Source organism: Silurus meridionalis, chromosome 17 (genome assembly GCF_014805685.1).
Source record: "Silurus meridionalis isolate SWU-2019-XX chromosome 17, ASM1480568v1, whole genome shotgun sequence".
Taxonomy (NCBI): Eukaryota; Metazoa; Chordata; class Actinopteri; order Siluriformes; family Siluridae; genus Silurus; species Silurus meridionalis.
The window spans coordinates 1,101,613-1,228,568 of NC_060900.1; the positions used below are offsets into that span (position 1 = coordinate 1,101,613).

Sequence of the window (126,956 nt, forward strand, 5' to 3'; positions counted from 1 at the left end):
TCTCCATCACTGTGCTCATCTCCACCTCATCTCCATCACTGTGCTCATCTCCTCCTCATCTCCATCACTGTGCTCATCTCCTCCTCATCTCCACCACTGTGCTCATCTCCTCCTCATCTCCACCACTGTGACCACTAATGTGTTTGTTTTTATTTTGTTTAAAGAAAATGATAAAAATATTTCTCCCTTTTATTTACAGTGGTGATGAAAATCAGGAACCTGAATGAAGAAATGGCTGAAGCTCAGGCTCGGGTACGTCTGATATGAAATGGAGAACAGACCTGAATAAATGAAGTTTCAGTGTAAATGCTGATGAATGTTTTGTTTGAATCTGATCAGTGTGTTGATGTTTGTGCTGTGGATGGAAGCAGTGTTTTATCTCCCATCATTTACAACAGTACAGGAACACTGACCATCAACTGCTTCGGTAAGAATGAGGGTCAGGATTCATTACTGAACATAATAATGATAATCTGTGATGTACTTTAGCAATAAACCTCTCATAAGATCATTATATATTTATTATTGGACACGCAAGTGACATACACAACCCTTCTCTTCATTTACAGTGATAAAGAAATTCATGAACCCGAGTGAGGAAACATCTCAACTCCAGACTCAAGTACAATTTATACAGACTTTATTATGATTGATTTCTTATATATATATATTCTTTTTATTGTATTATTATATTTCTTATATATATATATATATATATATATATATATATATATATATATACATGTCTGTGCTCCTGTCTTTTACGAGTGCACAGGAACGATGACCATCAACTACTTCAGGTTTGTAGAGATTTAGATGTGATTTTACAAACATTAGTGTTACACATATTAGTGTGGAGGAAAAAAGAAGTCTGGAAATAAGAAATAATTCTTTGTTTTAAATGGAGAAGATGAAATACACTATATTGCCAAAAGTTTTGGGACACATGACTTTCCTGCTCTATGTGGTTCTTTTCCAAACTGTTACCACAAATCTGGAGGCACTCAGTTGTACAGGACGTCTTTAGGAAACCCAGGAGGGAATTAGAAGAGCAAATTGGGACTAAATGTGGAATGTGATGCTCAAAAATCACATACTGTACTTATGACCAGGTGACCCAATACTTTTGGAAATACAGTTCCATGTAACACGTGGAGCGTAAAATATTCATCTCTTTATTTACAGTGATACACAAACAACTACACAAACATCAGTGACCAACTGAAGCTCAGGTTCAGGCTCAGGTGAGATGATGAGATTTAGAAAGAATGGATTTGAATTCTAACTCGCTCACTAATAATAATCTGTTCATCTCAGGACTCTTCATCTGACTGCACCTCACAACCACGTACACTGTGATGGACTGGTCTCCTGTTCAGCCTGAACTCACACCTCATGATCAGTGTTCCTGGGATACGATCAGCCGTTATCTGCCTCAGCTTTATCATACACACTTGAAGTGAAACCTGTAATATACAGATGTAATGACTGTTGATATTCATCCAGATGTGCCTGGTTCCTCTCAACATTTCTTCCTCATGATTTCTCAGGGTGTTTTTCCTCAGTGTGTTTCTGCCATGATTATTGGTGTTGTGTTGCGTCTGTCAGATGCACGTGTGTGTGTGTGTGTGTGTGTGTGTGTGTGAGGCTGTAGTGTCAATGCAGATCTTATCGTTATGTTCTTACACTGGTCTAGACTTGTCTAGACAGTTACTAGAAAGTAAATGTAATTCATTACTGTACTTAAGTTGCTTTTTCAGGGATCTGTATTTTACTGAAGTGTTTATATTTGGGGAGATTTAAATTTTATCTTAATTTTCACTTCTACCTGTTTTAGTGTTACGCTGGTGACTGAACCTCACATCATATTATTATATTAATACAAAAGGAATTTCTTACAACGTCCGTAACGAGTCTGTTTTGTAGAAATTACAAATATTTGTGTAAAAATGTAATGAGTAAAAGTACAAAGTGTCGACTAATGTATTTCAATACGGTGTGTTTTTCGTGCGTCCGGAACATTTTCTTTTCTGCCACCGAGACCATGAGCCCTTAGATTTTATTTTGTTATTCATTTAAATTACTCGTGTAATTAAAACACTCAGTACCAAGAACAAGAACAAGAACAAGAACAAGCTGTCAAAGTCATTTAGATGAATTTTGATTGTGTTTTGGTTGTGTGTTGTGTGTTACCTATGTGATAATAAAGATTTAAACAAAATATAAATGAGTTCACTTCTTTCGTGCTGATATTTTTTTCTCACACTGAGAATGCCTTTATCCTGCAAACCACAAGCTGCAGCTGATTTACTAGATTAGGACTTTACTGCAGCTGATTCACTAGATTGTGCTGAAGATAAAAAAAACAATGTTTGTGGCTTCCAGTGGCAGAAAGAAAAAAAAAAAAAGAAAAAAAAATTGAAATCCGTTTCCAGGAAACTTCCTCAAAAACCCCTCCATACAGTTTACATTTTTGCTTCAATTGTCTGATGCGCAAAAAGAAATGTCCAAGTCAGGGAAAAACTGAAGTACTCATACCTTTTAGAAACAGAAACTGAAATAGTGCTGCAGAACCTTCACTCCTCACTTCTCAGTCAATATAAGTGGCTTTGTATCAGAGGTGGTACACAAATACACACATCCTCCACTTCAGTAGAAGTTCAGATACTCATGTTTTAAATGCTCTGGTAAGAGTGGAAGTTCTGACTGTACCTTTTTATTTTTTGCTAAAGTTAAAGTAAAGAAGTTTGTGCTTTAAAGTGTTTATTAGCTGTTTTAGTGTCACACTGGTAAGTGAACGTCATGTTACATTAATATCAGGCCTGTGAACTGATTTAAATATTTAATCGCAACTTAATTGCACATCATCTGTAATAATCTGTAATAATCTAATCAACATGGACAGATATGGATGGTTTATGCAAAGGAATATTTATTTTCAGTGAAACCAAACTCAACATAGTGCATGAAGACAAAAGATTTTTGTAAATGTTTTAAAGTAATTATAGTGTTTTAAATGACGCAAATCATCAGGACACCAAAAGAAACCTCTGCTAGGTTCATGTTAATGAGGTGATTCTGGAGCAACTGTAGCTCTTCTAACTTTCACAAGAAGAAGTACATATTTGTTCGGTTTATTAGACATTTTGAGCTTTTTATTAATACATTTATTAAGTCTGTGAGGCAAATATTCACTGAGATTCAGTTGTTTTATTTGTGTCCGTGAAGGGAGATGACAGAGACGGCAGAGAGCGCCCCCTGGTGGTTGTCTATATTTTACAAAAGCACAGCGAGTTTTTTTGAGCTTACAGAAATAAAAGTTGATCCTTTACAGATTCGATCGAAGTACTGTATTGCTTTTTTTTTTGTAGGGTAAAAAAAAGACAGAGTAATACGTTCGTGCCTGATTTGAGACTTGGTGCATAAGTAAATCAAATGTTTGCTGAATAATTTTTTTTTATAGTTTAATAATTGTTATATCTAGGTAAAGAACGTTCGGCGTGAATAAATGTGTTGCACATTTTATAAGGTTTTAATTCCTCCTCTTTTAGTGCTGTTAAAATCAATTTGCGTTAACAAACACGTTTTATTTTAGCAAATCAATTTTAACGGCGCTCATTTGATTAACGCGCGATTGATGCAGCGAGCATTTTTGTTTGACTAATTTTATTAAAAATGTAAATAAATAAGTAAATACATAAATAAATATGAAAGAGGCAAAATTTTAACCTTCAACGCAACACATTTATTAGCTGGACGTTTTGACAGCGTGTCTCTGCTTCCCTCTAGTGGCCACAATTCATCCTACATTTTAGATGACTTTCACAGAATCACAGGTCAAACTAAAATGAATCTCAGATCTTCAAAACTGCCTTCAGAACAATTTCTAACTTCGCCCATTCCCATGTTAGAGGGTGGAGACTGAGACAAATGTACATTTTAAGTTTCCTCTCCACAAATACTTTTCAGCTCAGATAATGAGGTGCTTGAAAACTTCAGCTAGGACATGATACCAAGAAGAAGGTAACCCTGAAGTTAAAGGGACCTAGTTTTCAAGGAAGCAATACTAATACTATTCATTATAAGTGAATCTTGAAAAACTCTCTAGGTAAAGTTAAATCCTTTTATGGGTTTTCTTACCACTGCAATGCTGATGACACTCATCTCATCTTCTCCTTTCATTTACATTACATTTATGGCATTTAGCAGACGCCTATCTCCAGAGAGACTTATATGGACCAGCACTTGCTTACCTCAAAGCTCTGATAACTCCTCGCACTGCACCATGCTGCCTTAGATCTTCTAGCACTGCTCCGCTGGTCCTACCATCTCTCAGGGTGTGCATACAGTAGATCAAGACTCTTCTCTGTTCTTGCACCGAGATGTTTGTTGGGAGTGACGACGATGGACAGGATTAGAAATGAGTTTATTAGAAGGACAGTGCATGTAGAACATTTTGGAGACAAGGTGAGGGAGGTGAGATTGAGATGGTTTGGACATGTGCAGAGGAGGGACATGGGGTATATCAGTAGGAGAATGCTGAGGATGGAGACACCAGGAAGGAGGAAAAGAGGAAGAGCAAGGAGGAGGTTTGTGTGAAAGAAGCAGATATAGCGGACAGGGTGGTATGGAGACGGATGATCCGCTGTGGCGACCCCTAATGGGAGCAGCCAAAAGAAGAAGAAGAAGAAGATTTCAGGACACTTCATCTGACAGCACCTCAGAAACAGGTACTCAGGGAGTTTTTTCTCAGTAATTCCGGCTTGTTCATTAGGCAAAAATCTTCATGGTTTACTTTTAATACACACTTGTTTCAGACACAGAATTCTCCTTTTAATCAGGGGGAAGATCTTCAGTGTAAATGTTCAGCTGTACATCTTTATAGATTAGACTCAGGTGCAGTTTTTTTACATCAGGACTACAATATTTCTGCAAAAAACTCCACACCGCCCTCTGGTGGTAAAACCCAACCGTCACTTCCGGTCTCGATAGCGATTGGTTCCCGCAGTTTTGAAGGAGCAAAATTTGAAGTGCACAGATTTTAGAGAAGTGTGTAGCGGTCCGGATTTATTTATTTTCTTTTATCTTAAATCACATAATTTTTATTTTATACCCTTACAGGAGGAAAAAAAACCGGTAAGTGTTCATGTAATTAAAAATAAAACTTATTCCAAAAGTTTCATCATAACTACAATAGAAATGAAACTAAAATTAATTTATAATTATAGTAAATTATTATAGTAAATTATTATAGTAAATTAATAACATTAGTAAATTACATTAACTAGTAAACTATTATATATATATGTTTATTTATTATTTAAAACTTTTTATTGTTGAATAAGTTTATTATATATTTACTCACTGGAATATGAGTTCACAGCAGGAGATTAGATTTTCTTTTTGAGAAAGTTTCATTTTACAGCAGAAAGAAATGTGTAAAAAAATATGAATCAGATGCACAGTATAAATATACAGTACAGTAAATAAATACAGAAGAAGAAAAACAACTATAATATTAATTACACTATTAATCAGACTGAATTGTACCTGGTTATATTGTACAGATGATTTGTTTGTTGTTGAACAGTTACACACAGTTTAATAAACACTCATTACAGTGTGTGTTTGGTGACTGGTTCACTGGTAGCAGATCTGATTGTACAGTCTGATATAAAGTCTGATAGCAGCAGGGAAAAAAGATCTTCTGCTTCACTCAGGATGTAACAGTGTGTCACTGAAAGATCTGCTCAGAAATGAAACTGTTTCACACAGGAGGTGAGGAGGTGAGGAGGTTCTCCTTATATCATGATAGTTCAGCTCCCATCCTCCTGTACTTCCTCATCACCATGTCCATCCATCCATCCATCCATCCATCCATCCACCCATCCATCCACCCATCCATCAATTCACCTACCTACCTACCATCTACCTACCAACATACCTACCTACCTACCATCTATCTATCTATCTATCTATCTATCTATCTATCTATCTATCTATCTATCTATCTATCTATCTATCTATCTATCTATCTATCTATCTATCTATCTATCTATCTATCTATCTATCTATCTATCCATCCATCCATCCATCCATCCATCCATCCATCCATCCATCCATCCATCCATCCATCCATCCATCTATCCACCTACCTACAGTCGTGGCAAGTTTTGTGAATGACACAAATCTTCTTCTTCTTCTTCTTCTTCTTCTTCTTCGTCTTCTACACCAAGACACAGATATTATTATTATTATTATATGCAAATTGTGAATATTTGCAGTGTTGAATCTTCTTTTTCAAGACCTCTGAACTTCACCCTGGCATGCTGTCAATCAACTTCTGGGCCACACCCTGACTGATGGCAGCTTATTCTTACATAATGAACGCTTGGATTTTGTCAGAATTTGTGGGTTTTTGTTTGTCCACCCATCTCTTGAAGATCTCCAGCAGGTTCTCAATGGGATGAAGGTCTGGGGAGTTTCCCTGCCATGGATCCAAAATTTTTATATTTTGTTCCATGAGTCACTTCGTTATCACTTTTGCCTTGTGGAAAGGTGCTGCTGGACCTCTTCATGCTGGAGAAGACCTCGTTCATCATCAAACTGTTCTTACATGGTTGGGAGAACTTGCTCTAGGATGATGTTTATGTACCATTCTTTATTCATGACTGCGTTCTTAGGCAAAGTTTGCCCTGAAACTCTTTTTCACCAATTTACCGTCTCTCCTTGAAGTTCTTGATGATCTGATAAATGGTTGATTGAGGCAGAAATATCCTCATCTGTGAATCCGTTTTTGTGTAAAGCAGTGATGACTGCACATGTTTTATTTTTTTTGTTTTATTTACCAGATATATTTATTTTTTACATTTTTATTTGACGTATTTTATCCACACTGAAAGGTTTTTTTCTAATGATCTATCTCTATGTATATAAATAAATAATAATAATATAATAATAATTGACATGCAGAAAACTCGATTAGTACGTTTGATGGCTTCAAAATAAAAGTTATCCTTTCCAAGATGGCGGCTCTGCTGACGCGTCTGAGGTCTGACACGCTCGTGAGACGGCACAAAAAAAAGAAGAAGGAAAAAAAACTAGTGTCGGTGTACCATTAGTCTAATCGAATTAAAATCGGATAAATGTGCAGAAAAAAAATACAGTGAATTAAATAATCGACAAAAAAGGAAAAAAGAAACGGAAAAAACGTCACTTCCGGTCGATTACGATTGGTTCCCGCTCTTTTTCAAATTTTGAAATTTGGTGAGACATCAGGGCGCGTGCAGCGATCCGGATTTATTCTATTTGATCATAAACTCTGTAAAATCTGCATTTTTATCATCATTTTTATCTTTACAAGAGGAATGAAACATGTAAGTGTTCATGTACTTATAAAACTTAAATAAAAATAAAACTCAATACATTTGATCATAAAAAACAATACAAGCAGAAGTGAAACTAAAAATTTGACTTACAAAAGAAACTGATATAAATATAAAATAAACACAATGTAAAATCATCCGATTTATTTTAGTTACGGGATTTTGTTTATGGTTATTTTTTATTGAAGCTTTCAATCTTTGTTGAACTGTAACTTGTTTTCATTGTCATTAACATCATTATAATAATTACATTTATATTACCATGTATATATTATAATATAAATGATATTATATGTATCAGATATTCAGACACAAAATTAATAATGCACATTTGAATTTTCTGCATATTTTATATTGTATTATTTTTATGCTGAGAAATTTGTGCACTTGAAAAGTTTTTTTTTTGATTATTGTCAGAAAATATATTGTATAAAGAACATTTCAGCTGTAATATTACTACTAATAACAACAACTACCACTACCACTAACAACTACTACTAACAACTACTACTACTAACAACTACTAATAATAATGGAGGTATGTTTTAGGTTTTACAGATTGGTAATTGTGCAAAAATATATAATAAAGTAAATATTAATATATTGTATATAAGTGATTTATTTATTTTTTGTCTGATTGTTACATCGGCAGGGAAATGAATCTTTGGACACACTGAACACATGCTGATGTGATGATCAACAACATTCAAGGTAAAAAAAACAACAAGTTTGTGTTTGTGTCTTTGTGTATATATATATATATATATATATATATATATATATATATATATATATATATATATATATATATATATATATATATATATATATATATATATATATATAATTGTTGAATAAGTTTACTGTGTATAAACTCGTATACATTTTTTAAATCCTTATTACACTCGTATATCAGTTATAATAAACTGCTGCACGTCATTTTATTAACCTCAATTCTCTTCTTGTATTATTAGAAAGTTGCAGCATCACTGAAGTGTTTCTTTAATTTTAATTGTTAATGTCATGGGTAAGATTTCAATCAAATCATCCTCAAAGAAGAGACGATTATATTCCACTGAGAGCGAAAACGAACAGCAAGAAGGTGAGATTTTCATCATGACCTGATTTATTACCATGTAATGTTCAACTTTTCCATCCATCCATCCATCCATCCATCCATCCATCCATCCATCCATCCATCCATCCATCCATCCATCCACCCACCCACCCACCCACCCATCCATCCATCCATCCACCCACCCACCCATCTATCCATCCATCCATCCATCCATCCATACACCCAATCAACCCATCCATCCATCCATCCATCCATCCATCCATCCATCCATCCATCCATCCATCCGTCCACCCACCCACTCATCCATCCATCCATCCATCCATCCATCCATCCATCCATCCATCCATCCATCCATCCATCCACCCATCCATCCACCTACCCATCCATCCATCCATCCATCCATCCATCCATCCATCCATCCATCCATCCATCCATCCATCCATTCATCCATCCATTCATCCAAATTTAGCCACAGGGTGGCAGCAAAAGGATAAGAGATGCAGCCCATTAAAATAACCCATACATGTTTGTGGCAGTGTGTGTGTGTGTGTGTGTGTGTGTGTGTGTGTGTGTGCGTATACACATAAATCTACACACAAAATTAGTATATTAATTAACACTTATATGTAAAATGATGATGTCAGAAAATTTTGTACTTGTAGAATAAATTTCTTATCTTTGTGTTGGTACAAAATTCTTTGAGAAAATTCTGTCACTGATCTTCAATTATTAAACAATCAGATTTTTTCAGATTTTTGGAGTAAACAATATCAATGCTGCATCACATCATTTTGTGGCAAAATGTAGATAGATAGATAGATAGATAGATAGATAGATAGATAGATAGATAGATAGATAGATAGATAGATAGATAAGTTTGTGTGTATAAATAAAAGACATGAATAGATGAGATGAATCACAGCATTTCTCGTTTTTCCAGTTAACGTGAAAGAAGAGAGTGAGAACAGCTTCCCTGAAGCAAAAGAAAATCAGTCCGGTAGGAGAACACACACACACACACACACACACACACACACACACACACACACACACTGCTCTTTAATTCTATGACAGTGTACAAAAGGGTGTATAAATATTTATTCAGCTAAACAATGCTGGAGGAATTTTGGCTTTAGGGAAACCTAAAGGGAAAATAATTAGTTTGTGTTATTTAAGTTCCAGTGACGTAGGAGAAAAGCGTATGAATGGTTTGATCACCAGAAAGAATGCTGAATAAATCATAGCCAGATGCCACGGTGAGAAACGAGAGTAGGATTTGTTCTGCTCTGAGTGTTGGAGAACCCTGTGGTTCTTCTCCCTCTCGTGGATGTGGAAGAGGGCAGATAGCACTTTCATTGTTTATTTAAGAAGTGTGTTTAAGAGTCTTTGGAGAGCAGGTGCGTGCCCCGAGCCCTTCCAGGTGATACGTGTTTTAATTCACCAATCAAACAGATAATAGACAGAAAATCCAAGAGTGTATATAGAAACCACTCTCTCACACACACCTCATAAACCTCATACACACTCATTCAAAGTCTGGGATTTCACCTCTGTAGAGATTTTTGAAAAGAAAAAAACATCCAAAGCTGAAAAAAGAAATCAAGAAATATCTCATTTGTGGGTCAGAATCACAATCAGATTTCTTTATTGACCCACAGGAAGATCGTCGAGTTTCAGTTTCTCACAGTAAAATCAAATAAATACTAAAGTACAGTAAAATACAAGAAATAAAAATATAAAGTGATTAAAGTTTAAATGCTGAACAATCAATGAATTTCCAATATTATTGAAATACACTGAAAAGCAGCAGTGCAACAAAAGGCAGAGAACGAAAACTATTATTTCACATGTAACACTTATTATTATTATTATTATTATTATAATTATTATAATTGCACATTGAGAGTTTTCTACGTGCAGATATGTAGTTCCTCTTGAAAACACCCTGGATTTATAAAACACGGTTACTGCAGTTAGATGGTGTGCATCCACCCTGGAATGAGTCACAAATCACCTCTCTAATTATAAATAATCTGCACAAGCACACGTGCGTCATAATGGACTTCAATTAACCGTGGAATGAAAGTGCTTCAGGTACGGAGAGAGAAGAACACGTTCTGCGAGGAAGCAGTTAATAAACAGCTCCAAGCCTGCACTGTGTATCGGGCGGGACGATCATGACACAGGGGCTGCGATACGATATTTTGCGATACATTGCGATACTTTAACCAAAAAGATTTATTGGGATATTTTTATTTTAGGAATCAGATATCAATTTAGGAAATCTGTCATTATAAACACACCATCATATCCAAACTTTAGCAAAAACCTGAAACCTGTGCTACAGCCCAAACACTTATCTCACCTCAGGGGCATCAAATATACTGCAATACATGAACACAATCATTATCATTGTGCCAAACAGTCATTATTTACATTTTTTTTACATTACATTTTATATTAATTGGGATTGTTGATGGTTGTATGCTATTAGTATTAGCATTAGCATTAGCAGTAGAAGCATGATCTGAGCGCTAACTGGAGGTTTGAAAAACAAACAGCACGTAAACAAAACATACTGCCTCTAGGCTGCTATGACCTCTGGCAGCAGTTATAAACCCTACGGTTTATTCAGCACTCACATGGTGTGCACTTATTCTGGTTGTTATCTATCTAGTGGTCAGGATAGAAACTCAAACCCAAACAACTGCCATGAATCTTATACAAATTATAAAAAAATATGTATATGCGTTTTTGAGAACCGGTAAAATATCGCCGAACAAAATATCGCGATACTCACAAGTTTAGATATTTTCTTACACCCCTACTCGAACTGATAAAAGAACAAAAAACAGCACCAGGAGTTAAATCTAAATTAATTTTAGTACACACACACACACACACACACACACACACACACACACACACACACACACACACACACACACACTAATAACTGTTTATTAAAATTGGTACAGAAGAATTCCTTCCAAACCCAGAACTTGCCGTTTAAAATTCCATTTCCGCTGTGAATTCTCTTGTTTGTATGAACGTTTCTGATCGGATTTTATTCCACAGATGGGTTGAGTGTTTCAACCCCGTCCACTCCCACCTCTCTCAGCATTAACACTTCAGCTTCCGATCAAAGTCATGTTGTTACTCCAGCGTTCAGCAGTAGTAACATAGGACGAGTGACCATCAACACCAGTATCGGTAAGAGTCACGGTTTTCCAGTCATTCCAGTACAAATTACCTTTAGATCTACAACCGGATTTTATATCAGGCTTCACTTTAAACCCCGAAATCTCACTATTTTAACATAATTACTGTTAGATTTCCACTTATTCAACATTATTTATAATATTCCTTTCAGATGCCTAAATATCGTCTCAGGAAGTTTTTTTCTTTCACCACTGACTCACTCTTTATCTATTTTATTATTTAAAGCAGCTTTGGCTGAATATCAATTGTTGAAAATAAACAAATAAATAACACTGAACTGAATCATATTCTCAGTGAACATCACGCCTCACCGCAGGGAGAAAAACAACAAAGCTCAGGTACAATGATGAACTTTACCAGATACTTTAATGAACATATACATAGTTTTATAGTTAATACACATTTGCTTACTTGCACTTTTTTTGACCCAAAAAACAGGATGTATCTGAACTCGACTCCACAACAACGTGAGTATTTGTGAAAAAATGTAAACGTGAAGAGAAAGACACTAATATACGCAAGAATGTGAATAATCCACTAATGAATTATTAATAAAGTGACATGGAGTTCATCTGCATTCCTGCATCTTCCTCATTCGAGACTCTGAAGAATTTTCACTCATTTGCAATAAAATGCACTACAACTCCTTTAGATTCATCTGTTTCATGACAACAATAACAATTATATTTATAACAATAATTTTACTGTTATATTTAAAATCTGACACGTGTTTCATTTTTTATCTAGTATTTTGAGAACGCCTAGAAAATCCAGGAAGTGGAAGAGAAGTCGACGTTCTGCTGCCAGAAGATGTCTCCCCTTCCAGACCCGTACCATGGTGGGTGAGATCTCCGGAGCTCTGGTGACTGCCGAGTATCACTGCAGCGGTTGTGGCTTGAAAATCCCTTCCTGGAATCCTCCCCGCTTCAGAGTCAGGTGCTCCGGGTGCAAGACGAGCTGGAGGTGCGATAAAGTCCCCTGCACTTGCAAAGCTAAAATAGTCCTGGAGCAGGAACGTGGTCAGATACAGAGGGTGACGCTGGACGACTTGCTCCTGCGCTCCATCGTCAGGTTTAAACTGAAAGGCTACTGCAAGACGAAGAGCATCGAGATGAAGATCCTGAAGGTTGGGACTGTCAGAGTAATGTATGATGCAGGAGTTGTGAGCAGCGTGACCAAGTTCACTGACTCTCTGTGATGTGCTGGACGTCTTTCCAAGAGAATCCGATCAGGAATTCGAATTCTTTCCGTTATCCCTGGACTCCAGCTGGATGTAAAATGTCTTACAGTTAAATTGATATCAGTGGCAACATCTATGCAAAGTCTAGAAGTCTACGCTGGGTGTAGCTGCATCTAGCTGTAGGTTTCGATGTTGCAAAAGGCTGAATTTAGTCTAGAAAAGGATCAGTTTATTTAATCCGGATGAATCCAGAATCTCTAGTATAAACCCAACCGGCCCCAGTATTCACCCGTAAAATGAATAAATCAAAGAAAAAAGGAAAGAAGGCCATGTCAGAGGTTTCCTCATGGAAAGTTTCTTATATTTCACACGTGCTCATGTTAGTAGCTGGAGTCTAAGGTTTACAGCTCTGTGGTTGCCAGATATTCTTCTGTGACATGATCACCACCACTGCTCTCGATCACTCCACTGTTTCTCTAAGAACCAAAGCAGGCATTGTAAGTGTTTTATAACTATTGTGATGTGATCAGTCTGTCAGACAATGATGCTGGAGTTAATACTGCTGTTTACAAGAATCACTTTAAGCTGTGACTCGTATAACATGTAACTCAGACATCCAGGCTTTTTTTCAGGCTCCACTCAGGAGGAACATCTCTCACACTCTGGTCTGTAGTTCACTCTGAGATCTAAAAACTAACATGAACAAGTTTCTTATTCAATCGTCACCTGGTGATTTGGATTCTTCAGGCAGGTATTTGAAGTTCTGTTTGAAGTTCTTGCAGTTAAACATCAAATCTCAATCCCTGACAGTGTCCACGTTCAGATTAGCTTTAGCATTCACTATTTTTCTGTGTGTCCGTTTCTTCATCTGCATGAAAGTTTTTTTATGTCCATTTTTATGTTTGTATGATTTTTGTTTGTTCTTTCAAAATTCTTCTGGCATTACTCGGTTCTATCATGGGACCTAATGTAGATATTCTCAAGGGATTTTCTGGAACATGTCCAGTGATTTTATAATTTTTGCATTTGTACTACATACAAATGAGATATTTAACAAGATATTTGACAAGATATTTACATTTACATTTATTTTTACATTTATATTTAACAAGATATTTGACAAGATATTTGAAATGAGATATTTTTTGTTCATGATCTTCATGTTTGGTTTTGTTTTCATTTGGTCCTGTTATCTCATATTTTGTGCATTACATCTTCTCATGGAAGTGGGAGCTCAAGATGTTGGACATCTGAATTGAAGCTGCCACTGTTTTTGCCACTGAGCCTCAATCCTCAGATGATGTGGGCATAAATGCAATGCTGGTGTACAGTTACATGTGAATGGTTCGGGAATCAAACTGATGAAACTGTGTACTGGTGTATTTAATAAAAACATAAAATACTTCAAATAACTGCACACACTAAATTATTTCCTTTTACCGTAGTTCATCTCCTCAACATTGAGTTTCTTGATTCTAAACTCATTACATAAATACTGAAACAGTTCATGTTTTTCTTTGTTTACTGGAACATTTGTGTAGTTGAAAGTGTTAGTGAGTAAACGGTAATTTAATCTTTTTGCTGAATGAGTTTTAGAGTTTTTGTGTTTTTTAATTATTTTGGCCCCCTGATCATTTCCTATATTACAGTTATTATAAGATCTGTTCTTCTAGGAAGGGTTCCACTGGATTTTCTGGTGTTGCTGTGTGGATTACTGTTTATTCATCATTAATGAGAGTTGGTGAGATCAGGAAGTGATGAGATGTTCGAGGAGGGTCCAGTTCAAGTTCATCACAAAGGTGTTCATTGGGGTTGAGAAGATCAGGGCTCTGGGCAGAAAAATTCAAGGTCCTTCACACTAACAAGCGTGTCTTAATAAAACATGAAAAAATTGCAGTAGCATTAGTGGAGAGAATCTGCGGCACCAGGACTGATAAAGGAGAACAATCCAGAAGAACATATTGTATATCAAAACAGTTGTTATGTGAATCTTGGCTTTTGTCTCTCTCTCTCTCTCTCTCTCTCTCTCTCTCTCTCTCTCTCTCTCTCTCTCTCCTCTCTCTCTCTCTCTCTCTCTCTCTCTCTCTCTCTCTCTCTCTCTCTCTCTCTCTCTCTCATGGTTGAGTTACAGATGCTCCTGAGGTTCCAGTGACCACTGTTCCTGTTCCTGTTCCTTCTCCTCTCCTCTCCTCTCCTCTCCTCTCCTCTCCTCTCCTCTCCTCTCCTCTCCTCCGCCCACATCGTTCTGACCTGCTTCTGGATGGTGATCTCTTCGACTCGAGGTGTCTCTGTGCAGCAGGGGATGTTTCACATCAATGGGCTGAGGAGTAACACAGGAGCTTTGAGGTTGGATTTAGTACTTGATGCGATCAGTCTGCACAATGACTCAGGACTACACGTTGCATTTGATCACCATCAATGCACCGCAACAACAATAACTGTAGGAAATGGATATTTGGTGTCACCTAGATAAAGGTGAGGTTCCCTCTTGAGACTGGTTCCTCTCCAAGGTTTCTTCCTCATGCCATCTCAGGGAGTTTTGTCTGCCACAGTCATCAGGGACAAATACACATAATTAACTTACATTTTTAAGTTCTGTAAAGCTGCTTTAGGAGAAGGTTGAGTGTAAAAAGAGCTATAGACTTGAACTTGAACTTAATTAGCCTGCCAGACCAAAGCAAACTAACAACTCCATTTTCCAGCAGACACCTTGGATTCCATGGCCCACATATTCAACACTCTGTAGTGCTCCCATTCACCTCGCTTTAGCTTGGAGAGAGAAGTACTCAATTCCCCAAACACACTCACACCCTGTATAAAGAAACTTATTCACACACTAATTGCTCAGTCCCTGGTCGGCATGCAGACATCGTCCTACAGTCTTTTGATACTTCACCTGTTTTTGGATTCTGTTCATGTTTCTCACCAGGTCCAGTTCATATCGTTTCTGTTTCTGTTTCAGGACCACAAGTTTCACTACCTGTGTTTGATTTGCTCATTGTGGAAATAATAATAAAACTCATGGTAGGAATTGAAAGGTAAGAAATGTGATGGCTGTTCTGGAGAAATGATCCAGGAGGGCGGTGCTTACAACAGATGTCTTGCACAACCTTTCTTTTTTTTTTTTTTTTTTGCGTGGGGAATTTGGGTGAGGCAACGATCATCAACGATCATTAGAGCACTCACATCATCAAATCTGGTCAGATCATTTCCAGACTCTGCCTCAGGATGTATCTTCCTGGAGTGATTTTTGCACTTTTATTGCATTTATTTTTAATAACCGAATCTCAGAAGACCTCAGATGACACGTAAGAACTATTTCTATTGTATTTGATGTTTTATTCATGCTGTTTGAGAGCTTGAAGGATGGTGAGATTTTTTAAAGACTGTGCTAAGCTGTCAATCATCAGTCTCTAGTCTAAAGTTTAGTGAGAAATTATTATTTAGCTCTGTTCAAAGTAAAAAAAAATCATTATTAACACTAGGTTTTATATAGAAACCACACAGTCTGATTCCTGAACCTGTGGTGTACGAACTGTCACATGGAGAAAACTGGGAATACAGAAACTGAATTTATGGCCCTTGCATAAAAAGTACTTGCAACATAAGAGTTCTGGACATTATAGGAACTTGGAGAATAGGGAAAACAGGGAATATTTAAAATATAGGGTCCCCAGAATATCATTAAAATATATTTGAATATAATAAAATTATTTCATATAGAAAATGAGGAATATAGAGACTGGGAATAAAGAGACTAAAGAATATGGGAATTGGGAATGGAGAATATAAATACTGGGATATAGGGACTGGGAATAAAGAGACTGGAAATATAAGGACTAAAAGTATAGGGACTGGGAATGTAGAGTCTGGGAATATACAAATACTCTTTATACGGTTTGTTTACATTAAATTATATTCATAGACATTATTTATATTGCTTTAGGACTACACCTTAACTTCACTGAGCTTACGTGTCCTTCACTGTAACATTCTTTGTGATAATTATCACGAAAGAATTTGAAGGGAGATCGGAGATGCTAATTCTTGCTATGAGATGTTTTAGTAACACAGGGCATTCATTAGTAGAAAACAAAACGTTGTCTTCATTTTTTGTTTCCATTCAGGTTTTACATGCTTGCCGTGACCTCCCAGGCTGTAGGGGGTGCCACAGAGACGTTCTGCATCATCCTCAAATCTCATGTACCTGTTTCCCTGGAGGTGACTCTGGAGTTTAACCAAAACAGCAGCAGTCTCTTGAGGGAAGACTTTAAAATAGGAGTATACCACCATTGCGTCCCATTTCAGGTTCGACTCCTTACAATGACATCATCATGACATCATCCTAAAAGTGCAGTGACTGTATCACTTTAAAGGCTTTTCTGAAGAAATGATTTACACTAATGGTTTTTGCTTTAACTTACACACTGGTCCTTTAAGCTTTTCAATCATCTCCAAGTCGATTGAAGTTTCTAATAAATGTTTTTTTCAGACAGTGTGATTTTGATGTGTTGTTCCGAACAGGTTCCTGTTGTACTCAAGGATTCAGAGGCATCTATGAACTTTGAGGTTAAAGGTTGGACCGCAGTGCAGAAGAAAACAACTAACATCCAGATTTCACCTCCAAAAAAGCTGATCATCATCAAGACGGACAAACCCATCTACAAACCGGGACAAATTGGTAACACATCATACGCTTCATCATTTACAGGGAAATGTAATGTTCTGGATCATCTGGGATATGAGTTACAGAGAAATCGCAAAAAGAACAAAACTAACAAACGAAAAGTTACAGTCATCTCCGACGCTGGAGACATTCGCTGCTTCCACATGAAAACTCCTTCATTTCTTTTTCGTTATGTGACACGTGAGATGTTTCTGATGTCTCTGTTCTAGAAACAACCACACTAATATAAACCTGCACTACTGTCAGGGCTGCAGTTATAGACAATTCATCAACACTCAACATCACTGAGCTAGGGTTGGGGTTAGGGGTTGGGGGTTGGGGATCAGGGTTATGGTTAAGGTTCGGGGTTGGGTTTAGGGTTGGGGTTAAGGTTATGTTTTAGGGTTGGGGTTTAGGGTTTAGGGTTGGGGTTTTGGTTATGTTTTAGGGTTGGGGGTCAGGGTTATGGTTAAGGTTTGGGGTTGGTGTTGGGGTTAGATGTTTAGGGTTGGGGTTAGGTGTTTAGGGTTTGGGGTTAGGTGTTTAGGGTTTGGGGTTAGGTTGTTTAGGGTTGGGGTTAGGGAGTTCCTCAAATTCGGCTCTTTCTTCAGTTCCACATCTCTTTATGCTCATATGTCTTTCTGCCTTTAGCTGAATCATTGAAATGAAACATTTCAGACTGAATCTTTTTCTTCCCTGCAGTAAAATTCCGCATCGTCTCACTGGATTCTAATTTTTTCATCTACAGTCAGACGGTACAAAAACTTTCCTTGTTTTTTATGCACAGGGTGTTTAATTTACAAATATTTTTAGAAAGAAAAATATTATAATTGAAAAATATAATATTGATTGATTGCTGGAGTTTGTGTAAATGCTATTAAAGGAAACCAACTTTTGAAAAAATGTCAAACTACACGTCAAAAACAAAAGTATTAATAAAATTACAAATTACAGATTACTAGTAGACAGTAATAATAATTGGAATGTTTACAAAAATCTGTATTTTTAAACGAGAAAATTTTGTGCAATATAATAACAATAAAAAAAGCATAATTATAATAATCTTAATTTTAATTGAACCTAATTGTTTCTGTTGATAAAACATTGAGAATATTTAATGCAATCCAGATCAAATTATCGAGGAATAAAATCTAAAAAACTAATTAAATGAAAAAAAATGAAAAATTAATAAGTAAAGCATGAAGATAATACTTAACCTCAAATTATAAAAAAATAAAAAAGTGTCAAACGGGAAGTTAAAAATATAATAATTAGTATATACATCATTCATTTGTATTGATTTGTAATTATATAATTTTTTTAATTGGAATTATTCAGAATTCATAGAAAGTACATGTTGTATATTTAACGTGATTAAAGGAAATAATGTTTTACTTCTTTTCTCTCCAGTTTCCAACAATAGAGCTGCAGGTATGAAGCCGTGAGCAACATTACATGGATTTACTAATTACACAGGATTAAAATTCTGTGCTCATAAGAAACCCGACATTAATGTTAACCGTCTTTTTACTCTCGTGTTTTGTCTTTTTTTCATTTTCAGGACCCGAACTCGAACCGCATTGGTCAGTGGTTGAACGTCCCCACGCAGAGCGGCCTGGTGGATCTGTCGTATCCCATAAACTCCGAGGCTACAAATGGGATGTATATGATCACAGTCTGGGATGAGAATAATGGCCAGATCATAGAAACCTTTGAAGTCAAGGATTACGGTGAGGACCAGTCTTTATTTATCTCATTTATACAGTAGTAACAAAACATTAACACCAGTCACTATTTTATATTCATATATACAACGTGCCACATCATTATGTCCGAAAAGCAAAAGCAAAACAAAACACATAAAAACACAAAACACACAAGTTCCATAATCTTCTTCTTTCAGCTGCTCCCATTAGGGGGCGCCACAGTGGATGATCCGTCTCCATACCCCCCTGTCCTCTACATCTGCCTCTTTCACACCAACTACCTGCATGTCTTCCCTCACCACATCCATAAACCTCCTCCTTGGTCTTCCTCTTTTCCTCCTTCCTGGTGGCTCCATCCTCAGCATTCTCCTACTGATATACCTCATGTCCCTCCTCTGAACATGTCCAAACCATCTCAATCTCACCTTCCTCACCTTGTCTCCAAAATGTCCTACATGCGCTGTCCCTCTAATAAACTCCCAACGAACATCTCAACATCTTCAGCTCTGCTACCTTCAGCTCCACCTTCTGTCTCCTGTCTACTCAATGCCACTGTCTTTAAACCATCCTTAATACTCTGTCTTACTCCTACTGACTTTCATTCCCCTTCTCTCCAGCATGTACCTCCACCTCTCCAGGATCTTCTCCACCTGCTCCCCACTCTCACCACAAATCATAATTTCACACAAGTTCTATAATGATCTATATAATAATGTGGTCCAGAGATCATGTGACGTGATGCGTGAGGGTGCAATTGCTATAAAATCTGGTGTCTTATCACATATCTGACACAGTCATTTGTCATAAACACGCTGTACTGGACAATGGTTTGTGGACACCTGACCATCACAGCCATCTGTGTTCCTTTTTTAAACCAATACCAGAAGCTTACAGTTATACAGAATACCGCAGTATTACTTTTCCTGTTGTATAACTTTCCTCTTGTAGCCCGAAGGATCAAAATTCTCCACAGTGATGCCCCAAGGTATGCGCAAGGTTTTGCAGGAGACTGAAGGCTCCTATAACAGTAAATGGAAAATCATTCTGAGATGTTGTGTGTTCATCAAGAACATGCAGGTGGGATTGTCAGGTGTCCATATAATGTATGTCTTTATACTTACAAGTACTTTACAGCACACTGATATTCCTTCTTCAGACAGATGTTAAGAGTTAGAGTCAGAGCACAGTGTCAGCCATGATACAGTGTCTCTAGAACATCGAGAGTTAAGGGCCTTGCTTAGGGGCCCCAAGAGTGGCAGCTTGGTGATACTGGGGCTTAAACCCATGACCTTCTGATAACCCAAAACCTTATTTAATCAGCTACCACCTCGATGTGCTGAATATGTGAACTTTTGTTGTATTTTTAGTAAACACATTACAAACAAAAGTAAATATACATTCAGCAGGTTTATGAGCAGGTGTGTGTAATTCCATCATTATCCCCCTGACAGGTAAGCAGCTCAAATCTCTCGGGCTAATTTTAGGTGTAACGTTTGCATTTGGAACCTGTTCTTCAATATGAAATACAATACAATCAGAGGCATAAAGCGAGCTGTCAATAAACTGTGAAATTAGGTGTGGCCTAAATCAAAGATATGGTACATTCTTCACATAGTTTGTGACTGATGATCAAAGATTTCTTGGACAAGACTTGTGAAGATGAAGAACATTGTCCATGAGGTAGGAGCATTTGTGAAAATGTCCTCAATCAAGAGAAGATTACTCCGGAGTGTTTCACCAAGATGATACACCACTATAAAGCTCAAGAACCAGGAAGGAACCGCCTATAATCTTAGGCACACCATGATATTTTACAGTGTGGGTGTGTATGACGACCTGTAGAACTGGTTCTCTTGTATTTATTAATTATAAATAGCAGCAGGATGACTTGTGAAGTGCACAGGGTGATGATATTTCCTTCTCACTGGGTGGAGATTCACGCTGCACCTGGAAGATGATCTGATTGTAAATTTTGAAAGTGACCCAGAACTTCGTCTTATGGCAATGTCTTATTTCAGAAGTCAGAAGATGATTAACTAATTAGAAGTTCATCAGTTTAAACTGCAGCAACACCAAACTGGTCTTCTGAGCAAGGCCCTTCACCCACTGCTATAGATGAGATAATTGTATGCATGCCAAATACTATACATGGAAATGCACTCACTTGCCCAGAAACCAGTTGAGCAGCATTTCATTGAGTTCACATGCTCTCTGCACGTTCCTCTGAATGTTCTGTTGTGATGGAAACGCTAATGTATTAGAACAGGCGCATTAATTTGAATATCTGTCAAAGCTTCTGTTATTGAGAATTAATCACAAATACAGTCACCTAATGAGAATCCAGTTGAGCTGCATTTCACGTTGCTGAAGGTAAGACTGGAAGTTCAGGAAGTAACATGTGCTGCAGTGAAGGCCTGGCAGAACATCAGCAGGCCAGAAACCCAGCATCTGGTGAGATCTTTGGTGTCCAACTTCAGGCAGTCTCATGACAGATTTGGTGTCTAATAGTGTGATCTTGTTTCAAATAAAAACTTTCTGCACTTTTACATAAACAGTTCACAGATCAGCAGTAACTGGTGCTTGGACACTTTGATCACCGGTTCTGGCTAAAACTTTTGACTTTATTGAATAATGGAACAAAAATGAGATCTTCTTGCCCTCTTGAAAAACAGCAACGTTTGTTCTCTCATACAGTTCTGCCCACGTTTAATGTGATGGTTCAGTTTCCTTCAGTCATCACCATCCTGGACACGGAGGCTACTCTGAGAGTGTGTGCCATGTGAGTGATCAGTACACACTTCTGTTTCAGTTATTATAAAATAACTACCACATGTTTACACACTTTAATTAATTCAAAATTGAATAATAATAATTGTATGTATTTATTTAAAGAATTGTTTCACAATGATTTTTTTAAACTTAAACACATTTCCACTGTCATGGTATAAAATCCTTTCTCCACTGTATTTATTTTTGCATCGTGGCAGATATACGTACGGGAAGCCGGTGAATGGGACAGTGAAGGCTGTCGTCTGCCAGAATGGGATCAATTACTGGTGGATCAGACCATATAGAACACAGGCACCAAACATCTGCAGAAATTATACCATGCAGGTCAGTTTGCTTTACACTGAACTCTGAAAAAGCAACACATTTTAAAACTAAATAAACACATATGTCTATTAAACTTGGCAGATGCGCGTTTCTGTGACTGACATTTATCTCATTCCTACACCTGAGCAGCTACGGGGTTAAGGGCCTTCAAACCCAGTGCAATGCCTTAACCACAAGCTACCATCTGCCTCTTAAACTTTACACCCAAATATAAAGCTTTCCATTCACTTTACTGTAACTTACACATGTACATGGAAAATATTCTCCCAAATTCTCTAGATTATTTGCCTGATCATTCTTCCCACAATTTTCCTGATCATTCTCCCAACAGTTCTCTTGATCATTCTCCCGACAATTTTCCTGATCATTCTTCCGACATTTTTCCTGATCATCCTCCCGACAATTTTCTTGATCATTCTCCCGACCATTCTACTGATCATTCTTCCGGAGCCTTTCTCCTGATGATTCCTGAAGGAATTCTAACCTATTTATTACATGATGCTAAACACAATACACTGTAATGATTCTGTCATGGCATTAATGAAGGATCTTCTTCCTGGTTTAGACTGACAGGACAGGATGTGCTCAGCAGGTTATAAATCTAAAGGAATTTGCGTTAAGTGATTCATCGTATGATAGTGTCCTCAGCGTTCAGAGCGATGTGGAGGAATACGGTACAGGTGAGAGATTTCTATTACACTTAGAGCCCAGGTTTTGCTGCAGGAACAAAAGAAATGTGTTGAGAATTAAGCTGCAATAAATGTATCTTTTAATATTTATATAAAGCAAATAAATAAATTAACAAACAAACAATTAAAACCAATATATTCTATATGATTTATGTTGTAGGTGTGATTATGAAGGCTTTTGGATCTGCCGGTATCACAACTCAAATCATCACACTTACATTCCAGGATTCACCTTCAGTGTTTAAACCCGGAGTAAAGTATGTAGGAAAGGTAATGATGATGAACACTAGTTATCTGATCATCAGTCAATAAACATCAAGTGACTTTCTAAACTTGCAGCCATCATCTGACAGCTCTGTCCTTCTTCATTAGATTAAAGCCACAGACGCAAACTCCAATCCTGTGGTACAGAAACCGCTGCTTCTGAAAGTATCTATCGCTGATACTCTAAATTCAAGACAGGAGCTGATCACAGACGATGGAGGGATTGCACAGTTTTCCCTCGACACTGAATCCTGGAGTCCAGAGCTTGTTTCTCTGTCGGTGGGTGGAGCCTTTATTTCCGTTTTTACACTTTTTAATAAATTCCCTACATCATTTATCAGTTTTCTTCCACCATGAAATGAAAAAATTGATTATATACAATTTTTGTTTGGGGTCTAGAAAAACAATAAAATGAAATACTTTCAAACTGTATAATTTATATTCCTAATAAGCAAAATAAAGGATAATATCTGGTGTGTTTTTTAATTAACATTAGAGTAAATATTGATAAATCAGAGTTACTGTTCCCACAGTTTTTCAATAACAGTGTGTCCTGAAGAGTTTTAAAGAATTGTGTGCAATTTTTTCCATTTATTTTGATGTAATGTTGGAGAATGTCTATGAAACGAGTTAATTCCTTTTCTCAGTTACGTTATAGCAGCTATAAACGCTCATTCTCTCGGCAGCCTCTGTTTTATACCTTATAAAGTGTAAACTTTCTGACTGTTACAAACAGCTGACACTGGAGACTCCTTCCATAAACAGATTAGAATTAGTGCACTGATAAGTAGTAACCCCAAGATTGATCCATGTTGCAGAAGATGAATCAACACCTTCAGACCAAATCAGAATCCAGAACTCAACAGCTCTGTGGTTTTGTTTCCTGGGTTTCTCTTCATTTTTAGGTAGATGTTATAGAGACAGAAGAAGGCACGGGAATAATTGTAAACTCCGACAATCTCCGCACGCCAGTATACCCTACAGGCTTCCTCTCTCTTCAGCCGTTTTACTCCAAGAGCGGCAGTTTCATTGAGTTTGTCGCGAGCTCGGAGCCGTTCAGCTGCGATAAGATTGCCCAGGTCGAGGCTCAGTACGTGATACGTGACAATTCATGCAGACCTTTCAGATCAGACCAGGGGGGCTTGTACATCTTCTACATGGTGAGTCTCGCTTTCATTCTAAAATTCTAACATTGGAAAGATGGGATTTCAAAAAATTTGGTGATTAATACAACTGCAATGTTTAGATTTTTTATTTATGATTAATTCGTTTTTGTAAAATGACTCGACTTCACACAGGACCTGCTGTACTACAATTTATTTGAATAAAATTTCATTTTAAGGCTTTTTTTCTCTCAAACCAAATAATCTCTGTTATTTTATACTGTAAAAATAAATAAATAAAAATTAAATAATAATGTTTATTTTTTAGTTCGATCTGTTTGTTATCAGAAATGTTGTTCATATAGAAATACAATTCAAATAAATAAAAAGGTGTGAAGCAAAACTTTATTATGAACTTTTTCAAATGTCCAATCAAATCCACCAGCCCAATTTTTTAGTTTGTCCAGTCATATTCATCAGTCCAATCATCTGTGTTCAATAGCAGTGTGTATTACAGTTACTTCAACCAGCCTTGTTCTCACTGTGCTCCTGTAGGTGATGTCCAAAGGACATTTGTTTCAGCATGGACATCTCTCGGTTCCCTTCACCTCAGGACAAGGTTTGTAAACAATCCATGAATTCCAAAAGCTGAATCTTAATTCATTATGAGCTCATTATGAGCCAGCAAGTTAGATGATGATGAAGCTGATGTCCTGCACACAAATCTGATCTGTTTTGTAGCGGAGATCAAGGGCAGAGTGTCTCTGCTCCTGCAGAATGTGGACAAGTTGTCCCCGGTTGCTCAGGTGGTCCTGTACACTCTCCTGTCTAGCGGTGAGCTGGTTGCAGACAGCATGAACTTCCCCATTCAGCCGTGTTTAAAAAACAAGGTCAGAAACAAATACATGGATTTTATTTTGTGAATTTGTTGCTACAAAAACAAGTAATTATATTTACCACATTATATCTCATATTTAACATTCAACTTTGCTGACTGTTTTTTTCTGGTCCAGTCAGAGATTTTATTTTTGTAGTGGTTTCCAATAAAGCAGGTGATAAAAAGATTTTTATGCATAGGTGGGAATCAACAAATAAAATCCACAAAGCTGTTGGTTTCTTGGTTTCTGAGAAAGTTCAGTTAATGAACAATATCAGAAAAAAATGATGATCTGAATCCATCCGAATCTGTTTAACTGAACTTCTAAGGGAAGATCATCATAAGATCATGTGAACCTACACACCTAAACCATCACCATGTACAACACCCTCTAGTGGCTGAAAAACAAAACAACAGCAACAATAATAGTCAATAATATTACATCTATTATATATAATTATCTTCATTGTTGTCATGATTTTTCAGGTGTCTCTGAACTTCACATCTCCCTCTGAGCTTCCTGGAGATCCGACCTCCCTGGTTCTGAAAGCTGCTCCAGGTTCCCTGTGTTCACTGAGAGCTATTGATAAAAGCCTGCTGCAGCTGCAACCAAATAATGACCTTAACATCGAATCTGTGAGTACAAAAAGTTTATTTTTAGTCACTCGTCTGGTTCTGGATGTGTAACACTGGAGCAGGTGGAAGATCAGTGGTTAAGACTCTCTGGGTTACTAATCAGAAGGTGAGGGGTTCAAGCCCTGGTATTGAAAAGCTGCCCATGTTGTGACCTTATATAAAAGAGGCGAAATAAAACCTTAAAAAAATTTATTACTCAGATATAAAATAAAAAAACTAAATTTTTTAATCGCCAAACATTTATTTTACTGATGCACCGAGTCTCAAAGCACCAAAATCCGCCATGATGCAACATCCGGCTATTAAAGCCGTCCGTGTGGAAACATAGCAAAAGTTTGGTTTGGTGTCCTGATGATTTACGTCATTTAAAACACCATCATTACTTTACAACGTTTACAAGAATATTTATTCTTCATGCTTTATGTTTAGTTTCACTAATAATAAACACACATTTGCATAAAATTTGCATTTAAATACATTTTCTTAACGTACCTATTATTAATCGTTGTCCTGTTTGGTTGCCAGAATGTTTTTTCACGCTGGACTTTTGAACTCCAATGTAATGAATAAAACGTATTAAAAAGTGACACATAATGAAGAATAACGTCATGCTACCTGTTATTTCAGTTGTTCAACATGCTGCCTTTTAGACTGTTATCCGGATACCCATTCAGTACCTATGAAGAGGATTCGTTCACATGCCAGGGTCAGACACCTCTCCTCGATCAGGGATTCTTCGGTATTTTTCCTTACACTGGAAAAGTCGACGCGTACAACATCTTTAAAGTAAGACTTTTTTAAACAGTGATTTGATGCAGCAGTTTAGCAGATATACAAAATACCATTGTATTCCAATGCAAAAGATTCCAGATTCTTGGTCTTTTGTGGATTTTCCACTGCATTCCATAAAGATGAATATTAAATAGTCACTGGTGTTCAATGAATCCAAAAACTGAACTGATGACAAATGTCCATATGTAATGTTACTCCATGTGTGTGGTTGTGATACTGTTCTGTGTTTCTCTTGAGGATGTTGGAATCAAGATCCTGACTAATGCTGATATCAGGAATCAGTCTGCGTGCTTTGGGAATTTTCCGATGCGCCAGCGTGAGTTTTTCCGTCACTTTTTCATTGAAACGTACAGAATTTTAGATTGTTTTATATTTAAAAAGTCTTTTTCCATTCACAGCTCAACAATTTGATCTAAAGAGTTTGATCGGCAAAATAGGAGTAGGAACTATAGAGCTTTCAATTAAAAGGGTGATCCGCAAATATTTCCCAGAGACGTGGATCTGGGATCTGGTTTCAGTCAGGTGTGTCCTCGATGTTCTTTAAGCTGATATTCCCTCTTCTTGCGGTTTGTGTTACTGAGTCATTATTAATTCCTGTATAGTGAGTCTGGAGAAGCAACCGTTAGTACAACGGTCCCAGACTCCATCACGACGTGGCAGGCTGACGCTTTCTGTACTTCACCTATCGGGTTTGGAGTGGCCCCGAAAACCGAGCTCACTGCCTTCCAGCCTTTCTTTGTGAGCCTCACCATGCCGAGCTCCGTCATCCGAGGAGAAATGTTCACACTGAAAGCCACCGTCTTAAACTACCTCCAAAGCTGTATAATGGTGAGCTGAGATGTTCCATCTTGTTATATTTGCTCAATCAATGTCACTTCATATGGATGTGTTCAATAGCTGCATTTCATTTCAACTCAAAGAACATGATATTTGAATGGATTTCAATTTAACACAATGATTCTTTACACACAGTAAAGTCACTACTTAGTGACTGATTTTTAAAAAGAACCCAATACCAAATCTTTTAACATTTTAGACCATGTTTAGCTCCTAAAACTGTCCTGCACTCTAAACACAACTCCAGATTACATCACAAATGCTGGTTAAACTCATCACCAGAGTTTAGACTGAGTTGAGCTTCCACAAGCTGATGCTCTCCTTTATTCTTAACATCCATTCACTGCTCTCCTTTATTCTCAAAACCAGAATTAGCATCTCCATTATTCCAAAAACCCAATCACCTTCTCCATTATTCTCAAATCTCAATCATCTCCATTATTCCTAACACGTGTAAGAAAGAAATTTACAATATTAAAAAAAACAAAACAAGATGCAGATGATCAAATAAAATCAGATGAAGAAAGTGCTAATTTAAGTGCTTAGTAAAATAAAAGTCTTCAATCTTTCTTCTTGAAGGTACATGTGCTCTTCTATATACAAGAGCAGATGTTATGGATCTACTTTTTACAGATGGCAAAAAAGAGGGGTGAGATATGAAAGTATCGTCTAGAGCTTATGGAAAGGAGATCCAGCAGGCAGGAGTTGGGATCACTGAACAGATCTTCATCCTCTATGTAACATGTATTGCTTTGCAAAATGTGTCTGAAGACAGTGAGCGATTCTGCTCACACATCTTCACCGGGAATAAAGAGTTGGTTTTGATGGAATGATGGACTGTGTGTGTGTGTGTGTGTGTGTGTTAAAGGTGGAGGTGAATTTGGCCGACTCAAACCAGTTCTCAGCAGAGATTTCCATGAACTCCAAAACCACATTCTGCCTGTGTGCTGACGAGGGCTGGACAAGCTCCTGGACCATCAAACCACTAGTTCTGGGTATGTTAATCTTCTAAACTAAAACATCATAGAGAATTCTGGAACACTTTCTAGATATTATGAAAAAAAAGGACTCAAGAAAGAAGCTGTTATTTGCATAACTGTGTAACTATAAGCTGTAAATTGTATATCTTCTGGTGCTGTTGATGTTCTGTAAGAACTTTTGGCTGTGTGTTGTAGGGGAGGTGACGTTCACGGTGACGGCCGAAGCTGTGGAATCATCGAGCCTGTGTGGGAACAGTGAAGTTTTTGTACCAGAGAAGGGACACATCGACACAATCATTAAGACACTGCTGGTGCAGGTGATTATAATTTGTACTAGTATTTCTACTGGAAATGAATAGTAATTGAGATGAATTCTGGTCTTGTGCAGCCAGTAAACACTTACAGGGTACATCATTTGTACAAGCTAATTGTTTGTAGTTTTCATTATTTTTCCGTTATTGAGTAAAGAAGCATGTAAATATGTTAAAGCAGAAGACGCAAGCGCAAATGTTTTTTAGTGAAAATCCGAGGTTGTGTCAAAAAGTTTCGCTCTGTTTACAAAAAAAGGTCTTTATTTATTTAAAAACATAAGTTCTAAGTAACATGTAAATGCAGTAAAATGTTAAACTTAAGTAGGAAAGAAAACACTGGACCTAAATAGTGTGAATAATCAGGAAATACAACTCAGGTGCACAAAATCAGAAAATGAAAATGATCAGAAAATTCACACAGTGTGCAATGGTGTGCTCTGGTGGCACAGAAGGGTGCTGTCCAAGGTCCTGACCCATCCTACAGCACTGTTAATGCTGTTGTTATTGTGATTATTGTATTTATTTATTTTGCTGCAATTTTCAGGCTGAAGGAACCAAAGAGACGAAAACCTATAATGAGCTTCTCTGTCCAACAGGTCAGACTCACACTTTATTTTTTTACCTCTAAATACAGAATTAATTAATTTTTTTAAGAATTGTTTACTGATAGCACTTTTATTATGAATTAAAATGTGATCTATTTGCGCTTTAATGTTTAAAATCTTGTTCAGGAATCCAGTTTGGTAGTTTGGAAGACATGGTTTGTGTGTATTCCATCTGTTGTTAGGAGTACAAGTTGAGGAGGATGTCTCATTATCTCTGCCTGATGCAATTGTGGAGGGTTCGGCAACGGCTTCAATCTCTGTGTTGGGTGAGGGAAGGAACTGTTTCTTTATGGCATTAAAACAAGCTTATAAATGAATCAAGCAAGCGTTCATTTTGTAACACACTCATCACAATCCAATTAAAACTACAGAAACATGATCATGCTTTCCACACCCTCGTGTCTGCAGGAGACCTGATGGGCCGATCTCTACAGAACCTTGCGAGTCTCCTGGCAATGCCGTATGGTTGTGGAGAGCAGAACATGCTGCGTTTCGCCCCCAACATCTTCATCCTGGAGTATCTGGAGAGCACCAACCAGCTCACACCTGCAATCAGAAGCACAGCTGAGACCTACCTCGTGAACGGTGAGAATCTTTAAGATCTCTGTGTGTCTGTAGAGTCCAAAATGAAAGAATAGGAAATGTATGTAGTAAATCCACAGCTGTGTAATACTGAGGAAATGGTGTGATGCTTTGTGACATTTTTTGTTTTTAATTTCTTTTGAAATCAGTATAAAATATTTAGTTTACACCAACTTTTGGTTTCTCATCTCCTGCACAGGATACCAGCAAGAACTCAGCTACAAACACACTGATGGATCTTACAGTGCTTTTGGAATGAACGATGAATCAGGAAACACATGGTGAGTTGTTTGTGTGTGTGTGTGTGTGTGTGTGTGTGTGTGTGTGTGTGTATATACCAAACTAATAATTGTTAATTGATGTAATTCCCTTAACTCATATTATCAATTAGCACTCACTCGGCTGATATCACTCCATCATGATCAGTGATATTAAACTCAATTTCTGTGAACTTCATTTCATTCAGGAACAAAATAAAGTTATTGTTTAAAAATTAAAACACAATTGTATTTATTTTCCAAATAAAGGTTGTGATTCTTGTTATCTGGAAGCGTTGTGTGTTTGTGTTTTCAGGCTCACGGCGTTCGTGATGAAGTCTTTCGGGAAAGCGAAGCAATACATCTTTGTAGATCAGATGTTTGTGGATCAGGCGAAGACTTGGCTCGGGAACCAGCAGCAGGATAACGGATGCTTCGCCTCAGTGGGACAACTCTTCCACAGTGATCTGAAGGTCAGGAGACGTTTCTGAATCTGATCCCATATAGAGATAGAGGAGGATATTTAACTCTGCCTGTATCTCTCTCTCTCTCTCTCTCTCTCTCTCTTTCTCTCTCTTTCTCAGGGAGGAGTAAATGATGAAGTGACTCTCTCGGCGTACATCACCGCTGCGATGCTGGAACTTGGTAACACAGTTACGGTGAGTAACAGTTTCAATGACTAAATTCTTCATGCACTTGAGGACACTGAAGTCAATAAGACAGAGTACATGTGTGTAGAGTTGGTGAAGGTGGATGAGTTCAAATCCCAGTACGACTGTACAAAGTAATGGAGAGTGTGTTAGAGAAGTGAATAAAAGGGTGAAGAAAAGGGTGGAGAAGAGTGACAGCAGGTGTGATGCATCGATTTAAAAAAGTGTGCATCGTATTGGAATTTGTATCGTGATTTATCGTTTTTATCATATTTCAGTAAAAAAAACTTTATTTCTACATAATTATTGATAGATGTGCTCTACTTTTATTATTTAGGGGGTGACTAATATTATAATACAGATTAACATGGCAGAGGTAGAGCTGCATCTTCCTGCAGACACAACAGGAAATGAACGTCTGGTTAGAGGACGCTGTAAAATGATTTGCTGTCTGCCTGAACCGAAGAAATAAATTGATCTGTACCATATTGAAATGCGGAGCATCGTATTTATTCTATTGCATCACATTGTATTGCAATCGTAATTGGGGCAAATCATATCGTATCGCATCAGTAGCTGCTTCATATGAATCTTTAATGAATGGAGATGAAGATCACTAATCAGAACTGTTCTCAGGCTTTGGTCTTTCTTGGTCCTGAGGGAACGTTGTCTGGTTTCACCGTGTTGTTGGAATGAGAATAAAAGCCTACGTAGTTATTTGACTTTATTTGACTTAAATCCTGAGGAACTTTTCAGTTAATATATGAATAAAAATATGGTTAATGTGTAATGCTCGTATGGTCATCATCAAAAACCAGACATATATGAGTGTTAGTTTCACAGATCATTTATCTCTGATGACTGATCCAAAATGAAGGTACTTTATAGGGTACAGAAAACAGCATTTCGCTCTCGTACCATCAAGAGCATCTTTAGGATTAAATAAGATCAAATATAACATTCTAAATGTAGTCATTTGCATTTCGCAGGATCCTGTGGTGAACCAAAGTCTGGCGTGCCTGAGAAACTCATACGCTCAGGTGAACTCAAACTACGCCAAGGCTCTCCTCTTCTACACCTTCACCCTCGCTGGAGATCAGGAGATGAGGAACACACTGATCTCAGATTTGGATTCAGTGGCCATAAACTCAGGTTAGATGCTTCAACTTCTATTTATTAAACAAAAAATCCAACTAATCTCTCCGATTAAACTGCTCACATTTCTCCAACAAATGGCTGAAGGCTTTAGTAAGTCAGCATGTGATTCAGATTTTTATAGGAAACAGGAAAACACAGATCCGTTAAATATTTTCAGCAAATAAAACTATTCACAAAAACGTGGCTCCATTTTTTTTTTTTGGTAGATTCTGACATTTTTGGAGAATCATCTTTTCAGTTTTGCTGGTGTTGGGTGGACGGCTGGTGTTTGGTGTTTGCTGGGTGCTGAATCTGAATGTGTTGGTCACAGAGGCCAGACAGTGTGTGTGCATTCAATGTTTAGTATCTCATTTGTTGATGCGTACAAGTGTTTATTAATGCTGATATTTAAGATCTTTGCTGTTGGTTTTTTGATAAAAATTTTGATGAGCTGCATTATTTCTCTAAAATCTCCCTCAGAAGGTGGAAGGCACTGGAGCAGAGAGAATGATGGGTCAGTGATGGACTCTTTGGAGGTGGAGATGACCTCGTATGTGCTTCTGGCTCTGATGTCTGGACCCCTGCTGTCTGGGTTTGATCTGGGTTACAGCTCCAGCATCGTCTACTGGCTTTCCCAGCAGCAGAACGCCTTCGGGGGCTTCGCGTCTACACAGGTATAAATCTTCAGCACGTTCCACATGACACAAGGGGAAAAATTATTGTTAGATATATAGTTACAGTATATTTGATATTAGAACTCCATGATCATCTATTAACATATTTATTTTATATTTTATATGATTTGTGTAAATCCAGAACCCTAAATGCAAAATGTAAACATGTCGGTATAGTAATAGTTCTGTGGGCTGTTGATGGACATGTTGGTTTTGATGGGCTGTTGATGGACATGTTGGTTTCCCAATACAAAAATGTGAACTGTAACCATCTAATTAACTTAATTTAAATAATTTAAAGTAACTGAAATGAGGACAAATGTATAAATACTCTAACATTTCTATCTGATAATCTATCCATCATCTAGGACACTGTGGTGGCTCTCCAGGCTCTGGCCAAGTACAGTCTGGCCACCTTCAGTCCAGCAGGAACTGTTACTGTTACTGTAACATCATCACCATCAGGACAGATGACCACGTTTATCATCAATCAGAGTAACAGGCTGCTGTATCAGGAGAGTCAGCTTCAGGAGCTTCCTGGAGATTATAACATCAGAGCAGAAGGTGAAGGCTGTGTGTACGTGCAGGTCTGTACATCACCGTTTCACACGTTCCTCATTCATCTCAGTACCTCAGGGTTTAAACATGACAAAGTGTTTTTTTTCCCGTTCCAGTTCACTGTGCACTACAACATCCCTCCTCCACCTGACAGCTCTTCATTCCTCATCTCAGCCTCAGCATCTGGAAACTGCCAGGATCCAAACTCTCCTCTGCAACTGAACATTACAGTCATGTGAGTTCTACTGCAACTTCCATAATCTACACAGTGACAGCAAACAAGAAGCCAAATCATCATTTATGAAAGCAATGCAGTAGATGTTATTTTCTAATGTTATTATACAATCAGAGGACAGAAAAATGCTGCCCTGTGAGGAGAATCTGAAATCTGATTGGTTAAAGGAACAGAGATATTTCTTAAGGAGACTGTGGTAAGAAGTCCAGCAGTACTGACTCTGAAGGCTCTGGGCAGATTAGATCGACATGGCAGCACATAGAGTCTGAAATCTGATTGGACAAAAGATCTCACATCCACATACACGTACTGGAAACAGTGCAGCCGAGAGAAACGCTACGACATGAAGAGAATAAACTGATGAAATAAATTCATACAATTTCATCAAACAAATATTAGAATTTAGGTAAATGTAGGTCAGTGCCTCTGATAGTGTTTAGACCAGCAGAGAAGGATTTACTGACCCTCACCACCTGCTACTGGATAAACGTGATCCAGGTAGAACAATGAAATGACACTGAGAAACAACGTCCTGATGTTCATTGAAAAAATTACAGTCCTTCAATCTGGTGTTAGCATGAGCATGGCTTAAGAATACTATAAACAGGAAGTGGCCATTTTTAATTAGATGTGCTCAGTATTCGGGTGATGGTTCCCTCTGGTGGGGTGGAGGAGGAATTGCAGTGGGAACCATTACAATACCAAAATGAACCAATCAGATTAAAGAATTGAAAAGGTGTGATTCATTAATATCTTTCTAAAGCTGAAATCATGAACTAACTTGTGATTAATCGCTTAAAACTTAATCGCACATTTGTATTTGTTCTACATGCACTTTAAATTAATGTTTTTCAAGTTTTCAATACTCTAATCAACATGTGCATGGACAAATATGAGTCCTTTATTTAAATGCTTCAGTAAAACAAATATTTAGTGATTCAAGATAATTTTTTGAGTAAAGTAAAGATGTTGTGAATAAACGTGTGTTGAGCTGCAGGTTTGATCACATCTAACATACCTGATTGTGGATAATGTCGAGCTCATATTCACATGTGAGAACGACATGGTTGATATCCGGTCAGAATGTGAGTCATTCATGATCTTTTCTATTCCAGCTATATGGGTGACCGGCCAAAGACCAACATGGTGTTAATCGAAGTCCAGCCACTTTCTGGGTACAGGGTGGACGTGAATCTTATGAACCAAATTTTACACGTAATGTAGATCTTTAATCTGGAGTAAAAAAGCGTGTTTATTTTTCTCAGTACGTTAAAATCTCGATCTTTTAATATTGAACACATGAATATTTCTGAGGTAAATGTTTGTTTTTCCAGAGGCATGAAGAATCTGTGAGACGTGTGGATCAAACTGATGGCAAAGTCATAATCTATGTGGATGGAGTAAGTGTACACACACACACACACACACACACACACACACACACAAATATACTGATTATTATTATTATTTTTTTTATGTTACACCAGCTTGTTTATTGCTATAAAACGAGTTTTATTCATTTGTACATAATAAACACAACAGAAGAATAAATTAAATTTCATATCTCCGTCTGTTCCAGCTGACGAAAGACAAGATGACGGAGTACACGCTGTACATGATGCAGGATGAAGTGGTGGTGGACCTGAAACCAGCCGTGGTGAAGGTTTATGATTACTACGAGACTGGTACGATCCGTCTGTTCATCCTGATCCTCTTTTATCTGTCCATCGCTGAAACACACCACCACCCTCACACCATACCTGTGATTAGTTTCAGTTCAGAATGATGACTGATAAGAGACTGATTTCAGGTTTTTTTTCTCCTCCTGCAGGTGATGTGGCTGTAACCGACTACTCCTTTCCATGTGTGCTGCCCTGAGAAGGAGATTTGTAATGCAGTAGCATTATTAACTTTAGGAACGTTAGGAAATTCACTGTATAGCTCACTTTAAACATTTAAACCAACATGTAAAGCCCTAAATGACCACAGTGCTGTAAAGAACGCACTTTTTTCTTAAACGTTTACTTAAATAAGTTAAATCACTTATGGTGTTAGGAAGCTTACTTTACTCTACAGTACATATCGTCTGCTGACAATTCCTTTTTGGGTTTATAAACAATATTAATAAACATGTATTTATGATTCCAGTCTTGAAAAGAAATGCTGATTAAAATTCTTGTGACTATTTTTTTCCCCTAGAATTAATCAGTACCACATAAATGTAATAATATCACCAAATCTAATGCTGCTAACTAACACCAGCATCTTAACTGCTAACGCAGCATTACCGAGTTGGTTTTACTATTGATTTTATTGATTTTCCTTTAGGTCCCATAAGATTCTCAACCACTTTCATTATTTTAACATCAAAACCTGTGTATTTCTCTTTATGTTGCTTTCATGCATTTGCTGCTTTTTTCCACAAGAGGGCAGTATTCTTATTTCTCTTTCTTCAAGCTGTTAAACATGTGAAATAACAACACATATTAAATACATAAATAAATAAACTCTATAATGATCATTCCTCTCACCTGGATCTTGCTATTAATCTCTTGAATATATATATATGTTTGTGAGACACGTGCATGTTCCTTTCGATGCAAAAACTCGGTAATGTAACTCTCTGATGATTTCCTTTGACCAAACAAACATAGAAATGTCCTGGGATTTATTTTCACTGTAAACTCCTCCCTGAGAATGAAGATGAGCTTTACACACTCTCAGCATCTGAACAGTTCATTTATCCAAACATTCAGCTGAAATACTTTGCTAAATTACACGTACAGAACTCAGACATGCGCTTCAGATCATCGTCTTGTTGTACGGTGAAGTCGTTCCAAAGACCAGCCATCCAGACGGAACTGCATGGTGTTAAAGTATTGAATGGGATCCATGTTGGTTCTGGATTCCTTTCACTTTCCAGAACTTTCCCTGCTCCAAAACAACCCCAAACCATTAAACTGTGAGTGTGGGGGTGAGGGAGTCTGATCACATCTTCTCTCCTGGTCTACCTCTTACACAAGTTCTACTTCTTCTGTTAGAGACAGAATTGGTCCCATTTGGACTCAAAGTCTTGTGTGTTTTTATCTTTTAAATGCTAAGATTCCTCATCTTTTAAATTCAACTTATAATTTGAGATAATTAAAGAATTTTTCTTTAGTGTTTATAAAATGATCATCTTTTTCTAGATTTCCCATTATTTTATCGAGATCACTGGTTCATTTCTAGATCACTAGATTCATTACAAAGGACAAAATATTTTTCTAATACATATTAACGTATTTAGTATTCTTAATTAAATGTTTGGTGTGATCTATAATACCATTATAAGTCTGGTGTAAATTAAATGTACAAAATTGTATGTAAGACAGAAACAGTCATTCGGATCATTTATTCTGTAAAGACGTTTTAGAGAAGTGAAGAGCAGAACTTTGTGATTTCATGCATTTATCATTCATTACTAAATAATACGCACCACCTACAACACCATTATAAATATATTTATATACAATTAAAATCATCTCCTGTTTATTACACTTAAGCAAGAAAAAATGAGAATGATGACGATGATGATGAACAAATCTGGTTCAAACCAGAGCCACTGCTATCTGTACTTATGACTGTGTTTGGGTTTACTGAAGAAGATATTATTGAAAAGGAGTCAAGTTGTGCAAAGACCTTGATGTAATCATCGTCCTTATCACCCCCTGACCTCAGAGCAGCTCACAAGCGTTTCCTCAAGTACAAGTGAATTCATACAGAAATAAAGGTTTGTAACTGACTGATCCCCAGAGCTGCGTCACAACGCTTTGGGAATTATTTGGGAATTACGGCAATTATGCCATACTGACCAGACCCTGCATTGTGTGTTTGAGCACAACCAGAACGCAGGACAGAGGAGGCGGGAGTGGCTCTGATGTCGAGGTCAAAAACCTGACAAAGGTCAGTGGGGTGGACCAGCCTGCAGATGTCCTAGAGAGATACTCCAGCGCACCGGGCCATAGAGGCCGCCATACTCTGGGTAGAATGAACCTTGACTCAGCACAGGCTGTGAGGAGTCTTTGGGCTCGCTAGCTTTCAAAAATTCTCCCTCCTCGGAGGAAGAAATATGGAGCTCCGCGTTGCACACGCCAGGAGAAGAAACAGCTGAAGGGCATGCGCCCCCCGGGGAATGGGTGCTCGGCCAGGCAGGGGAGGCTGGAGGGGACTCATCCGTCTCTATGCCTTCTGCCAGGTCGGCCTGCGAGCCCCTGCGAGGGCTCTCCTCGAAGAGCGCTCTCCATAGCCATATGGCTACAGTGCGAACAATCGTCTCCCTCCAGAGCTGACTGAGCATGCTCCACTCCTAAGCAAACAACGCTTAAATCATGTGTGTCTCCCCGCGCAATGAAACGGCGGCACACATGAGAAAGTTTTGTTTGCTTTGAGTAATTGTTTACACAGATTCACACACAAAGTGCTCACCTGAACAAACAGAAGCTAGCGTCGCTCCATTGCTCACGCATTTCACCGGATTTCACACGTGATTCAGAGCGGGAGGAACGCGGAGATGTTCCCAAATTAATTACTTGCACTTTAATGCAAATAAAACACAAGCACACTGATGCAGAATTAAACGTGTGTCATTTACACGCTGCACAAACAAGTCAAATTAACACACTGATAAATATCCAATATTAAAAAAAATCCAATTGAACCCACAGTGCTACAAAATCATATTAAATAAACATTAAACTTTGATATATTTTACATTCTTCAAGCTTCTTATTTTTGTTAAAAATAAACTTTTTATATGACAATTAAATGCTTGAAAAGCTTATATTAGAAACACTCAATATACAATGTAATATTCCTCTTCCTCTCTCTCTCTGTGTTCACCTTGTTCTTAAGGACTGTTTGTTCTAACAGCAGATGAAGGGGAACAGGACGACCCTCAATTTAACAAGAACTTCATTTATATCTTTATTGCTTTTGTGTGTTTGTGTTCTGCACAGTGAAAAGTAAGATAAAGTGTAAAACAACATAAACCTCCATTATCTTGGATAAAGGAGAAAAAAAAATCAAAAAAGCAGCTGAATATTTCAGCACATACTCAAAACTGTATCAGGTGCGTCCAGCTAGTCATTATTTCCATGCTAACCGCTAACATACAGATACAAATCCAAAGCATGATTTTTACTCCTTTACTCAGCATTTAAACAAAAATCACAATAAACTTTTATACATTAATATACAAAAGATACAAATAGAGATAAACTCAGTCATCAGTTTACTAAAGATCTAAATTCACTTCAGTTGATGGAAATCTCAAGGATTTAAGGTTTTTAACCGAGACGTAAACACTGAAACTGTGTCTGGCTTCTGGAAGTTATAATAAGTGAATGCAGTGTTGATAAATCAAATCAAATTTTATTAAGATAATGAGATTATAAGATCATATTTTCTTGTTCTGGTAAAAATTTATATGTCATAAGTAATGACTTGTTATAAAGACACAATGCAAAGACGTCATATTTCTTATCTAAGCAAAATGTCTGAGAAGAAAGTAGATGATCTAATTACTAATATCTACATGAGGTAGTAGGGAAAGTAGAGTCAGCAATCAAACCAAGGCAGTGAGTCAAGGCAGTCATGAGAGTCTGCAGGATCTTCTCTGCTGGAGAATCCCTGACTCCCGTCTCAATATATTTCAGTCCATTAATATGTATTAAATTATTCCCAGTAGTCTTCTTTTCTTAGAATTTTTCTCAAGTTTATGTTTAGGTTGGAGTTTCTATCCAATCAGATTTCAATCGTCACATCACATGTTGGTGGAGTCATAAGGAACTGCACTAAACCCTTTAGGATCAGCTCCTACATGCTGCTTTAACCAATCAGATTGTGAACTGGAGTCACTGAGGCCATTCAGCAGGTGTCCAATAACAAATTTTCACGTCTTTTAATTAGTGGTCAGAAAGCTTTACTAGTCCAGAGCTCACAAACCGCATCTGTAGCAAACTGCACAAGCTCCAATATAGTCACGTGGATTTAATATCTGTTTTTATTGTATTCCACAATGACAGACAGAGAAGAAAAATCGGTTTCCGTAATGAACTGAAACACTATTCTATATAATCAAAAAGCCTGTTTCTAGCTGCACGTGGTCCTAGTACTTCCATCTTGTCAGAAATATGTAGCTGACAGTTAAGCACCACTGTCTAATGCTCTTACATTCTCTTCAACATGATTAATATTAATATAAACTATAAATGAGTAGAAACTGCAATCTGCTTTAAAACTACAATGAACAGTCGAACCATCAACAGTTATATATGAACAGTTATAACCTCACTTTATAACAGTTATAACCTCAACACTGACGGATCTGTAATGAATGGACATTCTGTATCACCCAGATGATGATTGGTTATCTTCTGAGTCTGGTTCCTCTCAAGGTTTCTTCCTCATACCACCTCAGAGATGCCACTGGCTCACCATTGGAGTAAATGCTGAAATGTATTTTTGTAATCTGTTTAATTCTGTAAAGCTGTTTTGTGAAAATGTCCACTGTTAAATGCTCAACAAATTAAGTTCAATTGAATCATTTAGTTTTTCCAGAAAAGGATTTCGAATTTTTCCAATTTGCCATTGAAAAGGTCATCGATGCTTCATATTGATGACGTTCTTCTGTGAGGTCCCAGTAAATTTACTCATTGAGGAGAATCCAAACCCTTTCAATATTCTTTATGATTTTTTCTAATATGATCTTCTATTAGAATGGAGAGAACCCTAACCCTAACCCTAACCCTAACCCTAACCCTAACCCTAACCCTAACCCAGTGATCTAACAGCACTGAAAACTTTTCTCAGAAGTCTCTCCTTCCATGTTGTTTGTACTGCTTTTTTTTAAAAATGTGTGTGTGTGTGTATGTGTGTGTGTGTGTGTGTGGTTTTGTGTGTGTGTGTGTGTGTGTGTGTGTGTGTGTGTGGTTTGTGTGTGTGTGTGTGTGTGTGTGTGTGTGTGTGTGTGTGTGAGAGAGAGAGAGTGAGGAAGATCATTATATCAGTGTAGCAGTGATAAATATATATATACAAAATTATTTATTCTCTCAAATCAAAGAAACTGATTACATTCTCACTGTATAGTGTGCAATAAAATCCATTTTATAAATGTTTTATGCTTCTATGTGACGCTGTTCGTTCTTTTTATCGAATGTTTTATTTCGCTGAAAGAATGCAAATGATTAGAGCGATAATTTCAGTCATGTGATGTGTAACGCACAGAGCAAGGCCAGAAGAAGTGATACAAGAGGGAGAAGCTCTCAAAACACATTTCACACCACAAAGAAATCTGGTAAGATATTTGGAGGTGGTGAAGGGTAATAAATACCACCAGCACTCTGAGATCATCTTACCTGGTCTGGTCGTGCTCGACTCTGGTCCAGGATGGGACCTTCTAAAGAAACTATCGGACTTTTGTTGCTTTTGTCAAGCGTCATAGTCCATTCGAGCTCCACAGACACGTAAGATCCTTTCATATTTCTCTGATTTTCTTTTTTTATGATGGAGAGAGTTTAGTGGACCTGACACTTGACTTCAATAGTCAAGTGTCTTTATTGTCAGTTCAACCACTGCTATAACACAGTATGGAATGAAACACCGTTCCTCCAGGACTATGGTGAAATATAAAACAAAACAGAGCTACATGAAGAAACAATCTGGGAGATAACAGACCAAAAAAAAAAATTTGCAAAATTGAATCAATAGTCAGTGAATCAAAAATCTTTCTATGAGTTCTGACATGTTTGAGATCAGTATCAGACCCTTGAAGAGCTGCATCAGGTGTAGCAGATAATATTTTGAGTAAAAGAAAATGATATTAGGAAATTTCCCTGTTTTGGGCGTGGCCCATAAGTCTGGAGCGTGCACAGAACTGTAATTGTACACAAAGGGCTGGTGTGGGTGCAGTTTTCATTCCAATCAGTCAAAGCCCACACCTTAAAAAGAAAAATCTGATTTTAACAGGTAAAATTTGGTGTGGATTTTTTCGGCTGGAATAAAAACCTGCACCCACACCCGCCCTTTGTGGAAAAGATTGGAATGAGCAGAAAAACAAATCCAAATCAAACAGATCTCTCAAACCTCCTGTTCTTAACTCTGTGTTGGTATCTATGACAAAAACTTTGAAAACCTCACAGTACTTTTGGCCTGAAGATGATTTCCAGATTTCATGTGGATTCATCATTACATTCCTTCATTACAGTTACTACGGCAAATTAAACTCTGTCACACTTGCATTGGTTGGCATCTGGATTCCATGTTGGTTTGCAAATAGACATCAAAAAAGTCTTTCTGAATATTTTTGGATATAAGACACATCTGACTAAATAAAATAATACTTAACGCATGACACCAATTTTCACACACTTGAATGGGTCATTTTCAATTGTCTAAAACCCCCCAATATTTTTCTGTGTTCAGCCAAAGGATTAGGAGGAAAATAACATTTAACTATTAAACATATTTTTCCAGCTGTTTTTGTGAAATATTATGAAAAATAAATTGGAATTGCTGACTCATTCTGTCTACTGCTATATATAGATAAGATAAAACTCAGTTCAATCTAATTAAAATGATTTTTTTTCAGAGATGTATTTGTTTTTGTATGAACACTCATAAACAGTGCCCCTATTGGCTAATTTGAAAATTTGCATTAGTTACTAATGCTGTAAATGTTAAATTGAGCTAAAGGTTCCAAAAAAACATTAGAAAGAGGACTACACACCTTATTTTGCAAGATATTTACTATTTTTATAATAGCGGCTTTCATGTTGTACCATTGAGGTTTGCTGGTCAGAGTTTTCCCCTCTAGATCACTAATGGTGACCATGTCCTCTTAATAATCAGATCATTAGCAAAGGGCCACTTTAAGATTCACCTAAATATTGCATTCAACCAAATTTTTGTTCAATAGGATTAAAAAGACTACAAAAACCCACACAGAGAGACAACGAGCTCAAAATGATTTGCAGTATAATTATTTTACATTTCAAAGTAAATCCATGCAAACCAGTCAAGTGTGAAAATTTTCCCCTCATAAGTATTGATTGTCATGTGGAGCACACAGTGTACACAAATTCAACATAAACAAACAACATAAGGGCATTTGTGCTATCATTTAAATGATAATTGTATGTAAAGAATCTATAGAAATTGAACTGGGTGAAAGTGAGTGTTGAACTGTGATACAATGTCTGCTGATGATTCCATACAGGAAAACATCTGAATCTAATCAAGAGAAAACTGAATCTGAAAAAGAAAAGACTTCATCTGATACTGAAAATGAAAAAGAGAAAGAAAAGACTTCATCTGATACTGAATCGGAAAAGAATAAAGAAAAGACTTTATCTGATACTGAACATGAAAAGGAGAAAGAAAAGACTTCATCTGATACTGAACATGAAAAGGAGAAAGAAAAGACTTCATCTGATACTGAATCTGAAAAGGAGAAAGAAGAGACTTCATCTGACACTGAATCTGAAAAGGAGAAAGAAAAGACTTCATCAGACACTGAATCTGAAAAGGAGAAAGAAAAGACTTCATCTGACACTGAATCTGAAAAGAGAAAGAAAAGACTTCATCTGACACTGAATCTGAAAAGAGAAGAAAAGACTTCATCAGACACTGAATCTGAAAAGAGAAAGAAAAGACTACATCTGATACTGAATCTGAAAAGGAAGAAAAGACTTCATCTGATAGTGAATCTGAAAAGAGAAAGAAAAGACTTCATCTGATACTGAATCTGAAAAGAGAAAGAAAAGACTTCATCTGATACTGAAAATGAAAAAGAGAAAGAAAAGACTCCATCTGCTACTGAATCTGAAAAAGAGGAAGAAAAGACTTCATCTGATACTGAATCTGAAAAAGAGAAAGAAAAGACTTCATCTGATACTGAATCTGAAAAAGAGAAAGAAAAGACTTCATCTGATACTGAATCTGAAAAGGAGAAAGAAAAGACTTCATCTGATACTGAATCTGAAAAAGAGAAAGAAAAGACTTCATCTGATACTGAATCTGAAAAAGAGAAAGAAAATTCTTCATCTGATACTGAAAATGAAAAAGAGAAAGAAAAGACTCCATCTGACACTGAATCTGAAAAAGAGAAAGAAAATTCTTCATCTGATACTGAAAATGAAAAAGAGAAAGAAAAGACTTCATCTGATACTGAATCTGAAAAAGAGGAAGAAAAGACTTCATCTGATACTGAATCTGAAAATGAAAAGGAAGAAAAGACTTCATCTGATACTGAATCTGAAAATGAAAAGGAAGAAAAGACTTCATCTGATACTGAATCTGAAAAAGAGAAAGAAAAGACTTCATCTGATACTGAATCTGAAAAGAGAAAGAAAAGACTTCATCTGATACTGAATCTGAAAAAGAGAAAGAAAAGACTTCATCTGATACTGAATCTGAAAAGGAGAAAGAAAAGACTTCATCTGATACTGAATCTGAAAAGGAGAAAGAAAAGACTTCATCTGATACTGAATCTGAAAAAGAGAAAGAAAAGACTTCATCAGACACTGAATCTGAAAAAGAGGAAGAAAAGACTTCATCTGATACTGAATCTGAAAAAGAGAAAGAAAAGACTTCATCTGATACTGAAAATGAAAAAGAGAAAGAAAAGACTACATCAGATACTGAAAATGAAAAAGAGAAAGAAAAGACTTCATCTGATACTGAAAATGAAAAGAGAAAGAAAAGACTACATCTGACACTGAAAATGAAAAAGAGAAAGAAAAGACTTCATCTGATACTGAAAATGAAAAAGAGAAAGAAAAGACTACATCAGACACTGAAAATGAAAAAGAGAAAGAAAAGATTTCATCTGATACTGAAAATGAAAAAGAGAAAGAAAAGACTTCAGCTGATACTGAATCTGAAAAAGAGGAAGAAAAGACTACATCTGATACTGAATCTGAAAAAGAGGAAGAAAAGACTTCATCTGATACTGAATCTGAAAAGAGGAAGAAAAGACTTCATCTGACACTGAATCTGAAAAGAGGAAGAAAAGACTTCATCTGATAGTGAAAATGAAAAGAGAAAGAAAAGACTTCATCTGATACTGAAAATGAAAAGAGAAAGAAAAGACTTCATCAGATACTGAATCTGAAAAGAGGAAGAAAAGACTACATCTGATACTGAATCTGAAAAAGAGGAAGAAAAGACTTCATCTGATACTGAATCTGAAAAAGAGGAAGAAAAGACTTCATCTGATACTGAATCTGAAAAGGAGAAAGAAAAGACTTCATCTGATACTGAAAATGAAAAGAGAAAGAAGACTTCATCTGATACTGAATCTGAAAAGAGGAAGAAAAGACTTCATCTGATAATGAATCTGAAAATGAAAAGGAAGAAAAGACTTCATCTGATACTGAATCTGAAAAGAGAAGAAAAGACTACATCTGACACTGAAAATGAAAAGAGAAAGAAAAGACTTCATCTGATACTGAAAATGAAAAGAGAAAGAAAAGACTACATCAGACACTGAAAATGAAAAGAGAAGAAAAGACTTCAACTGATACTGAATCTGAAAAGAGAAAGAAAAGACTTCATCAGACACTGAATCTGAAAAAGAGGAAGAAAAGACTTCATCTGATACTGAAAATGAAAAAGAGAAAGAAAAGACTACATCAGACACTGAAAATGAAAAGAGAAAGAAAAGACTCATCTGATACTGAAAATGAAAAGAGAAAGAAAAGACTTCATCAGACACTGAAAATGAAAAAGAAAGAAAAGACTTCATCTGATACTGAAAATGAAAAGAGAAAGAAAAGACTTCAGCTGATACTGAATCTGAAAAGAGAAAGAAAAGACTACATCTGATACTGAATCTGAAAAGAGAAAGAAAAGACTTCATCTGATACTGAATGAAAAGAGAAAGAAAAGACTCATCTGATACTGAATCTGAAAAGGAGAAAGAAAAGACTTCATCTGATACTGAAAATGAAAAAGAAAGAAAAGACTTCATCTGATACTGAATCTGAAAAGAGGAAGAAAAGACTTCATCTGATAATGAATCTGAAAATGAAAAGGAAGAAAAGACTTCATCTGATACTGAATCTGAAAAGAGAAAGAAAAGACTACATCAGACACTGAATCTGAAAAGAGAAAGAAAAGACTTCATCTGATACTGAATCTGAAAAAGAAAGAAAAGACTTCATCTGACACTGAATCTGAAAAGAGAAAGAAAAGACTTCATCTGACACTGAATCTGAAAAAGAGAAAGAAGAGACTTCATCAGACACTGAATCTGAAAAGGAGAAAGAAAAGACTTCATCTGATACTGAAAATGAAAAAGAGAAAGAAAAGACTCCATCTGCTACTGAATCTGAAAAGAGAAAGAAAAGACTTCATCTGATACTGAATCTGAAAAGAGAAAGAAAAGACTTCATCTGATACTGAATCTGAAAAGAGAAAGAAAAGACTTCATCTGATACTGAAGCTGAAAAGGAGAAAGAAAAGACTTCAGCTGATACTGAATCTGAAAAAGAGGAAGAAAAGACTTCATCTGATACTGAATCTGAAAAAGAGGAAGAAAAGACTTCATCTGATACTGAATCTGAAAAAGAGAAAGAAAAGACTTCATCTGATACTGAATCTGAAAAGAGGAAGAAAAGACTTCATCTGATACTGAATCTGAAAAGAGAAAGAAGAGACTTCATCAGATACTGAAAATGAAAAAGAAAGAAAAGACTTCATCTGATACTGAATCTGAAAAGAGAAAGAAAAGACTTCATCTGACACTGAATCTGAAAAGAGAAGAAAAGACTTCATCTGATACTGAATCTGAAAAGAGAAAGAAAAGACTTCATCTGATACTGAAAATGAAAAAGAAAAGAAAAGACTACATCAGATACTGAATGAAAAGAGAAAGAAAAGACTTCATCTGATACTGAAAATGAAAAGAGAAAGAAAAGACTTCATCTGACACTGAAAATGAAAAGAGAAAGAAAAGACTTCATCTGATACTGAAAATGAAAAGAGAAAGAAAAGACTACATCAGACACTGAAAATGAAAAGAGAAAGAAAAGACTTCATCTGATACTGAATGAAAAGAGAAAGAAAAGACTTCAGCTGATACTGAATCTGAAAAGAGGAAGAAAAGACTACATCTGATACTGAATCTGAAAAGAGGAAGAAAAGACTTCATCTGATACTGAATCTGAAAATGAAAAGGAAGAAAAGACTTCATCTGATACTGAATCTGAAAAAGAGAAAGAAAAGACTTCATCTGATACTGAATCTGAAAAAGAGGAAGAAAAGACTTCATCTGATACTGAATCTGAAAATGAAAAGGAAGAAAAGACTTCATCTGATACTGAATCTGAAAAGAGAAAGAAAAGACTTCATCTGATACTGAATCTGAAAAGAGAAAGAAAAGACTTCATCTGATACTGAATCTGAAAAGAGAAAGAAAAGACTTCATCAGACACTGAATCTGAAAAGAGAAAGAAAAGACTTCATCTGATACTGAAAATGAAAAGAGAAAGAAAAGACTACATCTGATACTGAATCTGAAAATGAAAAGAGAAAGAAAAGACTTCATCTGATACTGAAAATGAAAAGAGAAAGAAAAGACTACATCAGACACTGAAAATGAAAAGAGAAAGAAAAGACTTCATCTGATACTGAAAATGAAAAGAGAAAGAAAAGACTACATCAGACACTGAAAATGAAAAGAGAAAGAAAAGACTTCATCTGATACTGAAAATGAAAAGAGAAAGAAAAGACTTCAGCTGATACTGAATCTGAAAAGAGGAAGAAAAGACTACATCTGATACTGAATCTGAAAAAGAGGAAGAAAAGACTTCATCTGATACTGAATCTGAAAATGAAAAGGAAGAAAAGACTTCATCTGATACTGAATCTGAAAAGAGAAAGAAAAGACTTCATCTGATACTGAATCTGAAAAGAGAAAGAAAAGACTTCATCTGATACTGAATCTGAAAATGAAAAGGAAGAAAAGACTTCATCTGATACTGAATCTGAAAAAGAGAAAGAAAAGACTTCATCTGACACTGAATCTGAAAAAGAGAAAGAAAAGACTTCATCTGACACTGAATCTGAAAAGAGAAAGAAGAGACTTCATCAGACACTGAATCTGAAAAGGAGAAAGAAAAGACTTCATCTGATACTGAAAATGAAAAAGAGAAAGAAAAGACTCCATCTACTACTGAATCTGAAAAGAGGAAGAAAAGACTTCATCTGATACTGAATGAAAAGAGAAAGAAAAGACTTCATCTGATACTGAATCTGAAAAAGAGAAAGAAAAGACTTCATCTGATACTGAAGCTGAAAAGGAGAAAGAAAAGACTTCAGCTGATACTGAATCTGAAAAAGAGGAAGAAAAGACTTCATCTGATACTGAATCTGAAAAGAGAAGAAAAGACTTCATCTGATACTGAATGAAAAGAGAAAGAAAAGACTTCATCTGATACTGAATCTGAAAAGAGAAAGAAAAGACTTCATCTGATACTGAATCTGAAAAAGAGAAAGAAAAGACTTCATCAGACACTGAATCTGAAAAAGAGGAAGAAAAGACTTCATCTGATACTGAATCTGAAAAGAGAAGAAAAGACTTCATCTGATACTGAAAATGAAAAGAGAAAGAAAAGACTTCATCTGATACTGAATCTGAAAAGAGAAAGAAAAGACTTCATCTGACACTGAATCTGAAAAGAGGAAGAAAAGACTTCATCTGATACTGAATCTGAAAAGAGAAAGAAAAGACTTCATCTGATACTGAAAATGAAAAAGAGAAAGAAAAGACTACATCAGACACTGAAAATGAAAAAGAGAAAGAAAAGACTTCATCTGATACTGAAAATGAAAAAGAGAAAGAAAAGACTCATCTGACACTGAATCTGAAAAGAGAAAGAAAACTTCATCTGATACTGAATGAAAAGAGAAAGAAAAGACTTCATCTGATACTGAATCTGAAAAGGAGAAAGAAAAGACTTCATCTGATACTGAAAATGAAAAAGAGAAAGAAAAGACTTCATCTGATACTGAATCTGAAAAGAGGAAGAAAAGACTTCATCTGATACTGAATCTGAAAATGAAAAGGAAGAAAAGACTTCATCTGATACTGAATCTGAAAAAGAGAAAGAAAATTCTTCATCTGATACTGAAAATGAAAAGAGAAAGAAAAGACTCCATCTGACACTGAATCTGAAAAGAGAAAGAAAATTCTTCATCTGATACTGAAAATGAAAAGAGAAAGAAAAGACTTCATCTGATACTGAATCTGAAAATGAAAATGAAAAGAAAAGACTTCATCTGATACTGAATCTGAAAAGAGAAAGAAAAGACTTCATCAGACACTGAATCTGAAAAGAGAAGAAAAGACTTTATCTGATACTGAATCTGAAAAGAGAAAGAAAAGACTTCATCTGATACTGAAAATGAAAAGAGAAAGAAAAGACTACATCAGACACTGAAAATGAAAAGAGAAAGAAAAGACTTCATCTGATACTGAAAATGAAAAAGAAAGAAAAGACTTCATCTGATACTGAATCTGAAAAGAGAAAGAAAAGACTTCATCTGATACTGAAAATGAAAAGAGAAAGAAAAGACTCATCTGACACTGAATCTGAAAAGAGAAAGAAAAGACTTCATCTGATACTGAATGAAAAGAGAAAGAAAAGACTTCATCTGATACTGAATCTGAAAAGAGAAGAAAAGACTTCATCTGATACTGAATCTGAAAAGAGAAGAAAAGACTTCATCTGATACTGAATCTGAAAAGAGGAAGAAAAGACTTCATCTGATACTGAATCTGAAAAAGAGAAAGAAAAGACTTCATCTGATACTGAATCTGAAAAGGAGAAAGAAAAGACTTCATCTGATACTGAATGAAAAGAGAAAGAAAAGACTTCATCTGATACTGAATCTGAAAAGAGGAAGAAAAGACTTCATCTGATACTGAATCTGAAAATGAAAAGGAAGAAAAGACTTCATCTGATACTGAATCTGAAAAAGAGAAAGAAAAGACTTCATCTGATACTGAATCTGAAAAAGAGAAAGAAAAGACTTCATCTGATACTGAATCTGAAAAGGAGAAAGAAAAGACTTCATCTGATACTGAATCTGAAAATGAAAATGAAAAAGAAAAGACTTCAACTGATACTGAATCTGAAAAAGAGAAAGAAAAGACTTCATCAGACACTGAATCTGAAAAAGAGGAAGAAAAGACTTCATCTGATATTGAATCTGAAAAAGAGAAAGAAAAGACTTCATCTGATACTGAATCTGAAAAGGAGAAAGAAAAGACTTCATCTGATACTGAAAATGAAAAAGAGAAAGAAAAGACTACATCAGACACTGAAAATGAAAAGAGAAGAAAAGACTTCATCTGATACTGAATCTGAAAAGAAAAGAGAAAGAAAAGACTTCATCTGATACTGAAAATGAAAAAGAGAAAGAAAAGACTACATCAGACACTGAAAATGAAAAAGAGAAAGAAAAGACTTCATCTGATACTGAAAATGAAAAAGAGAAAGAAAAGACTACATCAGACACTGAAAATGAAAAAGAGAAAGAAGAGACTTCATCTGATACTGAATCTGAAAAAGAGAAAGAAAAGACTTCAGCTGATACTGAATCTGAAAAAGAGAAAGAAAATACTTCATCAGTCACTGAATCTGAAAAGGAGAAAGAAAAGACTTCATCTGATACTGAATCTGAAAAAGAGAAAGAAAAGAATTCATCTGATACTGAATCTGAAAAGGAGAAAGAAAAGACTTCATCAGACACTGAATCTGAAAAAGAGGAAGAAAAGACTTCATCTGATACTGAACCTGAAAAAGAGAAAGAAAAGACTTCATCTGATACTGAAAATGAAAAAGAGAAAGAAAAGACTACATCAGACACTGAAAATGAAAAAGAGAAAGAAAAGACTTTATCTTATACTGAATCTGAAAAGGAGAAAGAAAAGACTTCATCAGACACTGAATCTGAAAAGAGAAGAAAAGACTTCATCTGATACTGAATCTGAAAAGAAAAGGAAAAGAAAAGACTTCATCTGATACTGAATCTGAAAAAGAGAAAGAAAAGACTTCATCTGATACTGAATCTGAAAAGGAGAAAGAAAAGACTTCATCTGATACTGAAAATGAAAAAGAGAAAGAAAAGACTTCATCTGATACTGAATCTGAAAAAGAGGAAGAAAAGACTTCATCTGATACTGAATCTGAAAAGGAGAAAGAAAAGACTTCATCTGATACTGAATCTGAAAAGAGAAAGAAAAGACTTCATCTGATACTGAATCTGAAAAGGAGAAAGAAAAGACTTCATCTGATACTGAATCTGAAAAGGAGAAAGAAAAGACTTCATCTGATACTGAATCTGAAAATGAAATGAAAAGAAAAGACTTCAACTGATACTGAATCTGAAAAGAGAAAGAAAAGACTTCATCAGACACTGAATCTGAAAAGAGAAGAAAAGACTTCATCTGATACTGAATCTGAAAAGAGAAAGAAAAGACTTCATCTGATACTGAATCTGAAAAGGAAAAGAAAAGACTTCATCTGATACTGAAAATGAAAAAGAGAAAGAAAAGACTACATCAGACACTGAAAATGAAAAAGAGAAAGAAAAGACTTCATCTGATACTGAATCTGAAAAGAAAAGAGAAAGAAAAGACTTCATCTGATACTGAAAATGAAAAGAGAAAGAAAAGACTACATCTGACACTGAAAATGAAAAGAGAAAGAAAAGACTTCATCTGATACTGAATGAAAAGAGAAAGAAAAGACTACATCAGACACTGAATCTGAAAAGAGAAAGAAGAGACTTCATCTGATACTGAATCTGAAAAAGAGAGAAAGAAAAGACTTCATCTGATACTGAAAATGAAAAGAGAAAGAAAAGACTTCATCAGACACTGAAAATGAAAAGAGAAAGAAAAGACTTCATCTGATACTGAAAATGAAAAGAGAAAGAAAAGACTACATCAGACACTGAAAATGAAAAAGAGAAAGAAGAGACTTCATCTGATACTGAATCTGAAAAAGAGAAAGAAAAGACTTCAGCTGATACTGAATCTGAAAAAGAAAGAAAAGACTTCATCAGTCACTGAATCTGAAAAGAGAAAGAAAAGACTTCATCTGATACTGAATCTGAAAAAGAAAGAAAAGACTTCATCTGATACTGAATCTGAAAAGGAGAAAGAAAAGACTTCATCAGACACTGAATCTGAAAAAGAGGAAGAAAAGACTTCATCTGATACTGAATCTGAAAAGAGAAAGAAAAGACTTCATCTGATACTGAATCTGAAAAAGAGGAAGAAAAGACTTCATCTGATACTGAATCTGAAAAAGAGAAAGAAAAGACTTCATCTGATACTGAATCTGAAAAGGAGAAAGAAAAGACTTCATCTGATACTGAAAATGAAAATGAGAAAGAAAAGACTTCATCTGATACTGAATCTGAAAAGGAGAAAGAAAAGACTTCATCTGATACTGAATCTGAAAAAGAGAAAGAAAAGACTTCATCTGATACTGAATCTGAAAAGGAGAAAGAAAAGACTTCATCTGATACTGAATCTGAAAAGGAGAAAGAAAAGACTTCATCTGACACTGAATCTGAAAAAGAGAAAGAAAAGACTTCATCTGATACTGAAAATGAAAAAGAGAAAGAAAAGACTTCATCTGATACTGAATCTGAAAAGGAGAAAGAAAAGACTTCATCTGATACTGAAAATGAAAATGAGAAAGAAAAGACTTCATCTGATACTGAATCTGAAAAAGAGAAAGAAAAGACTTCATCTGATACTGAATCTGAAAAGGAGAAAGAAAAGACTTCATCTGATACTGAATCTGAAAATGAAAAGGAAGAAAAGACTTCATCTGATACTGAATCTGAAAAAGAGAAAGAAAAGACTTCATCTGATACTGAATCTGAAAAGGAGAAAGAAAAGACTTCATCTGATACTGAATCTGAAAATGAAATGAAAAGAAAAGACTTCAACTGATACTGAATCTGAAAAAGAGAAAGAAAAGACTTCATCAGACACTGAATCTGAAAAAGAGGAAGAAAAGACTTCATCTGATACTGAATCTGAAAAAGAGAAAGAAAAGACTTCATCTGATACTGAAAATGAAAAAGAGAAAGAAAAGACTACATCAGACACTGAAAATGAAAAAGAGAAAGAAAAGACTTCATCTGATACTGAATCTGAAAATGAAAAGGAAAAAGAAAAGACTTCATCTGATACTGAATCTGAAAAAGAAAAGGAAAAAGAAAAGACTTCATCTGATACTGAATCTGAAAAAGAGAAAGAAAAGACTTCATCTGATACTGAAAATGAAAAGAGAAAGAAAAGACTACATCAGACACTGAAAATGAAAAGGAAAAGAAAAGACTTCATCTGACACTGAATCTGAAAAGAAAAGGAAAAGAAAAGACTTCATCTGATACTGAATCTGAAAAGAGGAAGAAAAGACTTCATCTGATACTGAAAATGAAAATGAAAAAGAAAGAAAAGACTTCATCTGATACTGAATCTGAAAAGAGGAAGAAAAGACTTCATCATTCACTGAATCTGAAAAAGAGGAAGAAAAGACTTCATCTGATACTGAATCTGAAAATGAAAAGGAAAAAGAAAAGACTTCATCTGGTACTGAACCTGAAAAAGAGAAAGAAAAGACTTCATCTGATACTGAATCTGAAAAGGAGAAAGAAAAGACTTCATCTGATACTGAATCTGAAAAAGAGAAAGAAAAGACTTCATCTGACACTGAATCTGAAAAAGAGAAAGAAAAGACTTCATCAGACACTGAATCTGAAAAAGAGAAAGAAAAGACTTCATCTGATAATGAAAATGAAAATGAAAAAGAAAAGACTTCAATTGATACTGAATCTGAAAAAGAGAAAGAAAAGACTTCATCTGATACTGAAAATGAAAAAGAGAAAGAAAAGACTTCATCTGATACTGAATCTGAAAAGGAGAAAGAAGAGACTTCATCAGACACTGAATCTGAAAAGGAGAAAGAAACGACTTCATCTGATACTGGTACAGAAGTGATTCCACCAGCAACTGATAGAGTAGTGATTCCACCAGAATCTGAAACAGACGTGATTCCACCAGAAACTGAACCAGACGTGATTCCACCAGAAACTGAACCAGACGTGATTCCACCAGAAACTGAAACAGACGTGATTCCACCAGAATCTGAAACAGACGTGATTCTAACAGAAACTGAAACAGACGTGATTCCACCAGAATCTGAAACAGACGTGATTCCACCAGAATCTGAAACAGACGTGATTCTAACAGAATCTGAAACAGACGTGATTCCAACAGAAACTGAAACAGACGTGATTCCTCCAGAAACTGAACCAGACGTGATTCCTCCAGAAACTGAACCAGACGTGATTCCACCAGAAACTGAACCAGCCGTGATTCCACCTGAATCTGAACCAGACGTGATTCCACCAGAAACTGAACCAGACGTGATTCCACCAGAATCTGAAACAGACGTGATTCTACCAGAATCTGAAACAGACATGATTCTAACAGAAACTGAAACAGACGTGATTCCACCAGAAACTGAAACAGACGTGATTCCACCAGAATCTGAAACAGATGTGATTCCAATAGAAACTGAAACAGACGTGATTCCACCACAATCTGAAACAGACGTGATTCCACCAGAAACTGAACCAGACGTGATTCCACCAGAAACTGAAACAGACGTGATTCCACCAGAATCTGAAACAGACGTGATTCCACCAGAAACGGAAACAGACGTGATTCCACCAGAATCTGAACCAGACGTGATTCCTCCAGAATCTGAAACAGACGTGATTCCAACAGAATCTGAACCAGACGTGATTCCACCAGAAACTGAACCAGACGTGATTCCACCAGAAACTGAACCAGACGTGATTCCACCTGAATCTGAAATAGACGTGATTCGACCAGAATCTGAAACAGACGTGATTCCACCAGAATCTGAACCAGACGTGATTCCATCAGAAACTGAACCAGACCTGATTCCACCAGAATCTGAAACAGACGTGATTCCACCAGAAACTGAAACAGACGTGATTCTAACAGAAAATGAAACAGACGTGATTCTAACAGAATCTGAAACAGACGTGATTCTAACAGAATCTGAACCAGACGTGATTCCACCAGAAACTGAAACAGACGTGATTCTAACAGAAACTGAACCAGACGTGATTCCACCAGAAACTGAACCAGTCGTGATTCCACCTGAATCTGAACCAGACATGAATCCAACTGAAATTGAAACAGTTCTGATTCACCCTGAAACTGATAGCGTGAATGAAAGGTCAGTGATTTTCTCAGAATGTTCATCATGTCTTTCTATTTTATACCACAGCAGATTTTTAATCAATTAATATTTGATTGATTGTTTTTTTGTAATAATATTAAAATCTTTTTTAAACAGATCGGAGCAGATCTTCTCTTTATAGTGAACGTTTCCTGTTATGTGAAAAAAAATTTAACTTAAAATTTTACAGCCTATAGTTTGTATGTTTGCAATCTTTATTTAATCAAAATAAAAAATAATAATTGAGACAAATATTTTTTTCTATTAAAATTGTCAAGAAATTAACACTATAACAATTAAACAAACAAAAAGAACAGTCCATAATCACAGAAAAAAACTTCAATATGGCTGAAAGTTGTTTCTATGTGCTATAAACTGGATCAGTGCAGGAAGCACAGGAGGCTTTAAATATACCTGCAAGTTGTTTCACATTGTGGGGATGTTAAATTTATAACCTTCCCAAATTCAATCTTAGGACAGGAACAAGTTGAATAATGTCCTCTGTTCAAAGATTCTTTTAAAGAACGTATGGATGGACAATAAATTGGGAACAGCCACATATAGATTTGAAATAAAACTATACATATAAATGAATCTCCTCTCTGTGTTCAGAAGTTGCAGTTCAGCTTTTGTATAAAGAGCACAGTGATGAGTTTTAAAATCACAGCCTTTATAAAAAAAACTTAATTTTTTCTATTCAATACAGAGTTACATCTTTGTAACTGTAACTTCCTCTTCCTCTTCTTTTTCTTCTTCTTCTTTGTCTTTCAACTTCTCCCATTAGGGGGCGCCACACTGGATCATCCGTTTCCATACCCTCTGTCCTCTACATCTGCCTCTTTCACCCCAACTACCTGCATGTCTTCCCTCACCACATCCATAAACCTCCTCATTGGTCTTCCTCTTTTCCTCCTTCCTGGTGTCTCCATCCTCAGCATTCTCCTACTGACATACCCCATGTCCCTCCTCTGCATATGTCCAAACCATCTCAATCTCACCTCCCTCACCTTGTCTCCAAAACGTCCTACATGCACTGTCCCTCTAATAAACTCATTTCTAATCCTGTCCATCGTCGTCACTCCCAACAAACATCTCAACATCTTCAGCTCTGCTACCTCCAGCTCCACCTCCTGTCTTTTACTCAATGCCACTGTCTCTAATCCATACAACATCTCAGGTCTCACCACAGTCCTATAAACTTTCCCTTTCACTCTCACAGATACTCTTCTATCACAAATCACTCCTGCTATCAGTCTCCAGTCTGTCGTTCCTACTGCACACTTCACTGCTGTCACACTGTCCTCATACATGTCCTGCACCACCCTCACATACTTCTCTGACACACCAGACTTCCTCATACAATACCACAACTCCTCTCTCCACCCTGTCATACACTTTCTCTAAATCCACAAACACACAATGCAGCTCCTTCTGACCTTCTCTATACTTCTCCATCAACATTCACAAAGCAAATAAGGCGTCTGTGGTGCTCTTCCTCGGCAAGAAACCATACTCTTGGTTACTCTCACAGATGGTCACCTCGTCTCTCAGCCTGGCTTCCACTACTCTTTCCCATAAATTCATGGTGTGACTGATCAACTTAATTCCCCTGTAGTTACTGCAGGTCTGCACAGCTCCTTTATTCTTAAAGATCAGTACCAGCACACTCCTTCTCCATTCATCAGGCATCTTCTCACCTTCCAGGATCCTGTTAAACAATCTGGTTGAAAACTCCACTGCAGTTCTCCTAAACATCTCCATGCTTCTACCGGTATGTCATCTGTTTCAACCGACTCTTCACTCTTCATCGTCTTAATCGCTGCTCTCACTTCCTCCTTACTAATCCTATCCACTTCCTGCTTCACATCTCCACACCATCCAACCTTCCCCTCTCTCATTTTCCTCGTTCATCAGCTTCTCAAAATACTCCCTCCACCTTCTCAACACACTCTCCCTTATCACTTCTGCAGTAGTTGCCCAATCATCCAGCACCTCTTCACCACCACCGAGCCGCTGTCTGAGCTATTGTTAGCTACCAGTACCCTGTTGGTTAACGATATCTGTGGTGGTCGTTGGTAACCCGGGCCTCGACTGATCTGGTATGAAATTTTGATTCGTGATCCGCATATTTGATTTGGCACATGTTTTACGCCGGATGCTCTTCATAACACAACCCTCCCCATTTATCCGAGCTTGTAACCGGCACGTAATTCTATAACTCCAAAATATAATCACATCCTCAAAAGAATCCATATCCACTGTGCAGCATGGTGTGGAAACCACCAGGCTTTAGGGAATCATGAAAAGTTAATAATACCAGTCAGTTTTAGTGCAAACTGAATATAAAACAGAATTTTATTTTACAGCAGAACAATAATCCAGAAAATACATGCAAATCTACCAATAATCCTCAAGTTTGGGTCTTCTACAAAAGGTCTGCAAGTATAAGGGTATCATCTTTTGAGATGTTTCTAGCACTGAACTTTTCTCTACAGGTACCTTAGATATAGTGTGTGGAATCTGCTGAGTCACTCTACCAGTTTGGGGGTCAGAACCCCTAATGCTCATTTACTTTCATATGATTTCTTCTAGTCCTGCCTGGTGATCATGGAGCGCTGTTGGTTTTTTTATTCATTAGGTATGGATCATTTCATGTCCTGCTGGTGCCCAACTTTTTATAGCTTATAATGAAGACTAGTTTGTGTTCTGGGAGTTTGCTGTGGTCTGCTCTTTGGTCATTTGGTATTGGTATCTCAACAGAAATTGTGAAACCTTTTTAGTTGATGATCATCACATAATGCATTGATACATGAATACAAACTTTTCTCTCATTTTCTGTCTCTGTTTAGCGTTTACCTGTTAGCTGTGACCTCCCAGACAGTAGGAGGCACCACTGAGATGTTATGTGTCACTGTCAACCCCATTGAAATTGTTACTATGAGCGTGACCCTGGAGTATAACCAAAACAGTGTCGCACTTTTGATGGAGGAATCTGTAAACCAACAATATTACAGATGCCTCAGTTTCCAGGTCAGACTCCTCATAATAACATCATCATAACAGTGTTATAAAGGTGCAGTTTGTAAGTTCATATGTCTTTTTAAACATGTATAAATTATATTTCTTGACCTGTTACTTCTACATTAAGGGATTCTCAGTTAAATGATTGTATAGTTAATGAGTGATTGAAGCCCTAGTGACTGTCACATCAGCTGAGAAAATACAACTCTAATAACTCTAAATCAATAGTCCGTAATATTTATTTAAAAGTCAAGTTGCAATTAAATAAATATGCTACATTTATTTACACCACCATCTTGGCTTTTTCCTTTTTATCTTCTCTATTAGTTGTGTCATTATTATTATTATTATTATTATTATTATTATTATTATTATTATTATTATCATCATTAGTAGTGGGAGTAGTAGCAGTAGTATTAACAGTATAAGTGAACCACCATTAATAATATTGTTGTTTTGTTACAACAGGTCCCTGTTGTAACCGTGGAATTGGTGGCTTCTATTACGATTAAGATTATAGGGTCAAAAACATTCCTAAACAATGCAACAAAGATCCTCATTAAACCTTCGTCACACCTGACCATCCTACAGACGGACAAACCCATATACAATCCAGGACAAACAGGTAACACTCCTGAACTGTTAATAAAATTGTAACTAAGTGAAGTCCAATAAGCGTATTGAGTTATTATACTGTATATATATATATATATATATATATATATATATATATAGATATATATATATTAGGGTTGTCAAAATAAATGCGGTAATGCAAATACATTTTAACGCCACTAATTTTATTAACATGCGATTAATGCAGCGCACATTTCCGTTTGATAATTTTTTCAAATACAAATAAAAAAGAGGCAAAATTAAAACCTCTAGCGCAAATCAGCACCAAAATCCGCCATGATGCAACATCCGGCAATTAAAACCGTCTGTGTAGAAACATAGCAAAATTTGTGTCCTGATTATTTACGGCATTTAAAACACTATCATTACTTTAAAACATTTACAAGAATATTTTGTGTTCATGCTCTATGCTGAGTTTGGTTTCACAAAAAATAATAATACATTTGCATAAAGCTCCATATTTGTCCATGCACATGGTCTGCACGGCGAATGAATGAGACCGGAGTCTCCTCTGGGCACTTTTTATCCTGAAATATTAAAATAAAACCAATTAATAAAGAAATACATACATATTTAACAATTAAAACAGCCACAAAGAAAAATGATCATCATAAAACTATAGAAACTTGACATTGTTTAATAGCCGTAATATATATATATATATATATATATATATATATATATATATATATATATATATATATATATATATATATACTATATAAAAAACATTAAAGCTAAATGAACACATTAGGTTTCGATTTAGTGGAGGATCTGACATATTTTCCACAATATCCTCAGTTCCATGTTCACTTTATTCTCCCCCATCTCCAGCCTTTCTAGCTTTATTTGTATTTGTATATTTTGTTATGGTCATTATGTTATTATTATTTTACTGTGTTAGTGTTGAATTAGTGTCCATGTGCCCACAACTCGCAATTTATTAAGGAAATCAGTTCTGAAACACAACTGCATTATATTTTCCCTCCACAGTGAAGTTCCGCGTCGTCTCTCTGGACACTGATTTCCTCACCTACAATCAGACGGTTTGAAAACTTCAATCAGTTCCTCACTTTGAAATTTTAGAAGCACTTTCTATGAATCATTGAAATGTATTTTAATCATAAAATACAAAAAATGTAATTGGGTGAAATTAGTTTTTAAGCATTATTAGCGCTCATTATTACGTTATTTTGAGGTAAACAAAGTGGAAGACACACGATTATACACGACGTCTGCGGATGCAGTAACTTGAAATTTTGCCTGCTGACTGCACCCCAGGCCTCCTCACCTCACCTACATCTCAATGAATCTCACACAGATCTCTACACAATCTAGTGCAACATCTTCCCAGAAGAGTGAAGCTCATTATAACAGCAAAAGGGACTCAGTGTGGAATCAGATGTTTAAAAAGTACAAACCAATAACCACATACCAAACTACTGTCCATACAGAAAGAACCATTGATTAATTAGGACTAATCATTTTATGAATATCAAATAATGCCATTTGTGCTTTAAAAAAAGTATTAGTGCTTCCAGAACAATTTTATGATGATTAATCATTTATAATCATATAAATCATTACTAATATATCACTGTATGTTTAATGGAAGTAAAAAAAAAACCTTTTTTCCCCCTTTTTTTTCCCAGTTTCCAAAGATAGAAGTGCAGGTAAAGTGTCATAAGAAATATTCAACCTACTCACTTTTATTATAACATACACCGATCAGGCATAACATCACATAACGTCATGACCGAAAGCCGATGATCTCTTCATCATGGCACCTGTTAGCGGGTGGATATTTTTATTAGGCAGCAAGTGAACATTTTGTCCTTAAACTCGATGTGTTAGAAGCAGGAAAAATGGGTGAGCGTAAGGATTTGACAAATTGTGACGTCTAGACGACTGGGTCATGCTGTTAATGATCGATGGGTCACGGATATTTTAGCAACAAAAGGGACCAACACAATATTAGGCAGGTGGTCATAATGTTCTGGCTGATTGGTGTATCTTGCCTTTTAATGAATATTTTATCTGTAAAATAGTTTCGTTTTTTTTATAGATTATAACACACAGAATAATATGCGTTCACTAGTGATTTATGTAATAACTGCTCCTTATTAATGTAATTATTTTTATCCTAATTTTAGCAGTAAGAGTGGAGATTTAATTTTATTTCTGTATTTATTCTTCTTCAGGACCCAAACTCAAACCGTATCGGTCAGTGGCTGAACGTCTCCACGCACAGCGGCCTCGCGGATCTGACGTACCCCATCAACTCTGAGGCCACTAAAGGAATTTATATCATCACAGTTTGGGACGACAAAAACCAACAGATCGCACAAACCTTCCAAGTGAATGATTGCGGTCAGACATTGCAGTGCACACGTATTATTTCATACGTTTGGAAATGTTTGTGGTTGGATTAAGGGAAGTGTGTAGCCATGTTGCTGTGATCCACGTTAAGGTGGAAGAGTGTGTGAGAGAAGGTTTGCTGGCTAACATGTGTTTTTATCTGAATCATATACAATTTTAATGAATCACGTGTTTTAGATAAGAGTAGAGATCCTCCAGTTTTGTATTTTATTTAATTGTTACTGTTGAATTATAGCTAAGGGTTTCTTGATTCATGGAATTGTCTATGAAATAAACTGAAACAACACCATGACATAAATCCCCCCAGCCATATACCCCAATAACAAATACCTTTGTAAAATAGTTGCTGCTGTATATTAAGACTGTGTCACATCGTCTGTTACAGTTCTGCCAAAATTTGAAGTTACAGTACAACTTCCTCCAGTCATCACCATCCTGGACACGACCGCCACACTGAAAGTGTGTGCAAAGTGAGTATTCATTACTAAATAATGCTCTGTTTCATTACTCCAGACTGGGAATGTTCCAGCAAACTTTGCAAACTCAGTAATCTGTAAGTCTGATATTTCAAATCGAGCTCAAAATAATATGTTATGAAAGTAATTTTGTATTGAAATCTAAATTTCTAATAATTTTCTGCAGATGTTCATACGGAAAGCCGGTAAGTGGAACGGTGAAGACCACCGTCTGCCAACACAGTTACAGATACGGGTGGCAGCTGTTCGGAGAAGCACCACCACCAGACATCTGCGAGATTTATACAATGAAGGTCCGTTATCTTTAACATCAACAGAAAAAGCTTGTTAGTGACATCATTACACGTCCTCAGGTACTCCTTCAAATGAAAAGAATTTAGTTGCATTATTTTTCCAAAAACATCTGTAAAGTGAAAAAGACTAAAACCACTGACAGTGTTGCATCTCAGACTGTGTTTCAAACATCGTGTGGACATTCGGAAACGCTTAACGTGAAAAAGTCCTAACGTGCGATAAGACGGCGTTTTTAAAAGACCATATTGAACACATTGATAATAAAACATACTAAGTACAACTTTGGTTGAGTTTGGTCTTTCAAAAACCCTGTCTTATCGCATGAATCCACGTTAAGAGTTTTTCACATTAAGCTTTTTAGAAACGTCCATATTTTGTTTGGTTTGCGTGAGACTGTAGAAACTAGTGAACACATCCTACTGAGTATCTTTAAACCATCATACTAACATAATAAAATTCAGAAAATCACACTGTACTAGATATAATTGAGTTTTTTTGTAATAAACAGCTTATTTTTTTGCTTTAGACTGACAGGTCAGGCTGCGGACTACAGATCCTAAATCTGGCACGATTTGCATTAAGTGATATGCGATATAAAGCTTCGATCCTGGTTCAGAGTGAAGTGGAAGAAGACGGCACTGGTAAATATTTCTTGTACTGAGTCCCTCGGATTAATGCTTCCATAGTTTGTGTTTATGTGTGTGTGTGTTTTTGTGCACTGATTCATTCCTAAAAGACAAGTTTGAGGTTTGTGTTAATGCTGTGTTTATCCTGTAGGAGTGATAATGACTGGTTCAGGCAGCTCTTCAATTACATCTAATATCATCACACTTTCATTTGAGGATTCACCAACAACATATAAACCTGGAATGACATACGAAGGAAAGGTGATTGTGTTGCTGATTTTATCGATTTATTTGATTCCTGCAAGAAAGTCATTAGAATCAGAATATAAAGCAGACAGGGTAAAGATTGGATAATGTATATGTTGTGTGATGTGCGGTTGTAAAATGCAATGCTATACAGCTCAAGTAAGCTATTTTTTTAAATAAGCAACTCCAGTACCACTATTTTTCCTCATTATTATGTAAATGACTAATTAAAAGCCAGTGGAGGCCATTTTTTTTTCTTCTGTCTAGAGGCAGATTATTTGATTTGAAGGTTGAGATTCCTGTTTTTCTTTATCAGATTAAAGTGCTCGGCCCGGACGCCTATCCACTGCAAAGAAAAGTAGTCTATCTGACTGTAAATTACGGGGAGGATAAAAAATCTGTTCGAAAACTGATCACCAGTCACAAAGGCGTCGCTAAATTTTCCCTCAACACCGAACCATGGGGTTTGGAGCAGGTCAATTTTGAGGTTGGTAAAGTCTTTGTTTTCCATTTACCTTTTATTGTTTAATTTTTTTTTTTTATCAAATCAATCAAATTAAATAGGAAATAAATCTCCAGCTGCTTGCAGTGTACGAACATCCGGTAGAGATTTATCTAGATTTATAGTTCTACAGTGCTTAGCAGTTCATGAGGCAGTGAAACGTTTCTCAGGTTCTCACAAGGCAAAATAAAAAAATGAACATTTTCATGTATGGCATTTGGCAGACGTCATTATCCAGAGCGAGCAGTGGAAGCTTGGTGATGTTGGGATCTGAACAAATGACCTTCAGATCGAAGTCCAACATCTTAAACACTGAACTCCAAGTTTACAGTACAGACACTGTATAAATGCTCGGTATGAACACTACGCCGAGGCTAATATAAACAAGAGTCACTTTTAATTGTAAGGTGTGAGTGTGGAATTGGAACCCGGTTTGCTTAACGGAAGCTTGGGGATTGTGAAAGATGTAGTGTTTGGAATGTGAAGTCCATTATGGACATGCTTGAAGTACACCATGATTGTCGAGTCTGAAATATGTGGAAGTGGGAGCTCAGTGGAAAAAAGGTTGGAATTCTGATCAGAAGGTCATGGATTTAAATCCCAGCACCACCAGGCCTCCAATGGTGTGTCTTTCAGCAAGAAAAGGTCATCTGCCCAATGCTATAAATGTAACTGTGCTTAAAAAATGTTAGAACCCAGAAATAAAGTATTAAAACCTCGTAAAAACATCTTGCCCTGTACCTGCTCTCGGATCGAACGAGTTGCCTGCAGCTACATAATTAACATAAACAACTTCACAGCGTTGCTTCAGTTTTAACTGCTTTGAACTGCGACTGTTTTACTTTATTGAATTTACTACAGTATTTTATTATCTTTTTTACATTGGTCTAAAATAGCTTACAATTATAGAAGCTATAAAAAGATCATAACCATCATTTACATGTTTATGCATATAAAATCATCTTATTCCAAATGTGAATTCAGCAGCAGTGTGGTATAAATAGAAACCATGTCACATATCATTAATGCGTCAGGTGCTTTCTTTTTCTGTTTTTTCCTTTACATACTGTAGGCGTCGTATAAAACAAGCAACAAACCAGTTGTACAGAAGGAAAATCATCTTATACCCAACTACCCCACAGCCGATCTCTTTCTTCAGTCGTTCTACTCCAAGAGCCGGAGTTTCATCAAGTTTAAGATCTGCTTGAAGCCTTTCAAGTGTAATAAAAAAGCCGTTATCAAAGCTCAGTACTTGATACACCACAGCGCACTCGCACCAGGCCAGAAGACCATAACCTTCTTCTACATGGTGGGTACAACATGAAAATACAATCAAGAAACATCGTAACATGAAAAGTACTTTTACTCGACGCCTTCGATTTAAATCCAGACGTCTTGTAGTTTCTTATCAAATGCTTTTTCTCAAGTTTATAACTTTATGACTGATTTATGTTCTAATGTATTACATTTTGCCTCTTTATATTACTGCGTCTAGGTGATGAGTAAAGGACATCTGGTGCAGCAAGGAAGCATTGTAGAAGCCATCAACCCTGAAAGAGGTTCATTAACATCACACTGTCCATAGACTTCAAACAGCGAATCAAAGCTGAATGTAGTTTGTTGTGAAAAGTGCTGGACGTTTTTATTGGTTATGTTGCTGATATTCGCATCTTTTAAATGCCGCTGTGTTGGTGGCCACTGCCCTTACAATCCTAATATTTTTCTTTTTTATAGAAGAGCACAGGGGCAACCTAGCGTTGGCTTTGAAGATGATGGTAAAACTAAGCCCAGTTGCTCAGGTGGTCCTGTACGCAATCCTTCCCTGTGGTGAGGCAGTGGCAGACAGCATGAACTTCCCCATTCAGCTGTGTTTGGGCAACAAGGTCAGAAATCAAGACTCTTAGCTGTTTTGATACTGAGGTTTAACAACCAGTTTTCAAATTTAAATCATGTGTAACTTTTAAATGACCTGCCTAATAAAGTGGAGTCTCCATGGATGTCCCAATAATGCTTAGATTAAAATCTGCAGAATTTTGGACACTAGGTCAACATTTCATTATCTTCCTCAAACTGTTTTTTGTTTTTACTGTTGGAATACTGTAGACATAAAGAAGTGTACTTGGTCTTCAACCAATCCAAAGTCTTAGATTTACTGTGGTGACACCTACAGATACCCTGTTCTGACTTTGTTATAAGAAGACCACCTGCTCTTGCTTGGCCTTTCAGGTATCTCTGAGGTTTTCAGCTTCTCAGAATCTTCCTGGTCATCAGGCATCACTGATGCTGAAAGCTGCTCCAGGATCTCTGTGTTCAGTGAGGGCAATAGACCAGAGACTTCTGCTGATGCATCCAGAGAGCGTGCTCAACATCCACTCTGTGCGTCCGAACACAGTTTATTTCTGAATGTGTAGTAAGAAGTAAAAACTTTGTTTAAAAAAAAATATATATACACCATTTATAAATGTGTTTTGAACTAAAGCTGAAAGATGGTAATGGATTTTTTATTTAAAATGTTTATTTTTACAATATTGGAACAAATCCCAGTTTTACATAAATCTCCATACAGCGACAAACAGAGACCTGGGACTTTTTAAACCTTAACCAAGTCTTTTGCATTCATTGTATTGAAGAAAGAAAAATCAATTGCCATATTTTGTCCCATATGTCCAAATAAACAGTAGTAGCACATACCTGTAGCTTAAAGAGTTTACCTTTACACGCAAACCTACATTTAAATCATATTAAAGATGCTCAGTGCTAAATTAGATTTGTTGAATTTTTAATTATTTACACCAGAGACAACACAATGGCTGTTCTAATGAGGATGTGACACCCCCCCTTTTACTCCAGGTGTTTAACAGGCTGCCTGTACAGGAGCTCTCAGGATATCCATTCATCACCAATGAAGAGGAGTCAAACCCGATCTGGGAGAACTTCAGAGGAGCAGAAGCTTCAAAATCAACTGATCACTTTTGGAAAGTTGATGTGTACAACACCTTTAAAGTAGGACATTTATATTACTTTTCTATTATTGAATAAAAAGTGTGGCGGTTCTTTCATTAATACATAAGAAAATGCAGGGAGTAAATAAAACACCCTGTTAATTGTTTTCACTGTAACAGCATGCCATAGTGTGTTTGTTGCAGCTCTGTTTTTGGATGAAGATCCGCCAAAAGCCTACATGTACTGTAAATGCAGGGAAACATTATTTATTTATTTATTTATTTATTTATTTATTTATTTATTATTTATGCAATTCCAATGATCTTTTATTCTTTTGTGATACATTATACATTTTTGTACAATGTTCTTGTAGACAAATTGAACTATACATGTAGTAAATGTAGGCAATATAATAATAATAATATTGTGTATCTTTTATACTCTCAGGATATTGGAGTTAAAGTTCTCACAAATGTGGAGGTGAAGAAACCTAAAGATTGTTGTAAGTGCTTTTTCTCCAGCCACGTTTTCTAGCGATTTTAACAGTGAACGTTGTCTAAAAGCAGCATCACAGAGATGAAGTGGTTACAAAAGGATGTAAAAGTTTGTTGCAAATAACTATAAGTTGATCTCTAATGTGTGAGCCAGTGGTGACTGTGGTGAAGGAAAAACTGCCACGTGATGAACCGAAATCAAAAGGGAATCATCCTCATCCTCATCACTGAATGTCCATTCATTACAGTTCCATCACTGTTAAAGTGTGCAATGATGGACAATTAAATGCAAACTGTGGTCCTGAGCCATTGCAGTAGAATGTTAATATCAATTACAGTCCAATTCCTGAGTTGATCAGTAACTTCATAGATCTTTAGGCTGTTGATGTGGAACCATCCTCATGTGATCTCCAATTAAAGAAACCTCCATCCAGAGTTAATGTTATTTAAAATACCTACCACGGTGTAATAGAGGGTTTATAAATGAAAGAAAAGTCAACTGCCAAACTAGCAATCATAAATTAAAGCCTGAAGTTTGGAATCCACAGAAATCATCTGAAACTAGATTTCTTCTTGGGTGATGCTCTGCCAGGCCTTTACTCAGCTGTCTTCAGCTGTTCATGCTATTTTTCCATAATTTGAAATAAAACAGTAGAAGTGCACTCTGCCTCAGTGTCCATCACAAGTATGAGATTCGGTCTGATGAGATTTGATACATTTGGCTAAATGTAAGCAGATAATATAGACGTGCAGAATGTGTTTGAGATCATATGCCGTTCCTTTTCGGCTCCATCATTCTGGTACAAGTTGATTGTTGTCCCATTCGTCCAAAGGATGTCCAATCTTTTGGTAAATCATCTGTATTTACTATGAAGTTTTCTATTTATGACTTTGAAATGGTCCAAATCTTTACAGACATGACTGTATATCCATATTTGAACCCTTTTCCTAGATGAAGATGAAGATGAAGCACCAGCCCTCCACAGTACTGAATTTTCTGCAGTTGGCTTGAATACAAGCAAACTACTGAATTCAAATTGCAACTATTTCCCAGAGACATGGATTTGGGATCTCGTTCCAGTCAGGTGTGCATGTTGTTTAAGATTTTTATTTATTTGATTTATTTTTTTAGATTTTTTTTAATCAGTGCTATTTCTTTTACAGTGATTCTGGAGCTGCAGCTCTTAATAAAACCGTCCCGGACTCCATCACGACGTGGCAGGCTGGTGCATTTTGTACGTCACCGGTCGGGTTTGGAGTTGCCCCTAAAACTTCGCTCACTGCCTTCCAGCCTTTCTTTGTGAGCCTCACCAAACCCTGCTCTGTCATCCACGGAGAAGTGTTCACACTCAAAGCCACCGTTATCAGCTACATCAAAAGCTGTATGATGGTGAGCTGAGATGTTCGGTCTGATTACATTTCTTAAACCAAATAATCAGTTTTTCACCAACACTTTGTGAAGGTCAGACTTAAAAAAAAAGGGAAAAAGTTTAGTTTTCACATAATTGATTGAATGAAACTGTGTGTGTTAAAGGTGATGGTGACTTTGGCCGAATCACAAAGGTTCTCAGTGCAAACGTGTACATCCTGCACTAACACACAATGTCTGTGTGATGATGAGAGCTGGACCATCTCATGGACCATCAAACCACTGGTTCTAGGTACATCAAACTTAAAGCTCACTAAAAATTCTCGAAAATTCTCACATTAACAAAACAAAACCTTTTTTTTCTACTGTCTATCTAACTGGCTTTATATATGAAAAAGCCCCAATGAAATAACAGATGATCAGAATAAACAGTACTTTGTTTGTGTGTGTGTGTGTGTGTGTGTGTGTGTGTGTGTGTGTGTGTGTGTGTGTGTGTTGTAGGGGAGGTGAACATGAGCGTGACGGCGGAGGCAGTGAAGTCGTCGGATTTGTGTGGAGGAAAAGCGGTTACTGTTCCACAACAAGGAAGCATCAGTTCTGTCATTAAATCAGTGCAAGTGCAGGTGATTATTACTTACAATAATAATAATAATAATAATAATAATAATAATAATAATAATAATAATAATAATAATAATAATTTGTAATAATGCATCCTTTATTCTAGTGTGAGGTAAAGTTCAATGTTTTGCCACCAGACTTGGTGAGATATTGTTTTTTGGGTTCCTGTTTCTTTTTTTGTCTGTTGATGGCTGGTCTGCTGCCTGTTTTACCTTTGAGATGCATCTAACCTTTAAGGAAGCTTTGTGTTTTCTGTCCCATCCTGCTACCATGGGAATCAGAGGCCTATGCAATGTTGCTGAATTTGGTAAAGGTGATGATTTATCTAATATGAGAAGAGGAGCTCTGGAGACAAAGAGGATGTGAAGTCTCCAACTCAGCTCCATCTAGGTGGCCTTCACTGCAGAGCTCCTTCAAGATGCTAACAAGGAAGCCTTTTGTGAAAAACTCCAGCCAGAGGTCAACAGAATCGATTCCCATGCAAAATTTCCTCCAGAGGCCAATGCGGGAGCCTCTAAAGCCAAGCCAAAGCCACCCATAGGCTTTACTTATGAGCTTTTTTCTGAGGCCAACAGAGCAGCATCCCAATTCTTGTTCATGTTAGAGGCTGATTTTAAAGCCCCACATGTCCTGATTCTGCCAAAGATCAATGCTGTGACCTCTGTAGTCCTGTCCTGATCCTGCCAGAGGAGATCAGTAAAGCCACCTTGTCATGTTCTTATCTTCTTGCCCCCTCAAAAACTGCTATTGAGAGAATTTGAATTTGATTCTCATACCCTGTTCTTGTCAGAAGCACAGAACAAAGTCTATCAAGCCTCGTTCCAACTCTGATCACTAGCAAGTCTGTCCCTGTCCTGTAACTGACCCTGGAAAGTTCATCTCCACCCTGCCATCAGACCCCAGTGAAGCTGACGTTCTGTATTTAGTTTTTTAAGTTTTGTTTTGTCTTTTTGTTTTAGTTTTTGGTCAATAGTTTTGTACTGCTTTGTCTGTTGATTGCTTAACCCTCTGCCCTTACAATTTCAGTCATATTTTGGAATCGTTTGCCTGCTCTTTTCATTTAAATGCCATTTTTACAGCAGCTGCAAAACCCACCCATGAATATCATCAGCAGCTCCTGCACCATTTTATTAATGCTGTAAATGTGATTATAAGCGTATTTTTATTCTGTTGCCGTTTTCAGGCTGAAGGAACCCAACAGTCTAAAAGCTACAATGAGCTTCTCTGTCCATCAGGTCAGACACACACATTATTCTTTCACCTTTAATACAGACTTTATAGTGTAAATATTTTTTATCCTGATCGTTGATTATTAATCACTTCTGTTGGGACGTTGACTAGAACTGGATTTTAGATCACGGTGGAACTCCTGAGAAAGTTTTATGGTCTTTGCCAGAGCAAAAATCCCTAATTTGAGTATTGGAGTGTCAGTCCAGGACAGTTTATTAGTGGTCCTGCAGTGGTTATGTACAGATTATTACTATTTTAATCCCCTTGTTTGTCTTTCTCTGTTAAAAGATGTAGTAGAGAAGATCATTTCATTAAACCTGTCTGATGCATACATGAAGGGTTCAGCCAGAGCCTCAGTCTCTGTACTGGGTAAGAAAAAAGAACTGTTTTTATTGAACATTTTGTTAAATGTATGGCATTGAAACTAATTTATAACTTTGGGAAATACTGTGTGAAGATGCGGTATTGATGAGAATGCAAATTATTATCATTCACTATTGTTTCTATCAAAAATAACCAAATGAGTTTTCAGTGTTTATTATTTAATATTAATTTTGCACAGAAACTCCCTCTAAATCACACTCCAATCAAAATTAGAGAAAAATGAATAAAAAAAACACTATTAACGTCGTGTCTGCAGGAGATCTGATGGGTCGAGCTCTACAGAACCTGGCGAGTCTCCTGGCGATGCCGTACGGTTGTGGAGAGCAGAACATGCTGCGTTTCGCCCCCAACATCTTCATCCTGGAGTATCTGGAGAGCACTAACCAGCTCACGTCCACCATCAGGAGAACAGCAGATACCTACCTCGTGAGCGGTGAGAACTCGTAGGATAAGATTTATATTTTATTTAATATTTTATATAAATGCCTACAGTAGAAGAGCTCAGCTGTGTAACACTGGAGAAATGGTATGACCCGTTTTGACAAGTGGTCTTCTGACATGTCTGGGGCAACATAACATTTTATATTCGTTACAATTATTTGGTATATTAGGTGATAATATACATTTTAAAAATATACATTTTGTCTTTACTTTATTTCTAAATCAGTATAAAATCGTTAGTTTACACAACCTTTGCTTTCTCATCTCCTGCGCAGGATACCAGCAAGAACTCGGTTACAAACACACTGATGGATCTTACAGTGCTTTTGGAATGAACGATGCATCAGGAAACACATGGTGAGCAGTGAACTGCTGATGGTTAATTGGTGCAATTCACATCATTTATTTACAGCCACTGATCCGAAATCGGCCCAAGTGACCAGGTGCATTTAGCTACATTTGGGCTACTTTATTTCCATTATTTTAGTTCTTCATTTCAGTCAAGAGCAAAATAAGCATTAATAAATAATTGTTTGTTGTTTATAAGTCTAGGAGAACACTTGACAGGATCCTGACACAAACAAAGGTTGTTATTGTTGTTATCTGGAAGCGTTGTGTGTTTGTGTTTTCAGGCTCACGGCGTTCGTGATGAAGTCTTTCGGGAAAGCGAAGCAATACATCTTTGTAGATCAGATGTTTGTGTATCAGGCGAAGACTTGGCTCGGGAACCAGCAGCAGGCTAATGGATGCTTTGCCTCAGTGGGACAACTCTTCCACAGTGATCTGAAGGTCAGGAGACTGAGGAGTCTGAGTCCAATACCATGTAGATATATAATACCATGAGTATATTTAACTCTCTCTCTCTCTCTCTCTCTCTCTCTCTCCCCCTCTCTCTCAGGGAGGAGTGAATGATGAGGTGACCCTCTCAGCGTACATCACGGCTGCAATGCTGGAACTCAATTACACAGTTACAGTAAGCAAATGGCTTCACTGAAGAACTTTTCTTAGAGAGGACAATCAAATCACTGCACAGTGGAGAAGAAAAATATATGAATCTATATATTTCAGGATCCTGTGGTGGATTTCAGTCTTACGTGCCTAAGGAATGAATACGTTCAGGTGAAATCCACCTATGCCAAGGCTCTCCTCTTCTACACCTTCACTCTCGCTGGAGATCAAGTGATGAGGAACATATTGATGTTAGACCTGGATGGAAAGGCCATAAACTCAGGTTTGATGTGCATTCATTCATTCATCCATCCATCCATCCTTCCATCCATCCAGGTCAATAGGTCAATATGTATTTATGGTGAAATCCCATGACAATAACTCAATTACTGTATCTCTATTGAAATTTGGATTCGTTTTCTTTCAAATTTGGTCAATTTTTCTCATCCACCAGCCATCTATCTCATATCCAACATGTGATGTGAATTCAGCTGTTTTCATTTTCTTCCTCAACCTCTACTCATACTGCATCACAAACTCCTACAACATACACTACATACATCTTCTCAAATAGAAATACATTCAAATCTTTTCACTGGAGATCCTGGAGTCAAACCCTGCATTATTTCTCTAAAATCTCCCTCAGGAGGTGGAAGGCACTGGAGCAGAGAGGATGGTGGGTCAGTGGTGGACTCTTTGGAGGTGGAGATGACCTCATATGTGCTTCTGGCTCTGATGTGTGGACCCCCGCTGTCTGGGTTTGATCTGGGTTACAGCTCCAGCATCGTCTACTGGCTTTCCCAGCAGCAGAACGCCTTCGGGGGCTTCGCGTCTACACAGGTATAAATCTTCAGCACGTTCACCTTGAACCTTGAAATCAGGATAATGGTGTAAATACTGTAACTTTCTATCTCATGCACTTTCCCATCTTTAAGGACACTGTGGTGGCTCTCCAGGCGCTGGCAAAATACAGTCTCGTCACCTACAGTTCAGCAGGAACTGTTACTGTTACTGTAACATCACCATCAGGGCTGAAGGACACATTTAACATCAATCAGAGTAACAGGCTGCTGTATCAGGAGAGTCAGCTGCAGGAGCTTCCTGGAGATTATAACATCAGAGCAGAAGGTGAAGGCTGTGTGTACGTGCAGGTCTGTACATCACCGTTTCACACTTTCACACAGTTGTTTTTATTAATTAAACAGGTTCTCAGGGGTTTGGTTCTGATGAACGAGTTGTGCTTATCATGTGTTTCTTTTCAATTCTAGTTCACTTTGGACTACAACATCCCTCTTCCTACTGACAGCTCTTCATTCACCATCTCGGCCTCAGCGGCTGAAGACTGCAAGGTCTCAAATTCATCTCTGGAATTGACCATAACAGTCATGTGAGTTTTACTGCAACTCCAGCAGCTACACTGTGACACAGATTGTGTTATTGGGCAAAATGACACATAAAATGTATTTAATCATTTGCACAAAATCATCTTTCATAATATGTTTAAGAAATAAAATAGATTAAATTATATTTACTAAAGATCTGTTATTATGTTACTCAAATTTGGTGTATTTATTACACAGACTCAGCAAAAAAATGCAATGATCAGATATTATCCAAAAGTCCAGAACTTGAATCAAATTTTGTGGCTGGAAATAAGTAACTAAAATTATAACCAAATAATATTAATATGTAAAATTCATCTTTAAATAAAACATTCTGAGGTCTGAAAAAAAAAACTCTTCAGAAATGTTGATCATTTCATTATATTTTCAGCAAAATATTTATTAGTTTTTAATGTTTAGAAACCAGATTTTTTTTGTGCATAAATTCGGTCATTTCTCTACAAATAAAGAGAATGTTTTAGTGTATAATGTTTTTGTTTTACTCGGTTACTTGTTACTTGTTTTATTCGGTTACTTGAGAATGTTTGAGTGATTTAATGCTGCTTTCATTTCAGGTATGGAGGTAAACGTGCAAAGACCAACATGGTGGTGATCGAAGTCAAACCTCTTTCAGGATTCAGGGTGGACGAGACGTCTGTGCAGCTTGTGACCAACAAATCAGACGTAACTCAGACCTTTAACCGATCTTATTATTTATATACATGTATTCAGAGCGGCGTGTAGCAGGCGAGAAGTTAGTGATCCATCTAGAAACCAAACCAAACGCTGTTCCAAACATTAATAAATCAGATTCTCTCTGTTTATCTTAATTCCAGCCGACAAATGGAGCTGTGAAGCATGTGGATCGAATTGAGGGCAAAGCAAATATCTACCTGAATAGAGTAAGAACACACACACACACACACACACACACACACACACACACACACACACTCACACACACATATATATATATATATATATATATATATATATATATATATATATATATATATATATATATATATATATATATATATATATTAGGCTGTCAATCGATTGAAATCAATCGAATTTAATCATGATTAATTGCATGAGTTACCTCGTGATTAATCGCAACTTAATCGCACATTTTTTTTCTGTTCCAAATGTACTCTAAAATGTATACTTTTCAAGTTTTAATTCTCTAATTAACATGGAAAAATAGTAATACTTTATGCAAATGTATGTTTATTTTTAGTGAAACTAAACTCAACATAGAGCATTAACACAAATCTTTCTTGTAAAAAAAGTAATAATGGGGTTTTAAATGATTTAAATCATCAGGACACCAAACTAACCTTTTGCTGTGTTTCCACACGGACGGTTTTAATTGGCGGATGTGGGCATCATGGCGGATTTTGGTGCTTGATTTTGAGACTGATAAAAAAAAATTGTAGTGAAGTTTATAAATTTTTTATATCTGAGTAAAGAAAGGATGTTGTAAATAAATGTGTTGCTTTGAAGGTTTTAATGTCGCCTCTTTAATGTTTATTTATTTATATTTCTTTTTTAAAAAGGTCAAAAAGAAATGCGTGTTGCATTAATTGTGCATTAATAAAATTTGTGCCATTAAAATGAATTTGCAGCTGGTTGCTACAAAATACTTTAAAATGATAAAAAATAATAAAGCTTTTAGTTATTATAGATATTTTATAGTAGCATGCAGTGGTATTGCTGTATACCTGAACAGCACTGATGAACAGAACAGAAATGATTATGTTTAATATCTCTGTCTGGTGTAGCTGAAAAAGGGTGAGGAGAAGGTGTATACCCTGACCATCGTACAGAGGCATCCAGTAGACAATTTGAAACCGGCGGTTGTGAAGGTTTATGACTACTATGAGACCGGTATGTGATTAAGACTTCTTTATCAGCCAATAAAATCTCTCCATTTTACTTTACAAAGTAATTCCACACTTGTCCCACCCTGTTGTTTCATATGAGAACTAAATCTTGATTTCTTTCTTTTTTTTCTAAAGGTGAAAGTGCTGCAACATCGTACACATCTCCATGTGAAGCCTGAGAGTGTGTACATGATCTCAGCAAGAGTCCAGCAAGAGCTTTTCCCTCAGTTGTCAGAAATTGGTGAAAAATATCAACACCAGCCACATCAGTGTAATCATTTTGTTTTGATTAATTTAGAAAATGGCAAATGATCAAAAATAATTGCACAAATAACCTGAACCCGAGTTAGTTCCTTCTACTGGCCGAAGAATATATTGTGAATGTTGTTTTTCCGTTCCTTATACTTCAGTTCGATCTCCCGGATGAACCGGATGTAAATCTGAGGAACATGTTACTCAAAATAAAAAAAAAGACAAAAATGTAATTTAATTAGCCAATAAACATTGTATTTGTAGTGATGATCAGTCTTAATTGTGTCTTGTTTTCTCATCGTAATTGATGTAAAGTATCTGTACTAATGACTGTACCCAATACAGTGCAATATAATTCCACCAGGCTTCATTTATCCTTTATCATTTATCACATTCTTCTTCTTCTTCTACTTCTTCTTCTTATTGACGCTTGCGGACTTGACTGCATAAATTTTGTAGTTGACACAGAAAAAGGGTAAATACGTGTGTCAAGTCAAGTGGCTTTTATTGTCATTTTTACTATACACAGTGGTACACAGTACACAGTAAAAACGAAACAACGTTCCTCCGGAAAGATTCATCTGTCAGGGTCAAGGGGAACTGCTGTAAGACCTTCACTGTGAACACTGCAGGGGTCCTATTCATTCAAATCAATGTTGCTTGAAACTGTTGTTTTAACCAATCAGATTTCAAGTTGTCAACAAAGAGTTCATCTAGCGGACGTCTGATCACATCAGCATTTTCATCTAGTCCTTTGATTAGATGGTCAAAAAACGCACTATTCAAAGCTGGCAAATCTCATCTGTAGCAAACTACACAAGCTCAAAACCGTTCATGTGGATTTAATAGCTGTTTTTTATTTCAATCCACAATGACTGCCATAGGAGAAGAGACGGATTTGTGCAGATACATTTACAAGGGCATTTTTTAAACATAGCTTTTTCATGAACCTTTTAAACTGGTGTTTTCTTTCTTGTAGTATTTGCGCAAAAACACACAATTTGGCTTTATTTCATTTCAACAAGTCGACACCAGCATTTCTCAGCCTGTTCCCCATCATCTGCATGGCCTGTGATAGGGTGGCTATGGATCTGTTAGAGCATCTCACAAACTTTGCCTGGAACTATGAGTACATACAAGTTATTTTGGACTATTATTGTTTTGCCAAAGCTAATATCTGACCTTATGTGGTTGTTGAAGGTCAACCAAATGAAGGTATCTCTCTATTTCTTACAGACAACTAGGGGGGTGGGGATGGAATCACTGAAGAACTGAAGAAGAACTTGTTGTGGCATTGCTGAAGCCAGACAGGATCTGTAATTAATTCCTGAATTCATTTCATAAACTCTCAGAACTTGTCATCTACTTAAGTGATTTTCAGATGTCATCAACTCTAATATTTATAATTTTAAAGACCTTAATGGTTTGTACAACCATTATCATCAGACAATGCTAATGTTTACTTTATCTTCTAACCCTTGCACATTTAAATGCATGTATGCTGGACAGGGTGGAAAAGTGTGACCTGGCTTTATTTAGAATATATTTCTGGGAAAAAAACCTGCCTATTCATTTACTGACAATAATTTGGAATAAACCTCCTTGAAGCTTCTATTCAAAATAAGGGATCTGTGGGATGGTTTGCTTTCTTGTTAAATGATGTAATGTATTATATTTATTTTTATGTTTATTTGATTAGATTTATTTTTGAATTGTCTGAATCACTATGTCTGTGCTGACTTGCATGTTATAACTCCGTGAGACGTAAACATGTTGTTTTGAGATTATTCTGATTATGGCCTTGTTGGGTAATGAAGCACTAAGAAGGCGCCTTTCTATCTTGTTTGGTCTATTTTACCATGGACTTGTACCAGATGTTTGTGTTCAAGCTGTGTGTGCTTTTAGAGACACATCAAACTGGACCTGTCCAGACCCAAACAGACCCAAACCAATCCAGATACTAAACATATTCCGGGGACACGCAAACAACACTAAACTGTTATTGCATTATTGTACATTGCATTGTTTTTGAGTGCACTTTTAGATACTTGTTCACCCAGACCGATTTTCTATGCTGATTTTTGGAATATTTACTACATACTAAATATTTCAGAAATAATATATTGACCTGGATGAGAGTAACAGCAAATACCAGCTTTAGTTAACATTTTGAGAACCCATTTCCTCTCATAAACATTAAATCTAAACTCAATAAAAATATCAGATGCTAATACTTTTGTCTGGAGTGATATTTATCCTGCAATGACCTGCCCAGTCACCGCACCTAAATCCTAATGAACTGCTGTGGGATGAATAAATCTCCAACTAGTGATGAACACCTTTGGTGAGTTAAACAAGAGGCACAGCAGTGTATTTCAGCTAAATGTTCTGGAGAAGACAGTGGCGGGCCGTGCATTTGGTACTTGGTCCTTCAGTGGGGATGTACCAATCTTAATCCACCTCTTAATACCACCACTATCACGTCGCAATTATATGAACCATCAATACTACACAAAAATGCAATTTAACAACACGTGGCATTACAGAGAGAGGAATATTTCACATATGGACGGTCAATAACATTTTACTAAAGAGAAAAACCCACTTAAGACTCCAAACCTCTACACTACAACCGCAACTGTGTGTTGAGGATCTTAGGGATGTTGTGACTCATGTTGTTGCGAAGCTTGATCTAGCTTGGCCGGCTGATAAGCAGAAAGACCTTCCGTCCAGTCAGCTGGATGAGCACTTTGTCATCTGCCATCGCAACCTCCACATCGGGGTCTTCCGTTCTTTCCTGACTGGCACATTGTGGTTTTGAAGCTTACCAGTGTTGGGTTCTTTCGTTTGGCCTTGCTCTCTCACCTCGCACCTTCATGAATTGTGTGGAGATGGCCCTGGTACTCCTGAGACTTCAAGGCATCCACATCCTCTATTATATTGACGATTGGTTAATATAAGCTTGATCAGAGCAGTTAGCGGTCCAGCATCGAGATGTCATTCTCGCTCACATGAAGACGCTGAGGTTTTGGCTGAACGCTGAACGAGTGTGCTTTCTTACAGAGGACCACTTATATGGGCATCATATGGGATTCGCCCAGTATGCACGGGCAGCTTACCTCTTACGACACAATGTGTAATTGGCTGTCAAGCAATTCCCAAAGCTGCTCGAGCTCATGGCAGCAGCATCCAGTGTGAACTCATGGCTCAGGACCCATGGGGTCTATTTAAAAACAGCTAAATAATTCTAAATATTATAATATTAATTTTTATAATATTTAGAATTATTTTGCTGTTTTTATTTGCTAAAAAGTAATTCTTTTAAGTTTAATGTATTTGTAGTCTCTCTCTCTCTCTCTCTCTCTCTCTCTCTCTCTCTCTCTCTCTCTCTCTCTCTCTCTTTTCACCTTGAGGACTGTTTATCTTAAGAGCAGATGAATGGGAACAGGATGTCTCTAAACCTGACATTCATTATCTTCAGTGTATAGTGTATTTGTGTTCTGCTCAATGACATTTAAGATAGAAGTGTGACATCAAATGAACTTCTGTTAACTCTGATGAAGGAGAAAAATCACAGTAAGTCACTCATGGAAACACTTCAGATTGTTTCACTGAACAACCATGAAGATAGATTTGGATTTCTGTAATTAACATAAAGAGTTTGCTGCAGTGGCTTTGGGCTGCAATTACCATGAACATTTTTCGATTAGTGATCAGTTGATAACCTCAATATTGATGGAACTATAATGAATGGACCTTTAGTGTCAACCAGATGGAGATGGGTTCCCTTTTAAGGTTCAGATCTTCTCAAGGCTTCTACCTCATAAAATGAATATACAGTGTTTAATGAATTTCTGTGCTTTGTGTCCACTTGTTTATCCACTTTACCCAGTGTCTATTATCCCTTTCCCTGTCCGAGCGCAATATATGATCACTTTAATTAAGATTAAAGAAAGAAAAAAAAAGGAAGAAAAAATAATATATAGAATAACTGATGCTACTACAGAATGACTATTAACATTTTGACTATTAGTTTAAAAAAAAAAAGGATTAAAATTAGAAATATTAATATAAACTCACACAATAAATGTAATATAAAATATATAAATCATGCCATAAAACATGGTGTAAATCTTAATGGTAATAAAGTGCGATTTAAAAAAATAAACAAAAAATAGGCACCGTAACCAATCTACACGATACACTACACTTACACTGAATACATGAGTAATACATGAGTGCGCATTTACACAACAGAAAGTCTCATGTGTGTGTGTCATAAATAAATAATTACAATTTTATATCTATAGTGCTTTAAACAGTGGACTGCAGCAATTATGTATTATGACATTCATTATAATCGTCATTAATAAAATAATTTCTATATGTGACACTGGATGAATTATTTAAATATATAATTTTATTTTGGTGAAGCTGTTAGTTCTTTTTATCGAATGTTTTATTTCACTAATAATAATAAAAAACACTAATGATAACTAAAATGACTCTGATAAGGTCAGGCATGTGGTGTGTAATGTACAGAACAAGGCCGAAAGAAGTGATACAAGAGGAAGAAGCTCTCAAAACACTTTTCACACCACAAAGAAATCTGGAAACATATTTGGGTGTGTTAATAAATACCACCAGCGCTCTAAGAGCATCTGACCTGGTCTGGTCGTACTCGACTCTATTCCAGGATGGGGCCTTCTAAAGAAGCTTTCGCACTTTTGTTGCTTTTGTCAAGCGTCGTAGTACAGACGACTTCTACAGACACGTAAGATCCTCAAATATTTTTTAGATTTTTAACTTTTTATAATTGTAAGAGTTTTATCTGCACTTGTTAGTTTTCGAAGTTGCTACTATTTGCACTTCTGGTAAATGCTAAGCTGCATTACATTGCTGTGTACCTGTATAATCTATTTATCTACAACAACTGACATTTATGTTAATATTGCATAGATGAGATTTCCTTAGAAGTGAAATAATGAAATGTAAAAAAAATTACAAGAGAGAAAAAGATGTTTAACTTTATATTAATGGAAATATATCAAAAGATCTTATTAACAATGGGATTTTAATACAGCTGAGAAATGATCAGCTTTTAAAAGCTTTTATCACTGAGAAATGTATGAAATAAAATACATTGAATTGGCCCCAGTTTGTAGGGTACACTGAAGAAAAATTTGCTTTTAGAATTAGAATTATTTCAACTGTGACCCTTGTGATTGAATTAAATTACATGGAGTTAATTTATTATTGTACACTGGAATTTATTACCTGTTTTGTAAACTTTATTAAACAGTAAGTTATATTTTAATAAGAAACTTGCATGTTCTTTAAGTTAGTGTATTCTAAGCACTGAGGTTTTGCGATGTTTTATATTATTTTTATGAGTACTGAAAATTGCAATTGGATTTCTATGCTTAATGAAGTAAGACTTGTTAGAATTTCATAACTATATTTTCAAACATGTGATTTCATTTATCATATGGTAAACCATACTTCTTCTTTTTTTTCAATCGGCTGTACCCATTAGGGGTCACCACAGCAGATCATCCGTCTCCATACCCCCTGTCCTCTACATCTGCCTCTTTCAAACTAACTACCTGCATGTCTTCCCTCACCACATCCATAAACCTCCTCCTTGGTCTTCCTCTTTTATTCCTTCCTGGTGTCTCCATCCTCAGCATTCTCCTACTGATATACCCCATGTCCCTCCTCTGCACATGTCCAAACCATCTCAATCACACCTCCCTCACATTGTCTCCAAAACGTCCTACATGCGTTGTGCCTCTAATAAACTCATCTCTAAACCTGTCCATCATCATCACTCCCAATAAACATCTCAACATCTTCAGCTCTGCTACTTCCAGCTCCACCTCCTGTCTTTTACTCAATGCCACTGTCTCTAAACCATACAACATCTCAGGTCTCACCAGAGTCTTATAAACTTTCCCTTTCACTCTCACAGATACTCTTCTATCACAAATCACTCCTGCTATCACTCTTCTCCACCCACTCCACCCTGCCTGCACTCTTTTCTTCACTTCTCTAACACACTCTCCATTACTCTGCACTGTTGACCCCAGGTACCTGAACTCCTCCACCTTCTCCACCTCTTCTCCCTGCAACCACACCCCTCCACTGCCCTCCCTCTCATTTACACACATGTACTTTGTCTTACTCCTACTGACTTTCATGCCCCTTCTTCCTGTATGTGCCTCCACCTCTCCAGGCTTTTCTCAACCTTCTCACTACTCTCACCACAAATCACAATATCATCCACAAACATTATAGTCCACAGAGACTCCTGTCTGACCTCCTCCATCAATCTGTCCATCACTGCTGCAAACAGGAAAGGGCTCAGGGCCAATTCTTGATGCAGTCCAACCTCCACCTTGAACCAGTCTGTCGTTCCTACTGCACACTTCACTGCTGTCACACTGTCCTCATACATGTCCTGCACCACCCTCACATACTTCTCTGACACACCTGACTTCCTCGTACAATACCACAACTCTTCTCTCCACCCTGTCGTACACTTTCTCTAAATCCACAAATGCACACTGCAACTCCTTCTGACATTCTCTATACTTCTCCATCAACATTCTTAAAGCAAATAATGCGTCTGTGGTGCTCTTCCTGTGCATGAAACCATACTGTTGCTCACAGATGGTCACCTCTTCTCTCAGCCTGGCTTCCACTACTCTTTCCCATAACTTCATGGTGTGACTGATCAACTAATGAGTAACTACAGGGGAATAACCTTTAGTTACTGCAGGTTTGCACATCTCCCTTATTCTTAAAGATTGGTACCAGCACACTCCTTCTCCATTCCTCAGGCATCCTCTCACCTTCCAAAATCCTGTTAAACAATCCTGTTAAAAACACCACTGCATCTCTCCTAAACATCTCCATGCTTCTACCGGTATGAAGGACCAACCGACTTTCCACTCGTCATCCTCTTAAAAGCTGCTCTCACTTCCTTTTTACTAATCCTTTACACTTCCTGCTTCACCATCTCCACACCATCCAACCTTCTTTCTCTCTCGTTATCCTAGTTCATCAGCAGTTCAAAATACTCCCTCCATCTTCTCAACACACTCTCCTGACTAGTCAACACATTTTCATCTCCATCTTTTACTGCTCTAACCTGCAGCACATCCTTCCCAGCTCGGTTCTTCTGCCTGGCCACACAAAGGAAGGACTTTTCACCATCCTTTGTGTCCAAATTCTCATACATCATATGTTAAACCATAAAGCTGAATTAATTTATTTTTACTACTTATTATTATGTAACATTAGATCTAAAACAAAGCAAATGTTGAACTATACTATAATGTCTACTCAAATTAATTTATAGGAATCCACCAGACTCTGGTAAAAACAAAAACAAAAATCCCACTGACTCTGGGAAAGACAATAGCAAGCACCCACCTGACTCTGGTAACAACAAGGACAAAACTCCCCCTGACTCTGGTAAAGACAAGGCCAAGAATATCCCTGCTTCTGGAAAAGACAAGGCCAAGAATATCCCTGACTCTGGAAAAGAAAAAGACAAAAATCCCCCTGACTCTGGTAAAGACAAGGACAAGCATCCCCCTAAATCTGGTAAAGACAAGGACAAGAATCCCACTGACTCTGGTAAAGACAAGGACAAGCATCCCCCTGAATCTGGTAAAGACAAGGACAAGCATCCCCCTGGATCCGGTAAAGACAAGGAAGAACATCCCTCTGACTCTGGTAAAGACAAGGACAAGAATTCCCCTGGATCTGGTAAAGACAAGGATAAGCATCCCCCTGACTCTGGTAAAGACAAAGACAAGCATCCCCCTGATTCTAGTAAAGACAAGGACAAGAATCCCCCTGGATCGGGTAAAGACAAGGACAAGCATCCCCCTGACTCTGGTAAAGACAAAGACAAGCATCCCCATGACTCTGGTAAAAACAAGGACAAGCATCCCCCTGACTCTGGTAAAGACAAAGACAAGCATCCCCCTGACTCTGGTAAAGACAAGGACAAGCATCCCCCTGACTCTGGTAAAGACAAAGACAAGCATCCCCCTACCACTGGTAAAGACAAGGACAAGCATCCCCCTGACTCTGATAAAGACAAGAACAAGAATTCCCCTGGATCTGGTAAAGACAAGGTCAGGCATCCCTCTGACTCGGGTAAAGACAAGGACAAGCATCCCCCTGACTCTGGTAAAGACAAGGACAAGCATTCCCCTGGATCCGGTAAAGACAAGGAAGAACATCCCTCTGACTCTGTTAAAGACAAAGACAAGAATCACTCTGATTCTGGTAAAGACAAGGATAAGCATCCCCCTGACTCTGGTAAAGACAAAGACAAGCATCCCCCTGACTCTGGTAAAGACAAGGACAAGCATCCCCCTGGATCTGGTAAAGACAAAGACAAGCATCCCCCTGGATCTGGTAAAGACAAGGACAAGCATCCCCCTGACTCTGGTAAAGACAAGGACAAGCATCCCTCTGACTCTGGTAAAGACAAAGACAAGGATCCCCCTGGATCCGGTAAAGACAAGGACAAGCATCCCCCTGGATCTGGTAAAGACAAGGACAAGCATCCCCCTGGATCTGGTAAAGACAAGGACAAGCATCCCTCTGACTCTGGTAAAGACAAGGACAAGAATCCCCCTGGATCCGGTAAAGACAAGGACAAGCATCCCCCTGACTCTGGTAAAGACAAGGACAAGCACCCCCCTGACTCTGGTAAAGACAAGGACAAGAATCCCCCTGGATCCGGTAAAGACAAGGACAAGCATCCCCTGACTCTGGTAAAGACAAGGACAAGCATCCCCATGACTCTGGTAAAACAAGGACAAGCATCCCCTGACTCTGGTAAAGACAAAGACAAGCATCCCCCTGACTCTGGTAAAGACAAGGACAAGCATCCCCTGACTCTGGTAAAGACAAAGACAAGCATCCCCTACCACTGGTAAAGACAAGGACAAGCATCCCCCTGACTCTGATAAAGACAAGAACAAGAATTCCCCTGGATCTGGTAAAGACAAGGTCAGGCATCCCTCTGACTCGGGTAAAGACAAGGACAAGCATCCCCTGACTCTGGTAAAGACAAGGACAAGCATTCCCTGGATCCGGTAAAGACAAGGAAGAACATCCCTCTGACTCTGTTAAAGACAAAGACAAGAATCACTCTGATTCTGGTAAAGACAAGGATAAGCATCCCCCTGACTCTGGTAAAGACAAAGACAAGCATCCCCTGACTCTGGTAAAGACAAGGACAAGCATCCCCTGGATCTGGTAAAGACAAAGACAAGCATCCCCATGACTCTGGTAAAGACAAGGACAAGCATCCCCTGACTCTGGTAAAGACAAGGACAAGCATCCCTCTGACTCTGGTAAAGACAAGACAAGGATCCCCTGGATCCGGTAAAGACAAGGACAAGCATCCCCCTGGATCTGGTAAAGACAAGGACAAGCATCCCCCTGGATCTGGTAAAGACAAGGACAAGCATCCCTCTGACTCTGGTAAAGACAAGGACAAGAATCCCCCTGGATCCGGTAAAGACAAGGACAAGCATCCCCCTGACTCTGGTAAAGACAAGGACAAGCACCCCCCTGACTCTGGTAAAGACAAGGACAAGAATCCCCCTGGATCCGGTAAAGACAAGGACAAGCATCCCCCTGACTCTGGTAAAGACAAGGACAAGCATCCCCCTGACTCTGGTAAAGACAAGGACAAGAATCCCCCTGGATCCGGTAAAGACAAGGACAAGCATCCCCCTGACTCTGGTACAGACAAGGACAAGAATCCCCCTGGATCTGGTAAAGACAAGGACAAGCACCCCCCCAACTCTGGTAAAGACAAGGACAAGAATCCCCCTGGATCCGGTAAAGACAAGGACAAGCACCCCCCCAACTCTGGTAAAGACAAGGACAAGAATCCCCCTGGATCTAGTAAAGACAAGGACAGGTAAAAATAACTTTGGAAAAATTTAGAAATCATTTTTACAAAACAGAAAATAGCTTTCATGTTTGATTTGAAATTTAATACAAAATTCGTGAACATTGAAACCTCTGATTACGTTATTATCATAATTGACATTTAATAAACAGGTTAAAGAATATCAGATTAATGAAAACACAAACAAATCTTGAGAAGTATTTTAGGCTTGTGGATGTTAAGGGTAATGTATGCATATGAAAAAGTGGATTTATGTATTTTTAATAATTTTAGCTTAGTCCCTTACTCGAATTATTAAGACCCAAATCCTGTTCTTTTAGACAGGCAAAAGGGTTAGGGTTAGTTCTAATAATTGCCATATGTTAATCCTAGGCCTGCTAGATTATACTTTTAGTTGAGGCTACCATCTACCACCTACTGTACCATCTACCACCTACTGTACCATCTACCACTTACTGTACCATCTACCACCTACTGTACCATCTACCACTTACTGTACCATCTACCACCTACTGTACCATCTACCACCTACTGCACCATTTACCACCTACTGTACCATCTACCACTTACTGTACCATCTACCACCTACTGCACCATCTACCACTTACTGCACCATCTACCACCTACTGTACCATCTACCACTTACTGTACCATCTACCACCTACTGCACCATCTACCACTTACTGCACCATCTACCACCTACTGTACCATCTACCACCTACTGTACCATCTACCACCTACTGTACCATCTACTATCTAGCAATCAAACTGCAGAGTTACTCACAACTTTTGAACTGCACTCTAATGTCTGTTGTATTTCTTTACAGGAATCCTCCTGAATCTTTTAAAGATGTTGGAACGTAAGTGTTTGTAATTCATGCAATTATACGCTTCCAAACATGCAGCTCTCTTGATTTTTTAACAGCTTTTTATCATGACAGTTTTAATTAATTTTAAATGCTCTATAAAACATAACAATAAATATATTCTTAATGTGTTTCAATTCTGAACTCTTGGATCAATCATTTTGGAGCATGTTATTGTGAGCTTTAGCTAAACGATTGCCTGTGTGCACAAGTGGGCTGAATGCAGATACGTTTTGCCAAGGATGTAGTAGGAAAACTAAGTAACTACCAGAAGTTGTAAAGGACAAGAAGAAACTGTTGAAGTGCCGTAGTTTCAGTTGTTCATGACGTACATAACAGAGTCTATATGTCTATAGATGTAAAACAGAAGATAAATACAGAATATTGTGCTGCATTTTTATTATTTTGGTTGCTTCACATATTTTAACCCAGCCATTAGGGGGGCACAAGCCAGTGCACTCTTAGTGCCGGTCCCAAGCCCGGGTAAATGGGGAGGGTTGCGTTAGGAAGGGCATCCAGCGTAAAACATGTGCCAAATCAAATATGCGGATCACAAATGAAAATTTCATACCGGATCGGTCGAGGCCTGGGTTAACAACGACCGCCACAGGTATCGTTAGCCGACAGGATACCGGTGGAAATTGGGCTACTGTTGGCCGAAGGAGGAGAAGGAGAGGAGGAAGACGTCTACAGAGACGGCAGGGAAAGGAGCAGTGTAGGAGAGTGGAGGTTCGGGTTGGTACTTTAAATGTTGGTACTATGACGGGTAAAGGGAGAGAGGTAGCTGATATGATGGAGAGGAGAAAGGTAGATATGCTGTGTGTTCAGGAGACCAAGTGGAAAGGGAGTAAGGCCAGGAACATTGGAGGTGGGTTTAAACTGTTTTATCATGGTGTGGATGGGAAGAGAAATGGTGTAGGGGTGATTCTGAAGGAAGAGTACAGTAAGAGTGTAGTAGAGGTGAAGAGAGTTTCTGATAGGGTGATGATCGTGAAGGTGGAAGTTGAAGGATGATGATAAATGTCATCAGTGCCTATGCTCCACAAGTTGGCTGTGAGATGGAGGAAAAGGAAAGATTCTGGAGTGAATTAGATGAAGTGGTAGATGGTGTACCTAGGAAAGAACGATTGGTGATTGGGGCAGACTTTAATGGGCATGTAGGTGAAGGGAACAGAGGTGATGAGGAGGTGATGGGTAGGTATGGTTTTAAGGAGAGGAATGTGGAAGGGCAGATGGTGGTAGATTTTGCTAAAAGGATGGAAATGGCAGTGGTGAACACGTATTTTAAGAAGAAGGAGGATCATAGGGTGACGATAAGAGTGGAGGAAGGTGCACACAGGTGGACTATGTGCTATGCAGGAGATGCAACCTGAAGGAGATTGGAGACTGTAAGGTGTTGGCGGGGACAGTGTAGCTAGACAGCATCGGATGGTGGTCTGTAGGATGGTTTTGGAGGCGAAGAAGAAGAGGAGGAAAGTAAGGATTGAAAGAAGAATAAGATGGTGGAAACTGAAGGAGGAAGAGTGTAGTGTGAGGTTCAGGGAAGAGGTCAGACAGGGGCTTGGTGGTGGTGAAGAGGTGCCAGATGATTGGGCAACTACTGCAGGAGTGATGAGGAGGCAGCTAGAAAAGTACTTGGTGTGACATCTGGAAATAGAAAGCAAGACAAGGAGACGTGGTGGTGGAATGAGGAAGTGCAGGAGAGCATTAGGGGAAAGAGGTTGGCAAAACAGAAGTGGGATCGACAGAGTGATGAGAAAAGTAGGCAGGAGTACAAGGAGATGCGGCAGCAGGTAAAGAGGGATGTGGCGAAAGCCAAGGAAAAGGCATATGAGGAGCTGTATAAGAGGTTGGACACTAAGGAAGGAGAAAAGGATTTATACCGATTGGCCAGGCAGAGGGACCGAGCTGGGAAGGATGTACTGCAAGTTAGAGCAATAAAGGATGGAGAGGAAATGTGTTGACTAGTGAGGAGAGTGTGTTGAGAAGGTGGAGGGAGTATTTTGAGCAGCTGATGAATGAGGAAAATCACAGAGAGAGAAGGTTGAGGATGTGGAGTTGGTGAAGCAGGATGTAGATAGGATTAGTAAGGAGGAAGTGAGAGCAGCGATTAAGAGGATGAAGAATGGAAAGTCGGTTGGACCAGATGACATACCGGTAGAAGCGTGAGATGTTTAGGAGAGATGGCAGTGGAGTTTTTAACCAGATTGTTTAACAGGATTCTGGAAGGGAGAGGATGCCTGAGGAATGGAGAAGGAGTGTGCTGGTACCGATCTTTAAGCATAAGGAGATGTGCAGACCTGCAGTAACTACAGGGGAATTAAGTTGATCAGTCACACCATGAAGTTATGGGAAAGAGTAGTGGAAGCCAGGCTGAGAGAAGAGGTGACCATCTGTGAGCAACAGTATGGTTTCATGCCGAGGAAGAGCACCACAGATGCCTTATTTGCTTTGAGGATGTTGATGGAGAAGTATAGAGAAGGACAGAAGGAATTGCATTGTGTATTTGTGGATTTAGAGAAAGCGTCGACAGAGTGCCAAGAGAGGAGTTGTGGTATTGTATGAGGAAGTCAGGTGTGTCAGAGAAGTATGTGAGGGTGGTGCAGGACATGTATGAGGACAGTGTGACGGCAGTGAAGTGTGCAGTAGGTACGACAGACTGGTTCAGGGTGAAGGTTGGACTGCATCAAGGATCGGCCCTGAGCCCTTTCCTGTTTGCAGTGGTGATGGACAGGTTGACGGACGAGGTCAGACAGGAGTCTCCTGGACTATGATGTTTGCAGATGATATTGTGATTTGTGGTGAGAGTAGAGAGCAGGTTGAGAAGAGCCTGGAGAGTGGAGATATGCGCTGGAGAGAAGGGGAATGAAAGTCAGTAGGAGTAAGACAGAGTACATGTGTGTGAATGAGAGGGAGGGCAGTGGAGTGATGCGTTGCAGGGAGAAGAGGTGGAGAAGGTGGAGGAGTTCAGGTACCTGGGGTCAACAGTGCAAAGTAATGGAGAGTGTGTTAGAGAAGTAAAGAAAAGAGTGCAGGCAGGGTGGAGTGGGTGGAGAAGAGTGACCGGAGTGATTTGTGATAGTAGGGTATCTGCAAGAATGAAAGGGAAAGTTTTTAGGACTGTGGTGAGACCTGCGATGTTGTATGGATTAGAGACAGTGGCATTGAGTAAAAGACAGGAGGTGGAGCTGGAGGTAGCAGAGCTGAAGATGTTAAGGTTTTCGTTGGGAGTGACGAGGATGGACAAGATTAGAAATGAGTTTATTAGGGGGACGGCACATGTAGGATGTTTTGGTGACAAGGTGAGGGAGGCGAGATTGAGATGGTTTGGACATGTGCAGAGAAGGGACATGAATTATATTGGTAGAAGAATGCTGAAGATGGAGCCACCCGGTAGGAGGAAAAGAGGAAGGCCAAGGAGGAGGTTCATGGATGTGGTGAGGGAAGACATGCAGGTAGTTGGTGTGAAAGAGGCAGATGTAGAGGACAGGGTGGTATGGAGACAGATGATCCGCTGTGGCGACCCCTAATGGGAGCAGCCGAAAGAAGAAGAAGAGTTGCTTCACATATTTTAGGGAGACTATATCAGTCAACATTCAATCTTAGCACAGGGGTTTTACTGAATGCCCTTCATTCTGGGGTTTGAATTGGCACTGAAAAGTGAACTGTCTTGTGCAGTTCTCTGGCCAGAATCCTGGTGAGAGTGCCAAAGCCTATACACTCATCCTCCAGAGACTCAGCATATATTTACTTAAAAGAAAAGCTTAATTAGCTATTTTTTTTGTCTCTGTTTAGCGTTTACCTGCTGGCTGTGACCTCTCAGGCTGTAGGGGGCACCACCGAGATGTTATGTGTCACCGTCAACCCCAGTGAAACTGTTTCTATAACCATAACCCTGGAGTATAACCAAAACAATGTCACTATTCTGACAGAAATGTCTATAACTCAACAATACTACAACTGTATCCCATTCCAGGTCAGGCTCCACTTTATTACCTCCTTACTGAATTGTGTTCATTAGTGATGACGTTCATTCTGACTGTATGAGATTCCTGTGTGTGATGCAGCGCTCTGTTCTACTGCACTTCTCTATAATACTGATGATTTCTACACGACCCACCACTGATTATTAGTAATAGTAACTCATGTTCCACCGCTGTGATTTGCTTTTTTTATAGGTTCCAGTCGTAACTGTGGATACGGTGGCATCGATTAAGATTCAGATTAAAGGGTCAAAAACGACCCTGAACAATAAAAAAAATATCCTCATCACACCTTCATCACATCTGATCATCATTCAGACAGACAAACCCATCTACAAACCAGGACAAACAGGTAACACCTTTTCCACAATTTCTGCTTTCCAGCTCCACCCTGCCCACACCCTCATCATTACTCTCACCTGTAGCCTTTGTGGTTTATATGCTTTTCATGTAATTAAGTAACTGTTTTATAAGAAGATAATCATTAAGGGTGTGTTGTGAGTTATGTGAGTAATCATACTTTATTTTTCAACCTCATTTCCCCATATCCATTATGCAAATGATCTCAGAAATGCCAACATTACAAAAAAATTATCAATTTTATTAGGATATAGATACAATTATTGTAATAAAACATCCACCAGAAAGGTTTGTTCTCGTTAACATTTACATTATAGCCGCTAGAAACAATCGCTCCCTCATCAATGATGTGTTTGTCTGTCAAATAACATTCTTAAAGCTCTTTTTAACCTTCAGCTTGCATTTACACTGTCATTTTTTCCACTGTCTTAAAAAATCTTTATATGAAATTGCAGTATAGATATATTTTCCCCCCACAGTGAATTTCCGCATCGCCTCTCTGGATACCAATTTCCTCACCTACGATCAGAAGGTTTGAAAAACTTGATCGATTCTTCACCTTGAAGATACAGAAGACATTAACTCATTAAAATGCTATTATTATTCCAAACTATTTAGAATGTGCATTATGATGATTTATGAATACTGAGTTCATATAAAGTGTTATTCATACACACTCACTGTGCACTGAACATCTTTTTTTTTCTTTCCAGTTTCCGACAATAGAAGTGCAGGTACAGTGCCACATGGAGCATAATAATTTTTAATTTAAGGACCAAATCATTTTATAATATTCTTTATTTTATTTTATTTTATTTTTTGTCTTTAGGACCCAAACTCAAACCGTATTGGTCAGTGGCTACAAGTCACAACGCTCAACGGTCTGGTGGATCTCTCATACCCCATAAACTCTGAGGCTACAAAAGGATTTTATATCATTACAATCTGGGATGAAAAAAACCAACAGATCACACAAACGTTCGAAGTCAAGGACTACGGTCAGACCCAGTTTACCTTTAGTTTATATTTATTCATTTTAAGATTTAAAATATTAATAAAAAATTGTCAAAATTAAGACGTTAAAAATGCGGTAATACAAGTTTATTTTAACGGCACTAATTTTATTAACGTGTAATTAATGCAGCGTGCATTTCTGTTTGACCATTTTTATAAGAAAATATTAATAAATAAAAAATAGTAATATATAAAAAAAAATATATATATATATATATATATATATATATATATATATATATATATATATATATATATATTAATACATAAAAGAGGCGAAATTAAAAACTTCCGCGCAACACACGTTTATTTGTTATGTCATTTCGTTACTCAGATATAGAAATAAAAAAAACTCCACTAAAGAATTTTTTATAATAACTAAACATTTGTTTTACATCAAACACCAAAATCTGGCATGATGCACAAACCGGCAATTAAAACTGTCCGTGTGGAAACATAGCAAAAGCTCCCGTTTGGTGTCCTAATCCTTTAAAACACCATCATTACTTTAAAACAGCGGTCCTAATATTTTTTGCGCCATGGACTGGTTTAAGGTCAGGCAATATTTTCACTATTTTGGGGACCACTTCGATAAAAAAAAAGGAACAAAAATATTTTGTCTTCATGCTTTAAGTTAATTTTGGTTTCACTAATAATAAACATACATATTTGTCCATGTTGATTAGAGTATGGAAAACTGAATAAGTGTTACTTTAAGGTACATTTAGAACAAATAAAAACGTGTGATTTAGTTGCGTTTAATCACGTGTTAACTCATGATGATTGTTCAATTAATCACAATTAAATATTTTAGACGATTAACAGCCCTAAGACATTGTAATTATTTATTTAAAATGACTATAGATCAAAAATGGGGGACAATGAGGACGGGGCTTATACAGATTTATTTATTTATTAATTATTATTCTTTATTGTGTATATCTTCTTTATTATGTACATTCTACGATTTCTCTTAACATTAATTTAATTTAGGATTTTCAAAATATCAGATGCCAAACAATCAATTAATTCCTGGAACCTCTGTGGGTTAGGAAACAGACATTTAGGGTTCTTGGTGTAACATTTTAGTTGTTTTTTTTTATTATATATTCTCACCTAAAAACCTTCTGTAATGTCTGCACCAGGAAGGACATAAAACAGTGATACTTTCCTTAACAATCACCAGGAATTTAGTGATTACTGTATATTGCTGCACTTCTTCAAAAATCTTTACTTTTTTGGAATGCAATCAGAGAAGTGAAATAATAAGAAGAATATTTTGTGTAAGAATGTAAAATAGTTGCTGCTGTATATTTCAAGACTGTGGTACATCGTCTGTTACAGTTCTGCCAACATTTGAAGTTACAGTACAGCTTCCTCCAGTCATCACCATCCTGGACACGACCGCCACACTGAAAGTGTGTGCAAAGTGAGTATTCACTAATTTATAATGCTCTGTTTCACCACTCCAGTGTAATGTCTAAACTGTAGATCTGATACTTCTTATTATTTAAAAACATGAACCAAGTAAAAAAAAAACACAGTGAAAAATGACAATCACTATTTCATTATTTATGTTGCAGATATACATACGGGAAGCCGGTGAGCAGGACGGTGAAGGCCACCGTCTGCCATAAGAGTTACAAATATGGGATGTTCACGTCAAGAGCCACAACACCACCAGACATCTGCAAGACATATACAATAAAGGTTATTTCTCTTTACTGTTAAATCAGCAGGAAATGCGTGTAACAAGTCTCTTACATGTCCTCAGTTTCTTCCTTCAAAATGAAATAAAAAGTATGGAGGTGGGGGTGAGGGGGAGGGTTAGTGGACATTAGACTTTGGATCTGAAGGTTGTAATTTTTATTTATTTGTAATTATTATTATTATTATTATTGCATTAGAGTGACAAGTCAGGCTGTGGACTAAAGACCTTAAATCTTGAAGAATTTGCATTAATTGATTCACGCTATGAAGCTTCAATCGTAGTTCAGTGTGAAGTGGAAGAAGACGGCACCGGTAAGAGATCCTCGATACTGAGTCTCGCATATTAATGATATTATAATTATATATTTTACTCGATTACATTTTTTATATTGACACTATTTGCGTATTGGATTGTACATTAATGTGGCTAACAAATATAGATGTTTATATCTACAAGAGTGTTTATACAGTGTTGTTTGTTGCTTCATCTTAAGGACAAAAAGATCTGAAAAGAGAATTAATGCTGAATTTGCAATATTATGCACAATCGCTGTTTGGAGCCCAACAATGTCTCATTGGCGAATGTGTATTGATTTCTTCTCAATATGACATGTTTCTGTTATGAGGTTCTTGTCAATGCTGTGTTTATCCTGTAGGAGTGATTCTAACTGCTTCAGGCAGCTCTTATATAACGTCTAACATCGTCACACTTTCATTTGAGGATTCACCAGCGGTCTTTAAGCAAGGAATTGCATATGACGGAAAAGTAACTACCTACATTTACCTACATTTACCATTAATACAAACCGTTCTTAAAATCATATTTTATATAGGCTTATTTGCTGAATATAAATTTGAGTACTAAGATAATTTATATATTGTCTAATGAACAAAATTAAAGGGGAATGCTTTACAGCTTGCTAATAAATAAACCTATTTTGCTAAATAATGAACTCCTGTACATTGGTTTCTCTTTATTATTATGTAAATGACTGTGAAGCCAGTGGAGGCTATTTTTCTTCTTTAGTTTGATTGATTTGAAGATGTGTTCTGAGATTTCTGTCTGTCTTTATCAGATTAAAGTCCTCGGCCCAGATGCCAATCCAGTAAAAAGAAAAGTAGTGCATCTCACTGCAACTTACGGAAATAATAAGAAATCTGTTCGGAAGCTGATTACAAGTTCCAAAGGCATCGCAAAATTTTCCTTCAACACTGAACCATGGGGTTCGGAGCAGGTCACTCTTGAGGTTGGTGAAGTCTTTGTATCTTTGTTTTCTCCACCTGCTAGCATTCGGTCATCAGACTGTACTGTATATTCATATATGATCAGTACATTTTTGACACAGTTGAACTTTTCCCAGTTTTTGAAAGTATTTTTGTAAGATCATATACAGATTATGTTCATGATTATTTTGACCTGAGTGTAGGTCTGGTCCAGCATGTTCTTTTGATTGAACTGTTACTATAATGCTAATACGTTATTACAATTACTGCATTAATAGAAATCTATATCTACATTTTTCTTTATCATAGGCACAGTATGCAACACCCAACAACACGGTTGTATACAGGGAAAATCAGCTTACACCCAACTACCCCACCGCCTACCTCTGGCTTCAGCCGTTCTACTCCAAGAGCCGGAGTTTTATTAAATTTAAGAGCTGCCCGAAGACTAATAGCTGTAATAAAAAAGCTGTGATTGAGGCTCAGTATATGATACAACACAGTGCACTCAAAAAAGGCCAGAAGACCATAACCTTCTTCTACATGGTGGGTTTCTTTTAAGTGATGTTTATATGATCAGTACTTACGTGAATACACGTGTCTTTTACTCAAGAACCTTGTACACATTTAAGAAAAATCTTTGAATATAATTCAATTCATTACAATTTAATCTTTTTAGGTAATGAATAAAGGACATTTGATTCAGCAAGGAAAGATTAAAGAAGAAGTCAAAGCCGGAACAGGTTTGATGCCAGAACACGAATCATCAGATTCCCTAAATTTTAATTAATAGTTTTTATTAAAAGACTGGGGAAAACTTTCTGTTACAGATTTTAGACATTCCTTCTGGAATTCCTACTGGTTTCCATACATTTACACACTTGGTATTTTTTATTTATTAATAATAATAATTTTTTGTTTTTTTCAGAGCACCGGGGCACCCTGGTGATCACTTTGCAGAACATGCTAAAGATGACCCCAGTTGCTCAGGTGGTCCTGTACACAATCCTTCTGAGTGGCGAAGCCGTGGCAGACAGCATGAACGTTCCTATTCAGCTGTGTTTGGCTAACAAGGTCATAAATGAACCCTTAGTGGGCTTTACCTATTTTTATTTCAACAGTCAGTAGTATTACACACAGATCCTCCCCTACTGGGTCTCTAATGGGAGCACAAATCAAGACAGTCAGGGGGATTTCTATGGAGCTCACTGCAAAAATTTAATTCTTAGCTGTCACAAGTCTGCAGCTTTGTTTCTCAGTGCTGTAACCCTCATACCGTATACCCTGGAATTCAAGATGTAAAGATGTTATGTATCATATAATTTAATGAGCCATTAAAAATACTGTAGATACTTGATAACTTGTGATCTGAGTGAATAATAACTGGATATTTATTCCCCTGTTGCTGTAGTGAGACTCGGCTGTGTTTTAAAGATTAGTGAGAGATATTATCCCTCTCATTTAACACCACAATCAACTATCAAGTTTATTATATTGACCTTAATGACAACTTCAGATCATCATCTGTTCAATAATAAGTAAAAATGTATTTTTGAAAAATCTGGTAACCCAAGAATTTTTTTTATTAATTACTGTTTTTTTTTTAAATATTTGATTATGCCGTTTTAGGTTTCTCTAACGTTTTCACCATCTACGGCGCTTCCCGGTGGTCAGACGTCACTGCTGCTGAGTGCAGCTCCAGGTTCGCTATGTTCAGTGAAGGCAATAGACCAGAGTCTGCTGCTGCTGCAACCCGAGAAGGAGCTGAGCATTGAATCTGTGCGTCCAAAATGACCACACAGCAGTTAAAGTGTTAACCAAAAGCAAAGTATTTCTATTTTAGTCATTATAACAGCTATCGTTAATGGACTTCTCGTTCCTTCTGTATCGTTGTACAATGTCCAGGTGTTCAACATGCTGCCTGTACAGACGTTATCAGGATATCCGTACAACGTGTATGAAGATGATTCGAACCCCTGCCTGGGGAGTCCATTTATCAAGCAACCTTTATTTGCACCACAAGGGTCAAAACGAATTGGCTATTTTCCACATTCTGGAACAGTGGATGTGTACAGCACCTTTAAAGTAAGTCATCATTAAGCCAGTTGTAACAGTTTGTTTTTGTCTTTTACATCTTCGGGCAGAGGCATTTTATATGCAAGAAAAAGAGGCTTGTGAGGGAACAACTGTTTATAGGGGATGTTAATAAGAACAGGAAGTAAATGTAATGAAATGTAGGTCCCCTGGTGGTCTAGTGGTTAAGATGCAGCGCTCTCACCGCTGCGACCCGGGTTCGATTCCCAGTCAGGAAACCATCCCCAGCCACTCTCAGTGCCGGTCCCAAGCCCGGATAAATTGTGGAGGGTTGCGTTAGGAAGGGCATCCAGCGTAAAAACATGTGCCAAATCTAAAACATGCGGAGGATCCGCTGTGGCGACCCCTAACGGGAGAAGCCGAACGAAAGTTTATTACCAGATGAAATGTAGATACAATCCTATAATTAAACAAAACTGGTAATCATGGGATAAGAGGAAGAGGAAGATGTGCTGCTGCAGGAAAAGATTAGCTTTAGTGGCTTCTCTCTGGACCTGTTGCTATAAATGGTTTTTATTTAAATGCGTGCAATTATTATTAGATAATAATCATATGCAGTATTTCTGTATACAGATCATGTTCATGTACCAAATGTAAATTGTATATTGTGGTGATAATTCTGCTTTTGAAGAACAAGCAGATGTGAAACATGATTCTGTGCTCCCTTTGTTCCTCTCAGGATATTGGAGTCAAAATTCTCACCAATGCAGACATAATGAAACCTTCAGTATGTGGTAAGTGGTTTTCTCCAGCCATATTTTCTTACTGACTTGTATGTTAGTCATTTTTATCAGTATTTAGTTTTTTTTACTATTTATTAGTATTTAGAGTGACTGAATACCAGTGTAAATCCAAAAGCTCTTTATTAATCTCAGTTAGGAAAATAAAATTCATTTGCATATTTTTGCTTAAATAAGCTCACAGTGTAAGAAGTCATTTTATCTGCTGTTTTCTTCTAAGGGATCAAAAGTGTCAAACTTTAAAAATAAATCGCATCCGATTTTTTTCCATATAAGATTCTTGGGTGGTTTTTAAAGTATGTTTAGGATTGTTGTCCATCTCTAACAGTGTAGATGTTCAAATTCACATCAGTAAGCATAAAGGAGTTGGTTTCACTGGCAGTCCAGGCTATAAGATGAGCTGGTATTCTTTGAATCATGAGCAGTTACTCAGTTCTCCTCTCTTCCCATCATTCTGGTACAAGTTTATTCTGTCTTTATCCACAGAATGTTTTTTGTTTGTCAAACTCTAATCTGGTATAATCTTGTCAGTAGTTTAAATCTTATAGTAAACCCTCTTTCAGTAAAAACTTGATGAAGTCTGGACACAGCTAAACCTACCTCTTGGATGGTCTTGTAAAGGTTTTTTTTTCCTTCTGTCTATTTTTCTGTGAACCACCAAACTGGTCTTCTGGGTTCTTTGAATTAAACACTAGATTTTATCACCTGAATACTAGTAAATGAGTAAATGAAGATGTAAGACTGAGACAACATATAAAACAGTGCTGTCATTGTTACACCATTCATCACTTTTTAATGTGAATATGCTAAAAATGTTGGAATGTTTATGCTCCTTACTGTATATTCAGATTTATTCCCAGTCCCAGGGATTGCTTTCAGTGAAGGAGCCGTCTTTCTCGCTAAAGAAGCCTCTACAGCTTCAGCTGACACGACTTCAAGCCAACCAGCGGTTACGATCCGCATATATTTCCCAGAGACGTGGATTTGGGATCTCATTTCAGTCAGGTGTGCATGTTGTTTAAGTATTTTATTTTACAGTTGTTTTTCAGGCTGTGTTCAGTCATTGTTGTTTTCTTTTACAGTCATTCTGGATCAGTAAGTGTTAGTAAAACGGTCCCAGACTCCATCACGACGTGGCAGGCCGGGGCCTTTTGTACTTCACCTATCGGGTTTGGAGTCGCGCCGGGAACCGAGCTCACTGCCTTCCAGCCTTTCTTTGTGAGCCTCACCATGCCGAGCTCCGTCATCAGGGGAGAAGAATTTACACTCAAAGCCACCGTCTTCAACTACCTCCAAAGCTGCATGATGGTGAGCTGAGATATCTCATTATTAAACGTTCACAAACCAAAATATTCCGATTCTTCTTTTACAGAGAAGAATTTCTCACCATATGTTAGGTATTATACAACCTTTAATGTTATAAGAAATGAGAGCAGGTTTGCTTGACAGTACATTACATAATGCAAACAACCAATCACTGATCCTCAGTGTTCCTAAAAATCAATCACTGATCCTCAGTGTTCCTAAAAATCAATCACTGATCCTCAGTGTTCCTAAAAATCAATCACTGATCCTCAGTGTTACTAACAACCAATCACTTATCCTCAGTGTTCCTAAAAATCAATATCACTGATCCTCAGTGTTCCTAAAAATCAATATCACTGATCCACAGTGTTACTAAAAATCAATATCACTGATCCTCAGTGTTCCTAAAAATCAATCACTGATCCTCAGTGTTCCTAAAAATCAATCACTGATCCTCAGTGTTCCTAAAAATCAATATCACTCATCCTCAGTGTTACTAACAACCAATCACTGATCCTTCACTGATCATTGTTCCTAATGACTTATCAGTAATTAACATACTGTAATTATTCTGAACAACACAGTTGTCTTTATTATTCATGTAATACATTTTACTTTACAATAGATCACAGTGCCTGCATGAATATGCAAAATAATCTACGACCTCATCTGCTCAGTAAAAGATTCAGTATCACACAATGTTTTCTTGAATAAGAATTAAAAGGTAAGAGTTGGTTTGGACTTCAGATAACTGAGAGACTGAAAACTCTGTGTGTTAAAGGTGAAGGTGACCTTGGCAGACTCGCAACAGTTCTCAGTGCATCCGTGTACAAACTGCGTTTACACACACTGCCTATGTGCTGATGAGAGCTGGACCTTCTCCTGGACCATCAGTCCACTGGTTCTGGGTATGTCTTTAAACTTGAACATTTAAAGCTCACACAATATGCTAGAATGGGAATCTTTCTTACGCTATCAAAACAGCTAAAAAATCATTTTAGAAATAATTGTGTACTTTATGGGGAATAACAGAAATTATTGATTTTATTGAGATGAATGTATGAAAAATAATTCTATTCTATTCCAATTTATAATTTTATAGACTGTAAAAAAACAAACAAACAGGAAACATCAATCAACAGCAAGTTTAATAGAGAATAAAGAGTATATCTCTGTGTGTGTGTGTGTGTGTGTGTGTGTGTGTGTGTGTGTGTGTGTGTGTGTGTGTGTGTGTGTGTGTGTGTGTGTGTGTGTTACAGGGGAGGTGAGCATCAAAGTGACAGCAGAAGCTTTGGACTCATCGGTTCAGTGTGGAGGAAATGAAGTTACTGTTCCACAACAAGGACGTATCGATACGATCATCAAAACGCTGCTTGTGCTGGTGATTATTACTTTCTTAATTATTTAACTTCTACTTATTTACAGATTGAATTATTTCCATATTTATAAATTTATATCCAGTATAATTCAAGTGACCACTTTGGTGTGACTTTGCAGTGGAATTCTTCTGACTCACTTTATGGCCATGGCCTCTTAATGTTTAGGGAATGGGTAAACGCTCATCTAAAAGCTTAAAATGCCTCCTATGAAAGTGCAGAAGCTAAAAAGGAAACTGCTGATAGATGATGCCCTAGAATAGATCTAGAATGCCTGGGCTGTGAAGCTCAAAGTGAAGAAGCTGGAATTGCCAAAACCTGCTGGTAGTGTTGAATGCGGTTTTTGGTCTGGCTTCTGTATCTAGGGCATTTCTTCTTGTGAGATCTGATGAACTAAACGTCATCCACATGATAGAGGAGGTAGCTGTCAAAGTCTGAGACCTGGTTTAGCTTCTAGAAGTCATTCAATTGGTGGAGACTATAATAGGTCCATCTATTGTTGACTGATGGAACTCTGCCACCACAATGATGAAAGACAGTACACTGCCAGACAGTCTACTGTCTTTCTTTCTTGGCACATAGTAGGTAAGTTCGGTGTCAGTGGAAATGAAAGGAGTAAGAAGGGGTAAAGTCACTCTTAGACAGCCCTCTTGTGTTGTAAAGCTCTCAAATGTTTGAAGGAAAGACCTGATGTTCAGGCTGTGGGCAGCTGAAAGTTGACACAGCTGAGGCTTAAATCATAGAAACAGTTCTGGGCAGATGAAGGTTGTGAAAAGTGCAGATAAAGTGGAGTACTAAATGTTGGGGGGGTCACCGTTGTATTGATGAGCAGATTTAAGAGGTATTAAGTTGAGTCACTGGGGGTTTCTTCTCTGTGGGGTCTTATAGTGTGTCATTTCAGCAATGTTGTTGTGCTGATGAAATGTGGAAATTACACAAAACCCAGTTCTTCTTTAGAAAGACTACAAATAGTGATGAAACTTTTGTATGCAAAATTCCTAAAGCATTTTTTTATTGGTGCTGTAATTTTTTCATCTTCAGGCTGAAGGAATCAAACAGTCCAGGAGCTACAATGAGCTTCTCTGTCCATCAGGTCAGACACACGCCTTATTCTATACACTTTGCTTTACCCTACAGTGAAGAACATTTGACACGTTTGAATCTTGAATGCTGATTTTCAATCAGTTCTGTTGGGTTTTGGTCTGGACCTCAATCTTAGAGGAAAGTGAATTAAGAAACACAGCATCTGAAGATTCTGTATAAAGATTTGTTTATGTTTCTTTGTTTAAAGGTGTTCTTGAGGAGACGGTCTCACTAAGCCTGCCCAGTGTCTTCGTGGAAGGTTCAGCAACAGCTTCAGTTTCTATACTGGGTAAGTTGTGGGAATTGTTTGATGTAATTTTCGAAGATTTCATTTGATCAGATAGTATTTTGGTATGTAGTGTATACAGCAACAAGACAAGAATATGAATTAAGTAAATGAAGCGTGATAATATTTTTGGTGCTTTGGTCATTAGAGCGAATGAAAGAAAAAAAAAAGAAAAAGAATGAAAAACATTATTGTTCATGCACTTGTGTGTCTCTGCAGGAGATCTGATGGGTCGAGCCCTACAGAACCTGGACAGTCTCCTGGCGATGCCATACGGTTGTGGAGAGCAGAACATGCTGCGCTTTGCTCCCAACATCTTCATCCTGAAGTACCTGGATAGCACCAACCAGCTCACACCTGCCATCAGGAGCACAGCTGAGACCTACCTCGTGAGCGGTGAGAACTCTTTAGAAAACATACCATCTCTCTGTCTGTGGATTTGAGGATTACAGCAAGCGAACTAATTAAAGATAAGCCGATTTATAAGTGTTTAGACGAGTGCAAAAAGAATGTGTTAAAATAAACTGACACAACTTTCATCTCCTGCACAGGATACCAGAGAGAACTGACCTACAAACACAATGATGGATCTTACAGTGCGTTTGGGATGAGTGATGCATCAGGAAACACATGGTGAATTTTAGTTATTCATTAATGTTTATTATGTTTACAGATTTTGGTTACATTTTGTGGAACATACAAGAAACACGTTAGTTCCAGTTCTGGTAGCAGCATGACAGCAGCTTTAAATTGTCTACAGGTGAAAAGTCTCAGACTTGCAATTAAAATTAGATTGTGATTACTTCGAACCTCTGCATTTGTGGTTTCAGGCTGACAGCGTTCGTGATGAAGTCTTTCGGGTTCGCGAAGAATTACATTTTTGTGGATCAGGTGTTTGTGGATCAGGCGAAGATCTGGCTCGGTCAACAGCAGAAGGCTAATGGATGCTTCGCCTCAGTGGGACAACTCTTCCACAGTGATCTGAAGGTCAGAAGACGCGTCTGAGTTCGAAAAAGGACAAATACTTAACGACAGGGTGGAGTTCATATTACAAGCTTAAAGTTTTTCATATAACAGCCACAGTGTTTTATAGTTCTTATAACTCTGCTAGAAATTACATCGTTTCTGATCCTGTTTTATTTAAACTATTTATAGTAAAATTTTTATGTTGGTAAATCAAGTTACCATGAATAATGCAGCTTGTCATGTTATCAAGAAACTACAAAAAAGTAAACAATTCTGAAAATGAAGACTCCTTCCATAATTGTTAAATAAATGTCTTTTTTTTTTAAGTAAAAAACACCAAACTAATCTTTACATACACATTCAAAAAGAGATATCATTTGATTTTCTCTCTCTCTTTCTCTCTTTCTTTTTAGGGAGGAGTGAATGATGAAGTGACACTCACGGCGTACATCACGGCTGCCATGCTGGAACTCAATTATCCAGTTTCTGTGAGTAAAATGTTTCATTGGTGACATTTTGTTATACACTGAACACCAGATGATTATGGATCTTTTTTTATTCTTCTCCCAATAAGGGCCTGATGGCTTACTTGCCATTTTTCTGTAGCAATTTTGTTACAGGGTTGGGTTTCTAGCTCAAATTCCACCCTCTTTTCTCACTTCTTCTATTCCCACAACTGAGCACCCATGGGGCTAAGGGCCATGCTCAATGGCCCAAGAGTGGCAGCTGGGTATGCCTAGGACCCAAACCCACAACCCTGGATTCAAAGTCCAATTCCTTAACCACTAGGCTACCACCTCCTTCGATTACAGGTGTTACAATGGATCTAAAAACTATAACGGAAATTCTTCAAAATAACCATTTAATAATAGAAGACTTTCATTTATTTATTTATTTTTTTTAAACTTTGATTTTGATCTTGTACCAAATTTGTTTTACCAAATTAATAACAACTATCCAACTAGACGCATTAGCATTTCCAAACTTAAATCTGTAGTTCCAGGTAAAGTCTGAGATCACTTTCCAGATGTGGTCTGCAAATAAAGATTTAAATTAAACAAAATCTGTTGAATGTAAATAAATTTTTTTGCTGTTTAGTTGAAAATCATACTGCGTTAATCTACATTTTGCAGGATCCTGTAGTGGCCCACAGTCTGACGTGTCTGACGAACGCCTACACTCAGGTGAACTCCAACTATGCCAAGGCTCTCCTCTTCTACACCTTCACACTCGCTGGAAATCAGGCAATGAGGAACACTCTCATCTTAAACCTGGATGCACAGGCCATAACTTCAGGTTTGTTTTATTGGTTTTATTTATTTATTTAAAATTAATACTATTCTTACAGAGAAACTCGACAAGGCGTTCTCTGACAGGGGTGCGCTAAGTTTTAGTCGGTATATGATTTTGTCTAATATGTTATAGTTTAGATACTTAATTACAGAAAATGTTGCCCTTCATTCACAAACCAACGCTGACCCACGTCCCCACCTTCCACTCACTGTTAGCCATATTTCAGGGTAAATGATGTTGCTTGGCAAGTTTTTATTGAATTGTTGTTTCGATTGTTCTACTGTGATTGACAATAATGCAGTAATTGGATGGCCCCGTTGTTGGAGATGGTGTTTTGGTATTTCTTCTCTCATAGGTGATTACTGTATATCATGGAATGTTAAAGTCTGTTTTTGGTCTTTGAAATGAAACCAACTTGATGCTCATAACTAACTTTTGAAGAATGTTGGTCTTGGATTGATAACTGCTTTTAGTTGAGAAGGTTGATGACTTGTTTAGTTTATTTTGTTGCTTGTAGATTTTCTGCTTGTTGGAGTTTAAAGGGTAATAGTTTCAGAAGTGTTGTGTTAGAGAAATGTAAACCATTAATTTGCATATGTGTCTGAAATCTCTCTCAGGAGGTGGAAGGCACTGGAGCAGAGAGGATGATATGTTGGTGACGGACTCTTTGGAGGTGGAGATGACCTCATATGTGCTTCTGGCTCTGATGTCTGGACCCCAAATGTCCGGGTTTGGTCTGGGTTACAGCTCCAGCATTGTCCGCTGGATTTCTCTGCAGCAGAACGCCTTCGGAGGCTTTGCGTCTACACAGGTGCAAATCAACCTCAAACTTTCAAAAAGAGAGCTAACAGGTTAATGGGGGAACAAAAATCTAAGTAATGGATTTTGCTAAAAACTTCAGTAAGGTTATCATACTGTATATATTTCTAAGACTGTGCACTAATAGCTACATTAATAATCTCTAAATCTGAACACTGTACCTTAGTGTTGTATTTGTTCTTTTAAAACCACTTTCCATCAGGACACTGTGGTGGCTCTCCAGGCTCTGGCAAAATACAGTCTGGCCACCTTCAGTCCAGCAGGAACTGTTACTGTTACTGTAACATCACCATCAGGACAGATTACCACGTTTATCATCAATCAGAGTAACAGGCTGCTGTATCAGGAGAGTCAGCTGCAGGAAGTTAATGGAGATTACAGGATCAGAGCAGAAGGTGAAGGCTGTGTGTACGTGCAGGTCTGTACATCACCGTTTCACACTTTCCTCATTTACCACAATGAACTCACCAGGTTCTCAGAGGGTCTGTTTTGGTTAATAAATTGTGTTTGTTGCATTTTTTTTCTAACTTTTAGTTCACTTTACACTACAACATCCCTCCTCCACCTGACAGCTCATCATTCACCATTTCGGCCTCAACATCTGGAGACTGCAAAGTCCAAAATCCATCTTTTAAATTGACCATTACAGTCATGTGAGTTCTACTTCAACTCCATAATGTAAAAGAGTGGAGTGAAAATGAATCAAGAATTGTGTCTAGAATGAAATGCAGTGTACAGTAACAGTTTGTTTTATTGGCCATTGTCTGTAGTGAAGAGTTTTCATGGCTTTAACACAAAATAAGGAAGACGACGAAATGTTTTTAAGTTATCTTTATTGATATAAACATTTCAAAAGCATAAAAAACAGTTTTTTTGTTAATCATGTTAGAAAAGAAAAGTGGTGCCATGACCCGATATTATCAGAACAGCATGGGTCAGTATTTCAGTTACTTCTGAACAAATAAAGAGTGTCATGTAACAGACAATGTGTCAGGTGATCAACAAAGAATAAATAAGTTCTAGACTGAAATTGTAAACATAAAAAAATAACAAGCAAAGTTTTAATGTAGCAAAAAAGATAACACAGGAACTGGCAGCTATATTTGAAGGCCACAGTGTTAATGCTGAGACCTGACAAAAAGAATGCTGTGTGATAAATCATCTTTTAATTTTAGGTATAAGGGTCAACGTGTGGAGACCAACATGGTGGTCATCGATGTAAAGCCACTTTCAGGATTCAGGGTGGACGAGACGTCTGTGCAACTTGTAAACAGCAGATCAAATGTAATTCAGACTTTTAACTGATCCAAATGTATATACAAAATATTAGCTGTGTGTGTTCAGAACAGTGTGTGTTCAGAAGGGTGTGTGTTGAGAAGGGTGTGTGTCAGCACAAAGATGATGAGCCCTGGTGAAACCAAACCAAGCATCAGATCATTGAGCGTTTACAGTGTCGACCAATTGGTTTTATTCAGATCATTTTTATTCCAGGAGAAGAAAGGAGCTGTGAAACGTGTGGATCAAATCAATGGCAATGCAGTCATCTACCTGAATGGAGTAAGTACACACACAAACACACAAAGACCGACACACACACACACACACACACACACACACACACAAAGAAAGGTTATGAGCTGGCTGATGGTGATAGTGGTGGTGAATGATTTTTATCTGTGTTTGGTTTAGCTGACAAATGGAGAGGTGAAGGTTTACACAATGACCATCATACAGGACATTCCAGTACAGAACATGAAACCAGCTGTTGTGAAGGTTTATGACTACTACGAGATCGGTACGTGATCTTTACTTCTTTATCAACCACTGAAATCTCACATTTCTCTGTCCAAAGCAATTTCACTCCAGTTCTCAGTGTATCTGTGTCTTCATACGAATTCTAAATCCTGATTTTTTTTTCTTCTTTTAAAGGTGAGACGGCTTCAACTTCCTACACCTCTCCATGTATCGTCTGAGAGATTGCACATGAACTCAGCAGGGGTCCAACAAGAGCTTGTTTCACAAATATATTTGAAATATAAGAGTTTTGCTCTTTTTTTTTTTTTACTTTTTTTTTACTTTGAAAATCAGCATAAATCTGAGGTTAAGAAATGTCTTATTTCTTATGTTTACTGTATAATCTATAATCTACTTTCAAAATCATTTCGGGTTCCTGGTGTTCCAGAAGCCCAGGTCTGATTCCCATTCAGCTGCTGGGTGGTTGCACTCTCAGTTCCAGTCCCAGACCAGATAGAAATGAAGGGATTCATCAGAAGGAACCTGTGTTTAATGTGTAGATCATAAGACCTCCTACTAACCTCTAGTGGGAAGAGGAAGAGGACAACAACAACTCTATAACTAATTTATAGATATGTGACTCCTCAAGACACTTTAGATATGAGGTGTTACAAAACAATCCTGATCAACAGCCAAATCAGTGTAATCAATTTGCTTTGATGAACTTTGACTTGATGTGGAAGTGACAAATGAAAGTAATTGCATTGTGATTTTTATATAACAGACATGATTTCATTAAACAGTATATAAACAATTATTAAATATAAATCCATTTATTCCTCTGTAGGTGCTGCTCATGTTTTTTTCAGAATTTTTTACAATTTATTTTATGGCATGTTTGAGATACTAAAAAATGTGAAATCATCTCCATCTCTGTAGTTGCTGATTTTTACCCGAGTTTTACACAGAACTCAAAACATTTTACTTTTGACATTTTAAAATGATCCTAATATAATGAAATGAAATTTTTAAAAATAAGGCTATACAAACCCTGAGCTGACAAAGACAAAAATTATTAAATCTGCAAATAAAGTTGTAATTTGCACTGATTTCCTGTCTTACCTGCGTCCTGATTTTTATGCTAATTGTATATATGCCTACATAAGTATATACACCACTGACACCAGAGACATAAAAGCCCGAGAGGGCAATAAAGCACAGTTTACTTTGATTAGGTGAGGATTGTGTAATGAATTCAGCATAGGTTGGATTTAGTGGACTCAGTGTAGTTTGGATTCAGTGTAGTTTGGGTTCAGTGTAGTTTGGGTTCAGTGTAGTTTGGATTCAGTGTAGTTTGGGTTCAGTGTAGTTTGGATTCAGTGTAGTTTGGATTCAGTGTAGTTTGGGTTCAGTGTAGTTTGGGTTCAGTGTAGTTTGGGTTTAGTGTAGTTTGGATTCAGTGTAGTTTGGGTTCAGTGTAGTTTGGATTCAGTGTAGTTTGGATTCAGTGTAGTTTGGGTTCAGTGTAGTTTGGGTTCAGTGTAGTTTGGGTTCAGTGTAGTTTGGATTCAGTGTAGTTTGGGTTCAGTGTAGTTTGGGTTCAGTGTAGTTTGGGTTCAGTGTAGTTTGGATTCAGTGTAGTTTGGATTCAGTGTCGTTTGGATTCAGTGTAGTTTGGGTTCAGTGTAGTTTGGATTCAGTGTAGTTTGGGTTCAGTGTAGTTTGGGTTCAGTGTAGTTTGGATTCAGTGTAGTTTGGATTCAGTGTAGTTTGGGTTCAGTGTAGTTTGGGTTCAGTGTAGTTTGGCAAGAAACAGTCTGATAGACTAGTAACTGGTTAATGCAGTGAAGATAAATACTAAAGTAAACGTTATAGAGTAACTGAACTGAACTTATTTCTCCGGTGTTACAATTTATCATACAGATATTTTTAAATAACTAGTATTATTATTATTGTGTTATTCATAAATCAGCATTGAGTACATTTTGGTGATTTCTTATTTTATTCTGATCAAATTTTCTCTCCATCTTAAACACTCTGGAAACTTTCCACACATGTTCAATATGTTTACCAGGAGCGGGGTTCGAACCACGAGGACATGTGTCCATTGGCTCTTAAGTCCAACGCCTTAACCACTCGGCCATCCTGGTCCCCACAGCACACCCCACCACACCACACCACCACAACACAACACACCACCACACCACACCGCCATACCACACCATCTTTGTTGATCATCTTTTCTCTGCTTGTCTCTGCACATATTGTGGATGTGCAGCCTGAATAAATTCATTAGGTAACCACATTTTTTATTCATTTTGTAATATATATATATATTTTAGGAAGGTCAAAATTCAAACGCAAATAAATTTTAACGGCACAAAATTTTATGAACGTGCATTTTCTCAATGCAGCGCGCTTTTCTGTTTGACCATTTTTATTAAAAATATAAATTCATAAATAAGTAAAACCTTTAGCGCATCATACATTTAAGCATATATTCAGATATAAAATATATAAATAAACTTTAATGAAAAATATTTTTAAGCATTAAACATTTGTTTTACTGATGTGCCAAGTCTTAAATCAAACACCAAAATTAGCCTTGATTCACACAATTAACCCTCTGGGGGTCGACAAACTCGTCGGGGGTTTTGTGGTATTTTTTCTCATTTTTTCTCATAACGCTAAAATGAACTTAAATAACTGTCTTTTTTAATCGAACAGATTCGAGCAATACATAATTCGAATCTGTAAAGCGTCTACTTTTTTGTATACACTCATAACAACAAAACGCTGTGCTTTTGTTAAATAAAAAAAACAGACAGGGGGCGCTCTCTGTCATCTCAGTCATCTCTCTTCACAAACACATAAATAAAACAACTTGAATCTCAGTAAATTCTTGCCTCACAGGCAAAATAATGATATGTATAGAAAACGTGAAATATATCGTGGTCATATGTGAAGAAGACGTCGGCTTGTACTGTGAGACTGGTTGAATCCGAGAGCAGAGACAGACTGAGGCTCCAGCAAAGTTTGCTTCAGTTTTTGTTTTATTCACAAAAAGAAAATGGGAAAGAACAGATGCCAAAAACACTGAGAGTCGGGAAGCAAAGCACACAATTCACAGAGAAAGAACCAAAAATCTCCTCGAGAGCAAAACACTAGAAACAAATAAAAGAAGCCAACAAGGAAGAGTTAGACTTAGTCTTGGGAATGATATCAGGAGAAACTCAGGATCATCAGAGATACACATTGTGGACTCGCCAAAAGAAAAACCAAGCAGGAATCAGACTTTTGTGTGGCTCAGGAGTGGCTCATGGAGAAGCTGCTGAGTGAGTTGCTGATGGCTGGCAGCATTTTCAAGCACCTGGTGAGGAGCTGCTCCCATTGTTCCTGTTATACCATGGCAGTGAGAAGATCTTGAGCACACGGGTTCTCTGCTGGGCTCATGACTGGCTTGGCTTGTTTTGATATGACCGGTGTTGGAACCGGGGTCATCTTCATGGGAGACGTTGAGTCTAACTGTGCAGCACGGGGGAGTGGGTGGACCAAACAGTAGAGACAGATTTAAGATGCAGCAGAGTTTGGGTTTCGTTCGTTTTGTTTGTTTGTTTGTTTTACTAAAAATTGTCTCTGCATACAGGTTCACACACCTCCATATGGCAGACTACTGGACCTCCTGCCTCTCACACACCCAACCCTGGTTTGAGCCCTGACCCTGACAGTTTATTTTATTTACCATGTTTGTTTGATTAGATTTATTTCACTATTACCCAAATCACTGTGTCTGTGCTGACTTGCATGTTATAACTCCGTGAGACGTAAACATGTTGTTCTGAGATTATTCTGATTTTGGCCTTGTTTTGTAAAGAAGCAGTGTGAAGGCGCCTTTCTATCTTGTTTGGTCTATTTTACTGTGGACTTGTACCAGATGTTTGTATTTTAGCTGTGTGTGTTTTAGAGACACATCAAACCAGACTGGACCAGACACAGCCAGACCTCATAAGACCAGATACAAATCATATACTGCAGACAGGAAATCATCAATCTTTAAAACGTTATTGCATTATCGTGTTTCAGTTCCTCAGTTTCAGATGGTGTGGTATGGCGGTGTGGTGTTGTGTGGTGGTGGTGTGGTGTGTTGTGGTGGTGTGTGCTGTGGGGACCAGGATGGCCGAGTGGTTAAGGCGTTGGACTTAAGATCCAATGGACACATGTCCTCGTGGGTTCGAACCCCACTCCTGGTAAACATATTGAACATGTGTGGAAAGTTTGCAGAGTGTTTAAGATGGAGAGAAGATTTGATCAGTTGGTTTCTTTAACCGGCCTTGGTGTCTCCTGAATCCGGATTCTGATTCTAAAAATAAAATAAAATATTTTTTAGAAATATTTTTGTTGCAAGACAAAGATTAAATTACACATATTTATAAATAAAATATACACGCATAAGTGATTTTTGTGTAGAAACAACACAAAACTAGTTAGTTAGTTAATTAGTTAGTTAGTTAGTTGGTTAGTTATGTCTAAAATAAAATGTTTCAGCAATAAAATAATTAATAATTAATAATAATAAAAACTGTTTAACTAAAGAATTTCTTGGACGGTTTTAATATTTACTGATTTTCTTGATTTCTTTTCTAACAAAAATCTTCAATTAAACACAGACATCAGGATTATAGGAAAGGTTTATATTTTGTAGTGTTTTAAATATTATAAAGCTGAGATGAATTGTGATCTCTTTAGTTCACTATGTTCTCAAAGGCAGGGGATAAATATACAGATTCGTTCAGGGTCACGCCTGATAGCCATAACATGGGAGAAAGAAGAACACAATGACCTTAAATCTGAGAATAATTTCCTCTGTTTATATCTATAATATTTTATATTTGTGTTCTGTGACTGAAAATAAACCACAGTATGAGCTGAACTTTAATCAGAGGTCAGTCTGGAACAAATCCACAAATATTGATTCTTTTGCAAATGTATGTTTATTATTTGTGAAACTAAACTCAACAAAATATTTTGGTGAATGTAAAAACATTTTTTGGAGTTATTTTAAAGGAAGGAAGTTGTGAATAAATGTGTGTTGTGTTTTAAATTTAAATTTTGCCTCTTTTATATTTATTTATTTATATTTTTAATAAAAACGGAAAAACAGAAATGCGCACTGCATTATTCGTGTTAATAAAAGTAGTGCTATTAGAATTAATTTTCATTAACATGATTTATTTGTATATATATATATATATATATATATATATATATATATGTATGTATGTATATGTATATATGTGTATTATATAATACGTATATGAATTATACACAATATATTATATATTCGTTTATATTAATATAAAACACTATTACGGACATCAAAAATATCATTTCAATTATATTGCATACATCAGATATTGAAATGAACAATAAACGCTAAAATGCTTGATCACTAAACATCCAGTCTGAAACTAGAAATCATGTCAAGCAGTCAAACATTTTATTCCACTGATTTAAAGCCAAAGCACGGTGTACAGACTGAAATACATTTTTGCACTGCAAAAAGAAAATATTATATTTCAAATATATTTATTATATGTATTATATCTCAAATATATTTCAAATGTTTTTGTCACATATGTCAAACTTCCTGCTATAAGATTTGAAAAATATTTTAATGCTATTTGTCATATCTGCTACCTGCTGGTACAAGATTATAATGAACCATATATTCAACCTAAACTTTACAATAATTCTATAGACAATTCTAAAAGAGAACAAATCTAAATACATTTTGATTTTTTTTTTTTACAGAAAATGCATCTCTCTCTCTCTCTCTCTCTCTCTCTCTCTCTCTCTCTCTCTCTCTCTCTCTCTCTCTCTCTCTCTCTCTCTCTCTCTCTCTCTCTCTCTCTCTCTCTCTCTCTCTCTCTCTCTCTCTCTCTCTCTCTCTCTCTCTCTCTCTCTCTCTCTCTCTCTCTCTCTCTCTCTCTCTCTCTCTCTCTCTCTCTCTCTCTCTCTTTCTCTCTCTCTCTCTCTCTCTCTCTCTCTCTCTCTCTCTCTCTCTCTCTCTCTCTCTCTCTCTCTCTCTCTCTCTCTCTCTCTCCCCCTCTCTCTCCACCTTAAGAGGATTGTTTATTTTAACAGTCAATGAATGAGAACAGAACAACCCTCAACATGACAAAAACGTCTTTCATATCTTCAGTGTTGTAGTATATTTATATATTTATTTATATACACTTTGTTCTACTCAATGACACTTGAGACAGACAAAGCTGCTTTCTTCTTTCTATGTTTGTATATGTTTGTATATGTTGTGCCTTATGTACACTATATATAGTAAACAAGCACATAATTATGACACACGTTTGTGTCTGAGCAATAAATCAGTAAATTCTGTGACGTGTGTATTACATTCCTTGGTGAAGCTGTTAGTTCTTTTTATCGAATGTATTATTTCACTGAATAAACACTAATGATAACTAAAACGACTCTGATAAGGTGCGCCATGTGATGTGTAATGTACAGAACAAGGCCAAAAGAAGTGATACAAGAAGGAGAAGCTCTCAAAACACTTTTCACACCACAAAAGAAAACTGAAGAAACATATTTGGATGTGGTGAAGGTTAAGAACCAGCGTTCTAAGATCATCTGACCTGGTCTGGTCGTGCTCGACTCTGGTCCAGGATGGGGCCTTCTAAAGAAACTATCGCACTTTTTTTGCTTTTGTTAAGCGTCGTAATGAAGGCGAGCTCCACAGACACGTAAGATCCTTTCATATTTTATTAAATACATTTTCCCCTTTTTATGATGGAGAGACGTTTACTACACTGACTTTTCTGTTAATTCTGTATTGTTGAGGTTTCCTGAGAAGAATCTAAATGATGAAGGAATTAAAAAACAATAATTTCCACAAAATTACAAAAATGTTAATGTTCTTGATACATACTTTCATCTCTTCATCAACTGTTGCCATTATGGCATTAAGGTGTGTGATGTGTGCTATCAATATATTGAGTCTTGAATGTTTTACACGCTGTTTACATGCTGTGCTGTGCTGTTACATGCACATTTTTTTTACTGCTGCTATTGCTGTTTTGCACAAACTGTTTTGTTTACATTTAGTTTAATTACAAGTTTCACTCCTGTACTCAGTTTTCTCCTACACACTGCACTGTGTAATATACAGTAGGTTTGCTGGTGGCGCTATTTTGTGTTTTGTGTATTTGTCCTACACTGTCTTGTGTTGTCCTACACTGTTTTGTGTTGTCCTACACTGTCTTGTGTTGTCCTACACTGTCTGTCTGCACCAGGTTGCACACAAAACACTTTATGTGGCGAGGACACTTACAGTCCTTAACTCTGAGTTTTCTGTTATGTAGCTTTATGCTTTTAAATGTAGCATCAGGGTTCTGGAGGAACGTTGTCACATTTCGCTGTGTACTGCGTCAGATATTTATGGTTGAAATGACAATAAACACTTCTTGACTTGACTGGAAACTCATCTGTCAATAATCTCCTGAATTCTGCACACATTCAGGCATGGAGTATTTCTGTCCTGACAGCAGAGGGGAAAATAAAAACATTGGCATGATTAATTTACAAACATAAAATTTTAACATAAATATAAAAATTTCCAATACTTGCAGTTAGGTAGATAGATAGATAGATAGATAGATAGATAGATAGATAGATAGATAGATAGATAGATAGATAGATAGATAGATAGATAGACTGCTCAAATTCAGTCAGTTATAATGTCTGTAAATATTTCTATAAAGGCCTCCATCTGAAAAAGTAAAAGACAAGCACACTGCCGAAGCCGGAAAAGATAAAGACAAGCACACATCTGACTCCAGAAAAGATGAAGACAAGCACACTGCCGATTCAGGAAAAGGTAAAGACAAGCACACATCAGATTCTGGAAAAAAAGAAGACAAGCACACATCAGATTCAGGAAAAGATAAAGACAAGCACACTGCTGATTCCGGAAAAGATAAAGACAAGCACACTGCTGATTCCGGAAAAGATAAAGACAAGCACACATCTGACTCTGGAAAAGATAGAGACAAGCACACTGCTGATTCCGGAAAAGATAAAGACAAGCACACATCAGATTCTGGAAAAGATAAAGACAAGCACACTGCTGATTCCGGAAAAGATAAAGACAAGCACACTGGCAATTCCGGAAAAGATAAAGACAAGCATACTGCTGATTCCGGAAAAGATAAAGACAAGCATACTGCTGATTCTGGAAAAGATAAAGACAAGCACACTGGCGATTCCGGAAAAGATAAAGACAAGCATACTGCTGATTCCAGAAAAGATAAAGACAAACACACTGCTGACTCTGGAAAAGATAAAGACAAGCACACTGGAGATTCTGGAAAAGATAAAGACAAGCATACTGCTGATTCCGGAAAAGATAAAGACAAGCACACTGCTGATTCTGGAAAAGATAAAGACAAGCACACTGGCGATTCCGGAAAACATAAAGACAAGCACACTGGCGATTCCGGAAAAGATAAAGACAAGCACACTGCCGATTCAGGAAAAGATAAAGACAAGCACACTGCTGACTCTGGAAAAGATAAAGACAAGCACACTGCCGATTCAGGAAAAGATAAAGACAAGAAACACTTGGAATCTGATAAAGAGAAAGACAGGTCAGTGGTTCTCTGAGACTCCTTCCTTTCTTCTTCTTTTAACTTCTCCCATTAGGGGGCGCCACAGTGGATCATCCGTCTCCATACCCCCCTGTCCTCTACATCTGCCCTTTTTCAACCCAACTACCTGCACGTCTTCTCTCACCACATCCATAAACCTCCTCCTTGGTCTTCTTCTTTTCCTCCTTCCTGGTGGCTCCATCCTCAGCATTCTCCTACTGATATACCCCATGTCCCTCCTCTGCATATGTCCAAACCATCTCAATCTCGCCTCCCTCACCATCCCTCCTTCATTCACTCAAAATTTAAGTTTTCTCTGCACGTTTAAACACAATGGGAAAAAAATCTGTATTCATTAAAAGAAGTTTCAATTCATGAATACTGAGACGTAATTGTGTACAGAAGAGCACTGCATTCACAAAGAGAAAAAAATTCACAGAAAGGATGACTTAATATCTCATAATTATGAGATAAGTTGGGGCAGTCTGTTGCAGGGAAGCGTTTTAGCGCATTACACTGCATCTGATGTTATTACATTTTTTGCTTGGAAGCGCCTCATTGCACAACAATGTAGATGTAGCAGATATCATATGGTTTAGCTTGATGATGTATATGTTAGTGTTAAGATGGTTCTCACACTGGTTCTCTAAACACATTCCTGTTATCTGTTCAGTGTCTATAGGATCTTTACAATGTGAGTATGTGAGGTCTACAGGAAGTCTTTATCTGGACTCACACATCTCTAGTTATAATGTCTTCTTACCCAATCAGGAACAGTTTTAGCTCAGGTTTTTTCCAGTGTGTGTATATACTTGTCTGTTATCTGCATTAAATTAAAGAAAAACATATACGCCATGCTGTGTGCTGTGTGAATCTTCCCTGATAGATCGCATGGACAACCTCTCCAAGAATAAAGTTTTGTGTGGGCATGATAAAAACTTTAACAGTATATTAGTTTAAGTAGCTACTGGACATTTCCTCGCTGACCTGCCCCCCCCTGCTAATTCATTAGTTAACAGATAAGGGGCGTTAACTATTATTATTATTATTATTATTATTATTATTATTATTATTATTATTATAATATTTTAAACATCTAAAGATTTTATTATTATTGTGATTATTATCTTTCTGTGAAATCTTTTTTTTGTGTAAGTGCAATGTGCTTCCGTAATTGTGCCTACATGGTTCGTGAGGTTGAACACTGTATTACTATCACATTAATGAAGTAGGATTTATCCAATACATGTTGTTTCATACATTTGACTTCAGATGCATTGAAACTGAATAAATGTTGACTCTACTGTCTGTTGCTCTTCACAGTCAACAATCTGAATCTGATAAAGAAAAAAACAAGCATCCATCTGGACCTCATGAACATGAAGACGGGTCAGTAATTCTTACAGAATAAGAATCTAGACAGAAATGAATTGTCTATTACGTTTTTATATTTGCATGAGATGAAGGTGGCTGCTCCACTGCAGGATCCTAACGATCTATTACCAGAATTTTAACTTATAATTTCATTATTATATATTTTTTTTATTTTATATATATACACACTATAATTAAATGCTAATCTATCCATTAAACCAATATTTAAAAAATCCTATATCTAGATATTGTTCTTATACTCCATAACCACTGAACTGTTCTCTCATATACTTCTTTACAGGGAATCATGTGAATCTGAAGAAGAGGAAGACGAGTCAGTGTTTTTCTAAAATGCCTTCATTAAAGTTATTCATTTACAAACTGCAAATTTAGACCAAAAAAAAAAAAACCCTGATGCTGCTTTTCATATTCTCTTTTATCATGTTTAGTCTAATAGCTTCTTATAATCCAGCCATTAGGGAGGCACAAGCCAGTGCATTCTTAGTGCCGGTCCCAAGCCCGGGTAAATGGGGAGGGTTGCGTTAGGAAGGGCATCCAGCGTAAAACATGTGCCAAATCAAATATGCGGATCACAAATGAGAATTTCATACCGGATCGGTCGAGGCCCGGGTTAACAACGACCGCCACAGGTATCGTTAACAACAGGGTACCGGTGGAAATTGGGCTACTGTTGGCCGAAGGAGGAGAAGGAGAGGAGGAAGACGTCTACAGAGACGGCAGGGAAAAGGAGCAGTGTAGGAGAGTGGAGGTTCGGGTTGGTACTTTAAATGTCGGTACTATGACGGGGAAAGGGAGAGAGGTAGCTGATATGATGGAGAGGAGAAAGGTAGATATGCTGTGTGTTCAGGAGACCAAGTGGAAAGGGAGTAAGAGCAGGAACATTGGAGGTGGATTTAAACTGTTTTATCATGGTGTGGATGGAAAGAGAAATGGTGTAGGGGTGATTCTGAAGGAAGAGTACAGTAAGAGTGTAGTGGAGGTGAAGAGGGTTTCTGATAGGGTGATGATCGTGAAGGTGGAAGTTGAAGGATGATGATAAATGTCATCAGTGCCTATGCTCCACAAGTTGGCTGTGAGATGGAGGAGAAGGAAAGATTCTGGAGTGAATTAGATGAAGTGGTAGATGGTGTACCTAGGAAAGAACGGTTGGTGATTGGGGCGGACTTTAATGGGCATGTAGGTGAAGGGAACAGAGGTGATGAGGAGGTGATGGGTAGGTATGGTTTTAAGGAGAGGAATGTGGAAGGGCAGATGGTGGTAGATTTTGCTAAAAGGATGGAAATGGCAGTGGTGAACACTTATTTTAAGAAGAAGGAGGATCATAGGGTGACGATAAGAGTGGAGGAAGGTGCACACAGGTGGACTATGTGCTATGCAGGAGATGCAACCTGAAGGAGATTGGAGACTGTAAGGTGTTGGCAGGGGACAGTGTAGCTAGACAGCATCGGATGGTGGTCTGTAGGATGGTTTTGGAGGCGAAGAAGAAGAGGAGGAGAGTGAGGACTGAAAGAAGAATAAGATGGTGGAAACTGAAGGAGGAAGAGTGTAGTGTGAGGTTCAGGGAAGAGGTCAGAGAGAGGCTCAGTGGTGTTAAGGAGGTGTTGGATGATTGGGCAACTACTGCAGGAGTGATGAGGGAGGCAGCTAGAAAAGTACTTGGTGTGACATCTGGAAATAGAAAGGAAGACAAGGAGACGTGGTGGTGGAATGAGGAAGTGCAGGAGAGCATAAGGAGAAAGAGGTTGGCAAAACAGAAGTGGGATAGACAGAGTGATGAGAAAAGTAGGCAGGAGTACAAGGAGATGCGGCAGCAGGTTAAGAGGATGTGGCGAAAGCCAAGGAAAAGGCATATGAGGAGCTGTATGAGAGGTTGGACACTAAGGAAGGAGAAAAGGATTTATACCGATTGGCCAGGCAGAGGGACCGAGCTGGAAAGGATGTACTGCAAGTTAGAGCAGTAAAGGATGGAGAGGAAATGTGTTGACTAGTGAGGAGAGTGTGTTGAGAAGGTGGAGGGAGTATTTTGAGCAGCTGATGAATGAGGAAAATCAGAGAGAGAGAAGGTTGGATGATGTGGAGATGGTGAAGCAGGATGTAGATAGGATTAGTAAGGAGGAAGTGAGAGCAGCGATTAAGAGGATGAAGAGTGGAAAGTCGGTTGGACCAGATGACATACCGTAGAAGCGTGAGATGTTTAGGAGAGATGGCAGTGGAGTTTTGACCAGATTGTTTAACAGGATTTTGGAAGGTGAGAAGATGCCTGAGGAATGGAGAAGAGTGTGCTGGTACCGATCTTTAAGCATAAAGGAGATGTGCAGACCTGCAGTAACTACAGGGGAATTAAGTTGATCAGTCACACCATGAAGTTATGGGAAAGAGTAGTGGAAGCCAGGCTGAGAGAAGAGGTGACCATCTGTGAGCAACAGTATGGTTTCATGCCGAGGAAGAGCACCACAGATGCCTTATTTGCTTTGAGAATGTTGATGGAGAAGTATAGAGAAGGACAGAAGGAATTGCATTGTGTATTTGTGGATTTAGAGAAAGCGTACGACAGGGTGCCAAGAGAGGAGTTGTGGTATTGTATGAGGAAGTCAGGTGTGTCAGAGAAGTATGTGAGGGTGGTGCAGGACATGTATGAGGACAGTGTGACAGCAGTGAAGTGTGCAGTAGGTACGACAGACTGGTTTAGGGTGAAGGTTGGACTGCATCAAGGATCGGCCCTGAGCCCTTTCCTGTTTGCAGTGGTGATGGACAGGTTGACGGACGAGGTCAGACAGGAGTCTCCTGGACTATGATGTTTGCGGATGATATTGTGATTTGTTGTGAGAGTAGGGAGCAGGTTGAGAAGAGCCTGGAGAGGTGGAGATATGCGCTGGAGAGAAGGGGAATGAAAGTCAGTAGGAGTAAGACAGAGTACATGTGTGTGAATGAGAGGGAGGGCAGTGGAGTGGTGCGGTTGCAGGAGAAGAGCTGGAGAAGGTGGAGGAATTCAGGTACCTGGGGTCAACAGTGCAAAGTAATGGAGAGTGTGTTAGAGAAGTGAAGAAAAGAGTGCAGGCAGGGTGGAGTGGGTGGAGAAGAGTGACAGGAGTGATTTGTGATAGTAGGGTATCTGCAAAATGAAAGGGAAAGTTTATAGGACTGTGGTGAGACCTGCGATGTTGTATGGATTAGAGACAGTGGCATTGAGTAAAAGACAGGAGGTGGAGCTGGAGGTAGCAGAGCTGAAGATGTTGAGGTTTTCGTTGGGAGTGACGACGATGGATAAGATTAGAAATGAGTTTATTAGAGGGACAGCGCATGTAGGATGTTTTGGTGACAAGGTGAGGGAGGCGAGATTGAGATGGTTTGGACATGTGCAGAGGAGGGACATGAATTATATTGGTAGAAGAATGCTGAGGATGGAGCCACCAGGTAGGAGGAAAAGAGGAAGGCCAAGAAGGAGGTTCATGGATGTGGTGAGGGAAGACATGCAGGTAGTTGGTGTAAAAGAGGCAGATGTAGAGGACAGGGTGGTATGGAGACAGATGATCCGCTGTGGCGACCCCTAATGGGAGCAGCCGAAAGAAGAAGAAGAAGAAGAAGAAGAAGAAGAAGAGTCTAATAGCTTCTTATACCTTTTGAATACAGACACTGAAAGGTCAGGCTTTTTTTCTAAGCTTCTTTATTGAAGTTATTAAAATCTAAACTGGAAACAGTTTTAACTGATAAAACAGTCCAGAAAAGCTCAAAGGTGTCAGTAAGTTGGCTGTTAATAGATATGAGTGTTGTATTTTATTTGTTTTGCTAAAGGAACAATACTCCCTTTCTTCTATGCCTTTTGTTTCATAGTAGTAAGTTGAAATTTTTCATAAAGTTCCCCTGTGCAGTGCCTTCAGTCTTATTAGACTGGGGGACTAATGAAAGACGGCCTCCATTACAGTGTGCTGATCTTTGGGTTAACGGATGCTCCTGAAGTCTTCTACAAGTTCATTAACAAGGTTTTCAGGAAGACTTTAACCATTACAATTTCATCTGTTAATACAAAGTCTTTATATATAGAAAGTCACAAGAGCAACATTTAGCATGTTAGGTGAATAACTGAGCAACCACACTTACAAGATTTTTACAAATACAAATAATACTCATCACTTTTCTTTACATTTGTAAGAATGTAAACCTGAGGCTGAGCAAAACAGTATAAATGTATAATGTGGATATTTCTTTGCAGACATCATTTTAAATCTGATGAAGAGAAAGAAGAGCATCACTTTGAATCTGATAAAGAGAAACACAAGCATCCATCTGGACCTCATGAACATGAAGACGGGTCAGTGTTTTTCTAAAACTACACAAAAATTCATCACAAGCCAATAAGAATTCAACTCCATGTTGCCCGAGCCGTTACCACTGAACCACTACTGCCCATGTTGTATGTTGTGTATAGAAATGTGCGTGCTGAAAAGAACGAAAAATATCGAATGATATCTGTAAGAAAGTCTAGATGAAAAACGATGAATTTACCTTTTTGGCTTTTTAGTTAATTATCATCAAACATAAAAATGCATGCAAATATACAGAATATCTGATAAACATTTTAATAAATAAACATTCAATATAAACAATATTCATCAGTAGACTACACCTGGGTACAAATCCATAGACTAATATAACAGCAATAATGTCTGTTCCGACTTCTTTACAGGGAATCATGTGAATCTGAAGAAGAGGAAGACGGGTCAGTGTTTTTCTAAAATGCTCTTATTGAAGTTATTCAATAACAAACTGCAAGTTTAGACACACAAAAAAAACTCGGATGTTGCTCTTCATGTTCTCTTTTAGTTGAGAACATTTGCACTTCGGCACAAATTCAACCAACCAATAATCAAACACTTTTCTATATAGGAGTATTGATATTTTGATACAATTATGACAAAGTTGGATATCAGTTTATTTACAAAAATATATTTACACATTTTTATGGGAAAAATGTAGAGATAGTAAATAAATGTTATATAATTGTAAGTGAAATGCAGTGTGCACTGCATTTATTTATTTTAATTTTAATACTTACTGCGTTATAGAGTGAAACTGCTTTACTGTTGAACTGTAGTCTAACAGCTTCTCATACTTTTGACAGGATTTCATCTGAATTGAATAAAGACACTAAAAGTTCAGATCTTTTTCTAAGGTTCTTCATTGGTTATTTAAATATAAACTAACTGTGAAAGTGATGTATTGAAACAGTTTTAACTGAAAAAACAGTCCAGAAAAGCTAAAAGTTGTTAGTAAGTTGGCTATTAATAGATATGTGTGTTGTATTTTATTTGTTTTGCTGAAGGAACAATACCCCCTGCCTTTTATGGCATTTGTTTCATTGCAGTAAGCTTTGATTTTTCATAACGTTCCCCTGTGCAGTGCCTTCAGTCTTATTAGACTGGGGGACTAATGAAAGACGGCCTCCATTACAGTGTGCTGATCTTTGGGTTAACGGATGCTCCTGAAGTCTTCTACAAGTTCATTAACAAGGTTTTCAGGAAGACTTTAACCATTTAGCATGTTAGGTGAATAACTGAGCAACCACACTTACAAGATTTTAATGATTTTTACAAATACAAATAATACTCATCACTTTTCTTTACATTTGTAAGAATGTAAAACTGAGGCTGAGCAAAACAGTATAAATGTATAATGTGGATATTTCTTTGCAGACATCATTTTAAATCTGATGAAGAGAAAGAAGAGCATCACTCTGAATCTGATAAAGAGAAACACAAGCATCCATCTGGACCTCATGAACATGAAGACGGGTCAGTGTTTTTCAAAACTACACAAAAATCAATCACAAGCCAATAAGAATTTAACTCCATGTTGCCCGAGCCGTTACCAGTGAACCACCATATATGTTGTGTAAAGAAATGCGCTTGCTGAAAATATAAAAAAATATCGAATGATATCTGTAAGAAAGTCTAGATGAAGAATCATGAATTTACCTTTTTGGCTTTTTAGTTAATTATCATCAAACATAAAAATGCATGCAAATATACAGAATATCTGATAAACATTTTAATAAATAAACATTCAATATAAACAATATTCATCAGTAGACTACACCTGGGTACAAATCCATAGACTAATATAACAGCAATAATGTCTGTTCCGACTTCTTTACAGGGAATCATGTGAATCTGAAGAAGAGGAAGACGGGTCAGTGTTTTTCTAAAACTTCTTTATTGAAGCTATTCATTAATAAAGTGGAGCTTTAAGATAATGAAAGTGTCGTTTTCTCAATCAGCATGAGACCTGCAGCACCCGAATACAAATTCAACCAATCAATAATCAATGTAGATACAATATTTTATAATGGCACATTTTTACGTTTTCAACAGCTTCAGCCAAACAGCAAAAGCACAGCTCTATATAACTGTATAAAGCTTTAATCCCAACAACTGGGTTGTTTTTGTTAATAAAAAAAAAATAAGGTTCTATCTATCTATCTATCTATCTATCTATCTATCTATCTATCTATCTATCTATCTATCTATCTATCTATCTATCTATCTATCTATCTATCTATCTATCTATCTATCTATCTATCTATCTATCTATTAATATATATATTTCAATACCTGCTAAATTCAGCTCATACTCCTTTACAGGAATTCACCTGAATCTGATGAAGAGAATGAAAGGTCAGTTTTGATTAATCTCTATAATACCCTTTGAAGACTTTACACAATGTAGGCACAATGATTGCAGCTATTCAGGTTAATGAATGCTACAGCAGGCTTTTACATGCTCATTAATTTAGTTTGGAGGGAGACCTCTGGACAATACAATTTCAACTATAAAAAAATGATTTATTCATAAAAAGCAGCCAAGAGTACATGAAGTGTTTTAGATGGATTCTTAAACACCACTTGAATAATCACATTTACAAGCTTGCACAATGAATGTTTCATACAGTAACAGGTTTTTTTCTTAATTCTTGGTTGGCAAGGGAGGTATGGCCCTGTCACTGATCTGAAGCAGACCAGTTACTTTTATGCATGTGTGCTGAAGAACTTCACATTTGTCCAAGCTGCCATCTGAAAAAAAAATTAAGTTAATCTCAGCATGGGATCATTCATGTACAGTAACTGTACAGCAAATCTCTATCTTGCATTGTTTCACCACTTCCTATTGTGGAGTACTGAAACTTTATTACTTACGTTTGTAATTTTTGACATCACTACACAATAGTAAAAAATAGTTACCGTTTTCCACATTTGTATTATGCATTATGAAGTTTGACTCATTGTTGGAATGTGCTTTCATGATGGTTCATACTTCTTTATAGACATCACTCTAAATCTGATATGGATAAACAAAAGCATCACTCTGAATCTGATGAAGAAAAAAAAAGGTCAGTATATTTTACCAAACTATATCCTGAAACTTGCAATTGTATATTTATGGTTACATTTCTCAAATTTAATTATGATTTCAAGATAATTCATGCAAACAATTGCAAAACTTGTGTTTTAACCCATTTTATTTAAAATGAACAAAACGCAATTTTTTATATATACTTTTATGTAAAGGATGAATTGAGGCTGATTTAGTGATGAATTGTACATTAATGTCTGCTAATTTCTATTTTATTTTTTGCTTACAGACATCCATCTAAAACCCATCATCATGAAGATGGGTGAGTTTTTTCTAAAACCTGTTATATGAAACTGTAGAAAAACAAGCCTTGCAAGCCTTTACAGAAATCGAATGATACATTTTGTAAATGTTATGATATTTTACATCGAATTCTGATTTCTATATACATTTCTATAAAATATGCAAAATATGAAATGTCTATCAAATTGCCTGGTCAGTATCTTCACAATTTTATGCACATTTGGATAATAAGTATGTTTGTCCACATAACATAGAACAGAAATATTTTGTGATGTTCTCTATACATTTTTTGCAATTTCCTTTGTATGGTTAAAAAAAAACCCCTAACCCAACATTCTAATACACTTCTGATCATATGTTAACCTGAAAAAAAATAAATTACTATTATGTAGCACTTGCCCTCAGATCAAACTGCGCTCTAATGTCTGTTCATTCTTCTCCACAGCGAATCATGTGAATCTGAGGAGGAGAATGAAAGGTCAGTGTTTTCTGAGTTTTTATTTTATTTTATTTAATATAAAATTTCGTTATATATATATAACGATTCAAAAACAAGCGTTAAGCTGTGCTCTTATATCTGTTTATAGGAATTCATCCGAATCTGATGAAGAGAAAGAAAGGTCTGTTTTTTAAATTTAAATTATTCTACAACACTTTTTTATTTTTTCTGAAAGAAATTGTGTATTGATACCACATACCTGGAACAGAGAGGTTTAAAGGGCTTGATCATCAGCCCAGCAGTGGCATCTTAGCAGTACTGGGGCTTAAAGCATTGACTTTCTAATGAGTTTCACAAAACCTTAACCATTGAGCAAACACTGGCCTCAATCAGTGATGCTGAAGTGCCACTGTCCAGGCAGGGTAAAGGTAAGCCTTCACAGGATTCCAATTCTTCACATCAGAAATAAAGTCAATAATACTCTGGATATGTTCAGCCGTTTAGAGATAAGAAGAGAATAGACTTTATTTGTCACATATACATTACATTACAGTCTTTCTTGCTTGGAAGCTGGGGTCAGAGCACAAAGGGCCCAAGAGTGACAGCTTGGTGATAAGGGGGCTTGAACCCCCGACCTTCCAATCAGCAACCCTGCAACTTAACCACTGAGCTCCAACTCTCCCTTTTGAAACTTCTTAGTCAATAAACCTCATGTTACATATATAACATATTATGTACCCTTGCCCTTCCTCATGCTTAGTTTAACTAACAAACCCTCATTTCATCATGTGGCACAATTTTTCTTCAAAAACTGCCTCTGGCACTTTGGTGGGTTTGTGCTAAAATGTAGTACCTGATAGATTTGGAGGGTTAGGGCCTTGAAGAAAGATCATGTGTATCAGCTTGGCATGTGAACTCAATAGAGCCAAACAGAAGCAAATTCTAAAGTGCATATTTCTGTCATAAACAACATTGGAGTGTGTTATGATTCCAGATATGAAAATAAATGATGTAATATTCAATAAGAAAATGACATGACAAGCTACAGTATGTAGCTACAGTATATAATACTGAACAATTTTGTAAACTGTGAAAGCAAGAGGTGCAGTATTCAGTAAACATATAGAAGACTAATTATTTTGTAAGGAAAACATCCTGATTTATAGTTAGCAAGGGAAGTACATGCAAGGACCAATTTGGCCATCTCTGACTTCAGTGAAGTTGACACAAAGTTAACAAGGAAATTCGGTCATGACCCTTATTATTGTTCAGAGAAGATCCAGGACATTTTACATTCTCACAGGTTCCGAATAATATCGGCATACTAAAAGAAATTGATGATTGATGAAAAAGGCCTTAAGCAAATTGGAGAATCAGTAATTGAGAGCAGAATGATATCTTTATTATTACTAGAGGAAAACTAACATTATATGGTAGCGGTTCACGAGTGGAGTGTGAAGCCGGACTGAAACAGAGCACACTGATTAGCTACAGGTGTAGTCTTTCCGCTCGTTAAATCCCGCTCTGCCCTTCACTCGCGAACCGCTGCCACACTGTATTTCATTGTACACTTTACAAGCTTGTTGACATATGATCCAGTATTGACTCAACATATGCTATGTATCTTTTGCCCTTAGTCTGTTTAGCACCAAGAAGCTATTTCCTCAGATGGCACAATTATGAAGGCTGGTGTATGACACTCCATGCAGACCAAGTTGACTGGCAGGTTGTGTCGGGTGCTAATGTTTCTGCAAAAATAATTTTCCACACATACAGAATCTGCTACTCTCAGAGTCTACTGGGCCATAATTTTGTCCTGTCATGATTTGATTACTGGCCTCGTTTCGTTATTCACACCCTGGTCGTCCGCTTCATTCATGGAGCAAAGTAACTGAGGCTGACCACCAGAGCGACAGTCTCTGACTGAGGCCTACCACCAGAGCGACAGTCTCTGCATGGCACTTAACTGTAGTGGAGGTAGCTGTATTTATTTGGATATGAGCAGCAACTTTCCTAAAAGCATCTAAGGGAGGTCTTGAGCACTGGGTTGAGCCCCGAGAGTCAATGCATCAGTGCACTGTAGCATTTGCCCTGAGACTGATTTACTGCACAAATGTGATCTGATGTCAGTTGTTTGTTCTTTACAGCAATCCACCTAATACTGGTCCCAACACAGGAGGAGGTCCACCTGGATCTGGTCCAATTACAGACAAGTCAGTGCATTCAAACACTGCAAGACCACACAAAAATAGTTTTTGACGTTTAAATTTGAAAAAGGCCTTTAGTAAATTTGAGAATCAGTAATTTGGAGCAAAACGCTAGTTTTCCTCTAGGAATTATAAAGATAACATTATATGGTAGCGTTTCACGAGTGGAAGGCAAAGCTGGACTGAAACAGAGCACACTGATTAGTCTAATCAGCTACAGGTTTAGTCTTTCTGCTCGTTTAATCCCGCTCTGCCCTTCACTCGCGAACCGCTGCCACACTGTATTTCATTGTGCACTTTACAAGCTTATTGACATATGATCCAGGAATGACTCAACATATGCTATGTATCTTTTGCCCTTAGTCCGTTTTACTGCTTAAATGTGATTTGGTGTCATTTGTTTATTCTTTACAGCAATCCACCTAATACTGGTCCCAACACAGGAGGAGGTCCACCTGGATCTGGTCCAATTACAGACAAGTCAGTGCATTCAAACACTGCAAGACAACCCTGAAATAGCATTTCTCCTTTAATTTTTCAAAAAGTCGTTATTAATTTTAAGAATTAGGGAATGACACCAGAATGTTTATTTGCGCATTTTCTTCAATCAGTCTGCTTCCAGGAGCCCTGGCAAAGGCACATCAGCAAGGGTGTTGCCCTTAATTGATAGTCCCTAGTTAACCGAACAATGTTTCTCAGATCCCTCCTCACGAGAGATAGCCCATCTCAGGCACAGGGGACATTGCTTGATCCCCAGCCCAAACATTGGACCCTTTATTTCTGACCCTTGA

At 37.3% G+C, this 126,956-nt stretch overlaps 4 protein-coding genes and 1 non-coding gene across 6 annotated transcripts; all 5 read left to right on the forward strand.

Annotated features, from left to right (window-relative positions):
* Window positions 1–5,025: 5,025 nt before the first annotated feature.
* Window positions 5,026–14,338, forward strand: LOC124399449. Of its 2 annotated transcripts, none has more exons than XM_046870349.1 (8): window positions 5,026–5,136; window positions 8,038–8,096; window positions 8,360–8,487; window positions 9,404–9,460; window positions 11,542–11,676; window positions 11,980–12,023; window positions 12,124–12,152; window positions 12,433–14,338. In XM_046870349.1, the coding sequence occupies exons 3-8, from the start codon at window positions 8,409–8,411 to the stop codon at window positions 12,881–12,883; spliced, it is 795 nt and encodes a 264-aa protein (XP_046726305.1). In that variant the 5' UTR covers window positions 5,026–5,136; window positions 8,038–8,096; window positions 8,360–8,408; the 3' UTR covers window positions 12,884–14,338. The 2 variants fall into 2 exon arrangements, with proteins under 2 accessions (XP_046726305.1, XP_046726304.1); XM_046870348.1 differs by lacking the exon at window positions 5,026–5,136 and adding an exon at window positions 7,014–7,376.
* Window positions 14,339–16,019: 1,681 nt separating this feature from the next.
* On the forward strand, window positions 16,020–36,057 carry LOC124400063 (alpha-2-macroglobulin-P-like). Its single transcript, XM_046871568.1, has 35 exons — window positions 16,020–16,173; window positions 16,993–17,173; window positions 17,390–17,546; window positions 18,234–18,286; window positions 18,942–18,962; window positions 19,093–19,261; window positions 21,932–22,016; window positions 22,225–22,351; window positions 22,917–23,031; window positions 23,201–23,310; window positions 23,413–23,583; window positions 24,210–24,464; window positions 24,963–25,026; window positions 25,149–25,297; window positions 25,771–25,920; window positions 26,548–26,706; window positions 26,950–27,028; window positions 27,111–27,234; window positions 27,315–27,540; window positions 28,418–28,544; window positions 28,725–28,846; window positions 29,385–29,436; window positions 29,628–29,711; window positions 29,854–30,030; window positions 30,227–30,308; window positions 30,601–30,757; window positions 30,869–30,943; window positions 31,924–32,086; window positions 32,552–32,745; window positions 33,114–33,332; window positions 33,420–33,538; window positions 34,654–34,753; window positions 34,873–34,938; window positions 35,118–35,223; window positions 35,370–36,057. The coding sequence occupies exons 1-35, from the start codon at window positions 16,094–16,096 to the stop codon at window positions 35,414–35,416; spliced, it is 4,365 nt and encodes a 1,454-aa protein (XP_046727524.1). The 5' UTR covers window positions 16,020–16,093; the 3' UTR covers window positions 35,417–36,057.
* Window positions 36,058–39,911: 3,854 nt separating this feature from the next.
* Window positions 39,912–75,012, forward strand: LOC124399731 (alpha-2-macroglobulin-like protein 1). Its single transcript, XM_046870879.1, has 35 exons — window positions 39,912–39,972; window positions 53,598–54,876; window positions 57,729–57,909; window positions 58,369–58,525; window positions 59,530–59,582; window positions 60,738–60,906; window positions 61,301–61,385; window positions 61,558–61,684; window positions 62,212–62,326; window positions 62,463–62,572; window positions 62,874–63,044; window positions 64,132–64,368; window positions 64,555–64,618; window positions 64,794–64,942; window positions 65,286–65,435; window positions 65,910–66,062; window positions 66,450–66,504; window positions 67,449–67,581; window positions 67,661–67,886; window positions 68,031–68,157; window positions 68,367–68,488; window positions 69,670–69,721; window positions 70,011–70,085; window positions 70,357–70,533; window positions 70,817–70,898; window positions 71,174–71,330; window positions 71,440–71,514; window positions 71,610–71,772; window positions 72,136–72,329; window positions 72,425–72,640; window positions 72,758–72,876; window positions 73,447–73,555; window positions 73,708–73,773; window positions 74,656–74,761; window positions 74,893–75,012. The coding sequence occupies exons 1-35, from the start codon at window positions 39,912–39,914 to the stop codon at window positions 74,934–74,936; spliced, it is 5,559 nt and encodes a 1,852-aa protein (XP_046726835.1). The 3' UTR covers window positions 74,937–75,012.
* A 3,008-nt stretch (window positions 75,013–78,020) lies between these two features.
* On the forward strand, window positions 78,021–106,159 carry LOC124399732 (alpha-2-macroglobulin-like). The gene is made up of 39 exons (XM_046870880.1): window positions 78,021–78,145; window positions 82,373–83,904; window positions 83,975–84,131; window positions 84,269–84,967; window positions 85,786–85,818; window positions 89,620–89,800; window positions 90,003–90,159; window positions 90,647–90,699; window positions 90,881–90,901; window positions 90,997–91,165; window positions 92,526–92,610; window positions 92,765–92,891; window positions 93,089–93,203; window positions 93,548–93,657; window positions 93,968–94,138; window positions 94,425–94,661; window positions 94,795–94,858; window positions 95,044–95,189; window positions 95,745–95,894; window positions 96,021–96,200; window positions 96,889–96,943; window positions 97,798–97,954; window positions 98,032–98,257; window positions 99,036–99,162; window positions 99,514–99,635; window positions 100,672–100,723; window positions 100,922–101,002; window positions 101,219–101,395; window positions 101,551–101,632; window positions 101,830–101,986; window positions 102,379–102,453; window positions 103,099–103,261; window positions 103,876–104,069; window positions 104,280–104,495; window positions 104,612–104,730; window positions 105,253–105,330; window positions 105,553–105,634; window positions 105,767–105,872; window positions 106,007–106,159. Exons 1-39 carry the CDS (start codon window positions 78,021–78,023, stop codon window positions 106,048–106,050), a joined length of 6,825 nt encoding a protein of 2,274 aa, XP_046726836.1. The 3' UTR covers window positions 106,051–106,159.
* A 3,819-nt stretch (window positions 106,160–109,978) lies between these two features.
* Window positions 109,979–110,061, forward strand: trnal-uaa. Its single transcript has one exon. It is a non-coding gene; the product is annotated as a tRNA-Leu (tRNA).
* Window positions 110,062–126,956: the final 16,895 nt, after the last annotated feature.

What these genes read in the sequence shown, in the direction of transcription:
- LOC124399449 (XM_046870349.1), top strand. Translation starts at nt 8,409, where the DNA reads ATGGGTAAGATTTCAATCAAATCATCCTCAAAGAAGAGACGATTATAT. An exon ending in AGCAAAAGAAAATCAGTCCG is followed by an intron (nt 9,461 to 11,541) that starts GTAGGAGAACAC and finishes TTTATTCCACAG; the next exon opens with ATGGGTTGAGTGTTTCAACC. An exon ending in GAACTCGACTCCACAACAAC is followed by an intron (nt 12,153 to 12,432) that starts GTGAGTATTTGT and finishes TTTTTTATCTAG; the next exon opens with TATTTTGAGAACGCCTAGAA.
- LOC124400063 (XM_046871568.1), top strand. Translation starts at nt 16,094, where the DNA reads ATGTATCTTCCTGGAGTGATTTTTGCACTTTTATTGCATTTATTTTTA. An exon ending in TGAGCTTCTCTGTCCAACAG is followed by an intron (nt 29,437 to 29,627) that starts GTCAGACTCACA and finishes ATCTGTTGTTAG; the next exon opens with GAGTACAAGTTGAGGAGGAT. An exon ending in GATGAATCAGGAAACACATG is followed by an intron (nt 30,309 to 30,600) that starts GTGAGTTGTTTG and finishes TTGTGTTTTCAG; the next exon opens with GCTCACGGCGTTCGTGATGA.
- LOC124399731 (XM_046870879.1), top strand. Translation starts at nt 39,912, where the DNA reads ATGGACATTCTGTATCACCCAGATGATGATTGGTTATCTTCTGAGTCT. An exon ending in TGGAGCAGGTCAATTTTGAG is followed by an intron (nt 63,045 to 64,131) that starts GTTGGTAAAGTC and finishes TACATACTGTAG; the next exon opens with GCGTCGTATAAAACAAGCAA. An exon ending in CATCAAACCACTGGTTCTAG is followed by an intron (nt 68,158 to 68,366) that starts GTACATCAAACT and finishes TGTGTGTTGTAG; the next exon opens with GGGAGGTGAACATGAGCGTG.
- LOC124399732 (XM_046870880.1), top strand. Translation starts at nt 78,021, where the DNA reads ATGAAGACGCTGAGGTTTTGGCTGAACGCTGAACGAGTGTGCTTTCTT. An exon ending in AATGAAACCTTCAGTATGTG is followed by an intron (nt 96,944 to 97,797) that starts GTAAGTGGTTTT and finishes CTGTATATTCAG; the next exon opens with ATTTATTCCCAGTCCCAGGG. An exon ending in CATCAGTCCACTGGTTCTGG is followed by an intron (nt 99,163 to 99,513) that starts GTATGTCTTTAA and finishes TGTGTGTTACAG; the next exon opens with GGGAGGTGAGCATCAAAGTG.